This window comes from Cucumis sativus, chromosome 4 (assembly GCF_000004075.3).
Source record: "Cucumis sativus cultivar 9930 chromosome 4, Cucumber_9930_V3, whole genome shotgun sequence".
Taxonomy (NCBI): domain Eukaryota; kingdom Viridiplantae; phylum Streptophyta; class Magnoliopsida; order Cucurbitales; family Cucurbitaceae; genus Cucumis; species Cucumis sativus.
Genome location: NC_026658.2, coordinates 19,003,249 through 19,147,427, shown reverse-complemented (window position 1 = coordinate 19,147,427; position 144,179 = coordinate 19,003,249). Strand labels below are relative to the sequence as shown.

The following is a 144,179-nucleotide window of genomic DNA, read 5'->3' as shown; positions in this document are numbered from 1 at the left end:
AGTGTACCTCACATTCTTCAGTAAGACTGAGCGTATTGCAATTGGAAGCAGTTGTTACATTAAAACATGACAGTCATGCGACTTAAGTCTAATCAGTTTTAAGTCATCCAAAGAGATACGACTTCTAATATTTGATTAATAACCTTCTGGAACTTTAATTTCAGACAAAGTCTTACAAAATCGATACTTCTCTTCTCTTGACAATGTATAACATGTCGCGGGTATGTAAGTTTTATTACCTGTAAACGTTGATGCCAATTCTAGTCTAATTTTCATTTCAACAAAATCAAGTCTAGTATTCGTCCCATCTTTAATTTTTTATGGTATATCAAGCAAGGTGTCCACTATGTTTATGCATACATTTTTTTCAATATGCATTACGTCTAGACAGTGTCGTACAAGCAAGTGTTTCCAATATAGTAGTTCAAAAAATTCTGATTTTCTTTTCCAATAGTCATTGCCACCTTCATTATACAATGTCTTCCCACACTTCTTTCCGCATGAAAATATCATATATTTCAGCTTAAGTACATGGCCTCTCCCGACAAGGGTTGTGGAGGACTTTCATGCTCTTGATTACCATTAATTTTTTTTTTTATTCTGTATGGATGATGTCTTGGCAAATATTTTATGTGTTCCATGTATGACATTTTTTTCCATGTTGCAATCTAAATGAAGTAGTCTTCTCTCCACATATTAGACAAGCCTTATATCATTTGATACTAAAACCACATAGATTACCATATGCTGGAAAATAGTTGATGGGCCACATTAAAAGACAGCCCGCAATGTGAAATATTCTTCTTTATATGCATCGAAACAACGAACTTCATCTTCCCACAACATTTGTAGATCATCAATTAAGGGTGCTAAGTACGTATTAATATCGTATCTCGGTTGCTTTGGACCTGATATTATCATTGTCAACATCAAATGTTTTCTTCTCATACACAACCATGGCGGAAGGTTGTATATTGTAGTAATAACTGGCCAACAACTGTAGGTCATTGATAGATCTCCAAATGGGTTAATTCCATCAATGGACAAACCCAAACGAAGATTTCTTGGTTCTGACCCAAAGGTTGGCCACATGTCGTCAGTCAATCTGCATGATGGAGTGTCAGCCAGGTGTCTCAAAATACCATCATCTTTTCTATCAATCGCATGCCAACGAAAGTTTTTAGCATTTTCAAATCCCTTGAACATTCTTATAGAACTTGGAACTATTGGAAAGTACCACATCTCCTTGGCAGCCACACTACTTTTTTTTCATTTTTTGAGTTCTTAGCGATCTTCCATCTTGACAAACCACACTTAAGGCACTTGGTCATGTTTTCATATTCTTTTCTGTACAAACAACAATCATTAGGACATGCATCACTTTTTTGGTAACTTAGTCCTAAGGCACCTAGTGTTTTCTTCGCTTCGTATAAGGAACATGGGATTTTGTTGTTGTTAGGTAATAGATCACTTATTATGGACAATAATTCAGAGAAGCTAGTGTTGCTCCAACCACATCTAACCTTCAAATTATACAATCTCACGAAGACTGACAACTTGGTAAATTTCTTACATCCTAAGTATAAGGGTTTCTTTGTGTCATCGAACATAATATCAAAGGTATTGGATGCATTACAAGATTGTTCTTGAACGGATTGAACCATATTAACTTTATTAAATAAATCATCATTTTCATCCCTTGTATTTTCCATTATGTTGGTAACGTTATTTGAGTTCTAATCTTCACCATGCTAGAATCATACCTTGTTACTTTTATCAATTCCACTGGCATACAAATAATACTGAACTATTGAGACATCCTTAAGCAAATGATTCATGCAATTCAAACATGGACATCTAATTGAATTAGAACCTTTGGCATGACTCAAACCAAATTGAATGAACCTTTCGACTCTCAAATCATATTCTCTAGACATCCTGTTTTCTGTCATCCATGACTTGTCCATTGTGTAGATGTATAAAAATTCATGCTTCTAAATTGGCCTCTAAACAAACCCGATAAAAAAGAGATATTGGGCAACAACTTTTAAAACTAAACTTTTAAAACGATACATAATCACTCTTCAAAGTTCAAACACGCAACTAAAACTTTTAAAAATGAAAGAACTGAATATCTCGATTTTCACTATTTTAAGCGCCTAAAATTAAAAAGTATATTTCAAATCCTTGAAAAGTCAAATGTCATACTCTAAATCAATAATTTAACAAAAAATAAATCAACTACATAATTAATCCAAACCATGAGTCATTCCCAAACCTAAGTTGTTCATAATTTTTTTTTTTTTAGTCTAAGCTACTTGACTCTCTTCAATCTACTTTCTCTAGCACACAACTAAAAATTTTAAAAATTAAAAAAATAAATAAATGTACAATTGAATAACATATTAAACGTGTAAAAGTGTTAAAACTCTTGCAAAACAATTTCAGACGCATGCCTAAACATACACTAATAAACCTACCACACACTTGATCCATCATTTCCAAACCTAGTTGTTCCTAAATTTTCGTTTAATCTAAGCTACTTTAGATGATCCAACAATTACCTTTCTCCTAGCATGTGTCAAATCAACCAATACTCGTCAAACAGTCATTTTAGGTCATTTGGTACACACATGAACTAAACAAAATCATTCTTTAAAACTTAGACAAAGGAAAATAAGTAAATACCTAAATGAATGATTTACAAGGCTTAAAAAGTCATTCCAAACACATCTAAAAGTAAACTCAATCAATCAAAAGTAAAAATCCAAATCAATAATTGAACCCAAGAAAAAAAGACAAATGGTACACATAATTAATCTAAAATCTAGAGTCATATCCAAAATCTAGTCATTCCTAATTTCTTTTTTTGTTTCCATAAAAAGGACCTAATTTCTTGGTTCCAAAATCTAGTCATACTAGAAACATAAAACTCAAAACCTCTCTTCTTCCCCATTAATCTCTCCCTTTTCAATTATGAGCAAAAACTTTAAATATGAATTCAGCTTCAAAACTTATAACAAATGTTAAAATTAGATTCTAAATATTATCAATTATGATTAAGTAATGGATTATATTAATCTCTCCCCACAGTATCGTTTTTTTTTATTTCTTCTCTTTTGCAAACAAGAAACATGAGTATGTTTGATAACTATTCTTGTTATTTATTTCTTGAAAAAAAGATACTGAACTATAATTACATTTGATTTTTTTTCCCTTTTTCTTTCTCGAACAATAAAATATATATAATTATGTAACTAAAATATACAAAGTCCTTTATATGTTGTCCAAATTCGATTGAAACTGTCATCTCTAAAGTCATTTGTCTTAAATGATGTTGAGTTGAATCCAACTTAATTATACAATTATGTAAATACCATGGTTGTAAAATATTAAAGTTAAGCTAAATCATCTTGGCCGGCAACATTTATATATGGTAAAACTCTACTCGATTTTCTTTTTTAAAAATTTGACTCAATTTCATATCATATACTAAAAATATTAGAATTAAAAAAATATGTAAAACCACACATATTGCAAAGTTTAATACTCAAAATTTGAAATATAAAAAAAAATATTAATATACATATTGAAAATTAGAAAAAGTGTACAAATCTAAATATTATATAATTTTAAAATTCAAAATAAAAATAAAAATAAAAATACAGTATTATTTTGTAAATAGAAAAATTTTATTAAAAAAAAAAAGTTAAATGTGGAAACATATATAAAAGAAAAAAATAAGAATAAAAAAACAAAAGTGTTCGAGTTGAAGTTTGAAATATAAAAATTTAAAATACATAGTAAAATTTTAAAATAATATATAAATTTAAATATAGAAAAAGTTTAAATCCAGAATATAAACATTGAGAAATTATATTTTTTTAAAAAAATTAATAAGGAAAATGAGTTTTTTCAAAATATAAAGAAACGACGAAATATTTACATTGTATAGAACAATTTAAAAAATGGAAAAAGCTCATAGACCCACAATAGATAGTGCCAAAAATTCTCTAGTCATCATACGATTAATTGGCACACATAATATATTTGGTATATAACCGTTTAGATTGGACTATTCTTTGGTATACGATCGTTTAGATTTGATCGTAACCAAATCTAACTATTTTTTTCAAGATCTTTTATATTTGTTAGATTTGATTGTAGCTAAATCTAAACGTACACCCATATCCAACGATTTTTGTTCAAGATTGTATACCAAGATCTTTTATATTTGGTTCATGATCTTGAGCAATCAAATAACAATTTTAAATATAAATATATATATATATATATATAGTACACGATATTGAACCAAATAACAGTTTGAAAAAAAAAATTGCAGAAGAAGAGAAAAATACTATGGAAATGAAAAGAAAATTTGGAGAAGAAAGAAAATGGAAAAGAAGAAAAACCTGAAATATTTATAAAAAATGATCAACTTCATGGTTTTTTTCTTTGGTTACACGATCTATAAATGTTTTAGTGTTTTGTTATATTTATAAAAATTTGTTTAAGGAAAACATTTAAAAAGGGAGAGAAAATAGATTCTTCCAAAAAAAATTAAAATAAAATCGAAAATAAAAACAATTTTACTTTAAAGGGGATTTGAACACCTAACTTGCAAAAGAACCATTATCATGAGTATATAGTATCAATACACCAAAAACTCATATATTTTACTCGAGGGAATAGCAATATAGAAATAAAAATAAAAGCATAAACAAAGAAAAACTTCTCAATTTTGGCCCATTTACATCATCTTTCTCAAATTTTAGAAACAACAAATGGAATGGTTATCAAATGACCTCTTAATTGATTTCACAATCAAGTTGTAAGTTTAAAGGATAGTGGAGAAGACTTGATAGTTGTTCATTGCTAGTTGTGGTCAAATTCAACAACAATTTCGTGGCCAATTTGAGCTTAAAGGTTAGTTCTTCAAACTCTTTTTTTAAAACTAAGTTAAAGCATGTTTAATCGTTCGACTATATGTAATTATGATGAAATTAGATTATGTTATTTCTATTGTATTATTATTTAATTATTTATTGTACTTGTTATTATACTGAGTAGATGTTAGGTCATTGATATGAAAACAAAAATGTTTATTTTTTCTATAAATTCATTTTTATTTATATTCATTCGATAAAAATGATTTAAAATACATTCCAAAAAATGTTTGTTTCTATAAACTTATTTTTATTTATCATTGAAAATGTATTTTACCTAAAAATAAATGATTGATTGGATGGATGTTATAGATTGACATTGAATTCCCAATTGAACCTAAAAACAAATGAGAACGTGGGAATTGAAAGATGGGGCCATTTAATGAATGGATATTATCAATTGGTCATTTTCAAAAGAGACCGAATGAATTTTCTTACTAAATTTAGATATAGTCTATGGACAAGAATACCCTCGTATGCAATCTTGAAACCATCAAAATTTGAAACCAAATATCTGGTAGGAACGAAAGGTCCTAATGGGCAGTGACAAAATTTAAATTCATACCCATAATTAAGCAACAATCAGATAAATAATTAAGGTATTTTAAATCCGTATAATAAAAAATAGAACGTTTGAGTTGATGTAATTCGAAGACGAACTAAAACAAAAATTAGTAAACATGTAAAACACTCAAATTTAAAAGTAAGTAGTACATGAATGAATCGAAACTGAATATAAATGAAACAAAACTTAAAAGCATGAAAAAATAGTTAGAAAAAAGTTTTAATTCAAAACTACTATCCGTCCGAAAGATTACCATTTTACATTACAATCATGTCCCTTTAACCTAAATGATTGAAAGATGGGACCATAAAAAATGAATGGATATTTAAAATGGCCATTTTGAAGAAATGGGAAAAAAAAAAAGAGGGACCAAATGACTTTTCTTACTAAATTTAGATAGACTAAGACCATCTATACCCTCGTATGGTCCATCAAGATTTGAAGCCACATGTGTAATAAGGAGATAAATATTGTAGGAGAAAATTTTAAATTTATAAAAATAATTAAGCAATAATCTAAGAAAATAATTAAGAAATTTTAAATTCTCCCTAAATGAATGAATAAAGTTGTATATATTTGAGAGAAATAAAAATATAGTTAAAATTTTAAAATAATTAAAAGTTACAATCTATATGATAGTTCAATTATAAAACCTTTAAAGCTAAGCGCATTTAGCTCATAGTAATTTCATGTTTGATCATCTCTCCAAATTTATTTTGAGCAATAGACAAAACATTAGCTACATCATCCTTGTTTGCCTTAAATTGTATATAAAAATTGATCTATTTCTAGTGTTCGATCCTCACTCTCATGTTTTCTATAAAATCTTTTAAAAAGTCACTTAACATAAGAGTGCTTCAAATTAAGTACATTTTATTTAAAGTTGTTTCGATTGAGTCACTTAAAACGTAGATTAAAATAATTTAATAAAAAAAAAGATAGAAAAATATGGGAGATAGAATTAAGATTTGGTCTGCTCTCTTTTTTAGAATCTATTTCATTTGTTGTTGTTATCTAAGTTACAAACATCCTCAAATTTTAAAAAGGACTGTTGAGATGACTTACATGAAAAATTATGAGCATTTGTTGGATTAATTAACTACAAAATTGCAATTGTATGAAAAAAATGTAACCACATAAGATGTTATATTGTGTTGGGAGTTGGGTTAGAGAGAGCACCATGGAAGGCTCCTTCAAAACTCCTAACTTTATCGTCTTTCTTTATTCTTTTTTCTCTTCTACCATATTTTTTCCTTTTTTCTCTTCCTTTTTCTCTTTAATGATATTTTTTACTTTCGATCGTCGTTTACTCAGATTTTTAAAATATTTTTGTTTATAGTTCATTTCCATCTTATTTTTCAAACTTTTATTTGGTTGATCGATTACAAATATAAAAAAAAAAATCTATTTTTTAATTTTTTCAGATTTTTTTAATTTTTTCAAACTATTATTTGATTGTTTAAGATTGTATGTTAAATATAAAAGATCAAGAAAAAAATTGTTAGGATATTGAATAGACAAATTTAAGCGATCCACAAAAGTCGTTACCAAATATAAACTTGTGTACCAAAATCACATGGACCAAAGAATGGTTGAGATTTGACTATGTTAAATCTAAACCATCCTACCAAATAGCCAAATCTAAACTCTTATTTACCAAATATATTATGGGCCTTGGTTTTTGTGGTATTTCTGGTGGTGTGTGGGTTTTTATCGTTTGTTATATTTTTTAAAAAACTTCAATTTTAAAGCCATTTTGATTTAATTGTTTGGTATAATTTGATCTTCAAACTTTAAAATGCTACCTAAAACTAAAAATATAACATTTTGAAGGTTAGGAAATAAATAAAAACGAGATGGAAAATGTAAGAACCAAAACCGTATTTTGATTTTTTTTTTTTTTTTTTTTTTGTAGATACCTATCTATATATACCAATAATTGCATTGGTTACTATTTTGCTCAATAAAAAATTTAAGTAATTTCTATTTGAATTAAAATTAAATGGACATTTTTTAAAATGGAAAAATGAATAGAAAATAAATTAAAATATTTAGAAAGTATTGAAAATTTTTGGTGATAGAATGGGAAATTTGTATTGATATAAGGAATTAAACAAAATACTATAGCAAAAATGAACTAAAAAAATCACTTTTAGATAAAATATAGTGTAAGCAGTTTTTGAAATATAAAATTGACATTTATACAGCACAATTTTACTTTGTTTATTTTGGAAATGGAAGTGAGAACAATTATTTAAAAAAGTTACACCAACTCGAAACGGCGCAAGCTAAATTTGTTTGTGCGAAGAATCTCAATTCTCAAACTCTGGCTGATCCGGTGAACAACATCTCCGAAGTTGCAAGATTTGAAACCCTAACTCTTTTGTTATCTTAATCATCTAAGTTTGGTCCTATTAAAATCATTTAACTCAATCTTAATGAATCACAAATACTTCCATTTTTCTATTCTTACACAAAACGTGAAAGATTTGACCTTCCGTTGTCGCCCACAAAACCAAAGACGGTCAATTCCCCACCACCGTCATCATCTTCTCGGAGGGCCACAACCACCTCTTACCGGCCACCACCCGTTGTTGTCCTGTCATCCTTTTCTTCCCCCTCCCCCATCGTTTTCTTTCTTCTTCACGTGAGCACCACATGGATTCCTGCTTTCCGCATTCAATTCTCTACCAGTTGGCTTCACTTGATGTTCAGGTAACATAGAGAATTCCACTACGTTTCCTCTATCTATTGGATCTTCTGTTGTACAAATGATCCTCTTAATCAACTGTTTTGACCCCTTTTCTTTGCTTTTGATTTTTTTAACAAGTAATGCCCATTTCGAGCTGATTTCGGTGGGGTTTTATTTTGAGGGGATTTTCTATATTCTTTGTTTGATTTTGATTTGTGGCTACAATGCTTGGTTCTTTGATTTGTTTCGAATCTCAAGCATTTGTTAATTTGGTTGTTTTAGGTTAAGAACTGAATTTCATTCTTCACCAGATTTTTAGGGTTTTTGTTGGCCTTGTGTTGGGACTGAAAATAATAATTGAATTGTTTTTGTGTTTCACTTTGAAACCCTAGGAAGACAGTTTATTTTAAGACTTGTTCCAACCGTTGCTTTATATAATATAATAAATTTCAAATGACCGTTGGTTTTCGAGAATGATATGTTCTGTGTCCTTTGAATGGCAATAATAGAGTGAAGTATGACTCAACTACTCATTATGATTTCGAGTTTCAAATCTTCACCCAAGATGATATCGAACTTATAAAAGAAAAAGAAAGAAGCAAGGATGGTGTGTGAAAAATCTTCTGTTGAAACAATTTGAAATTAATCGTAGAGATGAGCGAGCACGTATTTAGATTTCTTAAGACGTGGTCTAACGGTTGCTTGAAATAATGGAATTGATCTCAAATGGTTGTTAGCTTTTGAGAATGATATCTCCTATATCTTCAAATAGGAATGTTGGAATGGCCAATATGAGCATAACTTAACTGTCGACCAAAGGATCGGGTTTGGGTCTTTACCCCACGTGATATTGAACTCAAGCAAGAAAATAAGCTAGGGTGGTGAAAATTCTCATGTTGAAACAACTTGAAATGAAACTTATATACAATGGACATTTAGATTTATCACTAGGAGGAGAGGTGGGGTACAATAGTTGGACTCAAGGATTATTTAAGTTGCTACCAATATTTAAATGTTAGTATGATCAAGTAGTTCAACTTCTTGGGCAATTTGGGAATAAAGCTGTCATGTCAAAATTGTGGTGAGAGACCCTATAAAATAACCTAGAATTCCACCAATCTAGCAGATACTAAACACTTCCAAAAAGTTATGGAGAAGAAGCAAAAAGAGAGAAAAGGGCATTTGGTGCTTGTTCCCTGCCCTTTACCAAGCCACATGTCTCCTATGCTTCACTTGGCCAAACTTCTTCACTCTCAGGGTTTCTCTATTACCGTAATTCACACACAACTGAACTCTCCAAATCAATCTCATTACCCTGAGTTCTCTTTTGAATCCATTGGCGGTAGCATGTTGGAGAGCTACAGTGCCTTTGATGGGGATGTTATGCTTTTTCTTTCAGAACTAAACATGAAGTGTGAAACCCCATTCCATGACTGCTTGATAAAAATGCAATTGTGTAGTCAATACAATCCAATTTCCTGTATAATATATGACTCCGTCATGTATTTTTCCGCAGCAGTGGCTGATGATTTGCAGATTCTTAGAATTGTTTTGCGGACAAGTAGTGCCGCAAACTACATCGGGCTGTCAATTCTTGATGAGAATGATTGTCATTCAACCCAAGGTGAGTGCAAGTATACTAAAATAACATGACCTCAAATATTCTCTCATATATATTATGATAAATGAGATCTTGTTTGTGTACTTATGTGAAGGATAATCAAATCTTACTTTGTATCAGAATGCCGATTGGAGGAACCGGTTGCTGGGTTTCCCTTTCTGAGAATGAAGGACATGCCACTATTCAGCACACAGAAACACACAAGGAAGGTTTTAACCTGCATTTACAATGGAACCAAAACTGCTTCAGCTATCATATGGAACTCTCTTTGGTGTCTTGAACATGCCTTGTTCGAGAAAATTGAAGATGAAACCTTGGTTCCTGTATTTCCCATAGGACCTCTTCAAAGGTACAGTAGCAACTTCTCCACCGATGTTTTAAGTGAAGAGCAGAGCTGCATGGCCTGGTTAGACAAACAAGCTCAAAGTTCTGTGGTCTACGTAAGCACCGGCAGTGTAATAACTATGTCAAAAGATGAACTATTAGAGATGGCTTGGGGGCTAGCCAATAGTGACCAACCCTTCCTGTGGGTGGTGAGGGATTGTCTAGTCAATGGCTCAGATGGAGTTGAGCAGTTGCCTAGAGAATTTCATGAGTCTACCCGAAGCCGCTGCAGAATTGCTAGTTGGTTGCCACAGCAAAAAGTTTTAGCACACAGATCAATTGGATGCTTTTTTACTCATAATGGCTGGAACTCAACAATCGAGAGTATAGCGGAAGGTGTTCCAATGCTTTGTTGGCCCAGAGTCGGGGATCAAAGGGTGAATGCAAGGTTCGTAAGCCATGTTTGGCGGGTTGGCTTACAGTTGGAAGACAGATTATTGCGAGAGGAAATCGATAGGGCCATTCGCACTCTCTTTGTGGACGAAGAGGGTATTCAAATCCAAAAGCAAGCCAAAGAGCTGAAGAAGAAGGTTGAAATCTCCCTGAGACAAGAAGGTGCTTCAAGTGATTTCTTTGGCAGATTAGTCAAGTACATTAGACTTCAAGAAACAATGATAAGTTTGTCAAATGCTTGATTATGCATTTTATTAGCCAGCCATATCCCGTTTCTTCTAGAATGTCTACTTTTGTTTTCCCCATCTCTTTCTGTAGTACTGGCGAGAATCTATATTATATATTTACAGGTCAGACATGTGTATGGATGGATATTATTATAATAATATATGCCATGATTTCTCCTATGTTATTCTCCACATGTTGAAATCATATGTGAAAGCTGCTGTACTTGTTATCCCCACTTTACTTTTTGGATTAGATGCCGAACCACCACTCATTGGCTCTCTATATTTTAGCTGTTTTGAAAGAGCCTGATTTTCCCAAATTAGCCTTCAAATCCATCCGGAACAGTAAAGCACGTGGAGAAAGTAGGACAAATGTTAATCCTCAACTGATGCCTTCATCAACAGCAATTGATGAAGACAACTCAGACTGGCCCATTTCTCCCTGTTGGTCTTTACGCTTTGATTATTTCAGCTTTTTCAAGGTATTTCCTCATCTTCTTCTTTTCTTTTATTTTTTCTACTGCCTGCGAATTCGTATTTGGTTCAGTAAATTCTCCTTTTATGGATTGTGCCATGGTATACTTGTGTGTTGGCATTGATAAAAGCACCAACGCTGGGAAAATTATCACTGGTTGCTACTGAATGATTAATTGCTTGTTTCTGCCCACTGAGACTTGTTGAATAATTTAAGTGCTTCCTTCCAAATGTATTGTGATTCAAGTCACCTGACCTGATCTCGATGCTAATGCCTGTTTTCAACTAACGTTTCTTGTTTCGTTTTGTTCAAATAGGCCTTTTTTACGCCTCTTTCTATTATTATTATTATTATTATTGTGAAAAAGACAAAATATCTTAGTGTTTTTGTTTGTGGTTTTGGTAAAACTTTGATGATGTTTTTTCATTTATTGTTCCAAATAAGTAAACAAACCAAAAAAAAGTGGTGGATAAAAAATGGGTGATTTGAAAACGGGGGTGTTTTCTTAAAAAAAATTGATAAAAAAACGGGTGTTTTTAAAAGTATTTAGGTAAAATGGGTGAATTTTTTTTTACGGGAGATAGCATTCTAATAAAACAAAAAATCCATTCCTTTTACCTAAATACTTCTAAAAACACTCCTTTTTATCAATTTTTTTTATAAAAACGCCCATTCTTTCAAATAACCCATAAAAAACATGTCTATGTTTAGGCTTTGGAGGGCAAAGCAAGTTTATTGGCTAATTCTTTAAGAAAATAGTGAATGGCAAAGAAGATATAAATTTAATAGGAGGAAAATTATACTTGCAAACAAAGATTGATTTTTTTTTTATAACGTTGTTTTAAAGTAAGATTATTATTCACTGCTTCAGTAGTGTTCACGGTTTAGTTCGGTTCAGTTTCAAGTTGAAATCGCACTTAATCGCAAAATGCAAAATAAAACTCATTTGAAACCGAATTGAACTTCATATTTGTGTCAAACAAAACCAAAATCGAACCATATATGTGGTTCGGTTTAAATCTTAGAGAATCTTAAGTCACCAAAGTATTGAGTTCAATAAAATTTGCCTTTTTTTTTAAATTCGGGATAATCACGGCCACCAAAACATTGAGTTCTATAAAATTTTCCTTTCTATTTTAGATTTAGGTGGATGTTGGGTCAACATATTTAAACAAGTTTTAAAAACAAAACTTTTATGAAGATTTTTTCAATTTTTTTAAATGGGTTCGATTTTAGAATCGGTTTAAAATATTAAACCAAACTGAACTGCATAAGAAGTGGTTTCAACATAATACAAACTACAGTGAACCACATGCAATCTGTTTTGGTTTGGTTTTCAAATATTTGATAAACACTCCTACATTGCTTCATCATACAACCAATCTTTTGAGAGATTTAGATTAAAAAAAAAATTCTAGTATTAGAATTGTATGAACAAAATTTGATTAAAATATTATTTTGATCTCTACACTTTCCTTTCAAATTTAGGTTACTGTTTATCTAATAACTAGTTTTAGATTTCAATAAATTTTAAATTTAATCTTTACATTGTAGCATTATTCCATTAAAAAAAGTATATGGTTATTATTATTATTTATTAGTATTTTTACTAAAATAAATTGGAAATATGTTCACGAAATGTCTTCTTTTTTTTTAACTAGTATTATTAATTAATCAGATTTCAATTGATGAACTACATCAAGATGAATTGAAAATGAAAAATTAGAATTTCAAAAATAATTAGCTATGAAAGGTAAAACATCCTACCTAGTGTAGACATAGGAAAAAATTGTGGAATAATGCACACCTACAAACTATTTATCGAATAGGTACTTCTATAACTGTTTACTAATATACTGTTCTTCTCGTTTAACTAATTCTTTAAAAAAATTTAATACTTACTTTCCCACCAACCCATTATTTCTTTTCTTGATGTTTATTCATTTTCTTTTTATCTAAAAACATGTGAAAGAAAAATATAAAATTTAGATTAAGTTTCGTAACTCTAACAACAAGTAAATATTTACGGTTATGTAACAAAATGAAAAAATCCATGAAATTGACTATTTTTTTTCATAAATATTTCAGGTTTGTCATTCTTTTTCATCATTTTTTCTCTTCTTCTTGTGCGATTTTTTTCTTTCCATCGTATTTTTCTCATTTTTTTTCTTTCCATCGTATTTTTCTTTCTTTTGCTATTTTTCTAAAATATTTTTGTTTGCCCTTCATTTCCATCTTTTTTCTACAATTTTTCTTTTCCTTTACATCGTTTTTTTTCTCTTCTGTAATTCTTTTTTCAAACTGTTATTTAGTTATTTAGTTCAATAATGTGTGCCAAATGTAAAACATCATGAAAGCAAATTGTTGGGATATTGGATTCTCAAATCTATATGATCATATACAAAAAATAGTCAAATCTAAACGATCGTATTCCAAATATAAATACTAAATCTAAACTACAAAAAAAAAATCTTGAGAAAAAATTGTTAAGATTTAGCTCTCCAAATTTAATCGATCAAATCTAAACGATTGTCTACCAAATATAAACGAACGTGTCAAATCTAAATAATCGTGTACCAAAAATCTTGAAAAAAAATCGTTTAGATTTGGCTATCCAAATTTAACCGATCAAATATAAACAATCGTTTTCCAAATATATTATGTCCTATTAATAATCACATTACATTTTTTATATTTTCTATGGTAGGTTTGTGAGCTTTTTTTAGTTTTCGAAATTGCTTTATAGTATGTAAAGGTTTTGTCACTTTGATATATTTTTTAAAAGACTCCTAAAATTTAATACTGGTTCGTATTTTTTTTTTTAGTTTTTAACTAAAATGAATATGAAAGAAAAAAATTAAATTTAATACTTTACATTTTTGTTTTGTAAAACGTTCCTTTTCATTTATACTCTTTTATCATTGTATTTCTTTTAATTAATAATAATAATAAAATTGTCATTTATTTCATAGTCATTCTAGATTCCATAAAGTGTTTTAGATGTTCTTTTGGAAGGAAAAAATTAAATTAATATAGCATTTTGAAAATTTATTTATTAAGTTAATATTATCTCAAAATTATTTATTGAAATAATGCTCTTTCCAAAGGAAAAAAACTATTTTTTTTCCTTTTTAACATTGGGCCACGGACAATCTATTTTTTCCTACTATGAGATACAATTGATATGTTATGAATTGTAGGATGTGTTTGTAAATATAAATAGATTATGATCACGTGTCAATTATGCAATCTTAACAAAAAATTGTAATTTGTAGAATGGGTTTTTAAATTTGAATTAAAATAGATTCTAAGTTTGGGATTTTAAAAAAATCAATTAGATTTTTTTAGATGGTTAAGTGTTAAATATTTGACCGAACACCAATCTATTTTTAATATTCTCAAATCAACTATAATTTTTAACAAATTAAAGAAAAATAATTAAATTAAATTAAAAAATTTAGAAATCACAACTAAACCCAAACCCAAAGTGATTAAGCTTCAAATAATGTATATTATCTAAGTTGAACAGCAAAATATGTTGGACTAATAATTAGGTGGAAAATGTATTGGACTTTATATTAGGTGGTTTAGAGTATTACTAAACATATCAATATTTGTTCCACCAAGCTAATTTTCTAATTAAATATTATTGATTGAGAGTTTTACGTGGATAGACAAGGTGCATAAAAGTAAAGATTAGATAGTTAAAGGTAAATTAAAATTTTTATATCAATACAATGTGAAAAATATAAAGGAAGAATTCTTCGTCTCATATGTTTTGAACGTTCTTACTTTTTGTCAATGTTTTATCATGGACAAACTATCTATGATAGTTTTGTATATCTGCCAAATAATGTGAAACATAACATATTATATTAAAACAAATAATCCTCTTATACAATGTAGTATTGTTCCTTTATATTGTGTAGAATTCTTTATACTAAAACATCTGGCCTTATGTTTTATCATTTCACTGTTGACGTTAGAAAAATTAAATAGCAAAACCAATCTTTTTAATTTTAAAAACTAGTACACATCAAGTCAAATACTAGGAAATTTAAAAACAAAACAATAAAAAAAAAACTAAAAATTAAAATTCAACCTTAATCTTCTCAAGTATAAAAATAACTCATCTTTCATTTTCTTTTAGTTTAATATTAGTTTCAATAGATATATCTCTGTAAAAATAAAAACAAGTGTGTCTAATGATTATTTTCTTTCATTTTTATATTTAAATTTTTAACAAAATAATTTGTCATCTTACATGAATATAAAAATAAGATAAAAAGTGAAAAATAAAAAATGAGAAGATGATCTCATAGGCTTTACTTTTATGTTCACAAATTAAGAAATTAGTTGGACTAATTTATGTAATTGATTCATGCGTGTAATATATATTGTAATTACTATTTTTATTAGCTAATATTTATTATTTATTCTTTTATTTTTGAAGTTTTGTTGGTTAAATATATTTTTTTACAACTTGGGGTGGAAATTTAGAATGTAATATCTTTATATTATATTTATTGTCTCAAATGAAAAACGTATATTAGAAAAGTTGTCTGTTTTATCTTCTGGATTATATTATACTCATATACGAGTAATTGAAACAATGTACAACAATGAATCTAAAATTCATGAATCCATACATATTTGCAATTTGGCATAATCGATTGGGTCGTCCAAGGTCTATAATGATGAGAGGAATTATTGAAAGTTCGCATGGACATCCATTAAAGAACTAGAAGATTCTTCAATCTAATGAATTATCATGTGATGGTGCATTTAAGATAAATTAATAATTAGATCATCGTCAGCTAAAGTAGGAACTTAATCATCTACATTTTTAGAATGAATTCATAGTGATATCTATGGACCTATTAACCCATTAACTGAATCGTTTAAATATTTCATGGTCTTAATAAACACATCTAGCAAATGGTCACAAGTGTTTATTATCAAGTCAAATCTTACATTTGCAAAACTATTTATTCAAATAATTAAGTTTAGAGAACATTTTCCTCATTATACAATTAAAAACATTCGACTAGATAATGTTGGAGAATTTGCATCCAACATTTTGATAATTATTGTATGTCATTGGAATAAGTGTTGAACATCCTATAGCTCATGTTCATACACAAAATAGTTTAACATAATCATTTATAAAACATTTGCAATTAATTGCTTGACTATTGCTTATGAGAGCTCTTACGTCTATATGGGGAAATGCTAGTTTGCATGTTGCATCACTTGTGCATATTAGGCCACAAACTTATCACAAATACTTGCCATTACAATTAGCATACGACAATGAGCCAAATATTTCTCATTTGAGATTTTTTTTTATATTTGTGCAATGTATTTTTCAATTGCTCCACTACAATTGTCACATCCTGCCCCAACTGCCACTCTATGCGACCAGATGGAGGCGTATCCTGCCCCAACTGCCACTCTATGCAACCAGATGGAGGCATATTGCCTACACATCCATCGCATACCTCTCCGGGAGATGGTACATTTAACGCCTAGTAAGTGAAACAACTCCTTATGCTTGTCTCTTCACAAAGTTCTTTACTTGAACTTTATAGACCTTCACAACTCTTTGCAATAGGAAAACAACTCTTAACTTAGCTCCGTCGCCTAATACTTAACATTTGGCTCTAAACAACTTTAGCTTATAGGCGATAAACACAAAAGATAAAATACATTGGAATAAAATAAATTTCCTCTCTTTATTAACTTAACACTTAACATAAGTTCTCAAATTACAAAATACAACCCTTTTCTTTATTGCATAAAAATAAACCAAGTCTGATGAACACGTTTTTCTTCTTCCACCAAGGTGTTACTCTTCATGTCAAGTATAAGACTCATTTTCTTTCTTCACTACCAAATGATGCTACTTGAGGAAGGGTATCTAGAGGTGTAAATACCTCCTATCTTCCTTTGCCACAGTCGCTCAACAACCCAACTCAAGGACAACGTTTATGTAAAACTCGTATCTAAGTAGAAGGTTAAATTTTTGGTTAAGTATAGAAAGAGTCGCTTTGGATAAAAGGATGTGAGGAAAATTTAAGACTTGGCAATGAAGCAAGACTATGCAATAAGGGGTTAGGTGATTAAGGTTCTATGCGACATGGTGTTAGGAGGGAAGCTACGAAGCTATCCGCGAAGAAGTATGGAAACTTTCCAAAAAATTTCCTAAGTTTGCTTAATGGGCCATGTGTAGAGCTTAAATTAAGCATGATTAAATTAAACCTTAAGCCTACATCTGTACCACTAAGAGTAGGAGCTGGCGAGCTAACAAGAGCTTAAAGGTGACTAAGGGTAACTAAGCTTGTTTTAGGATTAGTATAAATAGGAATCCTCAGATGGATTTTGGAGTATTATTACTCTACAAAAGCTCAAGAGAAAATTTAAGTACTAAAGTGTTACTAAAGTGACCTATGCAAGAAAGAGAAAGAAGAGAAACATTTCATGTTTAGTTCTTATAGAGTTGTAAGAGTTTTCATCAAATTGTTTTATGTTAAAAGTTTTGTTTATAAAGTTATTGTTGAATTGAAATAACGATTATAGTTCAAATGTTTTCAAATAGGTTTATTTCAATCCAGTATGCTTTATGTGATTTCAAAGATTATGAAATGGTATTCAAACCATTAGTATTTTTCCTAACATTGAGTTGACTATTATGTGCACATAAGGGGTAAGACAGCTATGTATAAAAGATGAGCATTGCACTTCGACCTGAGCAACAAGGACGAATATGTATATTCTCGCATGTTGTTGTTATAGTAGTCTAAACGTGAAGTAATGAGACCTAGCGTAGGAATCAGGATCCTTGACGAAAGGAATTATCATTGACTAATGCGTGCTTAAGCTATTATATGTTTATATGAAAAGATGATTTTATGTAAATTGATATGTTTGGCGAATTGATGTTTACAAATGGTATTTCACATAAAAGTTTTATCTTCCAAGGAGCAAGCTTAAGGCCAAGTAAGAGAAGATGAAGGGCTTGCTAGGCGAGAAGAGCTGTCAGGCGTTTTAGCTTAAGTTTTAAGTTTTTGAAATGTGTAATATGTATCAAATTTAATAAAGATTGTTTTAAGTATATTCTTATGTGTTAAGCGTTATTGTTGCCTAAAGAATTGTTTAACTTTCAAGCTAAATCGAGGAAAAGTTATTAAGCGATTAAGCAAAGCTTAAGAACATCAAGACTAAGTGTCTTTGGCATTTAACGCATCAGAGATACTCAAGTCACGACGTTTCTCACGTACCTCAATATGTAATATTGTTTATAGATATATACCACATATATACTACTTCATAGTACATATTGATTTGTTACATATATACTACCTCAATATATAATATTGCTTATAGATATATACTTCATATATACAATAAGACATATATAGTGGTATACAGTAACATAAAATATTTTCACTTCAATCGTGTTTTTTGTTTTTTTATTTATCATATAGTAAGATTATGTTGCATAAACATTTATATCTTAAATATGTTGTAAATTACATATTCCTTGATTATTAGTATTTAAAATATATATCGATATATTAAATACTATTACAATAGTAGAATACACATTCTCAATGTATCTATAATATGTACTAATAATATCATACATACATATTCTCACTTCATATAATTATATACCTTCTATTTGTCATATATTTTTTAAATGAACAATATATACTATAATATACCCGTAAAATATAATACGTTTGTTTTGTGATTTAGTATATATACATATCAATTCTTATTTACAACATAAATACTACTACATAATGCATTTATATTCTATGATTTTTTACACTATCATATATATTCAATAATACATAAATTAAAGTTGACATCCTTCCACTGAATGTAAAATATTCAGCTGGTCGACCAAAGAATATTAGAATTACTTCTAAAATGAGTTCAAAAGACACATTAAATGTGGTTGTTGTGGACATGTTGGCCAGAACAGAAATAGAAGCAATATCTCCTTATTTAACTAGTTTTTCATTTTTATTATTAGACTTTTAGTATTTTGATTAAGACTTTTATTTGAAATATTCATATTTTAGTTTTTACTTTAGCTATTTTATTTTCATATTTTTTCATAAATTTTAATTCACATTACTAACCAAAGTTTTTTAATTTATTATATTTAATATATTACCTTTTATACTTAATCACTATTGGTTTAAACATAACTTATAGTTTATTGTATATACTATGAATATTTCAAATAAAATACATAAACCAATTTAACAAATCGATAGCATAACATTTCATTCATAAAATATATCATGTATTGTTTCATATATACTATTCATAAATCAATTTAACATTCAACAACTTTTTCATACAATTCTTAAGATTTTCAATTCATTAATCAAAGTCTTTACATCACAAACATGTTTGATTTTCCTGAACATTATATATACCATAGAACAACGAATGTTTTAATGACATATATTACATATACTCATTATAATTTTTTATCATTCATACATACTCACTATTGTTTCAAATATAACGTATTATTTACTACATAAGATATAAATATTTAAATAAAATACATAAACAAATTAATATAAGAACCTTTTATTCATAAAATATTATTCAATATTTACAATAATTACATGGAATATACAGTGTATATTTCATTCATAAAGTATACATTGTATTATTAAATATTTACAATAATTACGTGGAATATATGTGAAATAATTCAAAACGAAAGAAATAATGGACAGAGAGAGATTTTAAGGGAATAATTTTTTAACAAAATCATCCAAAGAAAAATAATTAACTATTAACTTTTAATTTATTTTATATTTTTGTTAAAATGTATTGCTTTTATATTAAAATTTGAGTTTAATATCCGAATTTATTTTCTTCTTGAATAGAACAACATATATAAAAATAAATTATACGTCTATATAAAATATGAAATTAATGTTTCATTTAAGGGCATAATAACAATTAAAATTGTATGAGAATTGAATGAAACAACAATTTCCTATTAATAACAATCTCTTTTATGAGTCACATGCACATTGTTTACATAAATGCTAGTAAAGTTCTATCATCATTTTCCTACAGAGCATCACATATTGTATAATTAATAAATGTTACATCTTTAGGTTTTTATCATGTTCTCTCTTTAAAGTATGAGTTGACAGTATACCTAAACTAAAAGGTAGTATTATGTATATCATTATTTTTATTGTGATGATAGTTACAAATACAGTATACTTTTAAATTAAAATATTATACAAAATAAAAAATAATATATTTATAATTAATCTTTGTACATGTGGTCACTTAGGTCAGGGATCTAGAAGACAACAAACGTGGCCAAAGTTCATTAGGTGAGTTATACAAAAACAAATAGTTGCAATAATTTTATTCACAATACACATGTATCTTTTATTGTTTTTAATTAGCTCTAATTTTTGGTAAGTTTAGATAACCATTTAGTGTTTTTATTTTTTATTTTTCAATACAAAATTGAATTTATACTTATACAACAGAATCGTGCTTGAATATAAGAGTTGAAATATTTGAAAAAAATACAAAAAGTTAAAATCTTAGTCAAATTCCGAAATCGATATCAAAATTTTAAAAGTTGCTTTATTCTTTAAAAGTTTGACTTGATTTTTTAAAGCCTAAATTACTAAAAAAAAAGATGCATTTAAAAAATACTCCTAAACTTTTTACTACAAAGTTTGACTCAGGTCAGGAAACTTTGTAGTTTATGTATTTAAAAAATACTCCTAAACTTTCAAAAGTTTCAAAATTTTCTTTTAACTCTAAAATATCCTTTACCATTAGTTTTGGATGAAAAACTTCATAAATGCCCTTGAACTTAGAATTTTTTTTAAAAAAAACTTTCACTGATGTAACATTTACACCAATTTCCTCACCAACCAAAATCAAAATCAAAATTTTAAGTTAAAATCATAGTTTTAAATTTATTTGACCATTAACACACAATGATAGATCACGAACACAACCAATCTAAATAGTTATTCTTGTAATTAACATACAATTAATTGTCAAATAAAAAAACGTATTTGACGATTAACACACAACACAAACGTGTGAGACCCTAATCCAGAAAAAAGGAGTCTCGATGAAGAGGAGTCTTGTTGAGAATAGTCATTTTGGCTAAGTATAAAAATAGGAAATTATGTGATGAAGGATGCCTTAAGGAAAGGTGATGCGAGGAGAGATGCTTGCGTTAAAATAAGACGGTGTAATTGGATTGACTGGCGAGAAAGAAGCACGTGTTTGATGCAAAGAAGTAGATAGTAACGCATAAAGTACCTACGCCTAAAATGTTGTTGCAATGAAGTAGGCGTTTTGTTGAAAGAATGGGCGTTCGTTTGAGATGACTAGACGACCCTCTAAGGAAAAGTAAGTGTTTTGTTTTTTTTCGAGAAGAGAGTCAGGCGATAAAGAATTGAACATTTCAAGAAGATAAGGTTAGTGTTTCAAGGAAAATGTTTAATTGCGAGTGACAACTAGCAACACGTCGAAACTGTGTTGGTTGCATGGCCACATGTGTAAAGCGTGGAAATAACTCATCAACTTGAAATGTCACTATAAATAGGACCAAAGAGACCGAAAGAAAATGGGCATAAGATGCTAAACATTCTAACTAATTGCTAAGAGAAAGTATAGAGTGTTGAAAGACCAATCGAGGAAATCTCTATGCAAAAAGAGCAAGCCAGAAGCAAAAAGGGGAGGATTGAGGATAAATATTTCCATGAGTGATCCTTATATATAAGTAAACTGTCTTGGAAAAAAATGTTTGATGAATTACTGTACTCTTTGTAATCTTATGTTTGATTATTAACATTTGAGAATGTTACTAATGTGAGGCGATGTGTTGTATGTAAAAAATTTGAGCTAACGCTTCTTATCTTGTTGGCTGCAATGATTGAATGGTGTGTAGTGTTGTATGATCTGTTGCAAGATGCTGGTGGAAATCCCATGCAGGTTTAATAAGAGACGTTGGTGGAAGTGAATCTTAGGTCTATGCGGGTAAATGGCTAGTGAATACTGCAACAAAAATGTCCTATTATGACAGTTGTATACATCTCAAATTGAAAAAACTATCATAAATGCCAAAATCCGCATTTTTTACGAAAAAAGATGGAACATTTTTTTATTTCAAGAATTTATGACAATTTTTTTGTCATAAATCTTTGACAACTTTTAACTGTCATGAAAAATAAATATTTATTTTAAATTAAAAGAAAACAAGGAAAGAAAAGAGAGGAACTTTTCTTTTGCATGAAAACCACTAGTGTTTCCCAATTTTCCATTTCTTCCAGTTTCACGAAGAAAACCCTTCTTTCTTTTTCTTCCTCTTCCAATTGCATGATTCCTCTTCTAAATCGCATGTCGTCAATTTCCCACAATGGTCTCGCACAAGTCGTCGATTCCCCTCCTCCACCAGGCTCCTCCGCTCGGTGATAGCTCAAGGTGGTTATTGCGGTGAAGGCTCCTTCATGCAGTTCTGCTCACAGTGAAGGCTTCTCCGTCTTATGCTTTTTCGCAGCGTTCTTTTCTATACAACCATCTCACTTATATAAAAACCCTCTTTCATCTGCCATCGTCGTGCCCTCTCTCACTCACTGCCCTCTCACTCTTCAGACGAATAATAAAGAAAAAAAATGTGAGGTTTAGAAAACCAGCGTGCATCAAAATACCGTGAAGAAGATGGTGTTGAACGTGGAGAAAAATCAATGAGTGCCAAAGAGGAAGAGAGGAATTCCTTCGACTGTGAGAAGAAGAAGATAGAAGAGTTAATTGTTGGGCTGTGAGAAGAGGAAGAGAGACGACTATGAGAAGAGGAAGAGAGAAGCCCTAAATTGTTCGACTGTGAGAAAAGAAAGAGAGACGGTTGTGAGAAGAGAAAGAGAGAAGCAGAGACGGCTGTGAGAAGAGAAAAAGAGAAGCCCTAAGTTGTTTGAGTGTGAAAAGAAGAAAAGGAAGAATTTAATGAGGAAAGAGAAGATGGAAAAGAAGAAAGAGAATGATTGTTCTGAAAAATGACAGGATTATATTGGAAATGGGAAGGAAAAAGTGGGAAAATTAAGGGAATAAATGGGAAAAGAGAAGGATTAAGGGGGATTAAGTTTAACACTTTCCCTCCCCTTAATCCATGGGCCAAACAAGGAAATGACTAAGATAGTCTTTTCCTTTCCTTCCCCCAAACGACCCTTAAGTTTTTTTTTTTTTTTTTTTATGTAATGTTTTGAATTATGTAATTAATTTCTTGTATCGAACAATATTTAATTTATCATTTGATTTCGTAATGAATAATACTTTCATTTTAAACAGTTTACTACAAAATTTATTACATCGAGTAAACCAATGAATAAATAATAATAATAATAAAATTTAAAAAAATCTTTTGCGACGTAGACGTCGCGGACGGCTTATGCGACGATGCCGTTGTAAAAGCTTTCTGCAACGTCTGCATCGCAAAAGCCTGTTGCGACGTTTGCGTCGCATAAGCTTGCTGCGACATCTGCGTTGCAAAATCTGTCTGTGACGTTTGCACTGCAAAAGCCATCCAAGCGTAATGGGACCGTGCGTGGAGGAAATATTCTGCGACGTGGCAACGAGCTGCGTCATGAAAAGTATCCCCGATGGATGTTTTGTGACGTTGTTGTCGATGTCATGTGCGACGTCGCGGTAGCTTTTCGCGACGTTGTTTTGTGTTTTCGACGACGTTGCTGTGCGTTAAGGAAGAGCGGGTTTATTGTAGTGATTTCTACAAAATTTTAAAACCCTAAATTACAAACTTTCGATTCAACTCATTAAAGTTGAACACAATAACTAGATTATGATAAAGTCACTTATTTCAATCTAATTATGATTAAAACAATTAACTTTTGAAAAAGTAATATTGTATTATTGATGTATAGACAGTAATAATTGGAAAAAAAAATAGTAAAGCTTTAAGAATATTATTGATGAATATCATGTTTTCTGAGCCCGTTAACGAGGGTTCGAATTTCGTGCTTTGTAGAAAATAGTTTTTTCTTATAATTTTTTATGGGTCTTGCCCATGATCTTATCCTAAACCCAGATATCATTTTTCTTGATATAACTTGCCCATGATCTTTTTTTTTTCTTTTTTGTCTTTGTCCATCAAGAAACCCTAAACTCATCAAGAAATTTCTAAACCCATCAAGATATCCAAAATAAATATATTATTTTTTCAATGATGGCCATTGCAAATCAAGAAAATTCATTCCTTGATGGATCTCATCCATCGAGAAAACCTATCTAACTTGATGGGCATTGTCAGTCAATTAATATATTATCTTTGATGTTTATTGTCCATCAAAAAATAGTTTTTTTTACGTTTGTGGACCATCAATGAGAAAACTTTACTCATCAAAGGAAAAAATGTTTTACATTTTTTTATGTTTTTTTTTTTTTTGTATTTCTTCGACAAAATAAGGGGACTTTTCTTGACATACATGATCGTCAAGATAAACATGGTATCAAGAAAAATATTTTTCTTGATACCAAAAACTTTTCAAGAAAAACTTTGGTCATGGCAAAGGAGCATCAAAAAAATAAAATTTGTGTACGTCGAGAAAAATCAAATTTGTAGTAGTAAAAATTTTTCTATATTTAAATTTAAGTTAATTTTAATAAATATAACAAAACACCAAAATATTTACGGCTCGTGTAACAAAATCAAAAAGCCCACGATGCTGGTGAAATATTTTCATAAATTCCAGATTTACTCTTAATATTTCATATGATTTTTCACTTTTTCTTCATCTTCTTTGTTATTTATTCATCTCATCTTTATATTATTAACTTCTTCATATTCCCACTTATTCTTATTCGAGATTCCTTTATTTCCTCCTCAAGAATTTCTTCTATCTTTGTCATCTCTCATATATTTTCTCTTCTACATCTAAACGATCTTGGTTTAAGATCGTATACCAAATATATAAGATCTCGGTACACAATCTTGAATAAAATCGTTTAGATTTTGGTACACGATCGTGTATCAAATCTAAACGATATTAGTACACAATCTTGTATTAAATATAAATGATCTTGGTACACGATCTTGAATCAAGATTGTTTAGATATTGGAACATGATTGTTTAGATATGGTACACGATCGTGTACCAAAATCTAACGATCTTGGTTCACGATTGTTTACTAAGATAGTTTAGAATTGGTATAAAATCATGTACCAAGAGCTAAACGATCGTGTACCAAGCTTTTCATGTAGGGGTATTTTTTATATTTAGCGTTGTAGGCCTGTGGGTTTTTTTCGTTTTTAAAATTATTCTATACAATGTAAAAAAAATCCGGTTTCTTATATTTTATAAAAAGACTCCTTAAATTTATAATTTTTTTAATTATTATTGTTATATATATTAATTTTGTATATTTCAAATTTCAATCTTCGAGATGAACAATTTTATTTTTACTTTTCTTGTTTCATTGTAGCTTTCTCAATCGTCTATTTTTAAAAATTTTCTCTTTCATTTATTATTGTCTCCATATTTTATAATTTTTTATTTTAATTTTAAAATGATCTATTATTTAGATTTATATCTTATTTTAATTATTAATAGTATATTGATTTTGCGTATATTTCAATTTTTTAATAGTAAATTTTCCAATATGCGTGTTCATATATTATTTTAATTCTAATATTCTTTAGTACATGAATATTTTTTAGAGAAAACTTAGTAGAAATTTACATGTTTAAGACTAAAACATTTATTTAGCTTAATTAATTTTAATATTTTATTTACATAACTATATTTTACAATCACCATATTTACATAATTATATAATTAAATTGGATTTAACTTGACATCATTTAAAACAAATTGATGGAAGTGTTAATCTAATTTAAATAACATACAGAAGATATAATACAATTATGTAACTACATTTTAATTGTCATGGTGACTTTGACATAAACTTTTGATAAATTATTATATTTAATGTAAATCATTATAATCTTTTATATTTTGGTAGCATTTTCGCTTAATCAAGTTTTTCATAGGCGCACCCATCCTTGTCGACCACTACAACCTCAATAAATGTCGACCACCACGACAGCATATTCAACTCAAGACTCCTCCATTCATCTCGATCTTGTCATTCATTGTGTCACAATCGATTTTTCTCTCGCCAAAGACAATTGAACTTTCATCACGCTATCGTTGCCAACTACTTGTAACTCACGTTGCCAAGAAGATGAAGAAAAAAAGAGAGGAAGAAGAAAAAGAGAGGAGGAAAGAAAAGGAGAAAAAAATGGGTCTACCATTTTTTTTTCTTTTAAGGAATATCAATAAACACATGGGTACGAAAACATAGACTATGCATGGAGAATAGATAGGCAAAAAATACAAACCAAGCCATAGACTATGCATGGAGAATAGATACACAAAAAATACAGGTTTGTTATTATTTTTATTATTGTTGTTGTTTTATAAAAATCATGAATGAGGTCTTTATGGTAAATTGACCCAACACATTAGTGAAAATTTATGATTCATTTGGACTATTTCTAAAATAAATTGAATATAGAAAATATTGACCTACATATAATTTAAACCCTTTAAAATTTTGCTCTAAAATAAATTAAGTATTTAATATGTGTAAGAAACTTAAACTCAATTCCATTTTACATTTTCAGTGTTGAAACAAATATTTTAAAGAGATGTTTTTGGATAAATGATCCCAAATAAATAATGAAATTAAATAAAACCAAAGTAATTAAAAAACAATATTAATTAATAATCAATTTGTTTCGATTTATGTAATTTCAGGAACGAACTCTTTAACTTTCAAATCACTTCAACCAATCAAGATTTTATTCATTTCACTTAACCTTAACCTAAATAGGTTGATATACAACTCATACTATCTAGATTTGGTTAGATACTTTATCCAATAGTATATAAGTTGTTACTAGAACTTTTGTTTTTTTTTTTTTGCATGATATGATTTGAATTTGAATTTTTTTTTAATAGATCTTTTGTATAATCAAAATATTTCAAAATTAATTAATCTAAACTATCAAATCTATAGTTTTTTCAATCTATAGTTTTTTCTTTTTATTTTATCTAGAATTGTGTCTAACAAATTCATGTATATTTTAAAATTTTGAACTCATACATATACACTTACAAATCAATTAGGACCTTCTAGGAAGTAAAAAAAAAGAGAATAAATTACCATAACATTTTAAACACATAAAAGAGAATACAAATGGATGGAACCACGTGTCCAACTAATTTATACAGTCGTCCCTTTGCATGGAAGTCTCACAATATTGTTCCATAAATGCAAGTAAAGTCTTATATTCTTATACATTTCTTTCCCACAAACCATCACATATTGTATCATAAATGTTACATTTTATGTATATAGTATAACAAATGTTACATTTTATGTATATAGTATAACAAATGTTACATTTTTAGGTTTTTATCATGTTATCTTTAAAGTACGAGTTAAACATCACACACATATTATATATATTTGTATTAAAAGAAGTATAGACATTATCAACCATTCATTTTAATGTGATAGTTAGGAATCTAATAATCTAATTAAATAAGATATTATATATATTGAAGGAGTTAAATTCCTTTAGCAGAAGCAATCGATCCCTTTTCCCCAACTCTGTTACGGGAATAAATTTTACATAACAGAAAACAAATGAAGCACGCGGTAGAATTTAAATTATTGGGAGAGAAATAACCTTTGAAGAAAGCTTTTTTATGTGTATTCTTAATAACTGACCAGCACGATGAATTCTTAAAACATGCTCTTGAATCCAAAACAAACACAACCAAACATGTACTATTCTCTGTTATACTCTTGGCATTATAAGTATTATAAAATCCTTGTATTAATTTTGAGGAGAAAATATTTTCTCTATTCTTTTTTAGAGCACACATTAAACAGAGATTTCTTTTTTGGGACAATAATCTCTCTTTTATTGGGATCTCATCCCCCATTTACAAATAAACTCCCTGAAGGGAGTTGGTTTTATTAAATAACAATCACAATAATATAGTTTAATATAGATTTTGAAATTTAGTTCGTGAATACGAACATGATTTTATTGATTTGTAATACAAGTATTACTATAAATTTTATCATATGATGCTTCTTTCGAATACGTAAATTTCAATCTATAAGCTTGTTAATCTTCTTGGACGATCGACCTTTGGGGTTGATGATCTTCTCCAACGATCGACTTTTGAGCTTGTTGATCTTTTCTCATAATTGATCTTCAATTTTGTAGATGGTGAAGAGAAACGATCAACTTGTTGAAGTCTTTAAATATTTGTGAAGATCAATTTTAAGTTTGTGTAAGGCAAAAAGTCAATCGATTTGTTGAAGTCCTCAAATCTTTGAGAATATTGATTTTTAGTTTGTAGATGACAAAGACACAAACAAATTGTTGAATAAGAGACAATCTAGTCGTTCGAAGAAAAGATGCTCAAACGAAAGAAGAAAAGCAATCTATTGAATGAGAAGGGATGTTTAATTTATTGAAGATAAAACGATCTATATTTATTGAAGAAGATACTCCTATCAGTTTGTCGAAGACTATACAATCATTCCAATCATTCGTTGGAGAATAGATGCTCAAATTTGTTGAAGAAATATCACTTCATTGAATTCTCTCATTTTGATTTCCCGATATATGCGTGAATCCATTAAATGAAGGGTCATTCCTATATTTAGAGTTTTGGGAGGCCCATTGGGCTTGAACTTGATTGACTTTGGCCTACTTTTCGGTTTGGACATAACTTCAAAATTGGAATGGAGTACTATTTTAGTAATAATAATTAAGGATATAACAACATTTAAAAAAAATTTAAATATAGCAAAATTATCACTGATAGACTTGTATCGTTGATAGACTTTATATGATATATCACTGATAGACCAATATTTGCAACATGGTCTACCAGTGATCGATAGAATTTGACAAATTTTGCTATATTCACAACAAATTTTAATTGGTGCTATATACTTCATTAATTTGAATTTAATTGCTAAATTTGCAACTATCTCTAATTTGAATCATACTTAAATAGATTTTTATTTAAATTTGATCCAATTTATTTTAATAAACCCAAGATGACCGAGCGCTGGGTTCAATTGCCACATGGCATAATATGATGGACGAACTAGTTAGTCTCTCGGGCATAAGTTTAAATGAATGATAGGTCAATTTGTGATTATTTTAAAAAAAATTTGTCAACGAATCTCATTTTCGAAATGTATGCACATATATGGAGGGTGAATCTAAAAAACATGAATTTTCAATCAAAAAAGACAAACTATATATTTTCAATTTTTACTCTTTCAATCTGGACATGTGGGTCATCATCAACCATCGAGAGACAAATATAATTTTCTTTTTCATTGTTGATTGTCAATTAAAGAATTGTCACAACTATTGTCTTAGTTCTGTGTGAGAAACAATTTATAACTTCACATATATATTCACACTTTTTCCACTTTGATGGGTGTCACACCCCTCCCAGGTTGTTTTTACAAACCTAAGAGAAATTGTGACCTAGACTACCACAACATCATCCCTAGTTAGGGTGATATCTGAAGGGATAAAAGTCCATGGTACCAAATTTTTTTATAGAACCTAGATGTCCTTCCCAACCTAGGGGATAAAACAAAACATTTGAAGATTAAACAAAAGAGTTTAGTGAGTGAGGTTTTTCACCAACACATTTAATAAACGCGTTCTCGCTAAAATGCGTTCAATTTCTTTTCACAATACCATGTGATATAAATAAGCATGTGTTTCAAATAAAAATATAAGTTCAAATCAAAGATCGTCTTAATACGTTGGACGATTTACACATTCAAACCTCGTTAGCAAAAACTTATAAATCTCATAGAAACTATTTTCTTGCAAATTAGTGCTTCATAAATCGTAAAGCATGGGAAAGCGTTTTACACAATGCGTTTTATAGATCACAACGCATAATCATTCCACATATTAATCAATCTTTTGTACCATCCTTAGCTCAAGCGTTTACCACACTCTTTAGCTGAGTTGCAGCTGTGTGAAGTAATTTCAACACATACAACAATTTTTCCATCAATTCAATTATGCATAATATGTCTTCTAATGTCATAATACATAACAAGCAAATGACACCTTATACCATATCACACATCAAATATAAGACATTCTATCCTCAAACACACAACATGAATCAAACATCTTATCCCATATCACACAACAAGAATAAGACATTCCACACCAGAACACACAACAAGTGTAAGGTATCTCGTCGTGTAGGGTATCAAAGTTCATTTTGCAACAACCATTCAATTTAAGTTTTAATCCAATTCATTTGCAAACCAAATCCATTTTAAAGATTAGATAAACATAATGAAATTGATTGAATTTATAATTTCAAGAGAGAAATATAGATAGAGGCTCAAACATAGTGAAAATTCATTTAGTTTGAAAACATTTTAAAAGAAACCACTCACAATTGGTAACCTTTTCCTCGTGGAGCTTTTGAGCAAAATCCCGTATACTCCCTTGCAAACTCCCGTATACTCCCTTGCTGAATATGAGCTTATAGTAGCTCACTGGAAATCTTTGTAATTCTTTCGATTATTTCTTAAGTAGACTTAAGATGAAAAAAAAAGTTATTCAAGCTTGCTAGATTCCTCATATTTATAGGCTTTTCGGTGAAGCTTTCCATGTTGATATGATGACTTATGCCCGATGATGAGATCCATCTAATAAGAAAAAATCACGACTTTTGTCACTCTTATCTTGAATTCAGCTGGACGACAATGTCAAATCATGCTCACCGACCCTATGACGACAACTACTTCATGGTGAAGGAAGCTCACACCCCTCCCACCTCAATGTATATCTCTTTCTAAACACATAGCTAAAACACATTATTACACAATTGCTTTGTAACACTTCCATTCGTAAAATCTCATCACACAGTCTTATCACATAACTATTTCTTGTCGCATGTAATCTTAACGCGTAGCTTTAGTACACGATTAGGATTGCGTAACTACTACCTCTTTATTGCTCAAAATTTGGTGACTTACGTGAAGAGTTGATACTTAGTTTTCATTTACTGATTTAGATTTAGTTAGAGAAATTTAGATTTAAAATCCTAATTTAATTTTATAAAAAATAATTTAGATACATAAATTTATTTTAGAAAAAATCCTTTATACAAGGTAGATATTAGTTGGATAAAATGAAATTTTTATGAAAAAGAAAATATTTTATTTTAGTTAGTTCGACAAAATATCTTTTAGAAAAAATCATTTATCTAATTTATTTTTATAAAGTTAAATTATTATATAAATATATAGGTATATCTACATCTCATTTTCAACAATGAAAATCCCAACGAGTGTTCTAAAAAAAATGCCATTATTTGCAACAAAAAAAAAAAAAGAAAAAAAGAAAGAAAAAAAAAAGAAAAAAAGAAAAAACAATAAAAAAGAAAAAAGAGAGAAAAGTGTGACAAATATCACTCGAAACCATTTTTATGTTGTGGGCCGAGGTCCAAATGTTTTGGATGAATGAAATGAAGCCCAATTTCCCAAAGAAGGGGGGTTTATATCCTCCCTCGACTACTTTTCAACCAAAACCCCAACCTCATGTTTCCCTCCTTCTTCCATTTTTGAGCACAAAAACACCTCCAATGGCGCTTCGCCAGCTTCTTCTTAGAGCTCCTCCTTATCTTCCCCTTCGCTTCATGGCTTCCTCAACCTCCTTTTTCCCTTCCTCTATACACCTTCGCTTTCTTTCTTCCTCCGCCTCTTTCGCTCCTCGCTTCAGTTTCCTTCAGCTCAGGTTCTACCTCTTCACTCTCCCTCCATCTCCTTGGAAATTATCCACGAATACCCAGAATGTGTTTGTTTATTTTTTCTTATACTGTGGTGTTTACATTTTGGATAATATTTTGGTTCTCGCTATGCCATTTGATTTTGGAAACTTTCGGGCCTCGTTTCTTTTTAGTGTTTTTGAATGTAATATGTATGCAGGTGTGGGCTTTTAAATGCATTTTTAATGGTTTTAGTGATGAAATGTGGATAATGTTGCTATTTTGGTTTTGGTTATCTTGCTTAATTTTGCGCGCCCAAGGATGCTTTTATTTTATATTATTTTATTTTTTGCTTATTCGTTATTGTTTATATGAAACTAGGGGGGCGAGATTTCGAACGATGAAGATTTCCACTAGTATTCGACTGGTACCAAATGCAGAAGTTTCTTCTAAGGCTTTCATGTCATCAAGTGCTGCTACCGAAACATCAACGAGAAGTGAGAGTTCGAAGGCTTATGGGTCTGAGCAAATTCAGGCAAGTAACTGGGAGTTTCAAATTCTGAGTCAATTTTTACATTTGATGTTTTACTCACTTGGGTGGTTGTCTTTGTTACGTTGACATTTTTTAATAGGTTTGTGCAAAAGATGATTGTATGCACATATAACTTCAAATTTATGTTACTTGTCCCGCACCATTTTTTTTAAAAGATACTGGTCGTCTCTATTTTCAGGACTCCTCTTTCTTCCTGATATTTGGAATCCTTTTAGGACTTTTTAATAAGTCCTGGGCTTGAAACAACGTGTTAAATTAATTTATGACTATACTGTTGAATGGTCAATGTTCATGGACACTCAGTAAAAAAAACATGAAAGCGGCATGGACTTGTAAAATTATTTGAATTAACCAATGAAAGTTAAGCACTTGTTGTTTAGCTTTTTTTTTAAAGTTCTTTCAAACCAAAGCCGCCAAAGGGTGGCAAACACCCCGCTAGACCAAAGAATCTTAACTTTAGAGGCAAAAAAGATAAATAAAATAACAAAGATCGCAAAACACCTCCCTCCTAGACTTGCGCGGCTTATATCAGGCCAAATGACAAAGAACACTCTAAATTAAGGAGAAAATGGAGGGGCATTTTCTAGTGAAATCTTTTGTCTAAGCTAATCATGCCTCAAGCCTTATATCCTCAGTGTGTTGTTGACATGATTTGGCAAGCTTCTTGTCAAAAAAGATGAAGGCTTTCTTGTGAACTTTTTCTTATGAAAGATTGTACACTTATTTTCGTATACAAAGGATTCTTCAAAATAAGAACCACTCCCCAAATTGGTGTATTTTGTGCAAGAGTAATGATGAAATCTTGATGCATCTTTTCTTCTATTGTCCATTTGCAGTGGCTTGTTGGGAAGACCTCTTTAAATATTTTAGAATATAGTAGTGTTGGCCTAGCAAAGCAAAGCATCATAGGTCCTATATCAACTCATAGGCTGTACACATTGGTCCATTGCTTCTAAATTATTTTTTAGTTATAACTTATCTCAAACTGTTACCAGTTGGGAATTGTTTTTGGTAAGCCTTTGGGTTTGGAGATATCCCTTCGGCCCTTTTGTAATGTTTTTTTGATAATAAAAGTTCTTTTTTTATAAAAAAAATGTTTTCCTTTTTCTTTCTTTTTCTTTTCTCACCATACTTTTTTCAATGAGAAACAAAGATACATATTCCGTACAAAAGGATAAACAACCTAAAGGTCTTCAAAAGAGAGATTCCTTAGCCTATCGAGGGGGATTGAAAGAGAAGCCTCCAATCTAAGGTGTGAAAAAGAGGGGCTATTACAAAAAGATTTGTGGAGGGGCACACCATTGGCAATATAAGAATGTATAATGAGTAAATCTAAAAAATTCAGTAAACTATTTGAGAATGACCTTGAATCTATCTTTTCAAAGGAGCCAAAATAGAGCTCTCATGGGGTTGTCTATAAATGTTTTCTTCATGCTTCAAAATTTGAGCATTATCTTCCATACTCTGAGGAAGAACAAGATTAACACAGTTAAAGGTATTTCCAGCCTTTGGAAGCATAGAGTTAGGAAGAAGTGGTTGATAGATTCTACACTTGCATATTAGTCAACAAATGGGAGATAAGAACAATTGAAGAAATTTTGTTTTATTAAGTGTGCTGACAGTCATGTGATAGACTTGGGAACAGCTTTAAGGGTTTGAGGCTAGGCTTTAGCTTAAAAGAAATAAACATCGTTACGCCATAGAAATAAACACATTCTAGTTAAGGCAGATGTTCTGAATAGAGTAGTTGGCGTAGAGAGTGAACTCCAAGATGAGGCAAGGAGGGGGCATCAATCAAAGTGAACTGTCTGATCACAACACTTGTTATGAAATACTCTTTTGTTCCGCTCAAACCAGAGATTTCTAATAATTATGCTTTTATCGTGTTTGACTATAGGATCACTTTTTACTGAAACCATTTCTTTGTTAATTATTATTATAGTTCCATTTAGCAGTTTTCTTCATCTCATGCTGAAACCATTTCTTTGTTATTATTATTATAATTTTTTTTACTTCAAACTATAGTAACACGAGTGATATCGTCATGTGGGCATGAAACAAAGCTGGTTTTTAAAGTAGCCCTTCATTCATCTATATAAACATGCATTCTTTTTCTCCCTTTTCAAACAAAAGTAAATAATGTGTAAGTGAATATGATGGAGAAATTGTAATGGAAGCATAATTTAGGTTTTTTTCTCCTGTTAAGTGTTTGCGGATAATACTTACAGATTCCGTTCTTGGTTCATCTTGGTTGCCTGAAATTTTTAGGTTCTGGAAGGCTTAGACCCTGTAAGAAAGAGGCCTGGAATGTATATTGGGAGCACAGGACCTCGTGGACTACATCATTTGGTATTTAGCTTTTCCAATTCTAATATGGAGGAAATCCACCCCTTCCCCAACAGAGAAAAGTAAAAGTTCGATGAGATGCCTTTATTTATCTTGGTAGGTCTATGAAATACTGGATAACGCTGTTGATGAGGCTCAAGCTGGTTTTGCCTCACAGATAGATGTTGTCTTGCATGCAGATAATTCTGTGAGCGTCGCTGACAATGGACGTGGGGTATGATTTATCATTTTATCTCAAATATTTTTTCAGCTTGACAGCATTGAGGTCAGATTATTGCATTCAATTCATATTCATACCAACTGGAACAGTGTTCTTCAAAATTTAATTATGTAAGAGGAGTGTAAAATTTTTCTGAAATTTTGATTTAGTTTATTCACTATCTTTGTACTCAATTTTGTATGAATTATTTTACTATAATCTTGCTATGTTGATAGGATTATTTTTCTATTCTAGATGAGAAACATACTATCATTTCAGCGACACAATCAATTAATAGAGAAAGGGAGGGAAAATCACTTCCAAGCGAATCGATGCTACCAAAAAAGACAATCTTTTTCACAAAGTTTTACTGCAGGGCAAGCATATCCGGAAAGGGAATTTAAAAAAAAAATGGAAATAGAATGGTTGTCTTTTCAAGGATTATTTATTATCATCATCATCATCATCATCATCATCATATCATCATCATCATCATCATCATCATATCATCATCATCATCATTTTGTTTTTATTTTTATGGATTTGGTTCTATCTACATCTACTATATTATTTTTGGTGTAAAGCAGAGCACCCAAGCTCATTATAGTTGTTTTCAATTTCGGATTGGAGACCTAGGTTGTAATCAGTAATCACTGATAGGTATTGGGTGAAATTATGTCTTCTTCTTCATCTTCAGGAAAGAAAATTGAACTATAGCTTAATGCAGAATTTGGGATCAATGTTGAGCTTCTGTTTTTAGAAGAATTTTTTCAAGCTTATCATATGTACCTGTAGTGGATATTTTAGTTTTTATCTAGTTAATCACATGTAACTTTAGCTTAGTGGATAGTTTTTAAAATTTTCAAGTTTATCAAGTTTTGTTGGGAAGGGTTCCTCGACCCCTCGCCCTTAGGCTGTTCCCTTTTTTTTTTCTTCTATTATAAATCTCTGCTTCTTATAAAGAAACATTTACTGTAGTGAATATTTTAGTCTTTTCCCAATCTAAACTTTTAAATTATATGTTGCAGATTCCTACTGATTTGCATCCTGTTACGAAGAAGTCTTCCTTGGAGACTGTGTTGACGGTATTGCTTCATGAATAACATTTTGCTCGAGTTACCATGGACTAGGTTTTGCTTGCATATATTAATTGTATATTCTTCGAATAATAAAGGTGGAGTATGGTCCTAAGATCCATACAAACTTTAATTTATAAGTAGTTTGCATGGAAAAAAGCATGAGAACAGGGAGCAGACTAATTTTGTACATATTTCATGTTTGATTTGAAATTAACAATTTTTTTCCTCTAAAGCAATAATCAACAAACAGTCTTAAAATGTTACCAATTGATAATTCCTTTAATAGTAAAATGCCAAGAAGGCAACTGAAACATCACCTTAATATTGAAATGATTCGAGGTTTTTTGTTTGAATAGAAATCAAATTTCATGAAGAAACAAAAGGATACAAAATTTAAGGTTTAGTATAATCATAAATGTTTATGAGTTTAGATGGGTTTAATCTTTATAAAAAGAGGGCACCCACACGGAGGGTTGACTTAGGGGTAAAAAAGGAGACAGTCTCAATAAATGGCTAAGAGGTCATGGGTAACTGATATATCCATTGTAGCCACCTACCTAAGAATTAATATCCTAAGAATTAATATCTCATGAGTTTTATTGACATTCAAATGCTGTGGGGTTAGATAGGTTGTTCCATGAGATTAGTCGTAGTGTGCATAAGTTGTGCACTTGTATATATTAAAAGAACAAAAGAGCACCTCAAAGAAGAATGAAGCTTCAAATACTTTATATAGTTTCAATATTCAACTTTGTTTATGATGTTTTCAAATACCTATACAAAAGAAATCTTTCAAATACTCTATTGTTTGTATCATGAGGCTATTCTGGTTTTACTTTTGCATTTTGTTAAGTCTCTAGTCTCTACCAAAGTGGTGGGACTTATTAATGATATATAATTAAATTTATCTCTACCCATTAGCATAAACTTTTGGGTTAATTGGTGATTTATGATGGTATTAGAACATGTGATCTATAGAGGTTATGTGTTCAAACCCTTGCATGTTTCCTCCCCAATTAAGTTTATTTACACTTGTTGGACCTTTCAAAATATTTCAAGTTCACAAGTCAGAAGCGTCAGTGAAATGTACTATTTTTTTTTGAAAAGGAAACAAGCCTCTTTATTAATAACTAGTGATCTATAATTAAATTTGCATTTACATGCTAGCTTAAGCTTTTGGGCAATTTGTGATTTAAGAAAACTCATGTGCTACTAAATTGTACAGGTATTGCATGCAGGTGGAAAATTTGGTGGTTCCAGCAGTGGCTACAGTGTCTCAGGCGGACTACATGGCGTGGGTCTGTCTGTGGTTAATGCCTTGTCTGAGGTCTGTGTCTGTTATCCATTTTGTAGATTTTTGTTTGTGTATTTCTTTCTTGATTGTGAGTTGATTCTCTTATATACAATTTTAGATTACCCACATTCTTAGACTCAAAAGGGTTCGCCTCAATAGGTTTTTAAAACATGCAGCAACAATATTCCAATATTCTCAAATAATTCCTCATGGTATAGAATGTAACGCTCCAAGTTTAAAAGGGAGATACGAATGAACTGATATCATATCTGAATGAGAGGGATCTTAGAGACATGAAAGTATGGTTAACATAGACTTAAAAGAATTTAAGTCACTACCTATACTAATAAGATGCATTTTTCTTTTCGGTGGCTCAATTATAGGAACTTTAAGGTTAAGCGTGCCTGGCTTGGAGCAATTCTATGTTAGGTAAACACCTTGGAAATTTTTTCTAGAAAGCACGTTGATGAGGAATGAGAATAAAACATGCTGGAAGGATTGTGGGGATAACTTTCAATCTTAAAAGCATTCATGATAAGCAAGGATAACGTAGCTGGGTTACAGGGGAATGTCAGGGTCATCAGGTGCAGAATCTGGGTTTTGAATTTTGCGCTTGGGGTGTTACATTTTTTTTGAACAAGAAACAAGTTTCTTCATTAGGATAATGAAGTGAGACTAATGGTCAAAGTACATAGGAAACAAAAAGTAAATAACTACGGATCAGAAAGTTCACTCGGGCATCTCAACTAGGTTGACACTCCCTTAGCACCATCATCAACTCCGAAGGAACTTAGCTCAACGTACAATACAAACCGGGCCTCTAAGAACTTACAACGAAAAGAAAATAAAAAACTAAGCGAACAAAGTACAAGCTTAGAACATAATGGTACAAAGCATAAGAATAGGCTAAAGAGATGTCAACAGCCAGCTGGTATGATGTAAATGTAATCTTCCTTTGCCATCAAAGTTCTTGATTTAGATAACATGATTAGAAATCCATGGAGAGGAAAGCACGCCAATTTAAGCTAATTTCTTGATTGGAATAATCAGCAAAAGCATTGGAAAGGGAGGACCAAAGGGATGCATTAAAATGAGCTGTCTCAAATCTGAAAACCAAGGAGATTCTTTTTCATGGAAGATTCTTTGGTTTCTTTCAAAATATTAATCTGCCATCACCATAATACTCCAAAGGAGTTTCTGAATTTTCTTAATGGACCCTTTTGCATTGATTTTTGCAAATAGTCAAACACTTAACTGTCGATGAGAATTCTACTTTAACAATGTCATCCACTGAAAATTTCCTTCGAATCCCCCCTCCCCCCCATCTCCTTAAAGCTTCCAAAATGGTCGAGCTTCAGATGCTCTTTATGAATGCTGTCTCTTTTAGTTTCTTTAATTAGTACATTATCCGGATTGATTTTCTTTAGTAATCTTTTAAGGATCAGCCCCCTTGATCTTCCACCAAGTCTTCTCGTATTCCAAGAGATAATCTCATTTTCCAACCCTAAAGAATATCCCACTGATTGTCCTGCTTTCCTTTGGATTGGGCCAAGTAAATTTCACAGGCTTCCAATATGGAATGCAGCTTGTGAAGTATGTCTTTCTTTTCCAGTTGAGTAAAAGGGAGGCTTTCATTCTTGGAATATAACTGATCTTCTTCAGTTTGGAATAAAAGGCCTAAGGCCTTGGCCATATCATCAGGCAATTCATCTTTAATTTTTATCTCTTCATCTCCTTCTCTTCAAGGTGTTCACTGCTTATACTTGCCAGTGACTCTTCATTGAAGTCTTTTGGAGCTTTATGAGAAGTCGTCTGAAATGTGCAATGTATTCCTCGTATAGTAGAATTGAAAGACTTGAGAATTACATCCAGATTGGGAAATGGGTTTATTTTATAATGGTAAAGAAGCTGACCATCTTTGTTCTAGACCAAGGACTTGGATCTTGACACAACTCGTCTCTAGCAAATCGGGGTTTGTAATTTTTGTCCAGGAATTTTTAAATGATTTTTTTTCTGGCCAAGTGTTTACAGAAAAGCTTGAACAAATTAGAACTTCTTTGTGACACTTTAGAATTCTTGTGCTTCTTGTTTCTTTTCACATGTTGGTGCAAGTAAATGACAGCCGGAAGCTTATGAGAAATTTCAACCTGTATTTTCAAGATGGAGGCTTAAGAAGGTTATTATTAAAATTTTCCTTGGATGAGTGAAATGCAATATTTACTTTACTGTTTGATTGGTTGGAAATTGGCAAAGATGAATTGGATTCCGAGGCAGATGAAGACTTCAGATAACAGCTGGAAGAGGGAAGTGTTCTTTAGTGATTAATTGTTGTGGCTGAGCTGTCTTCAGGGGACTATGTTAGGATACTTAGTAACAAGAATCACTATCTGAAATATATTGAGGATTAATGAAGTACTACAAAAATGATCCAAGTTTAAGGTACTTGGAACCCCCTCTCTTGAGAACAAGATCTAACCCTATACTGATCTTGGTATCTGACAGACTACCGAAGGAACTCCAACATCCTTTTTTTAATTTTCTTTTTCGTGCCCTTGTGGATGGAAGTTGAAAGGTTACTTTGCAAAGAATCGTTTCCATCCACATTCTCTTTACTCATTAATGCTGATTTTGTGTTTACATTAGGCTGGAAAGGACTGCCTGGGGCGTTTCATAGGCATCCATATTTCCAATTCTTTCTGAAGAGACAAGGATGAAAAAAGAGATGATAATTTGAAATAATATGTGCATAAAACTTATGTCACCATTGGGTACCTGAACAGATAGAAACTGAAGAGGACTTGACAAGTCTCAGATTCCTCTTCCTATTAATTAATCGAAGGTGGATTACCCAACTGGCAAAAATTTTAAAAATTGAGGGGAAAGATTGCACATATTGTGAAAGAAATTTAGAAACATCTTTTCCTAATTAATTCTTATCCCTTTTTTTTCCTCTCTGTCTCTGATCCTTGCTGGAAGATCTCAAACATTGTACTATTTGTATCTGTGTTTTGAAATTTTTGGCTACTTTTTTACTTGCTTGACAGTCCTTGGAAGTTTCTATTTGGCGTGATGGGAATGAGTTCCACCAAAAGTATTCTCGCGGAAAGCCTGCTTCCATTCTAACATCCCATGTTCCTTCATCTGAATTGAAAAATCACCAAGGAACACACATCAGATTTTGGCCTGACAAAGAAGGTTTTACTTGACCATCATTGTCTGAAATATTTCTTTTGTTATTTTGTTAATTTTATTCGTCTTTTGACTAACATATAACAATGTTAATGTTGGTTTAATTTTCCATTAGTTACAAAGCATAAAATCTTTTTTTGTTGGTCTTTCTTTCCACTTTAATTAATATGCTCCTCCTATTTTTATCCAGTCTTTACTACTGGAATACAATTTGATTACAACACAATATCTGGACGAATTAGGGAGCTAGCTTTTCTAAACCCCAAGGTATTTTCGTTCATTATACTGTCTTTATTTACATAAAATGGCACCTTCCTTGATAAATTCTAGTCAGCTTTTTCTGGGAAAATCGGCAACAAAATATATGTGGCAGTGGGTAGTTTATTGGTTTCATGTTGGAAGATTCCTAAACAATGTACAACTTACCACCCCTGTGATATGTAACCCTTCCAGCTGACTATAACCCTCACAAAAGAGGATAATGATTTGGAGAAGAACCAGTACAATGAATACTGCTATGCTGGTGGCTTGGTCGAATATGTTGCATGGCTGAACAGTGATAAGGTTTAGCATCTTATTGCTCTTCCCTTTGTTTTATTTTTAAAAATTTATTCTTCAATTCTTGTCACGTGCCTCCCTAATTTTCATTTCATGTTTTATAAAGCTAACTATAATCTATAATCGCTGCTAATGCTAGTAAGTTTTCTCCAGAATCCAATTCATGAAGTCTTTGGTTTCAGAAAAGAAACAGATGGCGTAGCAATTGATGTCGCGCTTCAGTGGTAACCCACTTAATCATGCTTTTCACTGGATTTTCTCAAATTTTGAATTATTTTGTGAACAATGAGGAACGAATAAACTATACTTGTAATGCCTGAGTAATTGAAAAATCTCTATATTCTTAAATCATTGTTTTTTCTCTCTCCATATTCTGGGATTTGATTCTTCTTGGTTATTGGGTTATCAGGCCTCAGATTTGTAAGTTTTGAAAGTCACAGCCATGTTATGAGATGATAAGAAGTACAAGGCAGAAACACTAATAATTCTTGTTGTCGGCTGGGGAATTTAAGTTTTGATAGTCACAATTAGAGAAATGCCATCTTTTGTGGTCTGCTGGGGTGTTCAGAGGTTTAAACGAGTACCCTAGTGAGCTTTGGTCCTTAATGAGGGTTTATGTTCCACTTTGGGCTTCATTTCGAAGCTGTTTTATATTTATTTTTATTTGCTTCGTAGTCTCTTACTCAGCTGGAAACCTTTTCTCTTGGGCGGGATTGTTTTATGTATGCCCTTGTAATTTATTGTATGCCCTTGTAATTTATTCTTTCATTCTTTCTCAATGAAAGTTGTTTTCATAAAAGAAAAAACAAGACAATTAACACTTATTTGACAAGAATCTTATTATTATCGGTTTTGTTGATTGTTTACTAGGTGTGCAGATGCATATTCAGACACAATTCTAGGATATGCTAATAGCATACGGACTATTGATGGTGGCACCCATATAGATGGGATGAAGGCTTCACTGACGAGAACACTCAATAATCTTGGAAAGAAATCAAAAATTTTTAAGGTGGTATTGTTTTCATGGTTCTATTAGTTCATAGTGAGTGTTTTTGTAGCGTTTCCAAAGCATTGTTTTAAACATTTAGGTTCTTCTTTAGTTCCCAATTGAAAATCTCTTTTGTAAATCACCTTGAGGTGCTTGGGGTCTCTTATTAACTAATTTATTCAATAAAATATTTCTTATCTAAAAAAATAATGTGAGCTTTTAAGGCGACCCAAGGCACGTGCCTAAGGCGAAAGGCAAGGCGACCTTGGTCCATTGCGCCTTGAAGACAGCTAGGCGAGCACCTTCAACTAGATGCTTGCCTAGTTGTCCCTTTTGTCGCCTTGTTGCACCTTCATCATGCAACAGGGGGAGCACCTGTTTTTTTTTTCCTTTTCTTTTTAAGAAAAATATCGTAACAAGTGAAACAAAGAGCAACGAGATGAAAATTGATAATATGATGGCAAGAAGCGTCTAAAGATTAGGAAGAAGAAAAATGAGAAAGAAGATACAAAACAGGAGGAGAAGAAGAAAATGGAGAAAATGAAGAATTACAGTACAATGAAGGATTAGTAAGAAGAGTCTAAGAAAATTAAGAAGAAGAAAAAAGTCTAAATTATGAAAATGCACCGTCATTTACGCTGTAGAGAGTTTGTTGCATGCTGCATGCAGTATCTTTCCATGAATGCCATATATGGCTTTCCATGAATGCCAAATGGCAATATATTTCTCTCATCCAAAAGTATCTCTCCTCCATGACTGACAGAGGGATTTTTATTTCTCTTTTCCAATCAATTTCTCTTTTCCAATCAATGTCTTAGTAGTATAATTTTCTAATTAATATATTTATTTTTGTGGTTGAAGAAGAAATGTCAACTACTAAACAGATGACACTACAAACATGTTTTAACTGCATAAGCTCACTCTTATAGAACTATATCTTTTCACAATGACATATACCTTTTTTTTGTTCTTTATTACACTCATTGTGTATCTCTCTTGTACTTTGAGTTTCTATTATTAATAAAGAAGTTTGTATCCGTTTTAAAATATATACATATACTTTTTTGTAATTATGTAAGTCAATTTTTTATTTATATATTAATAGCATAGCTTGTCGATATGTTTTGTATTTTGAAAATTAAATACACTTTTGTTTTACCTATTTTAAATTTTATTTATTTATACTTTACTAAAGTGCACCTCGCTTAACTTAGGCAACACCATCTTGTTGCTTCTCGCCTTAAGGTGATTGGTGGACTTGTCACCTTAAGGTGCTCCTCGTGCTATGAAAACACTGATTGTGCACATGTGTATCACCCTTGTGTGTAGGCAGAGAAATGGATGCAACTTTTGCTTGATAGTGGCATATTTAACATTCGTTTTTCTTATACTGAAACTAAAGAATTATAAATAGAGTAAATAAACTAATCACAGTTTTGTACTTTCAGGATAAGGATATCAGCTTAAGTGGTGAACATGTTAGGGAGGGATTAACCTGTGTTGTCTCAGTCAGGGTCCGAAATCCGGAGTTTGAAGGACAGACCAAGGTACCCTTCGAAAATTATGTCAATTTGTTGAAGTCTTGGCCAGTTTATACTGCTATTATATTTGCTTTCTCCTCTACAATGCGCGTCTTACTTTTTTGTCAATTCTTCCCAACAGACCAGGTTGGGAAATCCTGAAGTGCGAAAAGTAGTTGAGCAATCTATACAAGAGTACCTAACTGAATATCTGGAGTTGCACCCTGATGTTCTTGAATTAATCCTTTCAAAATCTTTAAATGCTCTCAAGGTGATTTTCCATAGAAATGAGTTCTATTTATGATTTATTCCTTTCAAAAGCGTTCTGTAAGTGGATTCTATTATGGAATTTCTCTTAACATGGCAATTTTTTACTTCCTATTATTCTTAGGCAGCGTTAGCTGCTAAGAGGGCAAGGGAGCTTGTGAGACAAAAAAGTGTTTTGCGTTCATCATCCCTTCCCGGCAAGCTAGCTGACTGTTCATCAATCAAACCTGAGGAGTCAGGTATTTAGCTTTTTCCTGGATGGAAATCAAGAAACTAATATTCCATTGATACATTTTTTTCTGTATGAATTCAATAGATATGGATGGGACTTCCAATTTTCTTGAGGCTTTATGATATGAAAATTAATTGTACTTTATGGGGTTTGGTCTATTCAAATATTGTATACTGCCCAGCTCTTCCAGTTTTTTCATAACATTGCAAATCTCCAAGTGAGACGACCATAGATAGGACCCATATAGTACCCTCATGGGCCTCACGAATGTTGCAGAAATTTAGATGTTTATAACATGACATAATTCATTCATAAAAAGAAAATGATAACACATCTGAAGTTTCCTTCCCTGGGAAAAAAAGGCAACTTCAACGTAGGGAATTACTCATAATTTGTGCCATCCAAAATTTCCATGGTTGGCCTGATGGTCATGAAGGTTTAAGGTAAATGATAGATGGTTTAAAGAGCATGGGTTTAGGGTTTAGTGGTTACTAGGAAGGGGTCAAGGTAAATGATAGATGGTTTAAAGAGCATGGGTTCTACGAGTTTTCTTGATAATTAAATGTAGGATCAAAGAGTGGTTTGTGAGATTTGTTGAGGTACAGAAAACTGGCCTGAAGAATATGGAAAAAAAGGTCACCAAATGTGTCATATATTGCATTCTTGTTTTGACCATTTTTTACATCGAGGACATCTTTTCCCTTTTAATAAAAATGAATCCATTTTCCTTTTAATCTCATTTTACCTCTTCTTCCCACAGAAATTTTCATTGTTGAAGGAGACTCTGCCGGTGGAAGTGCAAAACAGGGTCGTGATAGGCGCTTCCAGGTATTCTCCGATTGTTAATGATTGATTAGTTTTGTGTTTATAGCAACAATTGAAGGTTTAAAGCTTGTTAGGACAATAAATTAAGCTATTGACTTTTACAGAAAACAAGAATAAATGAAAATAAAAATTGTATCTCAAAGACCGTTGAGAAATCCTTCCAGCAGAAAAGGATAATATAATAAATTGTGATTGAACAATTGGGTCGGTTGCAGAAAGATCAGGAAAAAGAAAATCCTCTCAACTGAAAAGGAAAACAGGAAAAGAAAGTCAACAGTTAGTAGAAGACAAAAAAATATCTTTTACATGATAGAAACGTAATCCCATATAGATCATAGGATATCTCTAACACTTCCTTCGTGGTGTTTATTTACTGGCAAAGATCTTGGGCGAACCATTCTAGTTTTGAGGGGTTTAAGACAAGGTGACCCTTACCTCCTTTTTCTTTGTAATTGTAATTGATGTCTTGAGCGGTACTAATTCAATAATTGAGTCATTGAATTTTTTTGTGACGTTTACTATAGTTAAGAGTACAACGCAGAGAAGCTAATTAAGAGAATTATCAATATTTTTGAGTTGGTCATTGGACTTAAAATTGATAAACACAAATGACAAAGCCAATATCTTGTGGATCAAATGTAGAAGAATGTGGAGAAAAATGTGTTTTGTGGGTATTTAATGTGGAGCCCAAGTCAAATGCACTTTTTTTTTTCTGAAAAGGAAACGTAATTTTTATTGACAAAATGAAACCAACAATTGCAATGCAAAAATAAAGAGGGGCCAAGCCTTCAAGAACATCAGGGTACAAGAATTCACCAGGCAAAAGATCCTTCCAACCAAAGAGACTTCTAACAAAGGCAAAGCTTGCTACTTGACATCTTGAGAGCTTTGACTGAGGACGAGACAAGATCTTCAAAAATCAATCTCAAAACACCAAAAATACTCAAAAGCCCAAAAAGTCAACTTTCCACTTACCAATCAGATCTGAAGTTAAAATGTAACCACAATTCCTTATTTGCTAATACCTTTAAAACTCCAATATGAATCCTCCTTTGACGAATTTCAAGTTCGAAAACTTTTTTCTAAAACATAAACATAATTTTTCATTGATGGAATGAAAAGAGACTATTGCTCTGGGTACATTAGTAGCAAATAAGAATGAGGGGTCAGCAGGTGCATTCAGATATCTCAACTAGGTTGATATATCTCCAAAATAACTGGTTGATATATTTCCAAAATAACCGGTTGATATATCCTCCAGGCCCTCATCTAGGAAACAACTAGATGATATATCATTAGTGCCCTCATCGTATTCGCTAAGTAATTGTTAGTGATATATAATTAAATTTGCCTTCAACCACAAGTTTAAGCTTTTGGGTGAATTGGTGATTTTAGACGGTGTCAGAGTAGGTGGTCTAGGGAGGTGTTTAAACCCATGCATTGTTGTTTCCTTTCCAATTAAAATTGATTTTCACTTGTTGGGCCTTTCAAGTATTTCAAGCCCACAAGTGAGAGGGAGTGTTAGTGGTATATAATTAAATATGTTGCTAGTTATTTGACTTGAGTTGGAACTTCCCCAGTAGAGTTGAAGAGACCCATTTCTGGGCTTCAACGGACTTTTGGAACTCCAGTCATGATTAAGGCTAGGATCTTGTAGTCCAATACTATTATGGTATCTTTGTGAATGTAATGGAATCAGAGAAATAGGAGGATCTTCAAAGAGAAAGCGTGGTACCTCAATGAGTTATGGGAGTCCACTGTGCTCTTTGCCTCCATCTGATGTTCTCTCTAATTTTTTTTGCAATTATGGTCTTGTTCATAACCATGTGGGAGTCTTTTTTGTAAACCTTTGGCTTTGTGGGGATATCTCATCTCTATTTTGTATGATCGTTCCATTTGACCTATTTTTTTCTTTCCTTATCTTAATTTGACATGAGAGTGGTTTAGATTTTGATGGTTGAGTGAGTCTTTTGAAATGTGCGCGTGTGTGAAATATGTCTTGAAATATGCCTGAATGCACCTCCATAAAGATGAGTACAACCTGATTATTCATACTTTTATTTTTCTACCTTTTTTTTTCATGACATTGGTCAATCAACTACAACTTTAAGGACAAATAGTTTTGGGGCAGTGTATGGTTTATTGGTAGGAAAGTACTAGCGCATACTACACCTTTCTCGGCCTTCTGGCTAATAGCAAGTGTAACTATTAGAGCGTACCTGTGGTCAACTAAGGAATTTGTTAAAAATGTAGTATACATACAACATGGTGAAGTGGTTTAAGGAAGCCAACTTTTAGTATTTTAGTTTTGGGAGGTGGTGTAGCCCCCTCGTAAATGTATTTTCTCTTTCATATACCAATACAATCCCAATTTCACTTCTCTACTTTCCAATCACATGATGGGTTTCTATGACAGTTTGTTAAGTGGGAGGAATAGGCTTTTGCTAGAAGAGGAAAACAATGGTAAGGATATGAAGAGAGTATTTTTTGTTGAACTTGGTTGAGAAGGTCTCCGAGTTCATTGAATTGCATGTGATTCTGCCTGTTTTTTTATTTTTGTGACTGTCAAATTTACTATTTCTGTACTGTTGCTATCATATATAATGTATTCTGTGAGACCTGACATGCATACAGACACAAGGGTAAAAGAGGGAATACACAGGGGACAGCTCATCGGGATATGATTGGAGAGGAGAATAACGATTGAGGGTTCCACCTGGGGAGAAGGAGTATTTAAAGAATGTGTGTGGATTGCTGAAGTTAGCTTTTATTTTGGGAAAAGCTGCTGAGAGCTTTTAGGGGAGAAGAGCCAGCCTTCTCGAAATTGCTGGAGGGTTACCTTTTATATTTCCGTAGTTGCTTGCTTGTTATTTCTTTTTCTTCCTTGTTCATGAGCTGAACTTTGGGTTAAGAAATTGCTCTTATTTCCCTTCAATAAGTCATAACAGAGTACTGTCTCTGTTTCTTTAGTTGGGTTTTCTGAGTTTCTGGTGGAGTCCTAACACAATCTTGGACTGATTGATATGCATCTACTTGTGTCAGAAACACATGGCTATGTGTACACGTTGCAAGAAACGATACATACTTCGATACCACCGTGATTTTGGAATGAACCATTAAAGAACTTCTACATTTTTTATTAGGTTAAATTCTGCGTGCGTTGTAATATTCTAAACGAAATATGAAACATAGGCTTGCTGTATATATTGTCTTTTCCTTTCTATAATACTCCTTTTTATAATACTCCAGCCCTTCGGTCACTTCAGTTTTTTCCCTTTTAAATGAGTGAAGTAAGGATTGTGATACATTCATATTCACATGTTTATCGTACAGTCTATAGTTAAGTACTTGCATGCATGATAATACAAAAATCAATATGCACATATGATACACCACTGCAAATATCCTAAATGTCCTTAATTTGTTATAAATGCTCCATGCAGGCTATTCTACCTTTGAGAGGCAAAATCTTAAACATTGAGAGGAAAGACGAGGCTGCAATGTACAAAAATGAAGAGATTAATAATTTAATTCGTGCTCTTGGACTTGGATTCAAGGTTTATAATAGTTTTTCCTTTCATAATTTAAAATTATTACTACTTTTTCTTAGATTTTGCATTTACCGTTGATGTCAGGGGGAAGATTTTAAAAAGGACGCTCTTCGCTATCATAAAATAATCATATTAACGGATGCTGATGTTGATGGTGCTCACATCCGAACTCTGCTCTTAACGTTTTTCTTCCGATATCAGGTACTGTAATTGCCATCATTATCAGACACTGTTGTCACTACTATTTGTAAGGGAATGAAAACCAATTTGATTTTGGGTCTTGATTACAGAAAGCTTTGTTTGACGAAGGGTGCATTTATGTTGGTGTTCCACCTCTTTACAAGGTTCGCTTTCCCACTTGATGGATCAGAGTTGCAAAATCATATGCTTAGTTTTATTTCATTTTGTGGCTATTTTCTTCGCCTTATTCTTGTTTGTGGAGAATATTAGGTTGAGAGGGGGAAGCAAGTATACTACTGCTACGACGACAAGGAACTAAAGAAGGTTCAAAGTTCCTTCCCATCAAATGCATCATATAATATTCAGAGGTTCAAAGGTATTCATTAATATTAGTGTTGATTACACCCTATTGATGTTTTCAATGGACCCATTGCCTCTCTAACCGATGTCTGTTAGAATCTTAGAATATTTATGGAAAGATTAAGGAAATATTTTTATTCTATTTATTCTCCCTTGTAACTATTGTATTTTTCATCACAAAATAATAAGAAAAATATTGTGGTTTTTCTCCCGTTACTCGGGTTTCCACGTAAAGTTGTGTGCTTGTTTGTCTCCCTTTCAATATGGTGTCAGAGCAGAACATTGAACAAATCCTAAACAACAAAACTAGTGATGAAAATCACACAGAGGAGACAACCACCAGTTTTAGTGTCGTCATCGCCACTGCTGTTGATGCTCAGATTAATGCTGCCATGGACGAATGGTTCCGTCACCTTCAGAAAATGTTGGGAACAAAATATAGCAGATCTTATCGTCGTTCGCGCTGGCAAAAACCGCCTACGTACCACCCTTGTGCAGCTGCTAGAAGTTCACGCGTCGCCGTTGGAGCTACACGCGCCGGCCCACTCTGTTTAGACGTCGTTGGCCAACCTAATCGTGCCACCCTCGTCTCCATCCGCTGCTTGTAGTGTTTCCCACGTGTTGATTCGTGTTTTGCCACCTACTTTCAGTCGGCGATACCGCTTCTGTAGTCAAATGTGTATGCTCTGCCACCCAATGACCTTAGCTATTATCTTGATGATAAGAATCTTCAAATTCACTCAACATTTGAGGTTGGTGAATTTTCAACACATTCCAACTCTATCGTGCAAGCTTCTTCATTGGGAATAACTCAGCAACAACGGGAAGGACTTCAACAACAGATTGCAGAAATGGAGGCTATCCTAGGGCCGACATCCAACACTCCTGTATCAATGTATTATGGAAATCCGGTAACCTTGTTCCCTACTTTATCTTCATCCTATCTGAGTGAGAATGCTAGTCCAACCACATTTGGAGCTATTGTTCAATCAGGTATATCTCAATCCTTTAGTCTCATTAGTATTGGTGGTAAGAATTCTTGGATCCTGGACTCTGGTGCCACAGATCATTTAACCAGTTCCTCTGAACACTGTGTCTTACATTCCGTTTGCTGGAAATGCGAAAATAAGAATTGTTGATGGCTCCTTGGCTCCCATTGTCGAAAAAGGGCAAATTTCTCTTTTTGACGGGTTCTCATTACACAATGTGTTGTAGTGCCACGAATTTCATATAATCTTCTGTCGATTAGCAAGATTACTCTTGAACTAAACTGCAAAATAACATTTTTACTTGATTCTGTTTCTTTTCAGAATTTGTGCTCGGGGAGGATGATTGGCACTGCTCGACACAATAGGGATCTTTACTTGCTTGATGATGATGCCCCCTCTAGTAGTATTTCTAAGACCAGTCTTTTATCTTCCTACTATGCCACTTGTCGTGGCATTTCCGTTTAGGCTATTCCAACTTTAAATATATGAAATAACTATTTCCTCGTCTTTTTTCCATAGTTGATGTTTCTTCTATATCTTGTGATGTATGCATACAAGCTAAATAACACCGAGGGTTTCGTTTCCTTTGCAACCCTATAAGCCAAACCGATCTTTTACTTTTGTCCATATTGATGTTTGGGGACCATCCAAGGTCACTACCTCCTATGGGAAATGATGGTTTGTGACCTTTATTGATGACCATACTCGTCCTACTTGGGTTTTCTTGATCTCTGACAAATTCGAAGTTACCTCCACATTTTGAGACTTCTATCACACCATAGAAACACAATTCAGTACAAAGATTGCAATCTTGCAGAGTGATAATGGTCGTGAGTTTCAAAACCACTCTCTTAACGAGTTCTTATCCTTTAAAGGAATTGTTCACCAAAGTTTTCGTGCTTACAACCCCAACAAAATGGGATTGTCGAACGAAAAACTTGTCACCTTTTGGAAGTTGCTCGCTTCCTCATGTTGTCTACTTCTCTTCCTTCCTATCTTTGGGGTGATGCTATTCTCACTTCTGCTCATCTCATCAACCGCATGCCTTTCCGTGTCCTTCACTTCCAGACACCGTTAGATTGCTTCAAAGAATCCTATCCCTCCACTCGTCTCATCCCTGATGTTCCCCTTTGGGTGTTCGGCTACACTGTGTGTGTCCATAGCCATGGTCCTAACCAAACTAAATTTACCCCTAGGACTCAAGCTTGCGTGTTTGTTGGATATCCTGTGCACCAACGTGACTGTAAATGCTTCCATCCATCTTCACGTAAGTACTTTGTTACCATGGATGTCACCTTTATTAAAAGTTGTCATTTTTTTCCCGTTAGCCTACTTCAGGGGGAGAATGTGAGTGAAAAGTCTAACTATATGCTTTTCTCAGATTCTTCTTATCCTACTGTGGTACTTTACCGGACCCTAGCCCTCACAGTAGAGTCCTACTAACGAATCAAGTTCCTTGGAAAACCTACTATAGGAGGAATCTCAGGAAGGAAGTAGAGTCTCCTGTTGTTCAGACGGCTCCCGTCCAGGATTCTGAACCAATAAGAGATCAAGGTGTGACTGATTCAATTAATTCACATAGTAATAACAAAATGAGTGAGTATGATAGGTACGAGAACTATTTTGAAAGATATGTGTGAGCAGGGTAGTATTGATGAGGCCATTGTAGAAAGAGAGGATAGGATTATTAAGAACAAGGTTGTTGAACATACTGAAAACGAAATTAAGTCAAACCATTCTAGAAATAGTAGCACGTATGATCCATCTATTGATCTTCCTATTGCACTGAGGAAAGGTACAAGGTCCTGCACAAAGCACTCCATATGTAATTATGTGTCATACGAGAATCTCTCACCACAGTTCAGAGCTACTGCCAACCTTGACTCTACCACGATACTGAAAAATAATCACACTTCTTTAGAGTGTCTTGAATGGAAGAATGCTGTCAAGGAAGAAATGAAAGCTCTAGAAAAGAATAACACTTAGGAGATTTGTGCTCTACCCAAGGGACACAAGCCTGTGGGATACAAATGGGTGTTCACTCTTAGATACAAAGCAAATGGAAAACTTGACAGACACAAGACAAAGTTAGTTGCAAAGGGATTTACTCAAATCTATGGTATTGACTATTAAGAAATTTTTTCTCCAGTTGCTAAGTTGAACTCTGTTAAAGTTTAGTTTTGTTATTTGTTGCTGTGAATAAAGATTGGCCTCTATACCAATTGGATGTTATTAATGTTTTTTGAATGGAGACCTTGTGGAGAAAGTTTACATGAGCCCCTTGCCATGATTTGAAACCCAGTTTGGTCAGCAGGTGTGTAAACTCCAAAAATCCCTATATGGTTTGAAACAGTCACCCAAAGCATGGTTTGACAGATTCACTACCTTTGTCAAGTCCCAAGGGTATAGTCAGGGTTACTTTGATCGTACTTTATTGACAAAGGTTTCCAAGACAGGGAAGATTGCACTTCTGATAGTTCATATGGATGAGATTGTTTTGTTTGGAGATGATCAAGCTGAAATTAGTCAACTCAAGCAGAGAATAGGTAATGAATTTGAAATTAAGGATTTGAAAAATCTGAAATATTTCCTTGGAATGGAGGTGACCAGGTCTAAAGCAGACATTTTCGTGTCTCGAAGAAAATACACCCTTGATTTGCTAACCAAGACAGATATGTTGGGATGTCGTCCTGCTGACACTCCTATTGAATTCAACTGTAAACTAGGAAACTCTAATGATCTAGTTTTAGTTGATATTGAACAATATCAACGTCTCGTGGGTAAATTGATTTACTTATCCCATACTTGTCCTGATATTTCCTTTGCTGTGAGTGTTGTCACCCAGTTTATGCAGGCTCCTTATGAGAAACACATGGAAGTTAACAGAATTTTGAGATACTTAAAAACACTTGGTAAATGGCTGATGTTTAGAAAGATAGATAGAAGACCATTGAGGCATATATTGACTTGGATTGGGCAGGATCTATAGTTGAGAGAAGGTCTACCTCTGGTTATTGTATCTTTGTTTAGGGCAATCTTGTAACTTGGAGGAGTAAGAAGCAAAGTGTTGTGGCTAGGAGTAGTGCCGAGACCAAATATAGAGCTATAAGTTTGAGAATGTGAGGAAATATGGCTCCAGAAAGTCCCGTCGGATCTTCATCAGGAATGTGAGATACCATTGAAGCTTTTTTGTGATGATAAAGCCGCTATCAGTATTGCTAACAACCCTGTTCAACATGATAGAACTAAACATGTTGAGATTGATCAACATTTCATCAAAGAAAGACTTGACAGTGGGAGCATATGCATTCCATACATCCCTTCGAGTCAACGGTTGCTGATGTTCTTACCAAGGGACTTCTTAGATCGAACTTCGACTTTTGTGTTAGGAAGTTGGGTCTCATTGCTATTTACATCCCAACTTGAGGGGGAGTGTTAGAATCTTAGAATATTTATGGAAAGATTATGGGAATATTTTTCTTAATTCCTAAATCTTTCCTTTTTTATTCCCTTGTATATTCTATTTATTCTCCCATGTACCTATTGTATTTTTTATCAGAAAATAATAAGAAGTGGTGTTTGTTTGTCTTCCTTTCATTGATGTCATACACACCATTTGGTGGCTTTTCTTGTATAATCCTTGTCAGCTGAGTTATGCTAACGTTTGAGAGTGCTTTAGGCATCACTCAAAATCACCCTGGTGGGTGTAAGAAACAAAGATGCTTTCGGTAGAAGTTAAAAGCACTAGGGTGCTTTTTAGCCCAAGTGCTTGGTTTGGAAACACTTCAATAGGTACTTGAGAGGGTTTTAGACACCAAAGTTATTCATTTTTGATACTTTCTACTAAATCTATCACAAGTGAGATACTTATGTTGCCTTGTTTATTTTAAAAGGACTCCCAAACATTTCTCTTCTCAAGATGTTATGTTATAGAGGAGTTTTTGAACCATAAACTTGTTAGTCATTGATATAATCAAAAGGATTACAAGATCCATGCTACAGAAAATCTAAAAACAATAAAACACCCAAGAAAACAACCATGGATGATAACTTTTCAATAGACCTAAGTGAATGGCCGGTAGAGGACACTTCCATGGAATTAGTGCAAAAACAGCAGCTGTTGAACGAAGTCAACTGGAAGTCTTCTTGAAAATAAAACACCTTAAAAAATGATTGACTCTTGCATATTAATGCAAATTGCTTATTATTATTCTTCCTCTTTTAATAGTTTTATGCAACTTGTTTTGTCTACTGGTTTTTCTTTTTATAAACCAAAACACCCTTTAACTCATTTTAGTTTATTCTTTTTAGTAAGTAATTGGGGCTCTCTTTTGTAATACCACCTTTTATTTTAGAGGGTTTCCTCATTTCTCGTTAATATATTGTTTCGTTTACAAAAAAAGAACGAAGAAAAATTATTTAATAAAAAAGCAGAATAGAAGTTTAATCTTCAGAGGTCAGCACGGAGTTGAAATCTGAAAATATGACATATCTGTAAGGCACTCCAATTTTGAGACCGTGTAAAACTGGTTTGGCTGCTTTTGTTCTTCAGATTCTGTGATGGAAGTTCTATTTTTCTACTAGACAATAATGATGTTAGTACTAATAAACAATTGTTATATAGTGTTAAGTTTTTAAATATTTAAGATTTGAAAATATGCTAAATATTTTTTTATTTCAGGTTTGGGTGAGATGATGCCCGCACAACTATGGGAAACGACGATGGACCCAGAACGAAGGATGCTGAAGCAGTTGGCAGTTGAGGATGCAGCAGAAGCAAATGTCGTATTTTCATCCCTTATGGGTGTCCGGGTAAGTAGTTCTGCAGTATTCACCATTTGATGATATTTGGTATTTTGATGACCGTTAAAAGTTGCTCAATCGGCAAATAAAGAAAACCATTCCAACAGAAGTATATTAGACACCAACCAATTCATTTGAGCTAGAGAAGATTAGCATCAATGGCTTTTGCTTTAACAAAAGCCTTCATAGTTTTGCCTTCAACATTTGTATTTGCGTGCGTCCACGCCAATGTAACATGCTAGCTTTCCTTTTTTGCATTAAATTCATCTGGCATACGCCTATCTCATACGCATATCTATTGCTCGAAATATTTTTGTGTTCTAATCACTGGATTAATATGGGTTCTTTCCTTTTCTCAGGTGGATTTTCGAAAGGAACTTATTCAGAAATCAGCAAGTACGATGAATCTTGAGCATCTAGATATTTAAGTGTAGGATGTTAGCTTCTAATTCAATCAGGGTAGGAACAGGATGGTCAGCTTTGGAACTTTTGGAAAAGTTAAAAAGAAATGTATGATTAAACAGATTGAATTGGTTGATGTATCTATCTCCATTGTCCTTCATCATGAATTGTATTATTGTCGATAGAATTCAAGAAAGACGAACATAGCCTTCACTTTAGGCCCATGCCATGGGAGTGCTGTACACATTGGCTTTTGTATAGGTGAGAAATTTAGGAAACTCAAAGGGGGGTGGTATGGTTGGGATGTCATTTTGATATATGAAATTTTGGAGGAAGTTTTGGATGTCTCTCATTTAGGTCCCTTTTCTTTCTCCACCCTCGTGTTGTCGAGTTATTTTTTTAAAAAAATTAATTTACAAAAATACTTGTATTTAGAGTTGGTTGCACAAATGGCAAAAAATGAAAAACAAAAAATCTAAAATAATTTAATACATAGCACAAAATTGGTTAAAAACTAAAGATCAAACTCCGCCTCCCAATGAGGATCTTACGCCAACACTACAGGGTGGATCGAGTTGCTTCAAAATACTACAATTTTTTAGGTAAATTTTAATACAAAGCAATTGTGAAACCAATGAATAGAATTAACAACAAAACTAAGTAAATAAATTTCACATAAATTAAAACAGTAGAGAAAAAGTAATATTTGTAGTTTTATGGTGATATGGAATTGCTACTCTCTTCAAGACTCTTTGGGTGTTTTACTGTACTATCACTCTTTTTAATTCTTTTGAGGTTTAAGATCCAACCTATTACTATCTTTTTCTATTCAAGGATTCAGTATTAAACTGCTAGTTTAAATCCAATGTACACCTACTCTTCTTGATGCAATTGAAAACCCACGTAATAAACTCTAACAACAAATAACAACCAAAAAAAATTAATTTGTTTTTTTCATAGGAAAGCTGCCATTGCAGATTTATTTTAAAATTTCTTTTCGAAGAAAAATGAATAGTTCTTTTAGTTTCTTCTTTCCTTTAAAAATGAATATTCTTATAACATCACATATCATCATTTAATCCATCGAATTGATTTGAATTGCCATGTCTGTACCAATAGTAAAGCTCGTATTGTCACGTGATTGATCCGCATGTATTATGTCATCACTGTGTATGATTTTTTCTTTAAATATTATTTCGATACAACTTCTTCGTTTGATGTTCAATTTGAACAATTCAAAATAAGTTGGAATAGACTCTTTGAGTTTTATGCTATGGACACTTTAAATACTAAAATCATCAGCTTTGTTATCAATAAAACATATAGTAGGACTAAAGCTTATAAAGCTAACAACTAATTCATGCACTTCTTCTCAGTTTCTCACTTTGAAAGTTATTTATGACAACCATTAGTGATAGTCACTAATAGTGGTATAAGTATTTAACATAGATAAACTGCTACTAGCGATAATTTTCAATTCAAGAAATGTGCTATCAGTTGTTATTTCTGATAACTGCTATTAGAGGATATCACTATAGTTGTTACGAGTGGATACCAATGATAGTTATTATAAGTGATAACTTTCAATTTGAAAAGTGTGTTATTAGTATGATGGAAACATGCTATGTGACGGATAAACTTAGAATTCTAAAAAAAAAAAATTATAAGTAAGCTTATCGATATTTGCTATATTTACAAATATTTTAGAGTGGTACTATATATTCAAATTAGTTTCATGATTTTTGTTATAAATTTTCTTAAATTTCTCAACCAAAAATAACCAAAATTTCATGAAACTTAAAATGTTAAAATATCAGTTATCTATAACCTTTGTTGCAAACATTAAACAAAGAAAACATTCCTACAAAATATTAAGAGTTCATAGATTCATTCTACCCAGAAGAAAGATATATGTATATATACACACATAAATGACAATTCTACACAAAGAAACACATTGAAATTAAACAGATTTTATTTCCTTATTAAAAAGTCCACTGAATGTTTGTTAAAATAAATGTACAAAATGCAAGTACATTGTAACTAAATAAATTCATGGTTCATTTTTGTAAATGTAACGTAACACCTATGGTCGTGTAATAATAATAAAAATAAAACTCATGAAGCAGGTAAAATATTTTCATAAATTCGAGATTCGCTTTTGATATTGGCTTAAGGGTATTTATAAGTTTTTTAAATAATTTGTTTAGAGTTTTTTTTTTTTTTTTCCATAATGTTTATGGTGATGTTGTTTGGTTCTCTTTTTTTCTTCTTCTTCTTTAAAATTACTACTTTTGAATTTAATGCCTTTTGAAGAGGAGGAAAAATGAATGAGGTTGGCTACACTAACATAACAAGTTTATTAGCAGTGCATAAGTGTATTAAACTTATCAATGTGTATCAAGATCGAAAGGGCATAAAGTGTATCCAGAAGAATCAAGTGTAACCAGAAGTATTGGTGTATTAAGGCGTTTTAGGTGTATAAAGGATACCAAATGTATCGAAGTTCAAAGGTTATCAAGAAGTATCAAGGGATATCATGTGTATAAAAAGATATCAGCTGTATCAAAGGATATCAGATGTATCAAATGTATATTAATAACGAGGGGTTTGAGGTAAGATTTGAATAATTTTTTTTAGAAAAAATGGTAGAATATAGTCTAATGTGTATGGAGAAGCAAACCCAAAACAACAAATAAATTGGGAAATTTTAATATTTAGAAAATTTTCGGTCAGTCGATTTTGAAAAACAATTTTATGTTTTAAAAAAGTGACCTTTGAGAACGAAAACCAACAGAAAATTATTATTATTATTATTTTTTGCTAATTTTCTAATATATTCCCCCAAATGGAATATCCATTTAGAGTATAAGAATCTATAAATTTTACCCAATTGAAGCTAATGCATGCAAATGCAACACCTAATCTCTACTCAACTCCCCGCACCCAGATTTCCCATAGCCGATCCAACAAGAACCGCTCATCAATTATCATCCTATTGAGTTTCAATCATCTCTTTCATATTTTCGTCTTTAAAACTTTGCAATGATCCTCTCATTGCCACTTACTACTATTTTGTCTACACTCTACTCCCTTAGATTAATGTTGTATGCAACCCCATACTCTGTTAGTTTTCCACTTCCAATGCATGGTTTTAATTCTATTAGGTTTTTGTAAGCATTTCAATCTCCATTGCTTCGAGGCATTGTATTTGAAATCAAGCGTGCATTAGACTTATGCTTGATGTATTTTTTGTTCTGTTGTTTTATTTTGTGCAATGTGATTGACGGGAGGTATTATCTGATGCAAGGGATGATAGTACAGTTTGGTTTTTCAAATGTTCATGAAAAATGGTAGGGGGTAGTTTGATCCTTGGACGATAAAAGACATGATTTTATTCAACAACTATGTAGCAGAAGTTATCTGTTTGTATATGATATGATTTTACAACATAGTTAAATAATTTAATCCCTAGGTTATAATTGAAAGTACACTTATTCCCGCAGGCTGCACCCCACTTTCATTGAAATAAGCACATTAGTTTTTGTTCTTCTACTTTCACTTATATGTACACTCCTTTGCTTTTATTCACTTGATCTCCATGTTTCATAACATCGTAACTGATCACATCCTTATTATATTTCTCATTTTAGCTCTGGCAATTCATATAAACTAGTCATTTAGATGCATTCTCAGTTTTTAGTTTTCGTTTAATTGGATTATTGATGAACTAAGTAATGAAGTATAGGGGGAAAATATAGTCTAGATTAAAATTCAATGAATCGTGAGCTACCCCCAGTTTTAAGGGTCGCTTTCTTAAAGAATGTTGAACATTTTCAGGTTTCTAATGAAGGTTTCCCCTACAATGGAGCCAACCTTGATAAACACAGCTGGATAGCCAACTGGAGCGTCTACTTTAATTTCGCATCCGAGTTTAGCATACACCTCCCCTGTCCATATATGTTGCCATGAAGAATTGTCACCTAAAGGAAAGTAGGCATTGACATTGTTCTTGCCTTTGTCAAGGACAGGCACAACTAGGATCTCAGAACCAACTAAAAACTGCTGGTGACCTAATGTAAGCACGTACTCATCTTCTGGGTAGTGAACGAAAAGGTGGCGGCATACAGGTAGGCCTCTTTCAGCTGCTTCCTGTATTGTTTCATGACCCAGAACAGAGGAAAAAGATCATCAGACCTGTGAGGAATTTGAAAATATAGAAGTTGCAGATGGAATGTAAAAGGTTGCATATTTACCTTCACCAGTTGGATTCTATAAAACTTCCAAGCGCTATAGACCTTAGCAAAGCGAGCAAACTGCGACAATGTTCGATCGCTTGAGTAGAATTGGCTGTTGCAGGATGGTTTGTTTCCCTATATACGGAGACAGTTGGAAGTAGTGCTTTAAGAAGACTCAGTATGTTGAAAATTTGTAGAGGATAATAATACTCTGACGCAAGCTTTATATGGTTGTAGAAGTATATATGATAATTCAGTCTTCCCAAACTGAAGCTGATTTGTATATAATGCTCGGTGCAGGTTAAGCTTCTATATGTTTGGTGAATTTTAGTGAAGATAAAATCTTGACAGGGCTTCTTATGCATTTAGGGTTTCATGTGTCTGACTGTAAATTTGATGCCATACATAGGGGGCGTTTGGTCTCCTGAGTGGAGTTAATAAGTCTAGTGTTGAGTGTAGAGTTGTAAAATGGGGCTTATATGTTGGAGTTGGTAAGTTTGTATTTGGGGTGTAGAATTCTAAAATGGATTTCTTGATAAATGTGAAATAGATTAAGAAGGAATGATGAATTTCTCTATCAATGTGAAAAGAACAGATGGAAAGTTGAAGTTTTTTGGTAAATGTGAAAAGTATAGAAAGAAAATGATAAGAAGATTACTCAATAAATATGCAATTTCAATAGTTTTTGTTTAGTTCTTTTTCAGGTTTTGGTTCTAGTCAGAGAAAGGGACAGATAAAACAGAAGGAAAAAAGTAAGGTTGGTTTCTAACTTACTTCATGGGTTCTGAAAACCGTGGTAAATGCATTTAACTCCATCCATCGTAGAAGCAGCTCCTCACTTCTTCGGTATTTGATGAAGGGTAAATTTACTGCACAGTACCCTCCTATATCACTGTGATTAAAAGCATAACCCGAAAGTCCACTGCTCAAAAGACCAGTAACAGCACTCTTTATCCCATCATTGGCTTGCCAACTTACCATTTGGTCTCCTTCCCAAAATAGCATCCCCCACTTGGGACTGTTTCTGAAACCAGCTCTCATGAAGAAAACTAAGGCCTCTTCTGGGTCTTCTTTCTCCTTACCAACAAGTTTACTTTTCCATTCATCTACAAATTCTCTGTTAATCTGCGCCCATATTTCTGGATATCTATTATGTGCAGTAATAGGATCTTCACCTGAAATTACGGTTCTTAATCTGTGAGTAATATTAATATCCCACAGAGGGAAAGTATGCAGTTCTGATTAAGGTAAATTTAAAGTATTTTAGTGAAGATCAATTCCATCTGTATCAGCTTCTTGTTCAGGATGCAGACATGATTGTATTGAAAAAAAAAAAAAACTAGAGAGTTTGAAACTCATTTGATGACCTTTGCATTCGGGGATTACAAAAATTTCAAGTCCATCTCGACTTGGAGATATGTTCAAAGAAGCATGTAAGATCGATCACATTGTATATCACTCCTTCCTTTCCCGCCCATCTCCAACCAAGGAAACAACTACATGATTTCTATGAAGCAGTTCAAAATTTTAGTGATAGATTTTTTTAGAAGACTCTTTAGTCTTTAGCAATTGATTTTGAGAAAATCAATGTAATAAGTCCGCCTTTAAGTGTAAGATATTATACTCCTTAGATAGTTATTTTGAAATTGAGTACAAATATTGACATTGAACTCTAATATTTTCTTAGTATAACCTGAATAGAGGGTGGCATCTACAGGCAAGCCTTCGCCGAAATCAGCCATCCATCCTCTCACACCATCATTCACCATTTCTTGTAGAATTTTCTTGAACCAACTGGAAGTATTTGGGTGCGTAAGATCCAACATTCCCACGTCAAAAGCCGTGTTGGGAACCATGTAGGGTTCTCCATTTTTCTTCTTTATTAAGATCCCCAACGCCTTTGCTTCCTCATAAAGATTTCTCCTTCTGTTCTGCTTCTCATCTGTCTGAAGTCATGTACAAATTTGAAACTACAATGATCAGTCTTTACTCTTTTATCTCTGTTCATTTAGTTAGCCATTAAGAAGGTAGTGTATATGTCTAGGTGGAAAAGAAGAAAAGAAAGAAGAGTAGAGAAAGATGCCATGCTTTTAACATGCAAGCGTAGTAACAATATTTCTGATTTGGTGATTGCAGAAGGATTGAGAGGGTGGAAGAAGAAAATACCGGTGCTAGGCAGGGATTGCAGTATGTCATTACTTTTATATGCCGAGCTCCAAGATCTTTAATTAATTGTTTCCATCCAGAGTATCTTGTTGCATCAACTTCCCAGTTCCACCACAATTGTGATCCAATTACTGTTTCTCTCTGCCCTACCCAATCCTACACAACATTCTTCTTTTAGATAAGGAATAAATCTAAAAGAATGTGTATACACTTTAGAAAAACTATATTATTATGAAAGCATGTAATAAATACTATATATCTGTGCATCACTTTTTGGATTTGGCTTGATCTACAGTACAAGATGCTTAATTTGATCCAGAAATGTATTACTAACTTTTGGAAATGACAAACTTGTATTACCTGCAACCAAAACGCAGAAATGGGAACTTCATGAGCTTTTAGCTCATCCCAGATTTTTCGAACAACATTGGTCCCACCTTGCATCCCTACAACCGCACCTGATATTATCCATCCAGGAAGCTCTGGAGGCCTCCCAATGGTCTCAGTAAAACGTTCGATAAGCTCTGAAGGTGAGTTCCCATGCAATATCCTTCCTTGAACTGAATTTCCATGAATCTGCAATCTCCACCAGTTCACAGAAATGGGAATACTGTAAGTTAAAAGTTTGTATATGAGCGTCTTACCTGGACTTGGGTATCCTAAGATGAAGAGTTCAGATCTTGTTTCTTCACTCTCTAATTTTGTGTTAAATGAACCAAAACTCATTATTGTTATTATTCCTTGCATGCTCTATCTTTAGTTTTTTGGTATTGTTCTATTTCTGTTGTACGTTTTCCTTTAGTCTAAATTAAATCTCTATTCAAACACTTTACGGCTATTTAGGTTGGTGAAAGGCAATGAAGAGCAATAGTTAATAAAAGTGTACCTGAATCTGAACTCTATCATTCTTTGTCAGATCAAATATAGAGTACTCATATCCTTCAAGGTACAGAGACCTCATTTTGGATGTCATGTAAAATGGAGAAGGAGCATATGTAGTACTCCAATCACCACCAGCCCTGAAGTGAAAAAAAAACTCTCAAACTTAGTTTTAAAGTTAAGAGATGGATACGTGTACCTTTTGTCTGTTAATGACATGTTTGTTATTTAACTCCAAGATTGCTCTTGATCATTCGACACCCATTTGAATAGTATGAAATATGCTTATCAAATGTTAGAATTAAATATTAAATTGATTTTGGGTTATCAAATAAGTGGTGTGGTCTGTGGAGTTATTTTAAACATAGACAAAAATATTTTTAACAGTTTCGAAATCATTGTTAAAGATGGACTGAACTTACCTGTAACTAATTAGATTGGCTGCAAAAGTTATAGGTTGATCTCCTCTACCAATTCCCTGTTCTTGAACAAAGATTGGTACTCTTTTTCCCTTGAAGTCCATATGAGAGAATTGCTCTCCAAAACCAAAGAATCTTTCCTTCTCTTCACTTGAATAGGTCAAACATACTCTGTTGAATGCTTCAAATTCCTCAGCTGCTCTCAGAACTTCAACTTCCTTTTCTGAAGAAGGAACTCTAACAAACCCTTTCAGTTTTGTCAAAGACCAATGCCATTCAAATTTCCGTTTTCTCAACCGATGCAATCGAAACTTAAGCCGGTTGAAACCCCCTCTTGAATGAGCTATTTGGCGATGTTCATAGCTGGGTTGGCCAAGCATCACTTGAAATCCAATTTGGCTGCTGCTTTTCTGTTCAAAAAATACCCAGTACCTTGCAGAAGCAGAAAGAACTTTCGAGTTACATTTTACATCACCATTGAAACTAGTTTCTTGAAGCTTGTTCTTCTTCTTCATCATCCTCTTCTTCTCAGTATTGAATATTCTTCCACTAATGAGCAACATAGGAAACTGAGCATCTTCTTTCTCATAGTTTTTCAGGTCCAATCCCAAATACCCAGATGGAAAATGATGTTCTTTAACCTCGAACTCATGATCACAGCCATTGATCTCCTTGATATCATCAATTGTTTGATGATTACAAATCAAATGAACGGCCCCATCTTTCACGGCAAACGATCCTCGACTTTCTTCCACCTCAGTTTCCACCATTGCTGCAGATACAAAAGCTTGACCTGAGATTGTTGACCAGATTGATCTAGTGGGGTCAGAGAGATGATAAATTGAGAGAGAGCCACCATTATCAGACCTCCATAGAAGCTGAAAATCCTTTCCGATTGAGAAGAATTTGTAAGAAGAAAGTGCTTGATAATTTGCAGAGAGTTCCCCCTGAAGTAAAGGAAATGAAGGTGGGGGTGAAGGGAAAGGATTATTGAGGTGTATGTGATGTTTTTTGGTGACTTTGAGATTCGTCATGGTTTTGTTGTGCTGGAGGAACAAAGAGGAGAAGAGCGTGGGAAGGTCTTCAAAGTTCATATAGGGAGGGAAAGGTTTTTGAAAGAAAAGTCGTTGAATGCTTCCATTTTTGAGATGGTAGGTATAATGTGGACGAATTCTTTATTGCTTTCAACTTTAGGAGATGTAAAATTATGACTGCATATACCACAATTGTCCTCATGCGTTTTGTTTTCTTTATTTATTTGAAAACTTGATTCCATCTAATTATATTTCTTGTTTACATGTGTTCTATATTAATATTGAAATGGGACACTCACATCCAAAAATATAAATATAATTTGATTGATGAGCTCTGGGTTATCAATTTATCCATATGTTTTTTTTAATGATTTATTCATTTGTTTTCCTTACATGTTGTTACCGTTATTGTTGCATATATTGCTAATAATACAGTTACTGGTTGATCCTAAAGGGTAATACCAAATAAATGTGATAACAATGGTATTAAAATCTCAACAAATCAACACTTAGATTAATTAGATATTCCATCAAATTTTGATTATGCAATCTAGTTTTGTTAGATACTTAAAATATAATTCGTATTTTCAATTTGCACAAAATTCCATTGATTGATTAACAAAATTTCAAAAAATAATAAAAAAGAAAAAAGATCACTTTCCTCCATAGGAATGAGTAGCTAGTTCTTATACGTTTGATATAAAAGTTCCGTGTGGAGCTTATTGAATACCATCGCTCTCATTTCTTGCTTCATCCCATTTTATTTCTTATTATTAATTCTTGCATGATGTTAAATTCTCATCCACTTGTTAAACACTTCCATCCATATTCATATTTCATAAGTTGGAATCATTTCCATCCATATTCATATTTTATAAGTTTGAATCACATTGATATTTTTATTTTATTGTGAAAAAACATGTGAAGTATAAAGTAAAGTAATCAAAATATTAATAATATGATTCTAACATATAGAGAATCAAATATTGCAGAATGGGTGTATATAAAATAAATGTAAATAAAGATAATAATTAGGTGCAGTTTAGTTAATATAAGGCTTTCTTGAGGTTGGTGGGTAAGTTTTGTTGTAAGCCATATTTAAGGCTATTGAGAGCTACGTGAACTCTATTTGACCTGAGATTGATTCCCTCACATGCGCTATATTGCTATGGTAACGAAGTCCAATATTTTGTGTACTTCTTGTGCAATCTACAATGAAGCAGCAGGGCAATTCGTGGTTTCTCCTATGTTAACCTCAAAATGGCAGTTTTGTGGAACATGAGCTTAGAAGCTCGAAGTCATAATTTGAAATCAATTCGGTTGTAAACTCAGCCCAGTGAACACTCTTTTTTTTACGTTCATAAATAGTTTACGTAAGTTGTATACTTTATTTTGCTTTTAAGCTTTTGAAAAAAGTGCAATTTAATTGCAACCATCTCCTTTCTATACATAAAAATAATTTAATTTTTTTATAGAAAAAAAATGTCACGTGACATATTTTTATTAAATGTGGTGTGAGTTAGATAATTATTTGCGTAATATCTAAATTCTAAATCATCTGCTCTAACCATTGAAAATCAATAATTTGTTGAAAATTTATGAAAGTGAAGAAAAATGACAAGTATTTAAGAGCTAGTAAAATGGATTTTAAGTTAAGGGTGGAGTGGCAATTTGCTTTTATAAAAAATTTGTAATTATTCATAGCTTCTACCTTGGGTCTTTGAATTGGACAAAAGAAAAGAAGGAAAAGCAAGATAGCAGCCAACTGTCACCAAAGAGAGTGAGAGAGGTTACCGTAAGGCATACAAAACAGGGAGAGGCATGACCGTTCGACGCTGAGTATCAAACGACATTCAATGGAGCATTGACGTCAAAGTTTCTGCATCTTACCAATGGTGAACCACATTCGTGGTGGAGCTGGCGGTGAGCGACATACGTTTGCGGCTTTATTTCGGTGGTGATCGACGTTAGGTAGAAGCTTTTTTCGGACATTGTTGTTGTATTTCTACAGGTCATTCAGCGTTGGGTTTCGATTAGGTTTGCTTCAATATTGGGTTTTGTACGGGTTTGGGTCTCGATATCAGAGGTTTCAACGTGGGTCAGTCCTTGGCATTTGGTTGACGGTATAGTCGAATTTGTCTTGGTTGATTATAGATTGCTAATCCTGTTGAACCATGTAATTGTATCCTAGTTTTGCTCTTAGTAAAATCCCTCCAAACTGGTTCTCAAAGTGGATGTAAACCGAATTTGTCAAACCACTATATATCGTTGTGTCGCTTATTATCGCTTTCTTTGTGATTATCTGGCTGTGGCATTCTGCTTGTTTAGATTGTGTTATCTAATTAGTGCATAAAACTATATCAAGTGGTTGAGAGTTTGGTATAGTCATAACAAGTGGTAATAGAACTTGGGTGTGTTATTCCCAACAAGTGGTATTAGAGCTTCAGTCGATCCAAAATAAGATTTGGGTTTTGTGTGGTCGTTTGTAGTTTACATATTCTTGGTTTAATCAGTTCTGTAAAGATGATTTCAACACAGTTTGAAGTGGCTAAGTTTGACGGGTAGGTGGTTTTTCTCTTTGGAGAAAAAAGATTAGAGCTATTTTAGTTCAACAAAAAGTAGCTAAAATCTTAAATGTAGAGAACCTTCTAGAAACTATTACAAAAAGTGAGAAAAATGATATGGATGAAATGACCTATTTAATGATCCTTCTGTATCTGTCTGATGAAGTTCTTAGGCCTGTAGATGAGGCTACTACTATAGGAGAGTTGTGGAAGAAACTAGAAAGTCTTTACTTGACAAAGTCATAGCCAAATAAATTATATCTAAAGGAGAAATTTTTTGGATATAAGATGGACCCAAGTAAAGGCTTAGAAGAGAACTTGAATGAATTTCAGAAGATTATAGTTGATCTCAATAACATCAGTGAGAAGATGTCGGATGTGAATCAAGCAGTGATTCTTTTAAATTCATTACCTCAAACATATCGAGAGGTTAAGGCAGCTATTAAATATAGTTGGAATTCATTGACCATGAGTGTAGCGTTGAATGCCTTAAAGACTAGAAATCTCGAAATTAAGAAAGTACGCATGGATGGAGAGTTGCTCATGGCCAGAGGAAGAAGTGACAAAAAGAATTGAAAAGAAAAAGAGAAGAGTTCCAGGATGAATTCATAGGGGGAAGCTAGAAAGTGTTTCCTTTGTCATAAAGAATGACACTTTAAGAAACATTGCCCTTTGAATAAGAGCAAGGAAGCATCAAGTAGCAAGCATGCAGTTGAGACCAGTGCAACAAATGTTACTAATGGGTATGATTTTGATTCAGTAGAGAGGTCTTGATGGTGTCTCACAGGGATATGCAAGATGCTTGATCATGGATTCGGGGTGCATGTATCGCATGTCTTCTAATTAGGACTTTTTGATTGACTTTCAGAAAAATGATGGAGAAAAAGTCTTAATGGGTGATAGCGATACTTGTGATATCAAGGGAACTGGGTCAGTTAAAATTGCAACACATGACGAGATGATCAGAAAGCTCACACATGTGAAGTATGTTATAGAACTCAAATGTAATCTAATATCTCTGGGTGAATTAGATAGATCAGGTTATGTTTTTAAATATGAGAATGAACTTTTGAAAGTTACCAAGGGTTCTTTGATTAAATTGAAGGGAACTTTGAGAAATGGTTTGTATGTGTTGGAAGATACTGCAGTTTCAGGTAGTGTTGCTACAACATCAGAGAAGTAGAAACAACAGACAGTTGATCATGTTGTGACAAAGGTCAGAATTGATTATGGAGTACAACTATCAGGGAAAAGTTCAAATGTATCTATTGAACAGTCACCACTAGTTTCACAAACAGAGGCTTCAGATGAGTCTGAATTTGATGATGTACAGTCTCAGTAGGAGAGGACTTTGATTGATGAGGGAGTTTTCAGTGACGGTATTATATCTGATTCAAAGAAACAATGGAAGGATGCTATGGAAGCAGAGTTGTTTTCTTTGAGAATGAATCAAACAGACATGGTCATTGGTTCCAAAGTCTCCTATTAAGAAACTCATTCAAACAAAGTGGATTAAGCCAGGAGGTGACAATAAGCCTAGGTATAAGGCTAGGTTAGTAGTCAAGGTTCTTCCAGCTCATAGGTTTAAGTACCGGTTAGATGAGCTGAAGGTTAATTATGGATGATAGGATGATTGAGAGAATCAATTTGGTGTCTTAAATAGCTTGTCATGTGAGAGATTTGTGGAAAAATGACAAGTATTTAAGAGTTAGTAAAATGGGTTTTAAGTTAAGGGTAGCTTGGTAATTTGCCTTTATGGCAAATTTGTTTATTTCTATCTTCTACTTTAGGTCTTTTAATTGGACAAAAGAAAAGAGGAAAAAGCAAGATAGAAACCGACAGTCACCAAAAAGAGTGAGAGAGGTTACTGTAAGGCATACAAACAGGAAGAGGCATAACCGTTTGATGGTGAGTATCAAACGGTGTTCAACGGAGCATTGACGTCGGAGTTTCTGCATCCTACCGACGGTGAATGACGTTCGTAGTGGAGCTAGCGGTGAATGACGCACGTTTACGGCTTTATTCTGGTGGTGATCGACGTCGGGTAGAAGCATTTTTTAGGCATTGTTTTTGCGTTTCTACGAGTCATTCAACATTGGGTTTCGACCGGGTTTGCTTCAGTATTGGGTTTTCTACGGGTTTGGATCTCGGTATCAGAGGTTTTAGTGTTGGTCTCTCATCCTTCTTGGCATTTGGTTGGCGGTATAGTCGGGCTTGTCTTGGTTGACTATAGATTGCTATTCTTGTTGAACTCTGTAATTGTATCCTATTTTTGCTCTTAATAAAATCCCTCCAAACTGGTTCTATTTTTGCTCTTAATATTCTTGTTGGTCGATCCACTATACATCGTTGTGTTGCTTATTATTGCTTTCCTTGTGATTATCTGATTGTTGCGTTCTGCTTATTTAGATTGTGTTCTCTAATTAGTGCATAAAACTATATCAAGTGGTAATAGAACTTGGATGTGTTATTCCCAGTAGAAAGATAAACTATTTGAGACTGCATCAGCATAGTTTAGTTCCATTTATGTATGTAAAACATATATTATAAATCACAAGTTTAAAAAAAAATGAAAGGACCAATCTGTTCTAAATAGAGTTGTTTTAATTTAAAAATAATAATTACAAATTCCACCCTTTAAATACGAAAGTTTTTATTTATGAAAACAAAAATTCACCCTGCCAATCCAATTACATGATGGAGTATATCTTTTTCTTCCAATAAGAAAAAGAAAAAAGAAGTGTATGTTTCCTTAGATGAATTTGGCCACACGGTTGGCCTAGGTTCATTCTCATGAATCATATTACATTTAGTGCACAAATTCACTCATATAAGCTTTTTATTTATTTAGTTTGGAAATATTCACATAAACTTTCAATTCATATATATATATATGAAAAGAAAGAGTTTGGTTTTGTCTTTGGAATCTGAATGTTCAAAACTCTGTCCAAATGCATCAATGCATCTAACCGTTCTTTTGTCCTGCCATATTCAAATAACTTTTAAACCTTCCATTAACCTAAAAGCTTGGGTTAAAAAATGAAAATAAATTTAAGTTATAATATATAATACAATTTAATAGAAATCAATATCAATGGGAGTAGAAATATAAGATAAAATGTTGATCAAATTGCATATAATATCCTACAATAATTCACTTTTTCCCCTACTTTTGATATGTATTGGGGTTGGATGCAAAATTTTCCATTAACATCCCAAATATATAGTTGGAAATTATATATGGATGAGTTAGCAAATTTAATTTCTTTGACATAAAGTTTTGTTCACTGTACAATAACGTAACATGTGATGGTATCCTCGACATCGACATATATTGTTTTGTATAAGATAAATATAATATACTTTTCAATATGAGCTCATTTCAAATATGGGATAGTTGCTAATTTAGCAATTAAATTCAAAATAATTAAGTATATAGCAATATTTTTAAAAATTGTAAATATAGCAAAATTTATCAAATTCTATCAATGATAGAGTCTATCACTGATAGACTATGTTGTAAAAATTGTTCTATCACCGATAGATCATACGAGTCTATCAGTGATACAAGTCTATCAGCGATAGTTTTGCTATATTTGTAATTTTTTTAAAATGTTGTTATATCATTAATTATTATTCCTCAATTGACCATCTATTACAATTAGAAAGTTAAATATTTGATAGTCTACTTCAATACCATGGTTATGTTGTAATGTGAAAGATTATATTTGTGGACTATTTTTTCTATTTGTTTATGGGCTTTTATTTGATTTTGGTTTCTTATATTTTGAGATAAGCGTATAAATAGAAAAATTGTAGATAGTAACTTCAAAAATGATAAAAGACGGCATGATAAGAAAAATAGCAAACGCTAAACGCATTCATTTATTTAATTATATTAATTTCAAATCTACCCATAGATATAGGATAATTCATACTTCATAGATTCAAACTACAATGTATATTAATGGCTCCAACATGAGTCAGAATATTGGAGATTTCACAAAGACAATATATTTTACAAACAACCCTCAACTTTCGTAAATCTTAACTAAATCTAGGGTTTTGTTGCTAGACAAGATTGCAGCAACATCTCGTATAATAATGGTAAATGTATATATTAGATTCTCGATTTGTTATATTTTAAACTATTTATTAACAATATCAATAATTGTAACTATGTAAAATATAATATATATTTTTAATAACAATTTGAAATTATATTTTAGATTAGATTCTTAAAATTTTTTATTAATATATTTTATTCTTTTTATTTTGGTGGCAGTTATATATATTTTTAAAAAAACAAATAAATAATATATATTAAAAATCTATATGCATAATACATTCGTTTTTTTTACTTTTAAATTTTAAGAAATGTATGTTATTTATATATACTTTTGAAAAATATTAAAAAAATGTGCATTTTTAATATTATTTTGAAATATAAGTATCCATGTTATTTGCTTTTAAGATTTTAAATTTAAAAAATGTGTATTTTTTAAATTTGTAAATTTTATGGTATTTGTTTAACATTTTTTTCGATTAATTACAATCTTTACGGTACATTCTTTAGTATTGGTTTTCGAAAACATTAGTAGAATTGTAACAAATTTTTTTTATCGCTTTACAATGAGTAAAAACTGTTTTGAGTGGTAGATAGATTGAATATAATCTTCCGAGTATACGTACAAGGATTTGCTTGGTTGTATGAAAAAATATGTGCTTATGTTCATTGAAATACATTGTATTTCATATATTTTATAGCCAACTAAGTATATTGACTTTGCAATTATACTCTATTGTAGGTTATTCGTATTAAATTCAAATATTGTTTTTTTTCTTCAAACTAGATAAATTTAGTTGTCATAATCGGAAATTCATGTCATATATAATCATTTAGGGTCAAGATACATTATGTATTGTTTAATTTGTAACCGTAGTTGTTTTACGGAGTATTTGTCTTTTTTGTATTTGTGTGTTTAATTATTGTAAATATAACTGATATGAAACCCTTGAACATTGGATCTAAGAACTATGTTAAACAACAAGACTCAAAGAACACAATCCCAACAGCCGCAAAATCAATTTGATTTCAACCCCTAAGAAAGGCTAGATACAGATTGCTAAGATGATCTAACAAACTAAGGATAGACAAAGTTAAGAACTCTCATCAACCCTCGATCTTCAAGGGACTCTACAAGCAAGGTAGATCAATCCTCACTTGAATGCTCCAAATATTCGTGCATTATATCACAAGAACACACAAGAACAAAATTCTACATTCTAGAATTTTCAAATTTTATTCATCCCAATTCTTCTTTTTTAAATGTGGAAATTACGATCCTATTTATACTAATTAAAATATGAAATGAAAGATCACAACATTTAATTTTATGCCATTTCAAATATCGTAATAAATGAAAACACATAAACACATCATTCCTTTTAATTTATGACTTTTGGGATGCCCAAGTTACTTTTCAACTTCCAAACATTGCATCTCTTCAACTTCTTCATTTGATTCGATTCTGACTTCTTTCTTCATATCAATAACTTATTGGTTATTTCGAACGAAAAGATTATACGTTGGTACCTAAGCAGTGTGTTGAAATTTAACATTGTTAAATACATCCTCGTTATCTTGATCATAAGTTGGGATATGCTCATGCTTACAGTGTAGTTCATATAGTGAAAAATACAGTGTAGATTCGAGAACAACTTGTCATGGACATGGTGTAATTATATTAATCTCGACTCTACCCCTCATTATAGGATAATTCGTAAACTCAAAATACAAGGTATTTTAATGGATCCAATATGAGACAGGATATCACACATTATTTGAGAAAGACAATGTATTTTACAAACAATAATAAGATTGCAGGAACTAAATTTAGTTAGACTTTAGTAAAGTCTAACTAAATTTGATATTTTGTTTCTAGATGAGATTGCATCAACTTTCCGACAAATATATGTTCAAGATTCTCGATTTGTTATATCATAAATCATTTATTAACAATTTCGATAATTTATAATTAAATAATACATAATATAAATTTTTTATAACAATTTGGAATTATATTGTTAAATAAATACGTAAGATCTATTTTATATTAGATTCTAAACATTCGGCGTAGATTTGGTATGCAGGATACGTTCATTAGTATTTTTTAAAATTATTTTAGAATGTATATTTTGATGGTAGTTATATCTATTTAAAAATAAATAAATAAATAAATAATGTATATGCAGAATACGTTCATCATTTTAAAATGTATGTTATTTATATCTATCTTTAAAAATATTCCGAAAACATGTATTCTTTTATAATATTTTGAAATATCATTATTCATTGTTATTTGCTTTTATTATTCTAAATGTTGTTTTTTAGAGGCGTTACCAAGTATCAATTTTACTAAGCATAAAAAACTCAAGCGAACGAAAGAAGAATGAGGAAAACAAACCTTTTTTCTACCGAAGACGATGTTGGAATCATTTTGATGAAGAAGCTCCTCCGTAAGAAGAAAAACCTAAACACTTCTCAATCTTGCATCGAATGTATGAAAAGTTTGAATAGGATTAAAGCCTAGATAAACTGAAATTGTTTCTACAGAGAACAAAGTTGGAATCGTTTTGGGTTTAAAGAGTTTGAAGGGTTTGAAGATTTTATTTTTTTGGTAAACTTCTTTATGCTAAATATTTGAATACTTGAAGGGTTTGAAAGGTGTAAAGGATTTGAAGGGTTTGTAACGTATGATAACGTTTTTCACATGCGAGTTGAAGAAAATATGAAACACCTACTCTGGTTTGAATTAATTGGAGTTTTGATGGAGATGAATTTTGGCTTTTGGGAGGAAATTAGGATTTTGATAGGTTTTAATTGATTTGATATATAGTGATCGAAAAAATTAGGGGATAGATGCAATATCATTGTTTTTTGGGAGTTTGAGTCAAGGATGTGGTATTTGTGGTTTGTGTGATAATTGTATTTGAGATGAGAGGCATATAAGACGTTGTTGCAACAATTTTTTTCTTTCTTATTTTTTGAATTTGCTATTTTATCAATTTAAATTTAAATTTTCTATTTATCCAAAGTAAATCTTCCATTCTGCTATTCTTCTAGTCAGCTCTAGTAATTTTTATTAATTCTCTCCGATCTTTATGTGCTACACATGGCTTGTAAGTTGTATTTTCTCTATTTTGTCTTGGACTCATGTCTTCTCTTCTCAATGAGAAATATATTACTTACTCAATGAATTGAAAAATCTCATGCTATCAAACTACAACTTAACAAAATCTTCTTCTCATTTTCTTTCATGGCGTTAGGTGAAGGTTCATTGTCTTCATCTAAATTAAACATTTTTACTCGAGTGAGTTGTATTAGGAGATATTTTAAGATCCACAATCTTCTCTTATTATTTAGGTCTTTTAGGTCTTTATTGTAAATTGATTCAATCGTAATTTTTACCATACTTACTCATTTGTAATTTGGATTAATGTTGCTACTTATGGATGAGAATACAAGCAAGCAATACAAAATTATGTTGCTACTTATTTATAATACTGCAATTTGTTTTCTTTGAAAATGAGTGTAGTTGTATTAAAAACAGCTTATTATATATTACTATTAAATAAAAAGTTAAAATAAAAGAATATCTACTAATATCTAATATCTAGCACATTAACCTTATATTAAAACTAGATTATTATTATTATAACTAATATTTTATGATTTTTCATGTTTAAATTACTATATTTAATTTTTTTATTTCTATCTAAAAATGTTGAATATTTTATTTATATTATTTGAACTTGGAATAATGAGTTGTGTATTTTAATTATTTTATTAATATTTCAAATTATACGAAGAGAATAGATTATAAGAAGCGAGAAAATGTAAACCAATAAAAAAACAAAAAAAAATATGACCATAATGAACAATTTATTATCCATTATAATGTTGGGATAATTGCATATAATTGTTGAGAAATATGTCAAAATATCGAACAATATTAAATTGTTGTGTCATGACGAACCACTACTCTGAAAGTAATTATGACCGACGTGGTGCTAATCGTGTTGTCGGTTGTTCCCCAAGGTTATCATAGCTTTCTTATTCTAATGTGTACTCACCGAAACAAGGAATAGAAACAAAACCGTTTGAAACTCAAAACTTGAGTAAATGGAAAGTAGAGAGAACGTGGGGAAGAGGGATGAGAGAATTCGAATAGGCAGTGATTTTGTGAGCGATTAAAATGGTGGGTAGATGCCGCAATTTATAATTGAGGACTTCCAACTGCTAGTCGAAAATCAGAGGAAAAAAAATGGAGAAGAGTGACTCGCAAAACTGCAAAGCATGTTGTGAAGAACAGGAATTTCCTGAAGTAAAGAACGCGAGAACTGGAATGGCTGGTGACTGCACCAGAGTAGAACGAGTGGCAACAGCAAAATAGAAGATACTTGGGGATCAATCCGAAAAATTACCAAAAAAATATTTTGATAGGTAATAAAAATTACATTCTTATTCTCGTAAGCACACAGTTACCTAAACTCGAATCCACCCGTCTAACTGCAATGTGTAGTAACAGAGTTCTACTATCACCACCAACACACTTTGTATTCCCCTTTTATTTCTTTAGTATCTATACCCATTGGCCACTCACCTCTTCCAATACTATCAATGTGGGACAAGGAAATTTAACTTTGCTTTTGGGTCAAGGCCCACATTAATGGAAGATGAAAACATGCGCAATGGAATAAGAATCAAATTTTACTCTAATTGCAACTAAACACTTTGGTAATTAACATGCATAACAACCCTAATTTAAACAAAGACAGTGTTAATAGAAAAACTCACAGTTGAAGCTTTTCTAACCTTGTAATCTCTCCTCACGAATTCTTCGTAATCTCCTTACAAACTTGAAGCCGAATCGACCACTAATGTTGACCCGCTATTCTTTGAATTTAGAATCGGGTTATGGGACTTGAATGGTGGAGAAAATAGAGAGAGATGGGCTTTTTTAGGAGGAACTTAGCTTTGAGATTTTGTGAAGAGAAAATGAGTTTTGGTTTATTTTTGCAATTCCTAACTAAAAAATTAAATCTCAGCAAAAGTCCATGAGTCTTCTGTCATTTACAATAAACTGTTTTATAAGCAAACTACATGCAAGAATGCATGTAATGGACTTCCTTTATCAGCATTTCACTCACTATTAGTGTGCTAGGTGTCCTACATGTGTATGAAGCCACTTGCAAACTAGATGTATGTGATAAACTTGCCAAATCTCAACAAGGGTTAATAATTCAATTTGTCTAAGGACAATATTGTAATTTAGTATTTAAATCAAATTCAAAGTTTGACTTTTTCAAGTTGAAAGTCAACATTTTGACTTTTTACCATTTTGTTTGTTTTGGCTAATTTTGACCTTTCGATCATGAATCTACATTCATTTTTCTGAAATTGAAATCTCATTTAAATATAAAGTCGGTCAAAATTTAACTTACAAAGTGAAAAGTCAATATTTTGGCTTTTCATAACTTTGACAATTTCCATCATTTTCGAGCTTCTAAATATGAATCTGTATTCATATTTTTAATATTTAAATCATATTAAGCATAAAGCTCTATCTTAAACTTATAATTGATGTTTACATATATTCATTGATTTTTCTCTCTTTACCTAATTTGAACAATTCGAACTATTCTATCATAATGTTCTAAGTTGACTTCTTATGAGCTATCGGGGAAACTTAATAGACCTATAGATTATAAACTCCAACAATTTGATATTAACTGGTTAAACTCTTTAAATTTAGTTAATCAACATTTGTTTCATAATAGAAGAAGGATGGGTCTAGGGGAATGTAGGTAAAGGAGGGAAAGGGAAAAGAAAGGCCCACCACCACCAATCCTTCTTCGATCATTTTCTATGAGCAGTAGAAGTCGTGATGATGATAAAAAAATGTTTATAATTATAAAATAAAAAACCATATATCCAAAACCGCATTATTCACCCCTCCTCCCTAAAAACAAAAACCGCATTATTCTATCCCCCATCATAAATACCATATATAAGTATTAACCTTTTTTTTTTTTTTTGTCATATAAAAGTATTTATCTTATAGGGTATTATCCCATTAGGATAAACATCCCTTTCCCTGGGTAGTTAGAGAATACTTATATATGACATTTGTTAAATACCTCTGAAAAGGGATGTTTATCCTAATGAGGAACAATACCCTATAAGATAAAGAGAAGTTGCATCAAATGGCCAAAACATTTAGAAAAAAAACAGCTCATGACACTAATTTTTTGCATATTGCGAATATGACAAAATTAATGATATTAGACAGCTATAAAACGGTAATCATAAGTTATCAGCGGGCTATCAGATGGTAATGATAGGGCTATCGGAGGCTCATCACTCTTAAATTCGCTACTTTTGCAAATTTAGAAAATGTTGTGACACAAACTCTATTATCATAATTTTTTTGCTATTTTTGCAAAAGCCTCTAAAATAAATACTTATATATGAAAAAAAAAAGGTTAATACTTATATATGGTATTTATGGTGGGGATAGAATAATGCGATTTTGGGGGTAAAGAATAATGCGGTTCTCGAAGCCATCGCGTGACGTTCTGGTTCATGAAGCTGCCGCTCGATTCATCATGTGTAACTCCTACGACGTCTGCGTCGCCGCTCGATTCATCCGTGCATAACTCCTTCGATGTCTGCGTCGTCGTGTTCTGCTCCAGGTGACGGGGAACGTCACCGATCGACCTGTCATCTCGCCGACGACTACCCAAGCTTCAATCTTCGAAGTCGTTTGTCACGCCATCACGCTATGACACTACGTTTCCCATTCGTCTGACAGTTGCATGCCATGGTGTGGCTCCCTGCATCCTTCGTCCACCGACCGTGAAACAGCTACTACCGATTCTCTATTCTGGTGTACACGTGTCGATTCCATTTTTCTACGTTGCAGTTTCTGCCTTGTTTTGGGTAGTTGTGATAAGAATGAAAATTGTAGGTTTGATTGGTTTTGAATTGTAAAAATAATGAGTTGTGAGGATGGTTAATTGATTGGATTAACATTTCTTGAAGGTACTGTTTGAAGCGAGTAAACGTTTGAATTTTCTATAACTTGGGTTAGGTTCGTCCCTCCACTAACGGGGTAAGTGCTAAATTCACATTTGAGTGATTTAGATACTTGAAGCTACTTAGAAAGATGTTGATTTCTGTTTGTTTATGTCTAGGTTGTGGTTGTTGAAGTTAGTTCGACCAAGAGTTTTGCATAAAACTTTAAGTTAAGGTAAGGGTTCCTACTACTAGACTCAACGATGCAATTGAGATGTATTGTCTGTTTGGATCCCACTGAATTGAGATGGACTGACTGATATGCAAATTTATAATTGATGATTGTTTAGCTGTATGAATTTTATTGAACTGAGATGAACTGAATGATATGTATACTTGGTTATGATGACTGATTGTGGGTTGTTGGCTGTTGTGTTAGGGCATAGGTAGTGTCCTGTAGGTAGGATTAATGAACTAAATTGAATTGACTGAACTGAGGTGAGCGATACTTATGTATAAGTTTATTCGTTGAGGAACCGTTCTGATAATGTTTGATTATGTGTTGTATTGCATAAATTGACCGTAAATATGTTGAACTGAAAGAATGAAATGATGGTAGCTTGATTTGCAAATCCGTTTGACTAATTAAAAATGCTAGATTTGGACTGAGCGGAAATTGTTAGCTCTATCTATAGGGTAGTGTGCCTTGCAAGTGTCCTACGACATCATCACCTATTGTGCATCCTTCTAGAGCACTAGACTGACATGTGCTTCCTGCAGAGCACTAGACTGATATATGTGTCCTTCAGAAGACTATTAAAATGTAGGGCACCCCAATAGACTATTACGGGATCACAAGACTATTAAAATGTAGGGCACCCCAATAGAAAGTTAACAATTTTATTTTTCCCCTAACGGGACCAGTAGTGGGTCTCTTTATGGGTATGTTTATACTCACCCTTTTATGTTTAACTTTTCAGACAAAGGTAACACGAGAGGCAGACCGACGAGGGACAAGGAGTCGTGATTGTCATATGGAAAATGTCTTTTAAACTGCTTATGATGTTGGTTTAAATTTCTTTTTTGTGATTGAATTGAGTTTATGAATAGTTAAATTAAACGGTACTTTTAGAATTTTATTGTTTTAAATAGGGCCCGAACTTAAGTTTTCCTTGATCGTTATGATTTAAAATAAAATTTACCATATTTTGTGTCAATCAAAGTGTTTTGTTTATAATAATGACTTCGACTTAGATAGAAAAGTTGGGTCGTTACAACATTTTATGTTCACTTTTCGCGACGTCAACTACTACATGTCGCGAAAAGTTGAATATTGAATTTATTATTTCAACTTTCTACGACACGTTCAAGACAACGTCGTGAAAAGTCAAAACGTGTCGTTTCAAATTCAAATTTATGCGATGTCCATCTAACACACGTTGCGAAAAGTTGAAACATGTCATTTCAAATTCAACCTTCCGCGACGTCTACTTGACAACGTCATGAAAAGTTAAAATAATAAATTAAATATTCAACTTTTTGCGACATCTCTCTGACATATGTTGCGAAAAGCTAAATTTGAAACAACACGTTTAGGGTTTCCATGACGTCATCCTGACACACGTCGCGAAAAGTTGAATTATTAAACTTAATTTTACACTTTTCGTGACGTAAAGTTCTTCAATGTCGTGGAACGACTCTTTCTGCGACGTGATATTGTGCATGTCGACAAAAGGTGATCAACGTCGACGCACCTTTCGTCGACGTCGTTTCTAGCGTCTTGATTGATCCGATTGCTTGTAGAGCTTCTTGAAACTGAAAGAAGAAGAATCGTGACTGCCAAAATCCCTCCCACGAGATGAAAATAATAGTCTTTTATTTATCTACATTGTTAAAAGAAAGTTCAATATTCTTTCTTTTTAGTGGAATAAGACTCGTCCTCTTATACTCATCCTTCCGGTTGTTTGGATCAAGAATATCTCTTTCTTATGAAGCCTTGTCCCTGTGCGAACATTCTTTTTCATAGTCAAATAAAAGATCAAAAGAGAAAGAGATAATCATCTATGAAGAAGAACTCATTCTTAGGCTCTTCTCTTTCTCTCTCTTCTCAATGAATTCAACATTTGAACCTACGAAAGCACTCAAGATTATTTAAGATAGAAATAATGAAATAGTAGCGCCAGCCTTATAGCTCATTTGTCGAACCATGGATGAAAGCCAAAGCTTCTAATGGACACTCATCTAGAGCTTGATTTTTCATGGATCTTTGAGCCCATAGTTAGGCGCAAAGAATATTACTTTAATGGTGAGACTATTTTTGATCCACTAGATGATTAGAAGGTCTCGCCTTTCTTGCGCTTGCGCACCCTATTTTTTTATGAATGTCATTGACTCTTAGCCGAAGGACTCGCTTACCTTGCAGATAAATACACTTACAATATCCCGGTCTTATGGAGCCTCAGGCCTCTCGCGAGTGAGCTAATTTCCCATTCTTCTTTTTTTTCTACTAGTAGAAAGAACTGAAAGGTGAGAGAAAGAAGATTATAGAGAAAACAAAAGATCAATAATTATTCATACCTTCATCTTCGCATAAACCCAGAAGCCTCAACTATGTGCTATTAATTCCAATAATGGTGGTTAAGGGAGAGGGATTTGGGCACGGTGGTGGTGTGAGCTAGGTACGAACGTGGATGAAGAAAAAGCTTTATGACGGTGGTGGCAAGCACAACGTGAAAGAGACGAGAATGGGCTAAGGACTGGGCACGGCAGAGGACAATGGTGGTGGCGGTGACGGCTGTTAGGAGAAGAGAGGGAAGAGTGAAATTGATAAGAGAGAGGAAAACGTGAAATATGGTAAGAAATGCGCGTTTGAGAAAGAGTAAAGTAAATGTTGTTTTTCAAAAGGTGGATGTTTAATGTCGGTTTTAAACCGACAATAAACCACTCTCTTTAATGTCAGTTTAAAACTGACATTAAATATTTGCGCCTTTTGAAAAACAACATTAAAGCTCAATTTTATTTTTTTCACCCGATATTAAAGGCCAGATTTCTTCCGGTGCAATAATATCCATATTTCTTTCAGTGCAATTTGATCATTTGTATTTTTGTTGTGCAACAAGTGAAAGGTGAAGATTTGAATCTTCAACTTCCAAAAAGAAAAGAAGTGTATATCAATTATGGTTGATTTATACTTAATTTTAGATTAGTATCTCACAAGTGTCAATAAATAGATAAAATTGGAATATTAATTATATGGAATCTTTGAAAATTCAAACACATGTTAATGGAAATGTACTCCACTTGCTTATAGGAAACAAATTAAGGGGACAATATCATTTAGGTCCCTAAGTTCTGAGTTTAACTTCAATCCGGTCATTAGGTTCTCAAATATTTTATTCTATTTTTATTTTTTATTTTGAATTTAGTTTGATGTAATCCTCAAAATTTTATAATATTTAGTGTTTCCCATCTAAGTTGGACTTTAGCCATTTCGTCTATCGATTTCAAACATTTGCTGTTCAGGATAAAAATGTGTTTGGAATGACTTTTTAAATGTAATTTTGACCTAAAAATCTCTATATTGCTCACTTCCAAATCACTGTTCAGTATGACCACTAGGTACTATCGTTTGTCAAACAATCTCTTAAATCAGTACCAAAACTCTACATCATTTCTCACTCCATTGCACTATAACGACGCTATAGGATGTTAGGAAAGTTTGGTTGTACCATGGATGGTATCGACCATTTATATTTGAGAAAGAAGAAAAGAAGAAAAATAAAGAGCGAATGTAATTCCTATCTTCACTATTTAGAATAAAGGAGAGAGCAAAACATAAATAGGAGAGGAGAGGAAAGGAGAAAGCCTAAGACGTGTCACATAGGTAAAAGGCAAAAAATAGAACATAAAAATAAGGAGGATTAAAGGTGTAAAACAGTATAAAATAAATAATTTAACATCCCCGCAACCAAAATGGGTAATTGAGAAGACTGAGCTTGATCTGAAGATTCTAAAATCAAGAAATGTGTAATGCTTTAATTTGTTCCTCATATTCACAATTTGATTTTATAATCTTCTTTCTTTTCATCTCATCCTATTTCTTCTACTCTTCTACCGTTTCTTTTTTCTTCTTTTCATCTTTGAATGCCAACAAATTTAAACCTCAAACAATCAATTTCAACAATCACTATCAAATAATCTTTTGTTTAGATTTGACTGTACAAATTTAAACTATCAAATCTAAAAAAGTTGTTAACATTTGGTAACCCAAATCTATAGGATTGTGTACAGAAAAATATATATTAAAAAATCGTTTAGATTTATATTCGATCATTTGGATTTGGGAAGTCAAATCTAAATTACCAAATTCTAAATGATCGCTTTCTAAATACTAAATGATGGTCGGGACATTTTTGGAGTGTTTTATTGTAGATGTGTGAGTTTTTTTTCGTTTTCATAATTGATGTAATTATTTTTTCATTTGAACTATTTCGAAAAGACTATTAATCCATTTATTAAAATAATTAACATCAAATTCGGGATGTTATAGTTAATTAAGCATAGATTAAAATAGAAATTAAATTGTATGAGTTCAATAATGAAGCAAGCAATTGGGGATATCTAAACATACACAAAATAGCTTTTTTTACATTTTGTTTTAAAGTGCTTACTTCTTAAAACACACCAAACCCTTCATTTTCTGCTTTACCTAGAAATTTAAGTTACCTCTGCACTCTCTTGCAAATCAATCTATCTTACTACAAATACTACTTAATGGTGGTAGAGATTGTATTGATTAGTGTTATAAATTCATTTTTTTAGGGATGAAAGGCTTCCACCCCTATCAAAGGAGTGAAAAAAATGGTTCCAATCCCCAACAAGGTAACATTAAATTCTAATCTTTAATTTGTATATGCTTACTCTAAAAATGAGCATAAAAATAGAAAAATCTAGGATGTTTTTGGAGGGTTTTTTTTTCATATAAGGTAATATTAAGATGTATAAGTGCATCTTCAGTAGCTATTCATCTTTGTTTTGTTTACAAATGGTCAAATCACACCTTGTCACATATGACAAACTAATAACACTCACTTGTTTTCAAATGTATCGATTTAGACTTTGAACTTATATAAATTAATGTATCAATTTATTTATTTAGTTTTGGAGATCCAACCCTAAATCGGGATTTCAGTGATCTCGACTAGAGAAATGGGATGAAAACGAAGATTACAAATTCCACGGAGACAAGGAGGGGTGCATCTCCAAACCCCGCCCCGTTGAATTGCAAACCCTAGCTCAAATAGATGTATTGAAGAATAACAATTAGACTAAAAAGTTTGTTATATGTGTATTTTCGTACAATTTAGTTAACAAAATAATGTGTTTTAGGACTTAAAAGACACAAAGCTTGAAGATTGGACACATGGTGGTTAGGTGAGAGGCAAAACCGCAAACATATCTTTTTGCATCAAAATTTCTTCGATTCAAAGTTATATGTCAATCAAAATCAATAATTCCATTTATGATTTATTTACAATTCTCAGTTCTATTCTCACTACTACTAGTGCTCGATCCAAGTTCCTGTTCTTCACCGGATGCAATCGAATTCTATAGCATTTCCTTGTTCGATTGAATCGAATTTCAATAACTCTTGCGCCATACATTTCACTTTCTCTTCCACTCTGCAAATTCCATGGCATTTCCCAGAACCCAGAAGCCAAAACCCAAACCCAGATCCCCACTCATCTTCTTCTTTGTTTCCCTTTCCGCCATTGCCTTTCTTTTCCTCTTTTCTTCTCTGATTTCTACCAATGGGTCTTCTTCTTTTCCATCCTCGAACTCAATTCAGAAAATCTTCAGATTAAAAAATCTGACCCAGAAACAGAGACGTAATCGGCATTTTTTTAGTGTAAATGACAAGTTCTTGTACTGGGGAAACCGAATCGACTGCCCGGGGAAGCATTGCGAGTCTTGTGAGGGTTTGGGTCACCAGGAATCCAGCTTGAGGTGTGCCCTTGAGGAAGCCATGTTCCTCCAAAGGTAACTTTTCATGAAGTTCTTCTGAACTCTGCGGTTTAATCCTTATTTTATTCTTGCTTATTTTGTTGAATTGTGATAAGGTTCCTGTATGAAAAGGATTTAGAATTAGGTGAGCAGTAACTCATCAGCATTGTTGTAGTTCTATCATTAAATGAAGAATTATCATATTGTTAAACTTCTCTTTGCCCTTTGCTTGATTTTAGTTCTATGATATTGGTATGAGGTGCCATTTAGTTTTGTCTTACTTTCTCTTGTAATCGTAAGGTATTGGTTCACTACGCTCAAGTTCAACTTATTGCTTTACATAGCAAGAAATTTACTACTCTTTGTTTTTTGGTACAGAACATTTGTAATGCCCTCTAGAATGTGTATCAACCCTATACATAATAAGAAAGGCCTTCTTCATCAGTCCAATTCAAGCTCAGAGGAAAGGTATTTCTTCCCTCTTTTCTTCTCCAATAATGTTTTCCTTGTATGCTATCTCTTTTGCAACTGTGTCGATCCATGTTGTTTCTAATCATATAAATATTGTACGTATTAAATATCTAGTTTTCTAAAAAGTATATACTTGATGGTAATTGAAACTGTATTAAAATGGTTCTCTTTGTGCTTCAAACTAAGATTTCAACTTCAAAGATTTACTGTTCTTCCACATTTATTTGTGAAATTTTCTAGAAAGAACATAGATCCTGAATTTGTTCTCTTACTTGCAGTTGGGAAGCAAACTCTTGTGCCATGGACTCTTTGTACGATATGGACCTTATATCTGACACCGTACCAGTGATTTTAGACAACTCAAAATCATGGTATCAGGTACTGTCAACTGGTATGAAATTAGGAGCTAGAGCAGTTGGCCATGTAGAGAAAGTCAGTCGTATTGAACTGAGAGACAGCAGCCGCTACTCCAATCTTTTGCTAATAAATCGAACTGCCAGCCCTCTTTCATGGTAAATCAAACTTGGGGAAATAAGATAGTTTTGTGTTTAAGCTTGTGTTTCGATAGATCCAAGCCTCATTTTATAGTAAATCAGTAAAAGCTCAATTAGGCACATCTTTATAATGTTTTTTATGCTTTTCCTTGCAACTTATTATGACAGATGTTTTGATTTAAGATTCCAAGTTATTAATTCTTTGGGTGTTAATGTCATGATAACTCATTAGGTTTATGGAATGCAAGGACAGAAACAACCATAGTGCCGTAATGTTGCCCTATAAATTTCTTCCTTCTATGGCAGCAGAAAACTTGAGGGATGCAGCTGAGAAGGTATTTTTTTAAAAAAAAAAAGTTATTAGTTGCTTTCTTTTTCTGTCCATTACATCCATAGTAGATTTTTGCACTCTTCTAAGAATCATGAGACAGGGCCTAACAAAGTTGCAAGCTATTACCTCATTGCTTTTGAAGCCTAGTTTCAGTGCTTTTCCATATTTCTAGGTTTGTGTTTTATAGTTGTAGTAGATGCTTAAGTTCAGTGTTACAAGATTAGGTCTTCGGTTTATTCAGACTTTGCAGATGCTTCTTTGCATAACCTTGCCACCTTAGAGCATATAATTATTGAACTCTGGGTTAAATGTAAAATACTATTACTTTCGATACTCTTTGACAAGTGTAACAAACTCTAATTAAAGACTCACAACTCTTTCAATTTTTCTTTTTATTACTATTATTATTATTATTTCCAATAACTGGGATATCAAGGGGTGTCATTCAGTTTTGTGCCCATGGTCCACCCTTACTATTTCCAAAGAAACATCTCTGCAGAAGATTACAAGGGATTTTATGACAATCAATTTGTTTCTAGTTTTATGCTTAAAAAGTTTTAACTGTTGTGTGTTTCTTTGTTTTGTCTTCCACCTTTTGAAAATTATTTCGAAACCTAAGCCACTTTTTCTTAAACAAAAAAAAGAAGTTATTTTTACAAACTTTTTTTCTTTTTGGAATGTCGACAAATTGATATGTATTTGCACAAATAGTGATGATATATACTAATAAAATTGAGGGAAGTAGGCATGGTTTTTAGAAACAGAAGACTAAAATGGGGCCACTTCTAGGATGGCCTGAGATTTTCCACTCCTAGAAATTCAATTTAGTCCACCATCCAAAATACTTGGAAAGTTTTTCTTTCTCTGTCTTTGTTGAACTTTGAGGTTCTGTTGGTTGCATAATGGTGAAACTTGAAAGACAAGGAATAATAAAGAAGGTGCTGTATACAATACAACTATTTGCAGAAGTAAGCTAGTTGTGACCATTATATTTCGATAGTTTTGTAGAAAATTTTGAAGTACGTGAAACTTCATGGTTAGGTGCCTTCTTGGAAACTGAATAGAAGGCACACCATTGATTAGGAAGCCTCATGTGCTTCATAAAGCCAGGTTGAGATCGCAGGTGTTCGTTTTACCTCTTAACAGCATTAAATAAATTCAAAAAGTGTAATTAGCTATGGTGGGTGGATGGTAAGCCTTGCATTGGTTAGAGATAAAGTTTCCTTGCATTGGTTATACTGTGCGTAATAACATTGAGAAAAGATTCACAAGTTGTTTCTCTTTCTTTCTGGAATAGTTCTATAAGTAACCATGTCTCCTGAAATCTTACTCGTTGAATTTTGTGTTGTTTAATGTTGTTGATAATGCACTTCATCAGATTAAAGGGCTACTCGGTGATTATGATGCCATCCATGTTCGTCGCGGAGATAAAATAAAGACCAGAAAGGACAGGTTTGGTGTTGATAGAAGCTTACATCCACATCTTGACAGGGATACACGGCCGGAGTTTATGCTGAAGAGAATAGCAAAGTGGGTTCCGGCAGGGCGGACTCTTTTTATTGCTTCAAATGAGAGAATTCCTGGATTCTTCTCACCCCTCTCTGCTCGGTGAGCCCTTCTTTCACTAGAATTAAAGATGAAGTATTGGTTCTTTACCATTTAATAGTAGAAAGACTTTACACAAAGGATCTTGCGTTCTGATAGCTATAACATAAATCATCAAAACTCTCATTTAGTTGCGTATCCCCTTAAGGATTCCATTTTTAACCAAGAATAAAGAATGAACTATTTCCGCTTTGTGCTTCAATACTAGTTCGCACCATGTTGATTCATGATACACCTATTTTGCAGGTACAAGTTGGCTTATTCCTCGAACTATAGCGATATTCTGGATCCTGTGGTTCAGAACAACTACCAATTGTTCATGATCGAAAGGCTCATTATGGCAGGTGCCAAGACATTGATCAGAACATTTAAAGAAGATGATACAGATCTAAGCCTCACCGACGACCCAAAGAAGAACACAAAAGCATGGCAAATACCTGTCTACACTGATGAAGAAAGAAGGTGAGGAATTATTGGCCAGTCATTCGTCTGGGAAAATGTCTTGGAGAGATGTTTTTGATCCACCACAAAAGCCTTTCAGTGTTCATTGAAAAGTTTAATAGTGAAGATAAGAAGGTTTTAGGGAAGGCAGATGCTTGGCCAATGTTGTAAATGTGTGGTATAATTGTGATCCAGGTTTCTGAATTTCGTTAGTTCCATTTGTTTAGTGCCCCCTTTAATTTTATGACCAGTTTTGTTTTGATTTTGTGATCTTTACAGAAAGTAGCTTACTACCATTTTTTTAATCATGTTTTCTATCCGTAGAGAATGGTAATATGAATTTGGTAGGTTATGTACTTCGGAGACGGCCAATCTTGTGAAGTTTTTCTTTTCCAAAAGAAAGTTCCATTGTAAACATAATATTAAATTTCTCTCAAGTTGTTTGATACTTTTGTTAATAATTTTATGTTTCCATGAGCTTGACATGACAAGGAAATATTCAATATTTTCATTATAATGTAGATATTTTCATTATAATGTAGAAAAATTCACGATACATATAAAAAATTGTTCTAAATATTTTCAAATATATCAAAATATATGAAAATGTGAATTACTCAATTAGTATTGAATAAATTAGAGTCCATAACAACTTTTTATTTGGGTGAATAAATAGACACCAATAAATTAATAAAGGAAAAATACAAAAAGAAAATACTATAAAGGAAAAAGTACTAAATAGTAATGAGCACCCTCGGACAAAATCAAGGTGATAGAATGATGAACCAATTGAGTTTACAAAGAAAATTTTTGTATCAAATCAACCGATGCAGGCCAAGAAACAAAAACCCACGGAGGAAAAAATAAGAACTTCTAGGTTGGAAACATATACCCACAAAGAATGAAAACAACAAATTCTGAAGTATAAACAAAGATCTTTACTTCTTAGATGAAGATAACAATTCTCATATAGAGATCTAAAACAAAACCTATGAGCGACCCATTTGAAATTGAAACAAAGACCCACAAATTTTTCCTCCAATTTGACATAATTGAACCAAATCAAAATAGAGAACCAAATTTGTCACGACGTGGAAAAATTGGACAAATGGTGAACGATGACCTACTATCTGGTACTTCTAAAGTGACAACAACTCAATATGAAAGAAGAGTAGCATAGACTTATGAATATGGATGGTTCTACTTGTACATAGATTTGCCTTCAACAATCCATAGACGAAGTGTTCTTGCAAATTGCCGAGAAAGAGTGATGCATTGAGAAGCCTTAACACTTAGACAGAACGTGTGTTTTCTTGCCTTGTATCTCGCGTAATATGCTGGTGGTATCACGCCTTCTTTAGTAATGATTAAATCACCTCGCCTACCGATCAAAACGCCATATTGTCTCGCGTACATGGAGAAATAATATCGACAAACCTACTTTTGTCTATCTCGTCGCTCTTCCCTAAAACTTGAGTGCCCTTATGGCCCAAACCTATTAATGAATGTATACGTTTATAAAGGAGACTTTCATCCTATCTAAGCAATGTGGAAATGCATGTTTAGAATAAAATAATGATAAATATTTGCTAACTCAAAATTTTCATTTAACAATCCTCCACTTGAAATTTTTTTACTATCAGTCACCCACTTGAAAATTTTTAAAAACATCTTCATCGAACAGTGTCTATCTTTTTAATTTTGTGCTTAAGTAAAGGTGTCTAATGAATTAAACCTTTATGTAGTGACAATAGTTTAGAGTATTGTAAAATAACACTTAGTTTTGAACTTTCCTTCTAATAAAATTTCACACAAAGCATTATTCGAGTGAAAATTTAAAATTTCTCGTGCTTTAAGGCCTTGCACGTATATCCAAATTTAGTGAATGGTCTAGAGAATTTGTCCAGAATTCTATAGAAAGCGGCTCTCACTTCCACATCCACAAAGATGAATCTATCAAGAGTACTCCTGTGGCTAAGTACCTTATATGATATCAAGTATAGAATTCATTAACAACTAAGTTCAAGCTTTTTATATGCTTCAGGATGTCATGCTAATTACTCAATCATAAGAAAGAAAATCCTAATTATTTTAACATGATTCTCGTATGTCACTTGTGATCAGTTATTACCCACTGAACTTGTTTCTTGGAATCTTCACTCTTTCAAGTTGGGTTTACTTCACAAGTAATTCAGTTTTCTATAAGCTTGTGGTCCATTCTTTCTGAGGTTTTAAAAACTCTCTCTTACTAGTCTTTTCATCAAATGATCAGTCAAGTTGTCATTAGACCGTACATAATCCACTATCATTGAACCAGTAATGAGAAGTTCTCTAATGGTACAATGCTTACGACGTATCTATTATCTCTTACTGTTGTAATAATTGTTCTAAAACTTTTGTGATAGCTGCAGTACTATCGTAATGGATTAGTACGACTGGTATCAATCTTTCTCATGTGGTAATCTCTGATAGCAAGCTTCGAAGGCACCTTGCTTTTTCACCAGCAATAGCTAGTGCAATCATTTCTAACTTCATCGTTCACTAAGCTAAGGTGGTCTGTTTCTTGGATTTTCAAGCAACAGCTCCTCTTGTTATATTAAAAATATAACCACTTATAGCCTTTGAGTCATCTAAGAGGGAGTTCCAATCAGCGTCGTTGTAACCTTCAAGCGGGAAACTTTTGATAATGTAATCCTAGGTTTTGGGTTTGCTTAAGATATCTCATTACTCTTTCTACAGCATTTCAGTGTTCTAGACTTCATATGATGCTAGCATATTCAGATTGATTAACACTATCGCCAGTGTTTTTGAACAATTTAATACTAGAATCAAAGGGTGTACAAGCTGGTTTGCTTTCAAAATAGTTGTGCTTCCTTAAGATTTTTTATGTGTAATGAGATTGACCTAAGGAAATTCCATTTTCATTTCTAGTAATTCTAATGCCTAGGATTGCATTAGCTTCGTCTTTCATGTCAAACGCTCGACATTGATTTTGCATCGTTTATGACGTGCAAATTTGATTCAAAGTTTCACATGCCATCTACGTATATGCATATGATAGTACATAACCTATCTTCAGTCTTATAGTCGATACATTTGTCTATCTCATTTACTTTGAACCCTTTGGATATGATTAGGTTTTCAAACTTTTGGTGTCATTGCTTAGGAGCTTGTTTTAGGCCAAAGAGGGATTATTATCTAATTTACAAACTTTACATTCTTGACCATGAACTATGAAACCTTTAGGTTGTTCCATATAGATCTCTTTTTATAAAATCATTGTTTAAAAAGGCAGTATTAACATCCACCCAATGCACTAAAAGATTGTTCAAGACAACTATAGAAACCAACACTCTAATTGAGGTGATTCTAGTAACTGAGGAGAAAGTGTCAAAGAAATCTATGTTTTCTCTCTGTCAAAAATCTTTTGCTACTAGTCTAGCCTTATACTTATCTACCGATCAATCAAGTTTAAATTTCTTCCTCAAAATCCATTGATATTCTATTGCTTTCCAGCCAGGGGTAAGTCAATTAGGTGTCGAGTCCTATTAGATTCAAGAGAATCCATTTCATCATTGATAGCCTCTTGCCATAAGTTGGCAACTACTGAGGATAAGGCTTCTATTAGATCTTTTGGATCTTCTACGTTGTACATTTTGAAGTCTTTTGTGGTTTTGGATCTCTTACTTCTTCTAGATTCAGGCTCTACACTTTCTTATCTTGGGTTACAATACTTGAACTTGAGCTCCCACTAGTTTGACTATTTAAGCTTCCACTATTTCTAAATTTAAAAGGAAACCTATCCTCGAAAAATCCACATAGTTTGATTCTATGATTACCTTATTTTCTAAGTCATAGAACTAGTTTGATTCTATGATTACCTTATTTTCTAAGTCATAGAACCTATAGTCTTTACTATTTTCAGTGTATCCTATGAACTGGTTAGTTTTCTTCTTTTAGGATCATGTATTCTAACATAAGCTAGACAACCTCAAGTTCTAAGGTAAGATAGGTTTTGTGTTTTATTCTTAAGGACTTCGTATGGTGAAGTCTTACTGTTTGATTTAGAAATCCTATTAAGGACATAATTAACGGTCTTGATTATTTCACCCCACCAAGATGGTGCTACTCTTGAATCAAGCAAGATAACAACTACTAATTCAATTAGATTTCTATTCTTTCTTTCAACTTTTCCATTTATTTCAGGAGAATAAGCTATAGTTGTTTCGTGTATTATTCCTTAGTTATAAAATTCATTAAAGGCAACAGAATCATATCACTACAAGAAATCGGATGAATCGCAATGCCACACACAACGTCGACGAAAGGTGCGTTGGCGTTGATCACCTTTCACCGACGCAAAGAGCTCCATGTCGGGAACCAAACCTTTTCGCAACGTGCAGGAACCACACGTCGCAGAAAGTATAGAATTAAATTTAATGAGTTAACTTTCTGCAACGTATGACAGGGTGACTTTGCGAAAAGTAATAATTTTGATTTATTTTATGACTTTCGGCAATGTTTTTTCTGCCAAAAGACTAATTTCCTAATTGTGTTATATAAATTTGTACTTCCACGTAATGTAAAATTTGTTACAAAATCAAAATACAATGTAAAATATGCACACATACATTGTTATATAATATTATGTTAAATATACATGCGTATATAATGATCTATTTAAATTGAAAACAATTTTAGTCATGTTAGGATTTTACAAATTAACTTCTAATAAATAAAATTCAATCCAAATTTGATGAAATATAATAAGTATATATAAAAAATTATTAAACTACATAGAATATATGAAAAACAATGTAAAACAAAAGAAAATAGGGTGGAATATATACTTGAATAGGAAATATATTATAAATTACATGACATATATATTCCATTTACTCAAAATTTTCTTTATCAAACAAATTTACAGTGAAAAATTATAAAATATTTCACAATTTCATACATATAATTAATAATGTGAGACAAATCTACACTCATCGAAAAAATTTGAAGGAAATGAATGGAATAAGAAAAAATGAACGAAGAGAGATCGAACGAATGAAAGAATTTTTGAAAAAAATTACCGAAATAAAAAGAATTAAAGAGTAATTTTGATTATAATATTACATTAATTCTATTAATCATATATTATATTTACACATGAATCTAATAACATTGTGTATGATTCACTTTCCTTATTTCATTTTCAAGATGTATAGTTTGATCTTTTGGACACTATTCACTTTCCTTATTTCATTTTCAAGACGGATAGTTTGATCTTTTGGACACTTTTCTTATTTCATTTTCAAAGATGGATAGTTTGATAGTTTAGATTCTACATTTATATAAAATTGAAACTTGACATTTATAAAACTTGTATGAAAAAATTGACAAGCCCTAATTAGGTTAGTTAAAACCCCCAATAAATAAAACATGAACAATAGATTGGTAGAATGTTGAAAATACGTAGAGTTTAGCTTCGTTGATGTATAGCGGAAAACAATTCATTCAAATAACCGACCTATTTTTTCTTCTTTTTTTTTTATCTTAAATTTTGTGAAACAGTATCAATCAACACAAACTTCTTGTTTAATTTAGTCACAAGTAGATTTAATTGGATGTGTTTCAACAAAATAGATTTTCCAGCGTCAAACTAACAGTCTGAAAACAAAATTGTAACTCACAAAAAGGGTCATGGAAGGGGTTTTTTTTTTTTTTTTTTTAATTTCTCTATTTTTATTTGCAAAACAGTAGGAATTTTCTAAAATTTCAAGGTCTAAAAAGGCAGAATCAAAATCATAACCTAACCCAGTTTACCAAAAATCCAATTAGTTATAACAGATCTTAATAAGTCCCTTTGATAACCCTTTTTTTTTTATGATCATTTGGTTTTTTATTTACAAAATTAAAAATATAAACACTACTCAACAGTTCTTCGCCCTTTGGTGAAGGTTTTAACAATCCACGCCAAGTTTAAAAGTTCTAACAAATTTGTTTCTGTGAGTAAGTTGTGGGAAAACAAACAGAAAGAAAAAGGAAATGAAATCAATTGAGCGATAATCACTTCCTGCAAAGACATCATAGACATAGAAACTAGAAATCCAAGCTCATATGTAAAGAAACTGAGCATGAAATTCAGGAATTGGAGATAATCTGATGATTTTCTCATCTTCATAAATGCACAAGGCCACAGTTCTATGGTTTTTAAGCAAGGTGAAGAGGGGAGGAACATACCGTTGAAGGTTGTGGAAAGCACATTCAACATAACTCTTGTGCAGCAACATAAAGAAAAGATTCTCGTAACAATTTCATCAAACCACAGAAATAATCCACAGCCTATAGTGACTAAGCTTAAAGACCTAATCCAACCGTTCGACCATCTCTTCTGCGAAGTCCAGCAGTGTATTGTTTTTCTAAATCCATCTGGAGCTCCTTTTGCTTTTCGGCACGGAGAAGTTCGCTGCCATCTTGGTTGGTCGGTCGGGACTCCATCTTCACCTCGCCCTTCACACCCTACAATTGGCCATAGGCACCAAGGCAACCTCAGACTCTAAAAATGTGTTAGTAGGTGATGAAAAAAGTCTAATGGACTGAGTCATGACTAAGCAATGAAAGGTTGCTAACTAACATTCAGGGATACATTGAATAGAAGGGGAAAGAGAGTGGAGGGGAGGGGAGGGGGAGAGTTTACCATGAGTTTGTTGAATTTTTCTTGTCGTTCACGATCATTGAATAGCGCCGTATCCCACTGGTGTGCAGACTGTAACCAAGGGAAAAAGCATTATGAAGAACAAGGAAAATGACATTATTCATCAAATGGCTAGAGCAGTTCGGTTCTTTAAAGTATTCAATTGTTAACCAAATGCACAACTATTTCATGCCAAAGCCAAATAAAATGAAGAGATGATTAAGTTGTAGATGATCATCGTGCATACCTCCTCTACGGCAGTACTCTTTTTGCTCCCCCACAGCAGCTTCTTCTTTTGGTCGGTGGTCATATAACCCCCTCCAACAAGGTTCTTATTAACTGTTAATGAGACAGTACTACCAAATTCAAAATATTGAAGGTAAAAAGTTATAAATCATTCAAATCTTAACTATTGTTATTTTATATAATTCCTGTCATAAATTAGAGTTAAAATGAAAGGCAACCTTCAAACAGAATCTTGTTCCCGTTTTCAGTTACCCAACTAGGAAAACATAACTACAAACTAAACCCAGAAAAAGAAAAGAACTAAAGTAGGTGAATGTTATTAATTACTTCATACACTAAATCGCTCCGGTAAACTCTCTTTTTAAGTTCAACTAGGAGAAGAAGGGGAATTTGGAACTCTAAAACTTAAGGATATTAAAAGCAAGCCAAGCAGATTTCATAACCATATTCTTTTATAACTGTTAATACAAGAATATATAAAATGCAGTCAACTATCTTCCAACAACCAAAATAAAAAATAAAAAACATGAGCGAAGATCAACAAAATGAGAAATATCAGCAGCATCTAATTCAGAATAAAAAAAAAACTTCTCTCGAACCTTAACTCATGATGAACTAACAAACTACTTGAGAGAGAATATTGATAGGATAAATTTTTAGATGAAAAATCAGATTTTACCTAATTCGGCAGCTTTCATTGCAGCAACTTTTGCAGCACTGAAGTCAGCAGCAAAATCAGAGTCGCCAGATTGGCCCTGTCCTAAACTCATTTTTCCATCCTGTTCTTTCTTAGAGGTTGAAGATTGATTTTCATCAGCTGCATGTTCAAAATTCATAACTGTTAAGAACAATAATGCCAGCGTGAAGCAAATATTACTAGAAGGCAACAATTTGAAATAGGACATGAGAAAGCACTTACCATCCTCTTCATGATTAACTTCTTTTCCAGAGCTAAATAATTTGGGTTTCTTAGCAGGCAACCCTTGATTTTCATCAACAAAAACACCTTTACCATCATATTTTCCCTTCGATTCTTTACCTTGGACCTTGTCCCAGTGAGTCTCTCTGGCATCATGTTTCCTCTCCTCTTTAGAGGACTTTTCATCATCAAGGTCCTTCCGATCATTTTTATTAATATCTTTTGTACGGTGCTTACTTTCATCCCTTCCTAAGAGGGAGTCATACCGGTTCCCCCTACCATCGTCATGGGAGAGAACCCGTTCGTTTTTATAGTCTCCAGAATGCTTTATATTGTCTCTCTTCTCATCCTGACCATCTCGATCTCTTGCATTCCTATGTTTCTCCATTTCTTCGAAGCTCGCGTGCCTTCTACTACCAGAACCATGTCTTTCAGATAATGAATCCCCATCCCTACTTCTATGTCCAGAAGCATCATATTTATCACGAGAACCTTTTTCTACATCCCGAAAATATTCTCGCGAACGTGAATGTTCGCTCTCTCGACGTGTATGATCATAATGAGCACTGCCCTTTGACTCCCTATTAGAACGAGAGGATAAACGCTCATAATCTCTTTCTTCATCTGCATATTTGTCATGTCTGACATAATCATCATGCCTAGAGTAACCATGCAAACTTCTAGAGGATTTTCGATCAGAATATCTATAAGAATCAGAACTTCGACTATGATGATTTCTAGAATCCTTGTTCAAATCCCTTTCATCCTCTTTCCTTCTTGGTTTCCGTTCAGAATGTTTTGAAGCATCATCTCTCAAGAGCTTTGGACTAGAACTACGGTCTCGTTTAGGACTTTCTGCAAAATAACGATTATAATGAGCATGAACAAACTAAACAAAGAAAAGAAAGAAAAAAAACCAACAGACCGAACTAAAATCACTGAGAATCACATGTTAGTTGTCTCCAAAAGAGAAAACCCCAAAAACAAATCAAACTTACCATCAGATGACGACCCACTAACAGAAGAACGACGCCTATACTTTCTGCCAGCTGTTTCAGAAGAGGGCTTACGAAATTCTGCTTTTATACCATTGTTTTCCATCGTCGGAGACTATGAATTAAATCCACTTAATGAACCCTATTTCAAATAAAATTAAAATAGCCAACAAAGTGACCTGAAACCACATACAACAAACGGTCAATGAAAAAGTCCACTTAAAAAGAAATTATCAAATCCTGAAAACTTGATACAAAAGCGCAATACTATACATCATCTAATCAAACCAAACATATCATTACCAAGAAGAAGAGAGTAGAAGATTTCAGAAAAGTAAAGAAGTTGCCACGAAATGCAATTTATAACATAATAGTACGACCCTCAGAAACCAGTGTTCATTGTCAATACAACATTCCCACCAAATTTTAGAATCTACCAAAACAAAAATCAATCTCACATCCAAAAGAAGACAACCACATGACATTTTCAGTTCTTGACAGTGGCAGCAAGTTTTTTTCACCCCCATGAGAAAGGGAGGAAAACTTGATATTACAAAATCCCAGAACATAAAACCTAATAACCCAATTCAAAGCGTGAAGAGACAAAGCCTGAGTCAAGTGCAACCTCTCTTCCCGTTCCCCAGAAAGTTCTCCCAACAGAGAGACATAGAAGCAAAGATCAAACCCTAGGGTTTCAAACATCGAGGCATTTCGATGCAAACCCTAAACCAAAAAATCGAAGAAAAAATGGAGAAATTGAAAGCAGAAATCGAAATTGATACCTTGCAATGAGATTCAATAGCAAAGGATTTGATTCATGCACGCACTTGAATAATCTTGTAGGCGATTATTTGTTCATTCCCCCTCGATTCTACGCATTATTGTTTTTTTCTTACTCGTTTGCCTTAGATATTTTTATACGAAGGAATGAGATTCGGTTGGGCACTCTATACGTGTCCAATAGATCTTTTTTCCTCTCATGTAACCCAATAAATGTAAATTTACCATCTCAATTCATTAATCATTTTCCCTTATTTACTGGAAAGTATGAAAAAATAATAGAAAGAGAGTACATGTCATTTATATTTTTAAAATTATAAAAATAACAAATTTAAAAATAGATTACCATTCATTATCATTCAAAATTTTGGTTCAATCCAATGTAACCTGAATTACTAATACATATATATTATTTATTTAATAAAAATAAAGTTATGAGTATTTTGTTAAACAGTCATTTAGAAACTGAAATGATCGTATGGAAAGTTAGCCGATCGTGTAAGAAGTAAACAATTGTTTGAACGTAGAAAGCTAAACGATCGCGTATAAAAGGGTAAACAGTCATTTAGAAAGCTAAATAATCGTGTAAGTAGTAAACAATCGTTTGAAGGTAAAAGGCTATACAATTGCGTAAGAGAGTAAACGATCTTATAGAAAGCTAAATGATTGCGTAAGAGGTAAATGATCCTTTAAAAAGCTAAATGATTGTTGGGTTGGGAATGAAAAAAAGAAAAAAAAAAACAATACAACCCAACCCAAATTAATTCGGGTTGCCAACCCGACCAACCCAAAAATATGGATTTTAGGTTGAGAATGTTTTCAAACCCAATCCAACCTGTTTACACCCCTAACGAAAAGTAATCAAATGTGATCTACTTTTTAAATTACTATAAATGTATTATATTTTAAGGTAAACACAACCTTAGTGTAGTTATAATGAATGTCATTGATAGAGTAGTTGTAATTTGCTTGAAACATAAACGAAATTGTATTGCTTTTGATTACATTATCTTAAAATTATGAAAAATTACTATTATCGCTACTTTTACCTTTATCTCTGAAGGTCAAGCGATAATAGTAGTGATAAGATGTCAAAATTGATAATTTTTTTCAACTAGAACAATAACAATAATGGTAATTGTAACAATAAACATAATGGTAACAATAATAATACGATGTTATTCTCAAGCGTAATTAGATTGAACACTTTCAATCTGTTTATAAGTTTGTCTTTACTGTTTACAAATTTGGATGTCGACCTCAAAATGTTAATACAAGTATGTTGAGATGTATGCTCTAAAGCATCATAGTTGACAAAGTTATTTGAAATAATGAGATTAATTATTTTATATGTAATTATCTATTAAAGTAATATCCAAGCTTATTTTGTGTGCTTAAATATGTATGTGGTTGACATCATGTTTAAGTAATAACTTAAATAGTTTGTAGTATATGACCAAGGTTAAGTGTTTTATCCTAGTGATACTGCGAATACGATTCACTTTGCAAATATTACAAAAGTTGTAAAAAGTGTTACAAATAGTATGATACTTGTTGGATTTTATGCCCTAAAACTCGTGGTTTGTAAATGATAAACATATTCTATTTTGCAATAAAGTTTTTATTAAGCTATTATTCAATGAAGATGTTGAATAAATGATTTATTCACTATAAATCAAATAAACTAAGATCTCATGGTTATAACATGTATACTAGAACTTTATGTGTTGTTATAAAAGTTGATCAAATTCAAGTAAATAGTCAAAACAGTTTATAATATAGGGACAATCTTGGGTATTTTATCTTGATGACAATGTGGATGTGGCTCATTTTGTTTTTTATCATTCATGTTCAGAGATGTGAGTGGGAGCATCCTACGCAATAAGTTTGCATAAGACTGGACCATGGAATAATCACTTTTACTTTATAACGTCATTTATTGTTTAGATTGATTGTTCTAAATTTGATAATCTAGGTAATTTGATCTTAATTTTGACTTAACTATAAACTTCTGTTTATTTGGAATTGTCCTTCTACATAGGTGAGAGGAGCTTGAGTTTGTTGGCTTAATAAGCTCGCAATTTAGAAGTAAAATCGAGTAGATAGTTGAGAACATAGGGTGACAGAATTCACTTTTATCCGCTTCTAAGGATACTAGAGAGAGTGTTTCCTTAAGTGCTCACTTCATGACTTGAACAAGAGGTTCCACCTTCTAATTGTCCCAAGAGGAACTTAGTTTGATGGTTAGACCATAAGCAAATTTTCATTAAATGATTCGTGTGACTTAAGAAACAATAAGCAATTATGAGGTAAAATAGTAATTTTGACCCAATCGTAATTATGAAAACCTGTGAATGATCAACTTACTAATTATGGTTATATCAAGTGGACAGAAATATATCTACAGTGAGGAGAGTGTAACTACTGAGCTTTAGTGGAATGTCTCGACAGTTAACGAATGTTGGTTAACTAAGTTAAAAAGTTTAGCCTCTTAATCTTGAATCATTGGAGCACATGACTTATAGGTCTTTTAAGCCCTCTACAAGCTCATACCAAATTAAATCTTTGAACAATGTGATGAATAAGTTTGAAATATTCAAATTAGTTTAAGGAGTAAATCGATAAATATATTTGATATGGTTAACGAATGACATAAGAGAGATTGTATTTAAATATCAAGAATTTGAATAAAGGTTCATATTTGATTGATCAGAATTGAGAGAAATCGGGATTATTATTAGTTTAATAATTGTTAGCTTTCTATTAGGATGTGTGCCTTGTAGGTGTCCTACGGGATCACCACTTATTATGCATCCTTGGGAGCATTAGACTGATATGTGTTTCTGCAGAACACTAGACTGATATGTACGTCCCTCGAAGCGTTAGACTGATTATGTGTATCCTACAGGATCACAATATTGTGACTGTGCATGGTATCTTCAATAGGAAGTTAACAATTTATTTTTTCCCTAACGGGACTAGTAGTGGGTCTGTTACTTAGTATGTTTATACTCACCCTTTTATGTTTAATTTTTTTTCAGGCAAAGGTAACAAGAGTGGCAAACCGGCGAGGAGCAGGAAGGAAGCGTGATTGCCATGGGAGCATTTTATTTGCTTCCGCTTTATTTTTGTTTTTAACACATGAGGATGATTAAAACATTTTGTGAGTTTACGAACTGTTAATTTGTAAACAGTACTTTTAAAGTGTTGATTATTTGAAATCGGGCCCGATTTAAGTTTGTTTTCCTCGATCGTATGTTTTCAAATGAATTATACTTCACTTCGTGTCAATCAAAGTCTTTTTGTCAAAGCTAACAACTTCAACTTAGTTAGAAAAGTTGGGTCGTTACAACCATACTTCGGGTGACTATTGTTGACCAACCACCGACTGGTATCAATATCGCTAATGAATCTCCAGTCACTGTGTTTTTAACCACCGTTGATGGTCAACTTCGTCTATTGTTTTTCTGGCAATTGTTGTCGTCTAAACGTCATTGACAATCTCTTGGCACCATTTTTTGGCGATCCCTTTTTTTATAATTGTCGCCAACTAACTATATCGATATTTTTTTATCACCATCTTCGACAAAATTCTCGATGACCATATTTTGCCTGTCATCGCCAAACCTTCAACCATCATCTACATTGACTTCTTTAGGCAATTTTTTTTCTCAGTAACTGATGCAAGCTAACCTCCAGTGATATCTTGTCCGCAACCATGATCAACCAACTTTGGATGATTGATTTTTATGATTATCGTCAACCAAGTTCTAGAAACAACTGTCGCCAACCTCCTGTTATCAGTTTTTGGCATTGACATCAATGAACCTTTGTGCAATCGTTTTTCAGTAATGGTTCCTGACCAACTTCCGACAAACATTTTGTTGATCATCATCAACCAACCTCGTTTCATAGTCTTTTAGCAACCGTCATCGGCCAATCTTCGGTCACCATTTTTTGGTGACCATCATCAAACAACTTTCATTGATCGATTTCCAACGATTGTCACTAGCAATCTCCAACTAGTATCTCCAAGGATTACCAATAACCAACATTCAACAATTGTTTTCTCGAAAATCGTTTTTGGCCAACTTTTGAAGATTGCTTTGCGGTAACCAATACGCCAACTTCCAATGGTCAGTGTCGCTAACCTCTGGTCATCGTTTTTCAGTGACCAACATTGATCATTGGCTTTGGTAATTGTTTTTATGTGACCATCAATGATCGAGTTATAAAACCATTTTTTTTATTGCCGGCGTTGCCAACCATTGGTTACCGTTTTTCAATGATTGTCGTTGTCCACATCCATCTACTATTCCTAATGACCATCAACCAACTATGTATTCTACAAACAAAACTTAGCCTTCAAATTTAGACATCATATTTCACAAATCAAAGACTTCAACCAAGCACTAATTAAGTAAATTACTCGAATGGACAAGAGGTCGCTCACAACACAAGGCTTTATGATGTTTAGCTCTTCTTTACTTTTTTGGTAGCAACTTGACGCCTCTTCAACTTTCTAAAGCTCTCAGCTGACAACGCAACAATACATTAACACCCTTCTCAAAGCTTCAACTTTTTGCTTGATATCTATTATGTCAAAGTATGAGTGACCTCTCCCTATTTATACTAATTTCAAAACTAGGTTAGTATGCTACTACACCCTCAAATCTAGCCACATCCTACTCAGCCTTTTACACATGTCATTGGTCAACCATTTCTAATCTTAAACTCATCCTAATTTGTCACTTCAAGCTAAGCTTATTTATCTTAATGACATGCATCCCACTGCTCTTCTACTACCATGTGCCATTTTTAATTAGACATCTCGCAGCCTCGAAGTTTCGACGCCAATCATGTTCTCTATCGTTAGCTGAACGTTAGATCTTTCGACGCATACCCATCAACGCATGCTCACTTGTTCAAGTCTCAACACCTACATTCACCTCCAACTTCTTCGATGCTTGTTTCCTTTACTAACTCCTTTTCCAACAAAAAACATTATTTACTAGTGTTTGGACTTTAACCCCTCTATGCGTCCCAAACTTCTACTTAGATACCTAACCTCCATGCATCTCACCTCATCCTTGGTGCCAACTTTTACAAAGGACGAGTGTTCCATATAACAAATAAGACAAACTTTTACATAAACACTTTAAAAAAAATGTTACCATACAAAGAGCTTTTAGAAAAAGTGATTAAATGAAAAAACAATATTTTTCTAAAATCATTGAAAAGAGACTTTAGAATCGTATTTAAATTATAGGTTGGGAGAGAGTTATGTATTTTAATATGATTTAAATGCATTTTAATTAGCTATATAATATTTAATTAAATTTAAGATTAATTTGTTATTATTATTATTTAATTGTATAACTAATTAATAAGATTAATTACTTAAAATCAAAATTTGAATTTACTTTTAATTAAATAAAATGGCTTCCCCAACCATTGCAAGGGAGTGATTATTGCACAACTCCCCTCAAGTATCACAGTTTGTAAGTGGATCTTTCTTTTATTCTGTAAGAATTGTAGAGAAGAAAGGCACACAAATCTCTCTCACCCTCTCTCCCTCACACAATTTCTCTCCAATTTTTCCCTTCTCCTTCCATAATAAAGAAGGATCCCACAATCCATTCCTTGTCGAACAATAGCGAGGAAGATCTGGTGGTAGTGTCTTGGTTCTGTTCGTGGAATTTCTGGGAGTTCCTAAGGAGAATGATTACGTCATAGAAAGTCTTCAAGGGTTAGTCTCTCATTCTCTTGTAAAGCATGTGTTTTGAATGTTTACCCTATTTAGTTTATTTATCTTTGTGAGATTTTATTCCTTTAACTGCTATTGGGTTGACTGGTTGTTGAGAAAATTGATGTAAAAGGGAAAAAGTGGGAGTATACATATAAAAAAAGAAGAAGTGATTATATGAGTTTATTTTCAAATAGATCCTTTCCTAACTTAAGATAAATTCATAGAAATAGATCGTTTTAGTGTTGGACTTTAATAGGTCAGCTTGGACATGCTCGAAAATGGAAGAGTTTCTAGTGTTTATTTAAAGTTCTGATATTTAAGAAGATGAATAGGATGAGATTGAATAAACGAGGGGGAAAAATAATCAATGGGAAAGTTATTAGGCCATAAATTGAACTTTGAAGTAAGGGACAAAGATGAAATGAATAATGGAATTGATGTACTGGTATAGATAAACGGTTTTCAAACGTCCTTAATCTACCAGTAAGGTCAATTTTTTTTAAGGTTAAAGGCATCATTGAACTTTTGAAACTTAATCATCTCTTACAAGAAAAGCTTAATCATGCAATGCTCACAAATGGAAATCTTTGAACATCAAAGACTTCAGTCAAAGCTTAAATAGATTTTAAGTTACTTCAAACTGATATGCTACACAAAAGTCTCTATAATCTTAATTTGAACTAACCAAAAAGAGAGTATTGTTTGAATATGAAAGAGAACATTTTGTTGTCTGTCACTCTTCGTGTGTGAAGTATATATTAGAAGCAGAAAATCGCTGGTCAAGAAAAGTTAATGAACTTCTCGATGCCGCCGAGTCAGGTTTTGTATCAACTCCTTGACCACTTTGGCAAGGAGTATAGGCAGAAAATCTTCTTCGTTTAAGGTCCGAATCAATGTCAAGTCTTCTTGTTTGTACTTGGGGGGGCTCCATTCAAAAGTTTAATGAATCCCATAAAACTAAGTTTTCCATCTGAGGGTCTTATCCATTCTTGAAGAACTACTTGAAGTGGGACAGATGGCGCCAATCCTAGTTCCTAGGGCAAAAGAAACCGATTTCGGCAATGATTAGACTATTTTATACGTAGATTACCATATTAAACTTTTCAAGAGAGAGGGAGAGTCAATATGATTTTAGAGGGGGAGAGAGCATACTGAGGCAAGTTCCTCTATCATAATTGTTCTGTTTCCATATTCTTCAAATAGATCATAAGCATATCTTGCATGTTGCTCCCAACTTTCAATGTCTTTTAACTGATGCACACTTATGGCAGCTGCACAAAATTCTTCAAAATCCAACCTTTTATACTTTGAGGAACTCACCTGAAACATTCATAATTGAATCATCACCTTTTGTTTCCATTTTCTCGATATATACAATCACGTTTGACTATGATTTTGTTCAAAACATCAAGCTTATGAACACAACTTATGCCTTTTTTTTAAACAAAAAAAAGTGAAAATGTTATTGTGACGAAGACTAAAACATAATCGTTATGAGTATTACCATGTTGACGTATTCTATCACCCCTGAATCGTTCATTGCATCAGTTGAAGCTTTCATCAAAGCCTGTTCATGTAATTCCAACAGTCAGTAAGAAAATGTCAATATTATATTGTTCTTGGAGAAACTTGAGGTAATGGATTAGGAGCTGACCATCTTAAAGTTCTGCATAGAAATGAACCCGTTTTTGTTCGGACCTAAGAGATCAAATTGTTCTCGAAGATAAGCAAGCTGCACGAAGGATAATGTCTTTGCAAGAGCCTGTCAGAAATGCAGAACTTTATTCCCATAGTCCAGGGCTTCCATATCAAGTCTAAAATGTTTCATAGCAAAGTATACTGCACTTTTAGCATGACTCTCCTTTTGTGATCAATGAAAAATCATCTATGCTTTTGAAATAGTTATCAAATGAGCTCTAAGCTAAGTTTACATATAACCGGCCGAACTATCTAACTCATACTTTCCCAAGGCATCATGGTAGAATTAACAACCCAAACTCAGAATTAGGATCAAAATTTGAAATCTGGATTGGCACCTAATGCTTCCCTTGCAACCTAACAGTGGTATCTACTTGTCTTAAACTGCTTCCAAGAGTAAAGACTATCTCCATAAACAAACACGTGTTCTTTTAGCATATTTTGTCCTAAGTTACATGTTTTTTAGAAAAATTCTCCAGAAATCGCTCAACATAGAATTGCTTCAAGCTAGGACACTTAACTTTGAAATCCCTATAGTTGAGCCACCAAAAAGCAAAGGTGCACATTGTTGTACAAGTGTACTTTTAAGCCTTTCTTAACCACACTTCATATCCTTAGGATCTCTCTCATTCAAATACGACATCATTTCATACATTTAACTGTCCTAAACTTGGGCGATACATTGGGACCCTTGTAGTAACATAAGAAAATTATAAACGTAAAATAATACCTACGTTTAATGCTAATTTTCGCAAAGATGATGAGTAGATATACGCTCTAACGAGCTTATAAACTATCAGATCCAATGGAATCTTGACATCAGGATGATTTGTCAACCAAGGATGACCTATGAATAAAATTGGGATGAAAAGCATTAGACAAAATTTATAGCCACTGTCCTCGAGTAAAAGTATATTTCACTTCAATAAACTTACACAAAGCCTGAGCAGCAGTTAGTCTTTTATGTTGGTCTTTATGCAGTAATCTTTGAACAAAGTCTTTTGCATCAGAAGATAAAGATGGCCAAGGTTCATCGTCGAAGCTCGGATCTTCCCTTAACACGGTTCGAAATATACCAGATTCAGTCCTGTCCCAGAAAGGTCTGCTTCCGCATAAAAGAATATACGCAATCACACCGATACTCCACATGTCCGCTTCGCTCCCGTATGATCTCTGCAGTACTTCAGGAGCTACATAATATGCACTGCCAACTATATCATTCAGTTTCTCATCTGCAAGATTTCAGATAATCAGATGTCAACTTCTAACCAACTAAAAGAACAAAGAGGAAACATCTCATGGCTCGAATGGTAGGTTTGACCTGGATTTACATAATCTGAGAGTCCAAAATCAATAACCTTTAGTGTTGAATCTTCCTCCTTTGTTGTGAAAAGAAAGTTCTGCAACAGGAGAATCCTCATTCGTCAATCGTCGTCATAATTAACCATAAAGAAACAACCGCAAGATATCAAATGAGTATGTGATCTCGGCTTGTCTTGAATAGATTATATAAATAGTTTTAATCTGATGAGAAAGAACTAACCGTACCTCTGGCTTGAGATCACGGTGGACGATGCCCTGGAGATGACAGAAGGCGACCGCGCTTAAAACCTGAACTAAGACCATCTTAGCACCTTCTTCTGAGTATATTCCACCTCTAAGCAATTCAAATATTATCATCAGATCAGCAACTAATGTATCTAAAGACATAACATAAATTACAAATCACTATAGCCATCTTGAATCTACCCGATATTGAGTTTTGGAAAAATTAATTTCAAATCGTCCCGCTTACAAACACCTCAAGCTTGAGTGCATGCTAACTCTAGTTAAATTTTACTTTTATATTCTCTAATTTCATAGAATGGACCGAGTGGTACAAAAGTTTATTTTTATATTCTCTAATTTCATAGTATGAACAATGGACGGAGTGGTACAAAAGTTTTGAAAGAGTGTTATTGTAACGAGAACAAGAAAGAGAACTATGATTTGTATTTGTAATAGTTTTTCACATAGTGGATTTTGTATGGTTTGTGGCTTTTTTTATCTGAACGAGAGTTTTTTCAAGTTAATTCTTGTGTTTCTAATTTTCTTACTTTTTTTATAAAAAAATCTATGTTTATTCATGCAATATTAGTGAGAGGTTTTTTTTCGATACATAAGTGAATAAAAATTAATGAGAATAGATACCTCAAAAGCATCCGATCGAGTAGTTCGCCTCCTTCGCATAACCTGAAGAACATGAAAAAAAAGTAGGAGGGATTCAAAGAATTAGTAGAAAATCTTATACAATCTTTGCCTCAGACTAGCAGACAATGTTCATGTGGCCAAACATATGAGGCAACTATGTTAGCTTAGTGATCACGGGACAAGTTGTAAATCCAGAAATCTTTAACATCGCATGCTTGAATCATGGCGGTCAACGATCTAATATTAAATAACCTACAAGAGTTTTGAGATGCCAAATATTATAGGGTCAGACATTTGTTCTTTTCCATAAGGTGACCTCGCGATTATAAAAAGAGAACAAACATAAATGATATAAGACATTTGCAAACACAAACTTACTCCATTATTATGTAAACATTAGTATCGTCTTCAAACGCTCCATGAAACTGCACTAAGTTTTTGTGTCCATTCAAAGCTTGCAATATTTTAACTTCTCTTTTCACATCTTCGACTGCTATCGTTGTCGTCATCTGTAAAAAATAACGCATGATCCCAAGAAGACACATCAACTCATTATTTAGTGAACACCGTTAATAGTGAAACTACTTATAGTATTGAATATGCATATATATGCACATATATACACACATATATAAAGTTTAAAAATGAAATAGACATTATCGTCAAAGTTCATGGACTAAATTTATGCAACTATATTTTATTGTAAAAGGAAAAAGTTGAGATCTTAAGTTAGTTTTACATATATGTTGTCATAATTCTTCAATTTCACACAATAATCAGTGGTATTCCAAAAGAAATAGTAAAGTTTAAATTTTAAAATAAAATTTGAAGTTAGAATTTTGATATGTGCACAACTAACTTAACAAACATATAGTATGTGTTAGTGAGTGATTGACAAAAAGCTTGGAGTGAATCCTCTCATTCCCATTGTACCATTGCAGTCAAACGAAAAAAATAAACTAAAATCTATTTGCCTCTAAATTTCGTATACAAACTAGAATTGATTTTGTGTATATGCAAACGAGCGTTTAGCTCAAAAGTAAATTGATATGCACTTCTATTATAAAACATAAAAACATTTGCAATGTTGTTCTTTTTATTGAATAATATACCTCAAGTAAATTAATGGAATGCAAACTTTCGGGTGAGGACAAAAAAATTAAATAAATAAACTTCAATAATTTTGTAACATTCTAAAATAATTATACCATTTTAAGTTTTTACTTTAAAAAATAGAGAATTTTTTTTAAAATAGTAAATTTTACAAAATATTCACTGGCTATTGATAAAGGGTAAGTGTAACATTTTTCAAATATTATTATATTTGTTACAATTTACTTCTTTTAAATAGAAATTAGACATGTACTTTGATATCTATATTTTCAAATTGTGTTTTATTTCAAAACTAATACTTGAACTTCAAAAACATTAGTTTTGGCCTTAGTTCTTTTTAAGGAGTGAATAACTTGGTTTCTTCCTTTTTCATATTAATCTAATTTTTTTTCAATTTAACTTTTAGCATTAGAGCTTCATAAACTAAACTTTAAAAATGATATTTATAAATTTGGAGTTAAGAGTTTTTAATGTTTTTTTAATCAAAATAAGAATTAAAATAGCAACATCTTGAAGTTATAAATACCAACACAAACAAAAGACATAGATCAAACTAAACGTTCTAAAATTACAAGAATAAAAAGAAAGTTTGGTATGTTCACGACCTTTTAATTTTGTATATTTTGTATATTTTTTTGTTTAAGTCTCTACAATGATACTAAGATCTATAGCCATTCTAGATTATGATTTGTATTTTCAAATTCATTAAAGTTCAATTAATATTAATATGTGTTTGAAACCATTTGAATTCATATATGATTCAAATGGTGTAAAATGAAAAATAACATTTTTAATATGCATGTCAGTGTGTCTAGATTTTATTTTAAGATGCAAATCAAAATTTAAATTTATAAAATACAGAAAAAATAAACCAAATTTTAGAAAAACATAGAATTGTAAAGTTTTAAAAGAGAAGAAAAAAAAGAAATAGTAATAATAGTAATAATAAAAATACAAACCTTTGATTTAGGGATGATCTTCACTGCAACATTCCGACCCTTAAGACTTCCCTTCTTCGCTTTAGCTTTGCAAGTGAACCCAAAATGGCCTCGCCCTACTTCTTCGCCAATCTCATAATTCCCCACAAATTGCTTCGAATATCCAAATTCTCTATTCACATCCACAACCTCCCCCTCCCGCTCCCCCTCCTCGTTCTCTGGAATCGGCACCTGATTCGGCTTACCAGACCCATGGCGTCGAGCCAGCAGTTCCTTTATGTGTTTTGCCGGTGACGGCGGCGGAAACGGCCGGGAACGGGAACGCGAACCCCGCTTTGCACCGACTGACGGCGAGTTCTTGAACACGCTCGACAGGGGACTCGGAGTGAAGAACGGCAAATTGGATGTGGGATTTTTGGTTTGTGAATCAGTATTGTCTTCGCATTTCGCCTTTGGGTTTGCGATCACCTTCGCCTGGCAAATTCCCATGGATTTGGAACCCTAGGGGCTGTAATCGAAGAGCGGAAGAAAATAGGAGAAAAATCAAATCACTAAGACAATATGAGCTTCATCCATGAGACAGAAACATCTAAGGTACTGTTCAGTTTGTTTGTTTAATATTCTCTGATAATGGCAATGGCTGAGGAGAAATCAATGCCAAGTAGAGAAATGGAGCAAAATTGGATTAGACTACAGATTAGAAAAGAAGAAGATGAAGAATACTTTTGTTTTTGTTTATGGTTTCTTCTGTAATGTCTGTGCAATTAGGTAATCCCAACAAGAATCACTACTACAAGACAAAAAGAAATGGGAGCAGAAATCAAGGCAAAGAACAAGCAAAGAGGGAAACCAGAAGAAGTTTCTGAGGCTCAGGTGAGACACAGAACATAAAAACAAAATGCTATATTTTACATTGCAACTTACAAGTTTAATACTCAATTTTTTAATGTTTCTCCGTCTCTTACATTTTTAAATTATTGTACTTTGGACCCATCAAACCTTAGCTACTAGCATGTGTTCTCTAAAGACTCGGGAGAGTATTTGAAGTGTTGGTCGGATAGTATAGTCGATGGATTATAATAGTTTGAGCCACACAAAAATTAGAAAATGGTAAACATTGGAACAAATATGAAGTTCTAATATGAAAAAGAGAGGTTGAAAAAGAGATTGATTAAACACTTCAACAGATCAAAAATACTTTAACAAATAGTAAGTGGGAAACAAAGAGAAAAGATTTCAAACTCTTTCTCTTTTTGTGGGTTTGGTTTTTATATGCTCATATATTCTCTCATTTTTACAATAAAAAGTTGTTCTTAAAAAAAATGGAGATAACTTCACCACTTGAAGTTGGGGCCTAAACATATAGTGAAGTTGTGATGTTTGGAGCGTTGGAGACCTCCAATTTAAGAAGTTAATAAAACATAAAAGTGACATCTTTCTAATTTTGGGGTGGGGCATAAACTTCTTACACCAAACAAAACTCCAACTCGTTGAGTCAAAGAGTTTGAAATGATTTTTGAAGTGTTGTTTAGAAAGTCATTTCAAATATGCCTTGATGATATTGTCATTCTAACACAATTATAGAAGTTGTAAGGATGGAATGAGTAGTTATTAATTATAATGTAATGATGTATACATCATTCTTCAACCATAAAATAAAAAAAAAAAAGGTGGGAAAGTGAGGAAAATAGTTACCAAAGTTAGGCAACACATAATATCTCCACTTTCTCTTCTTTTTGTAAGCTTTATATGTGATGACAAATGAATTATGTTTTATTTTAGTAAGGTGAGAGGAGAATTTGTGTTTGTGAAAGGAAGAAATAAAGTAAGAATAATAGAAGTGGGGTTGGGGTTTGGTTTGGATCCTTCTATTCCAGGCTGTCTTTGTTGGGCCATCACAAAAACCAAGAAAGAAAAAATATAATTCAATTTCTTGCTTAACCTTTGTAACAAGATATATATGTATATGTAAGATCTAGTTTATTCAACTGCCTTTGTTTGTATTATGAGCTTTTCAGGCCTTGGCTTCTTTTCTCTTTTTCTTTTGTGATTTGAAAAGCTCTTCATCTTATGTGTTTTCATCGATTTGAATGTGAATAACGATAATGGAATTGTCTAAATTCGTCATTTACATTTCTTGGATAACATTTATTATTATTTCTTTCTTTTAAATTTACTATGGTCTTCTCTCTATTTATTTCTTTAGCTTTTGCATTTTTTAAATAAATCTTTGTTTTCTTTTTCCAATTCTAAATACAGAAACAAAATTTAAGAACCTGTTTATAAAGGTTTAATTTCAAAAATTAAAAATCAAAAATTAAAATTTGATAAAAAGTATATGAACAGTTATATTTTTTGAAGTTGTTATTATTCACATGAATTTCATCATCAACTAATTCCATTTTAACACAAATTGGTACAAATACAAAATTAAAATGTTATATATAAGAATAAAGTTGATAAAGAAACTAAATACAAGAAAACTGTCAAAGGCCTCCAAATGGGTAAATACAATCAAGGAAAATTGTAATAGATGACTATTTTAGCAATAATAATTAAGGATATAACAACATTTTAAAAAAATTGCAAATATAACAAAACTATCACTGATAGACTTGTATCGTTGATAGACTTCATATGGTATATCAGTGATAGACCAATATTTGCAACATAGTCTATCAGTGATAGACTTATATCCTTGATAGAATTTGACAAATTTTGCTATATTTACAAATTTTTTAAAATTGTGCTATACACTTAATTAATTTGAATTTAATTGCTAAATTTGCAACTATTCCTACAATCAAACTACTAACCAAAACTTGGTAAAAGTTTTACAAAGAATAATCTAAACACAACAAGATATTGTCCCAAATTACTACATTTACAAGATGTTTTGTTTCTAATCAAATATCAACTACTTGCTGAACTATAGTAAAAAACACATCCATTTTAGAGTTAAACTCAAAGTTTTAAGATCATTTAAAGCTATTAGAGTGAGTAAAACAATCCACCAACTAAAGAAAACATGTAATCTATCTAAAAAATTCTTAGAGTAGAATAACACCTAAGATTGTTTATTGTGAACACTTGAAATTCAAAACAGGAATATTAGAGTCTAAGATTGGTTGGACCATTAGGTACAAAAACAATTTTAAAAGGAAACTTAAAATAAAAATATATATTATAAGCATTTCACATCCTTGGAAAGAAAACAAAATCATTTCCAAGAGCCTTTGTAACATAAGTTACATGCTATCTATTGTTTGAAGAGGCAAGTAGTTGAAGTACTTATAAAATGATCTTAAAAGGTAACTAATTAGTCACACTTTATTTATCAAAACCGTAAACAAGAACTAATCAACTCAAGCAACTAAGGTTGTCAGAAGGATGGGAAAAGAACAATTAACTTCTTAATAAATCAAGCACACAAGCAACTCCACGATCTATTAATATACTATTTAAATGTTATTAATCTACAACTATCATAACTACGTGATAGTCATTACATGGAGAGTGATAGTCATAACACGGAGAAAGTAAGAATTGAATAACACACCACATTTAATACCAAGTTTCATTTATACTATGAATGAAATTTTGACAGCCACTAACTATGAAGAATATATAAAGAACACTTGTGTTGAGAAATAATAATATCAATAGAATCACTATAGCTAAGAGTACATTGTAGCTTGTTGCTAACACTAACTCTACAAAACGATCTTGTATATCAATTGTTGGTTGGGGCATCTCCACTTTACTAGGTTCACATAGTAACCTAGTAAAAGAAAAGATATTCATCCATAGTTCAATCTAACACATCACTAGGAAGGAGTTTAGAGTAGTTCACAAATATAACACGCCTTAACCTCTTGACTACAAATGTAACCAAACTTTAATCACACACTGTACACTCAAAATACTAATTTAATTGAGCTAAAAAGCCCAAATGCAAGATAGATGAATGATAGTTGGAACAGAAGAGATTACAATGATTGAAGTAATGATACAACATTTAAAGATCTCTCCTCTTTTCAAATCCATGTTGCTTAGGCATAACCTACACAAAAAGACCAAACATTTCAAACTGTAAGAACAAGTTAGACAAGGGTTCAAGTACAATACAATATTTAAAAAGTTCTGCTTAAGGTAGTTCACAACATAAAGAAAACTTAAACCTTAACTCAAATATTCGAAATGAATTAAGAGGTAAAAGACATAGAAGTTGACATAAATGAAGAGTTACAAGAGGTAAGATAACATACCTCAATGTTCTTCAAACCCTAGCCAAAACGAAATTCAACAAGACAATCACTAAACGTACATGGAAAAAACTGTAAGGTATGCTTCTGCATATAGCTCAAATACGACTATCACACCCTATCCTAAGGTCACTTCATACGACTATGTGGGGGCATGACCGCCCAGACATTCAACGCATACCTCCTCGCGAGATAGCATGTTGAACGCCTAGTAAGCGGAATTAACATCTCAACAATCAATCTTAATGTTGCTTGAATCTCATACTTCTCTTGACAATTACACTACAAGAAATCAAGATTTTCCCGACGCACAAAAAAATCGTTAGGAAATCGAATGTCGGTAGAAGGTAGTTTCTACCGACGCACCAATGTTGATGTTGGGAGAGGTTCTCTTCCCCGACGCATGTGAACCCCATTGGGACTGCTCGAAATAAATAATTATACCGTTAAATATTCTCCGACGCGACGTTAGAAACATCGATAAAAAATATATGTTTTTCCGACGCCATAAATGATGTGTTGGGAATATTAAGGTTTTTCCGACGTCCACTGCACGATAGTTCCCATGAACAATAATCTGAACAAATATTTTGAAACGAGCCCTCAAACAAACTCACAAAGTTCATAGCACACTCATTTATTGTTTGCAAAAATAGCAAAAACAAAGTCCAACTCACGTATACAAGATGTAAATTGTCACAAATGCTCTTACTACTGATACACTTTTGGTACACCTGATACACCTAATAGTGTAACGACCCAATTTTTTGAACAAAACTGAGGCCATTACTCTATTACAAAGACACTTCTTTTAAACATAAGAGTTTATAAAACCTGTTACAATCAATAAACATCGAAGAATATTTATTCGGGCCCTATTTCAAACAAAATTTAAGGTTCGAAAGTATAGTTTATAAAATCAAGAAATAAACAGTCGTTCTAAACATGAAACTCGTTTCATTCACAAATGCTAAAGTAAAACAAATAAAAGACTGTAAGCGGAAGAAATTTTGAAGAAAATCCCCCTATGGCGATCACATCTCCTTCTTGTCCCTCGTCGGTCTGCCTCCTGTATTACCTTTGCCTAAAAAGTTAAACATGAAAGGGTGATTATAAATATACTCAGTAAGAGACCCATTACTAGTCCCGGTAGGGGTAAAATTATCAGCTTATTATTGAGAGATACCCTACATCATAACAGTCTTGTGATCCCGTAGGATGCACATAATCGGTCTAATGCTCCTAAAGGATGCGCATATCAGTCTAGTACTCCCGAAAGATGCACTTATCAGTCTAGTGCTCCCGAAGGATGCATCTATCAGTCTAGTGCTCCCGAAGGATGCATCTATCAGTCTAGTGCTTTCTAAGGATGCACCTATCAGTCTTGTGCTCCAGAGGATGCACAACAGGTGGTGATCCCGCAGGACACCTGCAAAGCACACTACCCTATAGATAAAGCTAACAGTTCCCCTCATTCCATACTAACCTTTAAAACGGTCGACCCAATTTACAATATAAAACTACCATCATGTCATTCTTTCAGTTCAACACATATACAGTCAAATTACCCAATCTAGTACATAATCAAATATTATTAGAACGGTTCCTCAAACAATTAAACTTATACATAAGCGTTACTCACCTCAGTTCAGTCAATTAAATTTACAGTACACTACCTATGCATTAACGTAACAGTCAACAACCCACAATTTAATTAATTCAATGTCCTCAGTTCAGTCATCATAGCAAATTTTACATATCAGTCAATCCATCTCAGTTCAGTAAGATTCATACAGTCAAACGGTCATCAGATGTACATTTGAACGGTTATCAGATGTACATTTGCATATCAATCAGTCCATCTCAGTTAAGTGGAATCCATATAGTCAATACATCTCAATACATCTCAATTTCATTATTGAGTCTAGTAGTAGGAACCCTTACCTTAACTTTACTTAAGCTTCTTTATCAATATATATATCCAATAATACATACACATATTTTTTTTTTCATGTTTTGTGATTTTTTTACTGCATTTATATGCCACTGTATAAACTGATTATGTATCCGATCAGTATTTTTTTTTTAATTCTTACATATATACTACTGCATAATACATACATTTTATGTGATTTGTTACATATATACTATTTCATATATTTAATAATACATAAATAATGTTATTTTCAATATACTCAATATACACTAATGTATTTCAAATACAAAATATAAATTATTACTAACCTTAAATTTTTGCCATTTTTTTTTAAAGATCACTACACCAGTTGGCCGTCGATGTTCTTTTTCTTCATCGCTTATACTTCCCCCAATCTACTATTATTCGGTGTCTTTAGTGAAGAAAATGAAATCAATATTCAACGTCTTCGAATAATGAAACTTTTTTTTTTTTAATTTCCTAAACTGTAACCCACGTCCTTGATTTCTCTCATTGTTGATCCACCTTCTATAAACAAATTGATATAAAAACTCTTCATTCATAAAATATACACCGTATTATTCAATATATACTTCAATTAGGTTGAATATATGAAAAACAATGCAAAACAAAAGAAAGAATGGACGAAGAGAGAGATTGAAAAGTGTGAGAGAGATCGAGAGATCGAGAGATCGAGAGATCGAGAGGGAATAATTTTTTAACAAAATCATCAAAATAAAAATAATTAAGAGACTATTACCATAATAGAATTAATCACTTATCATATGTACATATGATATCTAATAAATGCAATTCTTAATAATGGTTCACTTTCTTTTTTTATTTTTCTATTTTTAATATATTATTAATAATAAATATGGGTAAATTGGTCGTATGAAATTAATTTTTGGGTAAAATATTAGTAAATTTAAGAGATTTATGAAAATTTTAGAAAATTTAGGTAAATAATTTTGTAATGTGGTATAACATTGTAGGCCATCTACCCTAATTATATTATTAAGTCCTTGTCCATTGTTATTCTCGTGATGCAATAGGCCTCAATCAATTTTGTTTGGGAAAGCCCATTTTACAGATAGATGGGCTTAAAACCTAATCTGTATCAAAGCTCATAAGGACTTTGGGCCTTCTTTGGTTTTGGAAGCCTTTAAACATATAAACACTATTTTTACATACTTATCTCTTTCACATATGCTTTGTTATCTTCTTCCGAAGGATGTTTCTCATAATCACATTCAAGTTTTGATCATCATTTTGCTTATATAGTTTTAGAAAATGGGTATATATGATTCAATTAAACTTTTTCCCCCTAATCTGTAACTGTCATTTGAAAAATTGTTAATATCTTAGAGAATGAAAAAAACGTTTTTCAAAATGTGTTTTTTCTCTAATACAACCACGTTCTTGTATTTGTTGGATACAAAATACATTTTTAGTCCAATATAGTCTTAGGTTTTAAATTATTACATATTTAGTCGTTAAGCTTTGAGTTTAATTTAATCTGGTTTCTAAGCTTCATAATATTATACTTTACTCCGTGTTTGAGTTTTGTTTTAATTTGTCTTGCGCACACTTTTAACTTTAATAGTTTATTATTTTTTTATTTTAATGTTAATACTTATTAATTAAATTTAAAAATTATAATTAAGAGTTATTTTCAAATATTTTTGCAAAATGTTTGTAAATAGTTTTATTTTGTATTTATTTATTTATTTATTTTTACCATCCATACAAATTTCTCAATAACATTAATTATGTTTCACTATCTATTCATCATTGTTAAAAAAAAATTAAAGTTTAAAAACTATATGAAACAAATTTAGATATGTCACTGTTTGTAAGTTAGTTGGTAGGCTCATTTGGGCAATATTACGACTTTAATATTATGACTTTATATGAGCTTGTATTCCCGAGGGTGGATCGCTACAAAAATGTAATGAACAATTTGCTAAAATTTTATAAGAACGATCAAGCATATGGCGGACCATCAATTCTATTATATTTTTTCATATTGATGAATGACATTTATCCTGATAGGGTGATCTAGGATACAATTTGGTTTTAAACAAGACATCTCATTCTAATGCAATATTTGAGCCACTTCTACACAATATTGACGTGAAGACTACAGATTGGTCAAACAAGGTCGCTTGATAGTGCGATGATAATCTCTTAGAATACTTAAGAATACATCCGCTAGTATAAAATTATTATGAGGTTTTACATCACTCGATTGGGAGTAGTAGTCATGGATCATATGGTACATATTTAAATATTGAATAATTACTATAAATTATATACTAAACTAAATGTTTTCTACTTTTTTTTTACAATTCACAAAGATCGAATATCAGTAGACTTTGTGATGTTGTAAATGATCTACAATTGGTTCTTGATATATGCAATAATAATGAGAGGTACATTGGAAAAGATACACTACATGTACGATGTACCTATTGTCCTCCACCAGTTCATAGTGGACGTGTTTAAGTGAAAGAAGAAAAACTCAATGAAGTTTACAATAATGTGGAAGAAGTGTCTCTTATGACACGCAAACATGATACTAGACTAGTTATGATAGTTCAATGAAGATGATGCCAATATTTGGCTAAGAATATTATGGTTCGAGGGCTGGTACAAGATCAAATTCATAGGTCGATCCATCGTCTTCATACATTGATGCATGTCCATCAACTTTGTGCATATGGACATGGATGCAACCGTGGAGAAATATACAGAGTTTTGAACCCAATACCATTACAATGTATGTATAGGTGCATGAGAGAATTGGAAGATTACCCTAAACTACTTCCAAATCCACTCTATTTCTCTAATTACTTTTAAAACCAACTATATTTATTTATATATAAAAATCCCTTTGTAACTTCAATAAAATAAAAAGCAAAATAAATCATTAGGAGCTAGAGTTGGAAAGTTACCATTTTATAGGGTATGATAGAAAATGTTGATATTAATATTTACTTATTTATTTTCTAAATAACAATTTCACCTAATTTGGGAAGAAGATAGCTTTCCTCCCTCACTTCTACGAAGAAAAAAAAAAGAGAATGGTCTCTTCTTTCTCATTTATCTTGGGTTGTTTTTAGATCTACAAGCAGTTGAGTCTAAATGATCGTCGTTTTAGTTATAACATAAGATCTTTGAAAGAATTGTTATATTTTTTTGAGCAGTTGAGGACATATCTTTTTTATAGACAACGCTATTAGTGATCCCTTATTCAAGGGTGTTATTCTAATCGTTATTGATTCATTTCAAAAATTTATATTCCCCTATAAAATAAAATTATAAATGCAAATTACTAGTATCTAAGATGGACAATTCAGATTTCATCTTATGTTTTTAGATTCACTTAATGATATGAGTTTGACAAACAATCCAAATTCTGTTTTTCTAAAACTATTTTCGAATTCTATGATCTAAAAGGTGCAAATTCTAAAGACAGCTTTTTTTTTATATTTTCATTATATCGAGAATTTTAATTTTACACTTTGAAAAGTGGAATTATATTAAAATCATTTAGAAATACAAAATGTCAATATGTTACCAGCTCAATTCATAATTTTAAATATAACTTGTAGTATGTAATGCATTATAAATCATATCATAATACAAAATAATAATTATATAAATTTTTAGATTAAGTTACAAATTTGGTCAGTATGGTTTTAAAATGATAGAATTTGGTTGTTTTAGATGGATAAAATCATAGAAAATAATCATGTTCGCGTTGGAACTATTTATAAAGGTTATCAAATCATAAGGATTATATATGAACTTTTATCAAACTATAGGTTAAACTCTAACTTTCTCCGAACAATAAAAATTAAAATTGTAATATAACCAATTTTTTTAAACATGGGTTATATTTATAAATAAATTAATAAAAGCTAATTGTCAACTAAATCTTATATACAGTGTGGATAAGTAAGATTAGTTTTATGATATATGAAACATATTTAAATATTTTTTAAAACTAGAATCCAATTTTTAATATGTCACCAAATAAATATGTGAAAAACATAAAATACAATTATGTTTTTGTTAAATCATTCGTTTTCAAATACTGTACCAAATACTAAGTATATTCGATGTATGATTGTGGCACTACAGCTTTTGTTTCTAGTAGGACTCTAATATGTCTAAGAATTCATTTAAAAGAAGTATAATGAGTTAAGTTTGTTTACGTAGAATGACTATTAAAATTACATTTAAACTTTCACTCCATAATTTATGAATTATGTTAAACGTAAGCAGGAAAGTAAATATATAGTTTTAAAAAAATAAAATTAGAAGTGTAAAAGTTGAAAGTGAAGGACAAATATAATTGATTAGTGAGCAAATTAAAAAGAGAAAAAAAAAAGTATAGTTTTAGAAGAAAAAGAAAAACTTTTGTGAATGAAGAAATGGAAAAGACGTAGGGGGGGAAGAGATTGAATAGACAGAAGAGTGAAAAAGGGAAAAGAAAAGAAAAGAAAATCCAATTTGTTCAAAGTTCAAACAAAGGAATCCCCGACCACATCTCCTATTTTCAATGCATTTGTCTCCTTTCACTAATATCATTATTCATTCAAACCAAATCTCTCTTTTCTTTTTCTTCTTTTTTTTCTTTCCTTTTTTTTTTCCTTTCTTTTCAAATTAATAAATAAACATTTTACACCTTTAGTGATATATTATTTATATTATAACTTACATTCATTGTTATTAATTATTTTCTACGTCTGGGGAATATTTTTACCCTATAGTGAAAATATTTATTCCTCCTCAAATCATGTTGATGCCACATATATAAAAGTGTTAGAAATATTGATAAAAAAAAAGGCAACATGTTGATCAAAATTTGATAATCATGACTTCAACTGATATCTAACACGTATGCTTCTGTTTTGTTTAATTAAGGCTAAACTACTCTAAAAAAAAACTATACTTGTTATAAAACAAAGAACAATCAAACTAAATAAAAACAAAGAAACAACGTAAAAAAAGAATAGAGAAAAGAGTATAGAAAATAATTGAACTCAGCGTGGTGTCTCTACAAATTATCTCTACATTCTACACCCTCTATTTGTAAGGTCGTGAGAATATTGATTACAAAATCAAATATAAATAAAGACAAAAAAAATGTTATGGAAATTGATGGAGAGGTTAGTGGATTAATTTGTAACCTAGAGGAGGTTATGGACATCTAATAATAGTTAACTTTAATTTAAAATATTCATAATTCTCCCCCTTTAGATGTCTATATTATATAAAATAAATGTCTCGTTAAAATCTTACTAAAAAAAAACATGCATAATAACCCTAATATAAACAAAGATGTGGTTAATAGAAAAACTTATTTTTGACGTTTTTCTTCTCTTGTATTCTCTTCACAAATTTGAAGTCGAAACTACTATTAGAGTTATGCTATTCTTCGAAATTGGAACTGAGTTGTGAGACTTGAAATGGTGGAAGAAAAAATAAAGAGAGATGATATCTTTTTTGGAGGAACCTAACTATTGATCCTTTTTGTTGTTGAGAGTGAAAGAGGTTCTTAGATTATTTTGTAATTCACAATTACAAAATTAATTCTTTTTCTTTTTAAAAAACAATGTGTCCTTTCATCTTTGCAATAAACCACTTTACAAGCAAACTACATGCAAAAGCTTTCTGATCTCATCACTTGGCATTTTTAGTGGATAGTCTTGCATGTAATAAGCCACTTGCATATCACATGCAAGTGATAAGCTTGCCAAATCTCAACAGGTGTTATTATTTTAATTAGTTTGAGGGCAATATGGTAATTTAACATTTAAATCAAATTCAAAGTCTTACTTTTCAAGTCTTTGTCAACATTTTGACATTTTACCATTTTGACCGTATTGACTAATTTCGACCTCTCGAGTATGAATCCGCATTCATTTCTCCGAAATTCAAATTACATTTGAATACAAAGTCGGTCAAAGTTTAACTTTTCAAAGTTAAAAGTCAACATTTTGACTTTTTACAAATTTGACCATTTTCATCAATTTCGAGCTTCCAAATATGTATCCATATTCATATTTTTAATATTTAAATTGCATTCAAACATGAAGCTCTATCTTAAGCTTATAACCAATGACTATATCAAATATATTCATCAGTTTCTCTTTCTTTACCTAATTCAAAAAATTCAAAATTTTCCATCATAATGTTCTAAGTTGATTCCTTACGAGCTAGCAGAGGAACCTAATGGACCTATAGATCATAGGCTTCAATGATCCGAGATTAACTGACTAAACTCTTTTAGACCGAGTTAATCAACCTTCGTTCACAAATAGGTCATTCCACTAAAGTCTCATAGTTGCATTTACCCCTCACTATAGATATATTTGTATCCATATGATATAATCATGTTAAGTAAGTTAATCCTTCACAAATTGTTCGTACTCTCGACTTGGTCAAAGTATTGTTTTACCCTCTAGACTACATCTTGCTCCTTAAGTCCCACTGGTCCATTGTTGAACAATTGGTTTAAGATCTAATCTTTAAACGGAATCCCTCTCGGGCCAATGAAAGGGTGTGACCCCTTGTTCAAGACTTGAATTCAGTTCTCAAGGGAACGCTCTTTCTACTAACTCTAAAACGGGTAAGATTGAATTTCGTCTTTGTACCCTATGTCCCTAGCTATCCACTCGATCTTACCCCTGAAATGGAGAGCTTATTGGACCAACGCCATTGAGAGCTGCCCTCACTTATGCAGATCTAAAAATAATTTCATGTGAACAGAAGTTCATAGTTAACTCGTAATTAAGATTCACGTTACATTGGATATCTATAAAAGAAACAGTCGATTTTATTAGTCAACGGTGTTATATAACCTAAAAGTGACTATTTCATGGTTTCAGTCTTATGTAAACTTTTTACATAAGATGCCCCACTTCTATGTCTATACATGAACAATTTAGGATCACATCGTTTGTACTAACTACAAAGCGGGCCGTATCCATAGTGTCCCTAGAATAAGGTGTCCAATCATGTTTGTATACAATAAACTATTTAGGTTATATACTCGAACTTGATCTATGTTTATATCTCTACATAAAGTTCAAGTTTATTCAATAATAGCCTTGGGTCCTTAGCTTATTGGCTTTAAGATTATAGTATCAATAACGATTTTATTGAATAGAATATGATTACAAACCACAAGTAAGACATAAATTTCAACATTGAGAACAAGAGACCTTGACAATTTATTATACATGACAAAATCTTCTAGTTCTTCTCAATGTATATTTCCAATCATTAATTTCATTATTGACCCAAAATGACTCCCATGTCAAATAAAATTATATTTGGATCAATGAACTTCAAGTTCATTGTTGCATATATATCATTTATATGAGTGTGTGTAATATAATTTAAAAGTAAAAGTAGATAGGTTTTCTATATGCACTACCAGCAGAAGATTACATATAATGTATGCATATCACATATATTATTTTTATCATCAATTTCTCTAGATGGTATCAATTACAATCTATAGTACATTTTCAATTTACTAAACTTCTCTTTGATAGATTTACAAAGATAGTAAAGTATATCAAGACTATCAAGTCTTGAAGACGTATTGTTTACTTTCAAGTATAATATGCATAGATGTATTATATGCAACACATAAATATTAATTATTCTCATTCTTGCCAAAAGATTCAAAAGAAATCAGAATATTTCATCCATATACAACAGGGGAAAATGAATAATCATCTTTTTAGGAGATTGTAAGTAATTTGTGACATCCAAAGAATATCATATTTAGAAGGTTAAAATGAAAACTATGATCTCTTCTAGAGATACAAATAATTTATAAAAGTTTGATTTTATATATCGTTCTCCTTTTCATCATTAAGGATTTTAATATTTTCAAATAGGCTCTTAGTGTACAACAAGTACAAGATTATTGTATAATTTGTATCACACGTTTGAAAAATAAAATTTTCATATAAATATATATGGTTCTAATAAAATCAACTCTTCTTCTCTATTAGCATAATTTCGGTCTCACTAAATATTGTAACATTCACTTTAGGGAATGCTATTAAATTATTTGATCGATTTTTATCCTTTTTTTTTCACAAACATATGCTCGTATGCTCAATATCTAATACAAGGTTGAACTTTGTTTCTCAAATTGTGACAGTTGTATACAACCCAAACCAACCCAACCCAAATTAAGAGGAAGGAAGAAAGAAAAAAATGAGCATCCAATGTTTTCATTTATGCTCTACTAATGTTTAGTGATGTGACATATAAGATCCATGGTTGCAAAATTTATCGACAATAAAGACACAAAAGTAAAAGTAGAAAAGTCAAACTTAAAATTAAAGTTAAGATGTTGCCATTCAATTTTCTAGTTTGATTATCATTCTTTTTTCAAACCTATACTTTTCTATTCAATAAATAGTAATTTTAAAAGAAATATAGAAAAAATTCATTAGTATATTAGGTAGATTGATTTTAGATTATTATTTATAAATAAGATGAGAGATATGTGAATATATTTTCTAGCTTTATAAAGGAAATACTAAAACAATTATACATAGTATTTTATTTTTTAAAAATAAAAGTATAAGTAACGAGTGAGTAAATAAAGGAAAATGTAATACATTCTTTATAAGAAATATATCATATTTTCAAACAATACATGATTACAAATTTATTAAATAATTAAAATTAAAACAACTTTTTTTTCTTTTTTAAAGTTTTAAGATTAAAATTGTAACTATCTTTTTAAATTTATTAAAATTAGTTAAATTAAAAGTTATTACTAAAGTAAAAATTAATGATTAAAATATCATTATATTTATACTTTTAAAAATTGTTTTTGTTTTAATCTGATATACTTTTAATTGTGAAATTTTAGTTCATGTATTTTCAATAAACTTTAGTCTCCAATTCCTAAATTCTTACTTTCTTCCCTAAATTTGTAATTTAACCAATTTTTTACTTATAGATTATAGACTAATAATAGCTCAACTAAACTTTAGAATAATTAAGACTAATTTTATAATTTATGATTATATAGTACAAAACACATATAGTGGAGTTGGGGAATAATTTTGGATAATCTTATTTTTTTAATTTATTATTTATATTACTTTATTAAATTTAATATTATATTTTGGGACACTTGTAAAAAAACAAAAAAAAAAAGGTATGATAATGAGTTTATGTCACTATATTTTTTAAATTGTAAAAGTAGCAAATTTAAAAGTCGACAACTCTTTGATAATTTTTTAATAGTCATATGATACCACTGACTACTTGTCATATTTGTAATATGAAAAAAAAACCACATAAACAGTTTTTTCTAAATATTTTTATTATAACAATGCAATTTTCTTTATATATGTGTTTTCGTTGTGCCTTGTTTTTACATTTTTTTTAAATTCCAATTTGTTACGCTACCACTAAACACATGTGAAAACGTAAAATACAAGTTTTTTTGATTGAATTTGTTGTAGTTTTTCAAATTTTATACCAAACAAACTATTTAAACAATAAAAATAAAAATATATAGTTATAAAACTCAACAACCAACTAGGCATATTCATAAAAGTAAAAAGAGAAAAAAAAGAAGTTGTGTACTCATTATTATTGAAACAGTTTTAGTAAAGATGAATTTATTAGGACAAAAACAAAAGATTTAGATAAATAAAATGAAGGAAGAAAAATGAAAATATTTTGCAAAAAATGGTATTATTATTATTATGGTTATTTATTTGAGGTCATAAAAGAGTAGAGGAGACCGGAGAGGAGGGGAGAGTGTTAAAGATAGAATAAGAAGAAAAGGGAAAAAAAGTGATGAAAAGATGGAATAGAGAGAGAGAGAGAGAGAGTTGTTAATAAAGGGAGCAGGCGGCGGGAGCAGAGAGAGCGGCCGCTATGATTGCATTTGGCAGTGCCTGCGGGGCCTTCTATGTCGGCTTCCTTTACGCACGCTTCCCCCCCGTCCCCCGATCTCCCCAACAATTCTCTCTCTCTAAACTTTACTCTGAAAAATGATCACAATTTACCTTTTTTTTCTTTTTTTTGTTTCTTTTACTACGAGAGACTTGGGGTTGTTTCGTCCCTTGTTTCTTCTTCTTTCTCTACAGGGGGGTGGGTATGATGTCTGCTGGATCTCTTCTACTTTTATTTTAAAATTTCACAACGATTAAGTTCTTTATTTTCTTGGATTTTGAAAATTAAATTCTTTATTTTAGTCTTTCTTTTCTTCTCACTTTTATTTTATTGTCGCCTTCCTATACACCATCTCTCTTTTAGGATCAAAAGATGCACCATGGTGTGGCTTTTTTGAGTCTTCTGTGTTCATATTTGTTACAACTTTTGTTTAAAAGACCTCCATCCTAATATATATATACTTTTTCATACATATACTTTTTCTAAACTGATTCAAATTTTTATGTATTATAATTTTCATAGTTTATACATCATATAAATCATATCTATTAGTTTTAATGTGTATTTGATCTATATGACTCATAAATTACAGTTTTTTTAAATTTGAATTTCAGATATCAAACTCTACATATAATTTTCAAAAATCAAACTTACAGCTTCCTATATCCTCAAGTATATAAATTCAAGTGTTGTATAAACTAGAGTTCATAACATAAGAAAATAGAATAATTTTACATATCAAAAACTTCCAAAAAAAAATTATATATAGAAATAAACAAAATATGTGTATGGTCAATATTGAAAATAAAGTTATATGATAGTGTTATTACTATTAATATTTACTATTAAAGAGTTGTTCAACTCAAAACTGATAAGAGTAATATCTTACTTTTAAGCAATGTGTGTATATGTATATATGACAAATGGTATATTTTAGTTTTTTCTTTTCTTTTTTATTTTTAAGTTTTATTCCTCGGGCTTTAAGATTGTTTAAATAGACTTTTAAGAATATAAAAGTGCTCTATCCAACAATTTTTGTTCTTAAAATAAACTTTACAAAATAGACTCACTCCCTAAATACTTAATTAAATGGTTTAAATACTATTTTTGGTCCTTTCACTTTTAGTTTGGACTCATATTGGTCAATACCTACACTTTTAACTTTGGTTTTCTTTTAATTCAACTATTGAAAACATGTTACACAATTTCCAATCATACCTTAGCAAAACCATCTCTGATGCCAAAATCATAAATAAATTTCATTCTAATAATTAATTGTGTGCTTACTTTACTATCTCAATAATTTTTATCAACAATTTTCTAAAGATTAAATTTATAGTATTCAATAGGATATAAAGGTGATACTTAATTCATCTACCAAAATATTAAAGTAGTTCAAATTGACGTTTGTAAGTTTAAGTGTTGAGATTTATCAATAAAATGTCTTTTATTTCTAAAATAGAATTAAAAATAAATTAATTCATTCACATTATTATTATTGATAATGACATTTTATTGTTTAGTTCTTTTTTACCTTTCATGAATGTTTTTTTTATAACGTGAAGTGAAAAAAAAAATATCCACGAAAGTGTGTGGGGGAAATTTAATCAAATATTTGCGAAAAATAAAAGAAGAAAAAAGCTTACCAATATAAATACTTCAACTCCTCAAAATGTTGTATTATTTAGACATTTCATTATCAGTTCGTTTATTCATACTCTCCATAAGAGAACCTAATTCGACTGCACCTCGCCGGAGCGAAGATTCGGAAGTTTTTGGCAAGAAGTGAATCCATTTGGGATTTGCCGGTCGTCCTCCCTTGCGATATTTCGAATTTTGGATTCGAATGTGCGATTTTGTTCAAATAATCGGGCCTGGCGAGATCTGGTTTTGGGTTCAATTTTCGCTCTCAACTTCAATATCTCATTATTGAATTGTTCGCCGGAGTGTTTTACTCGGAATCAGATGAAATGCCGGCCACCCGAGGTTCGTTGAAAAATCATAATTGATAACTGTTCTTTTTTTTGGAAATTACACTATATATCAAATATTTATGATCATGCGTCCAAAATGTGACCAAAGCTTTATCGTTGTTAGACGAGGATGATCATAAGTATTTATAAGAGAGAATAACTATCTCTATTGGTATAAATATCTTTTTTATAAAATCAAAAGTAAAGTCGTAAACATGTATCATACGTCTTAGGATATTTAGAGGGAGGGTTGTTGTCCCAAAACAAGTATTGTCGAAGTATTGTGTCCTTGATTTGTCATGTAGAGTAGAAGAATTTTCAAACCTCGAACAAAGACGTAGAGGAAGGTTGAAAGTAGATCATGACGTGTGATTCGTAGTTGAACTCTATTGGATAGACGGTGTGCTCCGACGAAAAGGAGTTAGCCTATATAAAAGTAAAATAGATTAGTCACTATTGAATGAGAGGTTAAGTGGTTCTCCATTTGAGGGGAGGAGTATTGGGAACATGTCCAGTCCCACGTTGACTAGATGATCAAGAGTATATATAAGGTGAGGACAACCATCTTAATTATCAGGTGACACTTTAGACAACCCAAACTAAAGTTATCAAAGTTTATGATAATATCATAATGTCGTAAAAATACTTATAATGAGACTTATTGTCCCTAACGAATTGATTACACATCCACTAAACTATTGTTCATATTGATAATATATTTAATAATAAATTAACTAGTAACGAATTAACTAGTAACGAGTAATGAATGAACAAACAGTTTTTTTCAAGGGAATAGTATAGGTAAGATATGAGAATCTCTTTGTAAACTAATATAATAAATTAATATAATCATTTGTACATAATTTTGAAATAGTTGAAATCACTTTTTGGTGAGTTTACAATTTTTAAAATTAAAAGATAAAATAAAATTTGGATATCACACTCACATGTTATTATACCATCGAAATTAATTTTGAAAATATAGAAACGATTTTAGAGTGATTTTGAAAAGATAAAAGTGATGAATTATTATTTATATATATTTGAAAGAATAAGATAGTTATACAAATATGTCTTAAAACATTCTTAGTAACAATTACCTAAATGGGTAATAATTGAATAATAGAAGATAGTGGCGTTAAAAGAGGAGGATATGCACATCTTCAAAATGAGATTTGTGTATCAAATGGGATTAGATTTTAGTGATTTATGCAAAATTACAACTTCATTTTGAGAATACAATAAGGTAAAGTAAATAATTATTAATTGGTCCTTTACAAGTCATATCATTCCACTCTTTCTTCCTTCAACTCAAAACAAATTGCATTTGGAATAATCACTCATCTTCCTTGACTTTATAAATGTATGTATGCATAGATATACAAATAGTTCATATATTCCAGTAAAATTGAGAGAGGAATCATTTTGCTTTATTGGTAAACTTAGCATCTTTAAATTTTTTGAATGCCAATCTTCCGCATGTCCCATGTAGCCTCATCTTGGATGATTCTAATATTTTATTGCATCCCATTCAATTTGAAAGCGTCATTCTCACTTATTTTAACATACTTTGCTCTAACTCGCATGTCTTTTAGAAATTTTCTTAAGAGTTCACTTGAAATAGAATTATTTCAAGTCAAAACATACTTAACTTTTGAATTCAAATGATTGAGCAATTGAAAAAAAACGAAGGTGCATCTTTTAAGTCTTTTCAGTCTTACTTTTCTATTTTTTAGGATTCCTCTCATTCAACTCGAGGATACAATGAAGATAAAGAATAATATATTGAGAAAAACTAATAATGATATGTAAAGATAGTTTTCACTTCTAAAAAAACAAGTTAAATGAATAGGACACATTTTAGTGCTGGAGTAGAATAATGTTGAAGCAATTAAATTGCCAAATGGAGAGATTCTAAAATCGTTAGGATTTAAAAGTTAATTAATACACTTTTAAAATAGTCATAAGAAGTTGCTATTCTTTGACCTAATTTCAAATGAACATTAATCTTTTAATTTTAATAGTCGTTTTTCTAATAATATCATAGTTTTGAAAAAATGGTGAGAATAAACTAAAATAGTGGTCAAAAGGGTAGAAAGTAATTGAAAAAAAGAATCATATAATAGAAGGAAGGATAAGGTAACCTATTAGGTTAAATTTGTTGTTTTGTATGATCTAACAATTTCTTATAAAAGCAGTTTGTAAGAAGTAAAAAAATGAAGTGAAGGAATAATATATAAATGTATATAGAAACAAGTTGAGATTTGATATTATATATGAAAAGGGGTTGGATTTTGGTAATATAGTCAAGGCATGAGATGATGCTAAATGACTTCCTAAATGTACTTTCACTAAAAAAGAAAGGGGCATATGCTATTGAAACTTGAAAAAGGGTCAGCTAAAAACCCTCAAAAAAGTTTCTTAAAAAGGGGCCAATGCTCTAAAGGCACATGTGGTGCATATTCTTTTTAAATGTATAACTAGATATAATATAAACATTAAATTTTCAAATATGGGTTACTCACTATTGCCACAATCATCATCATAGACCCCATCAACCTTTCATAACTATTAATCTATTTCTTTCTCAACCAAAATAATAATAATAAAAGGAAGCACTTCAAAACATTTTTATTAACAAAAACAGAGTACTCTTCTCTGCTTTCCTTCACAATGCTCTTGCTCTCTCACTAACTTATAATTAATAATAACAACAATTCCATCTTATATTTAGGAATTCAACTTTTATAATAAATCTCCTTGATTTCAAAATTGATTTTCACCACGTTGGTGGTTTGAAAGACATTCTCTACCCCTAATTTGATAAATTGAACCTTTTTTATTTAGATTTTTCAAGCTTTGATTCTTTTTAGAATCGAAGATAGGAGATTCGAACTATAAACGTTGTGATTATTACTACATTTAGATGTCATTTAAGAGCTTCACCAATACTTGAACTTGTAATAACTTATTTGATTTGAAAATGTTGAAGATTCAACCTCCCATTTTTCATCCCACCGATTATTAAATTATAAAATCTTTTTATCACATAAATGAAAGTTACAGCAGGTATGATATTTAAATTTTTTACTTTAGAAAACAAAAACTTTTCTAATAATCATGAAAAAATATATATATAATGATATGAGAAAACTTTTCACTATTTTACTATATTTGTTAAAAAAAACAATTTTGTTTTATAGGAAAGCAATTAAATAAATTAATTTAGAGACATTTTTAATAATAGCAAAATAAATTAAAATATTTATAAGTTATAGCAAAATTTTGAATTCTATCTTGTAGAATATCAATAATTATCGATTCTATGTAAATATTTTATAAAATTTACTATTTTTTAAAATATTTAAAGAAACTAATATTTTTTATGACATATAAAAGATCCCCAAAATATAGCATATAAAAAAACTAATTGTAATGAATTTTTATTTTTTTAATAATTTTTCAATAAAAGATAAATAGTTTATTTTTTATTATTTAAAAAAAATATTCTATTTAAAAAACATAAAATATTTACTTAGTTATTGTTTTTAAAAAGAAAACATTCATATTTGAGGAAGTTTGAATGAACATGTTAGAACCATACAAAAAATACAAAAAAAACGTGAATCCGATTTGATTGTATTTTGAAATTATTTTCTTATATTATGCATTTGTACTAACACATGAGATTTACTTCTAAATTTGTGATGAAGTATAAACCACAAATGCTCAATTCAAATACCTAAGAATTACGTAATGTTATTATCGTTACTATTATTATTGTTGTTATGCTTAACCACGAAGTAAGCGAGGTAACGCGTAATAATAAATATAATAAAAATATATGTATATGATAAAAACGATGCAATTACAAATACATATGGGGTTAAAACACATTAGAAATTGATGAATTAATTTATGAAATATGATGAAGTTAGTTGAAAATGTATTTTAGGTTTTGTAACAAAAAGGGATGGATATTTAAAAGAAGAGAATATATATATATAAAAAATAGAAATAAGAAAAGTAGTGAGAAAATAATAAAAGAAAAGAAAGGGTGGGTTAGTGGGAAATGGGGGGTGGTATTTTTGACAGATAGAAATGATGGATGGGGCATTATTATTTAGTTTTTTAGGGTAAAGAGGTCATAATGATTTGAGATATTGGAATATGGGAATATATAATAATAATAAAATACCTATAAATAAATGTAAAAAAAGATGGCAGAATTAAATGCAAAGCAGAAAAGAAGGAATTATTATTCTTAATTTTATATGATATAGCAGCCGCTCCCTTCCTCCCTCACTCACCCTCTCTACATATATATACATATCATGAATTTCGTACACCAGCGTGCTCCCCAATGGGGTCCTTTCCAATCAACACTTACCTCACAAATTCTTAATCTTCCCTTCTTTACTTACAATCATATTTACGATTTCTTTATTTCATCATTACCCTCTATTTTATTTGACAAATTTATTATTCATTCAATATACAACATTTCAAACCATACCCAATTCCATTTTATGCTTAAATCTAGTCATCATTACCTAAATATTAGTTATGAAATAGGAATCAAAATAAACTATTCCATCAATTGATGATAATTTAGGAATTTCTATTCTTTTATTTTAAATAGCCAACCCTTCCTACTACTCATAACATTCTAATTTATGTCCATTTAATGATTTCAAAACTAATTTTTTATCAAATATATTTTCAATAATTGTTGATAAAATAAGCCATGAGAACCTTACTCAAGTATCATCACCACCAATCTTAAATTAACACATATTTTAAATTAACTTGACCACAAACAGAATGTATTGCTATTTAATCAAGTATTTAAATTATTCTTAAGAAGGTAAGAAAATTAAACACACTCACTTTTACGAATCAGTGCAACCCTATTTATTGAATTAATAATTTGTTTTGTACTCAATTTGTTTTATTAAAAGACGTTTCATTTTTTTTTTAAAATTTTAAATTCCAATTATTACTTATTTATACCATTTTCAAGTTATTATTATGTTTTTGTTAGGGGGAGAAAAGGGTAGTTGAAGTTGAGAGACAAATCTTAAGAAGCTTTCATTTACTTACTTCCCCCCATCAAAAGAACAAAAGAAATTGAGCACAAAAAGAGGCCAAAAAATTACAACAAACAAAAAAAGAAAAGTTAACAACACTTTTTTCCCTCTTTTCCCCATCAACAAATCTTTTTCTTCTTTAGTTAGATAAAAATTGTGTTTCTAGAGAGAGAAAAAGACCAATCTTTGTCCCTCCCAATGTTGCACCTTTCACTGTTTTGCATCTTCAAAGTCCCAACAAAATGTAATAAACCAAAGTTATTGGTAGAGCTATCAGCATCCCAAATATAACACTGCAAAAGATAAAAAAGAAAAAGAAAAACCATGTAAGTGTTATAAATTGACGCTAGGGATTTTACTAGAATAGAGGTCGAAGTAGAGATCAAACCCAGTGCTCAAAATGTCAGGATGAACATTGTATTCTTTCGCAAACACAAAAGGGACAATCCCTTGAGGTAGGGCAGCCTACAAATGAAACAAACATTAATTACATTTACATTATAATGATAGTCATTTAAATTTTTGTGTTTAGTTTTCATCACCTGAACTATAGCAATGTGCAAGAGAACTCCTCTGAGCCCAACAGCGATGGAGGCAGCTGCCATCACCGCCGGTCCAGTGATGAACCGAACCGCCATGGCAAATGAAGCAATGGTATTTCCACAAGCAATGATTTTAGGTTGCAATGCCATGAACAACCCTACACACATCTCCATAATATGTAACCATTTAACATGAACAACCTAAATAAACTGATTTCAAACGAGAGAAGAGTGGGTACCAAGACTAAACATCGCCATCCCAAGCCCGGCATCGGATAAAATAGCGATTGATCGAGCAACGATTGCTGGCATCGCAATATTCCACCTACAAGAAAACACACAGCCATGATTAGTTGAACACGAAACTTGGGTTCAAAATACCAAAACTAGGGTTCTTTATAGGGTACCTAAAAGAGATCAAAGACCAAGCAAGGCCAATCAAGCTTGAATATGTATTAGGATTTCTAATCAGCTTCCTCCAAACCATGATTAAAATTAACCTTGTCATCACACTAGCCGGGGGCATTGAGGTGGGCTTAGACTCCGCTGTGTCATCGCCATGTTTCGGGTGGAGTTCAGCAGTGGAGCTTGACCCAAGCTTGGACAGTACAGGGCCTCCGTCGTGTCCCCCGCCGTTCACGGCGGATTTGTTCCCAAAGCTGAACTCATCCCCACCATACTCGTTGAAATCTAACAAAAGAACAATTCACCTCAAACATATGAATAATAACCTAAAACTCCATAAAGTAAACTCCTTTAGACAAAATGGGGACAAACTTGGGAAAAAACAAGGAAATTTATGTTCTTTATTGACCCACTTGGAAAAAAGTAAGATTCAACCAAACAACAAAACACCCATAAAACCAAATCTTCCAAACAATCAAAAAAGGGAAAAAAATTATAAAACTTTCAACTCTTTACCTTTCGGGTTCATCCCACCGGCGCCGGGGGCGTCGTAATCTCCACTACGGAAAACGTTGATTCCACCCTCGGAAACTGGCGACGCACTCGAACTCCAAACAAACATATGCAAATCCTTTCCCCCATCACCACCATTCCTCTTCTTCGTCGCTGCCGGTCCGGTCACCGGCGAGAAAAGACCCCCACTCGCCGGCGCCGGATACCCATTAGCGCTCGGAAAAATCCCATTGACATTACCACTAATTCCTCTGCCTTTCATTCCCCCATTTTCTTCATCAAAATTCCCAAAATTCCCAAAATTCGAATGCCTCGGACTCGCATTCCCCAAAAAGAAATCCGAATGATTAAAACTCGATCCTCTCGGCGTCGGATTCCTCGAGGACTGCAAAGAATATATCTCGGCATTCGTCAAATTCGACGGCCGCGGCGTTAATGAAACCCCACCTCCACCACCGTGTGACCGCCGAGAAAAAACCTCCGATCGAGAACTCGTAGACTTCCTCACCACCACTCTCAACTTTCCATCTTCGCCAATCTCCGCCTCCGTCTGTAACGGCTCTTTCCCATCTAAAGACAGAATATCCGAATCAACTCTAAACGAAACAATCTCCCCTGCAGTATCCGGAAACTGCTCTGCAATCAACAATCTAGCCCCCCTGTACTCGAACAAGAACAACATCAATGTATACCAAATGATGCACTGAAGAACAACGATTTGAACCATTAAAGTACCAGTGGAGTCGCCGTACATTCCCTTCAACAGAGGAATTCCCATTACCAGAGTGTTAGGCAGAGTGGACAGAGAAAACAGAGTGATCGACCATTCTAAAGAGCCTTTAGAAGAGAGATGAGACCAAACAGCTAGGGCGACGAGGACGATAAGTTTCTGAAGCGTATCGGCGGCGATGAAACGTAAGTTCATAGAGAAAGGGTTGTTGGAGGAAATGAAATGGAAGGAGAGAAGGGGGACGGCAAAGAGAGCAACGAAACGGTTGATGCCGGAGCATTGGTCAGGAGAGAAGATTTTCCACCATTTGACGGAGCCGTAGGCAAGGATCATGGCGACGTAGAGAGGGACGACGGCAGTGAGGACATGATAGAGATCAGAAACAGAGATCATGTTGGGAATTTTGGGGGGGGTACACTGTGTTTTGTTTATGGGGTTTAAGCCATTGAGGAGAAAGAAGAAGAAGTAAGAGGAAAAGGGGAGGTGGGGAGGTGTATTTATGGAGGCATTGTAATGGTGGACAGAAGGAAGGGAAAAAGGAGAAGGAAAAGCTGATTTTTTTTATTTTTTATTTTTGGGTTCTGAAGAACTTTATGTGTAATCAGAGTGGAAAAGAAAATTGAAGAAGAAAGAGAGAAAGGGATGAAAAAGTGATTCTGAGAGACCACTGGGAAAGTGAGAGTTCAGGAGCTTCATGAGATTCTTTAGGACATTATGCTGTCTCTCTTTTTCTCTTTCCCTTTCTTTTTTTTTTTCTTTTTTTTAGATTTCATTTTTTGTCAAGATGAAAAATGCTGTTTTCTTTCTCACTCAAAATATGTGAGTTTTTCTCCTTTGAAACTAAATTGATTATTATAGTTAGCTCTTATAATCTACTGGCATAGTTAGAGGTGTTCACCGTTCGATTCGAGTTGAAGCTAAAACGGATTGAATCTGCAAAATACAAAATCATTTCATCCGAAACCGAATCGAACCGTTCATCTGTGTCAAACCAATTCAAAACTGAATCGTTAATCATTTATCTTCATCTGCGTGAGTATCAAGGATTTGCCTTTGTCTTCCAATGATATTTTTCTTTGCATTTGTAAAGTACTAAGTGCTGCATTTGCGTGTTGTTGTCGGAGGATTTGCCTTCATCTTCATCGGGTCGTCTAAGTTTGCATGTCATGTCGTTGCCGTTGTCGAAGGGTTTCGTCTACCTCTCCTCTATGGCTCTACCTCTACCCTAAGTTATAGGCATACTTATATATTTAATTATTTTTAAATAAAGTGGTTCAATTTAGTTTTAGATTCGGTTTAATGTCTTAAACCGAACCAAACCACATAAAAAGCGATCTCAATTTAACACACATCAAATCAAAACGGATGCATTTGATTTCGATTCGATTTATCAATCAATTAGATTATTTTCAACTATTTTTTGAACATTCCTAGTCATAATAGTTAAAGATGGTTTGAGGTGAGGATATTAAGCAAGACTATAATAACCCCCTCTAGTTAAAATAAATACTATTTAAAAATCTTTAATTAGCTACGGTAAACACTATTTCAAAATATAAAATTTGCTACCGTTTTTATTATTTTACATTCATCATTTTTTTTATTAGTTTCTACCATGTTTATCATTTCTTTATCAAACTAAAATAATCTAATTTATACCACAAACACATGTTATTATAAACCAAATTAAAATAATCTAATTTTTTATAAATCTTTTATATCAACATAAAAACATATCCACACATTTATCAAATAAATCCTTTACCAATTTCTAGACATATTTATATCTTAAAGCAAGTTAGAAGAACATGAATAAGATTTAAAAAGAATATAAAAAAACATTGATTAACCTTTTATGCCACCCTAAAATTGAGCATGCATATTGTCTACATAAAATAACAATAATAAGTAAAATAAGCACCATTCGTTTAAGTAGAATTTCAATGTTTCAAAATGCACGTTGAGTTTGGGACATTCTCACTCCAACATATATTTTAGGGTTGGTTGGATTGGCAACTTACGAATCAGGAGGTATAACCTGAATAACCTAAATAAAAATAACATTGAATAACTTGAACTAATTAATTAAACTTTTTAATTGAATTAATTCATTAACTACAATTCACTTTACTAAAGATTTAAGAGATGCACTCTCTTCATGGTAGGTTTAATTTTGTGTCCATGAATATAATCAATCAACAATGAATTTAACACTTCACAACTTGCTTATAACTATAGATGGATTAAATCACTTATTTACTCATGTAGTTACATTTAACTTTTTAAGTGTACAACTAATTTCTTTAATGAACAAATTGCTTATAGTCTAACTGTAGCCACCTAGTTTTGCTCGGTCTTATTTTATTACTTTGAGGATAGTTTTCAAAAATAAAACATAGCAATAATTACAATTAAATAAAGCTTCTATTAACCAATTTTTAAATATATGCTTAAAGAAAAGGTGAATAAGGTGTTTTATGGAAGGAAAGCAATTTTTGAATGGTGAGACCATTTAATGAAATTTACTTAGAAAAATCAAACACATATTTAAAGAAAATCAATCATGTGGTAAAAAATTAGGTTCAACTAAAACACACGTATTGAAAAAATATAATATTAAAATAAATAATATAAAGAAATTGTAAAAAAACTCAAATTTTCAAAATTTTCCGATCTCTCCAATGTCGTGTTTTTGTAATCCACCAAGTGTCACTATTTATAGGTAATTTGGCAAGCATTAGGTGGGTTATATGGCGATGATGTTTTCAAGACACATGTCAAGGGTGTTGGATAATTAAGGGAGTGACACATGTGGCTATGGACATTAAACATCTTAATAGGCATGTATATATTAATAATATTTATAGCACTTCCCCTTAGATGTCCATTAGTTATATGAAATATGTCTCGTTAAAACCTTACTAGGAAAAAAACCAATGAAAAAAGGTACATATTTCATATAATTTATACACTTCCAAAAATACATTTTTCTCCCCTCATTGACAATCATTTGAGATCTACAAGTTGCTACATTTTAATGTTGTACACCAAGTTTTCAAAGGGTTACAATTGGTAATGATTTTGTAATTAAATTTGTTAGGTTATCATTTGAACAAATTTGTTGTTGTATTGTGATGTCGCCATTTTCTTCAAGATTATGAGTGTAGAAAAACTTTGGTGAAATATGTTTTGTTCTATCACTTTTAATATAATCTCCTTTGATTTGAGTTATACATGTCGTGCTATCTTCATATAATGTTGTTGGAAGAAGTTTACGCACTAAAAGATAAACCACATGATTCCCGAATGTGTTGAGTCATCGATCTTAACCATATACATCCTAAGCTAGCCTCATGAATTACAAGAATTCCGACATGATTTAAAGAGGTGGCTGTTATGTGGTATGTTTCACTGATCACCAGGATATAGCAGTTCCTCCATACGTTAATAGATAACCTGTTTGAGATCTAGTTTTGTGTGGATCAGATAAATATCAAAAATCTGCAAAATCAACTAAGTTAAATTTTGATCTATTAGAATAAAATAATCTCATATCAATTAGGAGATAACGAAGTATATGCTTAATAATTCTCTTTTAATTTATTGGAGAAGAATTGTATATAGCTAATAAATTTACTAAAAAAGCAATATATGGTATTGTATTATTAGCAAGATACATAAGTGCACCAATTGCATTAAGAATTCTTTCTTAAGATCCTCTATTGTGTTTGAAAGCTTTTCAATAAGGTTTCAATTATTTTTAAATCATCAACATATATAGTTATAATAACAAATCTCAACTGTGATTTCTTTATAAAAACGCACAGAAATATTGGATTATTTGATATCCTCTTTTCAATAAATATTTTCTCAGACGATTGTACCACATTCGTCCTGATTGTTTCAATCCATATAATGATCTCTGTAACTTTATTGAATATAGTTACCGAGAACTTGATTTATATGTTTTAAGTATCTTAAATCCTTCTAGAACTTTCATATAAATATCATTATCAAGAGATCCGTATACATATGTTGTGATTGCATCTATAAGATGCAAGTCCAAGTTTTCACACAATCAAGCCAATTAAAAATCTTAATGTGATTGCATTCACCACCGAAAAATGTCTCGTCATAATCAATATTAGGTCTTTGTGAAAATTCTTGTGCAACTAATCTTGCTTTATATCTTATGATCGTATTATCTTCATTTTTTTCTCACAAAAATCCATTTATATACCGCAGGTTTGATAGTTTCTGGTGCTTGAACTGCTAATCCTAAAACTCGACATTTTGAAAGTGAATTAAATTGTGCCCCAATTCCTTCTTTCTACAAGGACCAATATTTTCTCTATCGATATTCCACAACAGATTTTGGTTTAGAATCCTCGTTTTCATATACAAAATCAAGAGCAACATTATATGCACAAATATTGTTAACAATTACATTAGTTCGTTTCCATCTTTTTTCTGTCATGACATAATTTATCGATATCTCATTATTATCCTCATTTATTTTATCTTCTTTGATATTTTTGCCAAAAATCAAAATTTGGATTTCTTTTGGAACATCCATATCCTTAATCGAGTTATTGACTCGATTTTTTCTGAGATTTTTTATCTTTGGAACCCACTGGTCTACCATGCTTTTAGCGTGTTCTAGATTCATTAATGAAAACTTGTTGTGTTGGAATAGATTTTTTATGGGACATTTGCAGCTTGTTATATGTGATTTAATTACTTTCTTTGCATCTACAAATGCATCTGGTAACTTATTTGCTATTTTTTCTTGCAAATACATTACTTTCTAAACTTCAAGTTCACATTGATCTGTATGATGATCTAAGTGAGACAATAAAGATACATTTCATGTAATTTGTTTTCCCACTCCTTAATTCATTCCCCTAATGTTGAAAAATTTGTCTCATTAAAATAACAACTAGCAAATAGTGCAATAAATACATCACCCATCAGGGGTTCAAGATATTTAATAATTGATGAGGAATTAAATCTAACATATATTTCTAGCCTCCTTTGAATACCCATATGTACGTTGTGGTGGAGTAATTGGAACATATACTGCACATCTAAAAATTCTCAAACGAGAAATATTTGACTTATGGTGTCACACCTTGTTCTAGTTTTTGTCCTCTAACTTAGATCGTGGTGTGAATCTACTCTTTACAAACATTCATTTTCAAAAGTAAGGTAGATAAAACACTTTTCAAGAAATTCTATAAAATTTTCGGCAGCATCTCATCTAAAATATTGGTTAGCCACACATGATAAGTGAAGATAATTTTCACTTCTATAAATATATGCAAACTTCAAACTCAAACACATCAAGTGTGTCTCACCACACACTAATCCAAAGACTCAAACAGAGTTTATATCCAAACTTGATTTTAGTTACGAAATAATTACAATCCAATAAAGGGATCTTTCAAAACACAAGTTTTTAGTGTAACTCTTGCTACTTCTAACCACCTTATGTTGCAATACAAAAGTTAAGTATATACATAACAAAATAATGAGAGTTTACATTGAATGATGAAAAGTTCAACCAATACTTGGTCCTTGACCGCTACCTAAGGGGGAGAAAACAATGAAAACGTGAGCTAGAAACTCAATGAGTGGCAAACGTTTTGAAAGTAAAAGCTTGTAAAACATGCTAAAAAATGTTTAAATATGGCAAGACAATGAAATAATAGTTAAAATGTTATCATCACAAAATGCTATAAATTGCAAGTAATGACAACAAACCTATACCAAATCCAACTATGGAAAAGCACCTAAATATACGACCAAGAATCGCTCACACATGATCAAGAAATCATGCGGCCAAACCTAGCTCTTGCATAATTAGTACTCGCCACGATGGCAACCTCCATCCAATCCGACCATGATAGAATACTAAATACAAGGTTGATAATAGCTCACATGTGATCTATATCCACATAGAAACACATGACCAGATTGAGCTTACACATATTTAGTACCTACCATAGTAACAACCTTCATCCAATTCCTCCATGATAGCATACTAAATACATGACCAGGAATTTCTCACGTGTGATCCATATTCACAAGGAAACACGCGGCCAAATTGAGCTCGCACGTATTTAGCTATGAAACTCCAAATTGTTAAATACTTGGAATTTATCAAGGATAGGAGAAAATGAGATTTAGGGTAAAAAGGAAGTTAAAATACTTGAAAAGTTTAAGGTTTAGGTTTAAGAGAAAGAAACAAGTTTGAAATTTAGGTTTAAGTCAAAGTTAAGGAAATTTGGAAAAATTGGCTAAGTATCAAAGAATGGCACATTGAGCGTTTAGAGGTTAGTGTGGGCGGCCATATAACATCTAAATAATGTTTGTTGGGCGGCCAAGGAAAAAGAAAGAACCTCCAAAGAGGTTAGCTTGCGTTTAAGGTTGGGCGTTTTAGGTAATGTATCATGCATTTGGAGGTTATTTTTGGCTTGTGGCTAGGCGAGAAGAACCTCCAAATGGATATCTTTGGGCGAGAAAGGTGTTATGCGAGAAGACTTAGAGGTTAGTAAGGGGCTTTCGATAAGGAGTTTTTCACACCACTAGGATATTTTCACTTAAATTGGTCTTGAAAGTTCAAAAATTGTGTCTAGTTTGTGAGTGAGGGCTGCTGTGTGTTTTGGATTCAAGGAGGTTTGCATTTTAATCAAGTGAATCTGAGCAATGTGTATTCCAAGTAAGCTACATGACTCATCTTTTGAATTTTATTCTTAAATTTGGAGGTAAGAAAGTTAAATTATTTTAGAAAAACTTTGTAGAAAAAATTTTCATCAAAAGAGTTATGAATTTTAAGTTATGAGTTTTCAAAGTCTGGTCATGTATTATAGATGAAAATTAAAGTTGTGGGCAGTAGGTTAGTATTATGCATGCTAGGTGAGATGAGCTTGGCGTTGTTTTAAGGTTTGTGGCAGGGTCATAGCACAACTGAGCAGCAAGGCATATTCTCTAGCTGCACGCATGACTTGTGAAAGGAGGTTAGTAGGCGGCAAGCTAGGCACACAACACCACGCGGACAAGGACACACGATGGGCCCTGATGTCCAGCCTTGTGCGTGCATTGCCCCTCATTGCGAGGTTAGCACGTGGCGTACGCCCCTCACTGTAAGGTTAACACGCGACAAGGTCCCATTCCATGCACGCGGAGCCAACCCCATCCCTTATGTCAGTGGGCACCATTGAGCTACTTTTGGGTTATTGTGATATTTTTGGGAATTTTAAGGGAACTTTTAGGATATTTTCATGTTCAAGGAATTAATTAAGGATAAAATATGAATTTTTCACGACAAGGAGGATTAGGAGGAATTTTCGGCCAAGGATCTATATAAGTATTGTGAGTAACAAAATGTTTTTAAATGCTATTTACAAAACATGATTTCAAGATCCACAAGCAATAGCTTATGAGTGACAAAATGATTTTTAATATGAATTATTATCAAATGTTGTAAGCATGTGTTGTATATGAATATTTGAGTATACTGATTTATAAAGTATTTCCAAAGCATGAGCTTAGAAATATTTTCAGAAGTACGTATTTCTGATAAAGTTTTCAAAGTATTTTAAGTTAAAGAATGATTTTGGAATTTTTTAGACTATACCGTTGAATATATATATATATTATATTTAGCAATCCTTTGGGGGATATGACTTGTGCACAGAGGTTCCTTTGATGAAGGTATTTAGTAGATACCTAGATTCTTATCATTGGGGTAGATTCATGAGAAGAGGGTTCTACATATATGCTATTTGTAGGTTTTCCACCTCATTGTAGCTATAACGAGATGAGACACTACTGGTGTCTAATTTCTGCCTCGTAAATATCATATAACAAGATGGAGATCGTCAAAGGATCCACCTTGTGAACAAGATGGAGGTCGTTAGAGGGCTCACCTTGTGATTCATATGGTATAGCAAGTGAGATTTAGAAAGTATTTGTTAACTTAATGTTTCAATTTTTATGTTATGAAATGATGATTTACTGATAAATGTATTTAAACTTCAGTTTTATATTAATTTGTTTATGAAAACTTGTTTTTTGAAATTGTTGCTCACTAAGTCTTTCAACTTACCCTTTCAAAAACGTTTTTCCACTTTCTAGGTACAGATTGTGGATCTTTGCATGTTGAACATATTGCTGCCAGGACAACAATAGTTTTAATCATGAAAGGAATAGATTTTCTAAAAGTATTACTATATTTATATATTTTTATGTTTATTACATTTATAAAAAGGCATGTAAGATGGGTTACAGTACGATTTAAAAAGCATTTCAAAGTTTAAAGACTTTTTCTGTTTAAATTTTTTGCAAGTGTTCATGTCATGTGTTAGTTGAGGTTGTTCCAGAGGTGAATGGTTTCGATCAACATCACACCACGTCCAGACCGAGCAAACAGCTGCTCGGGGTGGGGGTGTGACATTAGAACCTACCACAAAAACAATCTCCATATCCGCTTCTATGTTCACATAGAGCCACCCACCATGGGTTAAGTTAGACTCGAAGCCATATCACAATCCTCTATCCATATCCTTACCTAGGCTCAGGTTCTCGGATCTTCGATCATGACCTCTTTCAGCCCCGAAACTCTTAGACAACCGTAGATGGCGCTACGAAAACACAATCACGTAGCCTTTAGAAAAATCACCTACATTATTTCATAAATATCATATGCTTAAAGTTTAAAACCAAACATGGTTAAAAACACATTTTCAAATCATTTTCGATCTTTTGCCATCAACACATACTTTTAGAACTCCTTCAAGTCTAGTTATAAATAAATGAATATTTTAGAAATCAATTATCATCTAAAACTTGCTTAATAAGTTTGAGTTCAACCACAGTTTCGAAATACAAGAGTTCATCGAAAATCGAAAATCATATTTCAAAACATTTCTAACACATGGATCATAAAACAATCATACGAGTAATCATAATAATCGTAGTCTACTATAATAACATATATAAATTTATAACGAAAATACTTGAAAATAAACCGCTCACAATCAATGACTCGATCCCTCGAGATTATACATTTTCCAGACTTCAACTTGACCTGAAGCAAAGATTAAGGTCTATCAATTACCTTCACAAAGCGAGACGACACAACAATCTTTAAAACACTTCATAGGCCAACTCAAACTATTTTAGTTTCTAAAGCCCTTGAATTCTCAATTCGCCTTAGATTAGACTAGACTTTCTACCTACGAACCCTTAGACTTGAATCTAGATACTTAACCCCATGAGCATCCAACTTAGTTCAAACTCAACGAGTCTTTTATGTAGATACACTTGTATCCCCATTATTGATGACTTGAGATTTATACTCATTAAGCTACCATGAGTCAAACAACTTAAACACTTCCTAAGATTTGGATTGAAGTATTCCCTGAAAGTCTTGATTTAGGCTTAAGTTTCACCTTTGGACCTTTAAACTCCCAATTTAAACTCTTAATCCAATGAGTATCCAAGGTCAAACTTAATGGATCCTTCAAATAAAAACCCCCTTAAACCCAATATTAATAAATTAAGAAATTTAGATCCATTGACAATCTCAACGTCAAACTAATGAGTCAATAACTTAGGAACTTACCCAAACTTACCTAAAACGAGTTTAAATGAATTGGTCTATGCTTTGAAGTTCTCCAAATCATCTATCTTTCATACAAAACAAAATGGGTAGCATAAATTTCATGCCAAAACTAAATGAGTATTCAAAAGACTCCAAGAAAACTTACTAGATGTTCCCAAAATATTACCAAAGGCTTATAATTAATCTCAACTTTGATGGACAACATTCTAATGACTTTCTGAACTCAAGTCTAGCATCCAAAATTATCGGTAAAAATGATTTGGCCCAAACATTTAATGGTTATCACTAATTTGAAGCAAAAAGTCAATGTGTGTTGAAGAATTCCATGAAAAAAAAATCAACTATCAATAAAATATTATCAAACACTTATCATAATAGCCTTAATTCTAGTGGGCAACCCTAACGACCTTCTAACTTCAAAATCAAGCATCCACCATCATGAGTTACTCAAAGATATCACTATGATTAGATGTGTTCTCAAGATTGACTCCAATAAGTTTAGAATCTTACCACAGTTGTATCAAAAGACTTGATTTCAAGCTTTCGAATGGTTGGATAGCGACTCAA

At 32.0% G+C, this 144,179-nt stretch overlaps 7 protein-coding genes and 4 long non-coding RNA genes across 14 annotated transcripts; 7 read left to right on the top strand and 4 right to left on the bottom strand.

The window, feature by feature from the left end:
- Positions 1 to 8,255: 8,255 nt before the first annotated feature.
- LOC101207839 (UDP-glycosyltransferase 76B1) lies at positions 8,256 to 11,023 on the top strand. Its single transcript, XM_011655553.2, has 2 exons — positions 8,256 to 9,830; positions 9,948 to 11,023. The coding sequence occupies exons 1-2, from the start codon at positions 9,356 to 9,358 to the stop codon at positions 10,844 to 10,846; spliced, it is 1,374 nt and encodes a 457-aa protein (XP_011653855.1). The 5' UTR covers positions 8,256 to 9,355; the 3' UTR covers positions 10,847 to 11,023.
- A 20,978-nt stretch (positions 11,024 to 32,001) lies between these two features.
- On the top strand, positions 32,002 to 55,884 carry LOC101219577 (DNA gyrase subunit B, chloroplastic/mitochondrial). The gene is made up of 21 exons (XM_004144285.3): positions 32,002 to 32,223; positions 32,576 to 32,729; positions 35,016 to 35,096; positions 35,194 to 35,307; positions 36,321 to 36,377; positions 37,597 to 37,698; positions 40,710 to 40,860; positions 41,045 to 41,121; positions 41,308 to 41,418; positions 41,566 to 41,636; positions 42,283 to 42,424; positions 43,852 to 43,950; positions 44,066 to 44,194; positions 44,315 to 44,429; positions 45,183 to 45,250; positions 48,691 to 48,804; positions 48,883 to 48,999; positions 49,089 to 49,142; positions 49,249 to 49,354; positions 55,009 to 55,139; positions 55,490 to 55,884. Exons 1-21 carry the CDS (start codon positions 32,072 to 32,074, stop codon positions 55,556 to 55,558), a joined length of 2,214 nt encoding a protein of 737 aa, XP_004144333.2. The 5' UTR covers positions 32,002 to 32,071; the 3' UTR covers positions 55,559 to 55,884.
- Positions 49,361 to 50,841, top strand: LOC116403339. The gene is made up of 2 exons (XR_004216039.1): positions 49,361 to 50,331; positions 50,649 to 50,841. It is a non-coding gene; the product is annotated as an uncharacterized LOC116403339 (long non-coding RNA).
- Positions 55,885 to 59,277: 3,393 nt separating the features above from the next.
- Positions 59,278 to 64,445, bottom strand: LOC101219337 (sulfoquinovosidase). The gene is made up of 8 exons (XM_004144284.3): positions 63,238 to 64,445; positions 62,823 to 62,955; positions 62,297 to 62,512; positions 61,937 to 62,092; positions 61,464 to 61,716; positions 60,545 to 60,945; positions 59,789 to 59,905; positions 59,278 to 59,684 (listed from the first exon to the last, which is right to left on the bottom strand). Exons 1-8 carry the CDS (start codon positions 64,326 to 64,328, stop codon positions 59,349 to 59,351), a joined length of 2,703 nt encoding a protein of 900 aa, XP_004144332.2. The 5' UTR covers positions 64,329 to 64,445; the 3' UTR covers positions 59,278 to 59,348.
- On the top strand, positions 60,885 to 62,222 carry LOC116403171. Its single transcript, XR_004215775.1, has 2 exons — positions 60,885 to 61,017; positions 61,907 to 62,222. It is a non-coding gene; the product is annotated as an uncharacterized LOC116403171 (long non-coding RNA).
- A 12,973-nt stretch (positions 64,446 to 77,418) lies between the features above and the next one.
- LOC116403534 lies at positions 77,419 to 79,065 on the top strand. Its single transcript, XR_004216313.1, has 3 exons — positions 77,419 to 78,009; positions 78,092 to 78,147; positions 78,893 to 79,065. It is a non-coding gene; the product is annotated as an uncharacterized LOC116403534 (long non-coding RNA).
- A 4,262-nt stretch (positions 79,066 to 83,327) lies between these two features.
- Positions 83,328 to 87,703, top strand: LOC101219097 (hypothetical protein). The gene is made up of 6 exons (XM_004144283.3): positions 83,328 to 83,951; positions 84,294 to 84,383; positions 84,665 to 84,898; positions 85,113 to 85,215; positions 86,590 to 86,819; positions 87,063 to 87,703. The coding sequence occupies exons 1-6, from the start codon at positions 83,605 to 83,607 to the stop codon at positions 87,280 to 87,282; spliced, it is 1,224 nt and encodes a 407-aa protein (XP_004144331.1). The 5' UTR covers positions 83,328 to 83,604; the 3' UTR covers positions 87,283 to 87,703.
- Positions 87,704 to 92,990: 5,287 nt separating this feature from the next.
- LOC101218861 (arginine/serine-rich coiled-coil protein 2) lies at positions 92,991 to 97,064 on the bottom strand. Of its 4 annotated transcripts, none has more exons than XM_031884535.1 (7): positions 96,888 to 97,064; positions 96,109 to 96,284; positions 95,111 to 95,965; positions 94,871 to 95,029; positions 94,193 to 94,284; positions 93,949 to 94,017; positions 92,991 to 93,807 (listed from the first exon to the last, which is right to left on the bottom strand). In XM_031884535.1, the coding sequence occupies exons 2-7, from the start codon at positions 96,209 to 96,211 to the stop codon at positions 93,178 to 93,180; spliced, it is 1,908 nt and encodes a 635-aa protein (XP_031740395.1). In that variant the 5' UTR covers positions 96,212 to 96,284; positions 96,888 to 97,064; the 3' UTR covers positions 92,991 to 93,177. The 4 variants fall into 4 exon arrangements, with proteins under 4 accessions (XP_031740395.1, XP_011653854.1, XP_031740396.1 ...); XM_011655552.2 differs by having other exon boundaries at positions 93,125 to 93,807; positions 94,871 to 95,008; positions 96,888 to 97,058; XM_031884536.1 differs by having other exon boundaries at positions 93,392 to 93,770; positions 96,888 to 97,061.
- Positions 97,065 to 102,361: 5,297 nt separating this feature from the next.
- Positions 102,362 to 104,544, top strand: LOC116403469. The gene is made up of 2 exons (XR_004216229.1): positions 102,362 to 102,634; positions 104,183 to 104,544. It is a non-coding gene; the product is annotated as an uncharacterized LOC116403469 (long non-coding RNA).
- On the bottom strand, positions 103,061 to 109,092 carry LOC101218622 (CDPK-related kinase 1). The gene is made up of 11 exons (XM_004144281.3): positions 108,595 to 109,092; positions 106,901 to 107,031; positions 106,523 to 106,564; positions 105,881 to 105,989; positions 105,654 to 105,732; positions 105,268 to 105,564; positions 105,067 to 105,179; positions 104,289 to 104,396; positions 104,139 to 104,201; positions 103,787 to 103,954; positions 103,061 to 103,668 (listed from the first exon to the last, which is right to left on the bottom strand). The coding sequence occupies exons 1-11, from the start codon at positions 109,060 to 109,062 to the stop codon at positions 103,531 to 103,533; spliced, it is 1,716 nt and encodes a 571-aa protein (XP_004144329.1). The 5' UTR covers positions 109,063 to 109,092; the 3' UTR covers positions 103,061 to 103,530.
- A 22,678-nt stretch (positions 109,093 to 131,770) lies between these two features.
- On the bottom strand, positions 131,771 to 134,587 carry LOC101218388 (probable auxin efflux carrier component 1b). The gene is made up of 6 exons (XM_004144280.3): positions 133,258 to 134,587; positions 132,744 to 133,026; positions 132,576 to 132,661; positions 132,337 to 132,494; positions 132,183 to 132,259; positions 131,771 to 132,087 (listed from the first exon to the last, which is right to left on the bottom strand). Exons 1-6 carry the CDS (start codon positions 134,375 to 134,377, stop codon positions 132,021 to 132,023), a joined length of 1,791 nt encoding a protein of 596 aa, XP_004144328.1. The 5' UTR covers positions 134,378 to 134,587; the 3' UTR covers positions 131,771 to 132,020.
- Positions 134,588 to 144,179: the final 9,592 nt, after the last annotated feature.

Excerpts from the sequence above, each read along its gene's own strand:
- LOC101219337 (XM_004144284.3), bottom strand. The coding sequence starts at position 64,328 with ATGAACTTTGAAGACCTTCCCACGCTCTTCTCCTCTTTGTTCCTCCAG. Across the intron at positions 62,513-62,822 it reads ATGATAGAGTTCAGATTCAG|ATTCATGGAAATTCAGTTCA; the intron begins GTACACTTTTAT and ends TGGAGATTGCAG. Across the intron at positions 59,906-60,544 it reads CGGTTTTCAGAACCCATGAA|GGAAACAAACCATCCTGCAA; the intron begins GTAAGTTAGAAA and ends CTCCGTATATAG.
- LOC101218622 (XM_004144281.3), bottom strand. The coding sequence starts at position 109,062 with ATGGGAATTTGCCAGGCGAAGGTGATCGCAAACCCAAAGGCGAAATGC. Across the intron at positions 104,397-105,066 it reads TGCGAAAATTAGCATTAAAC|GCTCTTGCAAAGACATTATC; the intron begins GTAGGTATTATT and ends CATTTCTGACAG. Across the intron at positions 103,669-103,786 it reads TGATAGAGGAACTTGCCTCA|GAACTAGGATTGGCGCCATC; the intron begins GTATGCTCTCTC and ends CTTTTGCCCTAG.
- LOC101219097 (XM_004144283.3), top strand. The coding sequence starts at position 83,605 with ATGGCATTTCCCAGAACCCAGAAGCCAAAACCCAAACCCAGATCCCCA. Across the intron at positions 84,384-84,664 it reads AATTCAAGCTCAGAGGAAAG|TTGGGAAGCAAACTCTTGTG; the intron begins GTATTTCTTCCC and ends TCTTACTTGCAG. Across the intron at positions 85,216-86,589 it reads TGAGGGATGCAGCTGAGAAG|ATTAAAGGGCTACTCGGTGA; the intron begins GTATTTTTTTAA and ends GCACTTCATCAG.
- LOC101219577 (XM_004144285.3), top strand. The coding sequence starts at position 32,072 with ATGGCGCTTCGCCAGCTTCTTCTTAGAGCTCCTCCTTATCTTCCCCTT. Across the intron at positions 32,730-35,015 it reads ATGGGTCTGAGCAAATTCAG|GTTCTGGAAGGCTTAGACCC; the intron begins GCAAGTAACTGG and ends TGAAATTTTTAG. Across the intron at positions 49,000-49,088 it reads CGTTTTTCTTCCGATATCAG|AAAGCTTTGTTTGACGAAGG; the intron begins GTACTGTAATTG and ends TCTTGATTACAG.
- LOC101207839 (XM_011655553.2), top strand. The coding sequence starts at position 9,356 with ATGGAGAAGAAGCAAAAAGAGAGAAAAGGGCATTTGGTGCTTGTTCCC. Across the intron at positions 9,831-9,947 it reads TGATTGTCATTCAACCCAAG|AATGCCGATTGGAGGAACCG; the intron begins GTGAGTGCAAGT and ends ACTTTGTATCAG.
- LOC101218861 (XM_031884535.1), bottom strand. The coding sequence starts at position 96,211 with ATGGAAAACAATGGTATAAAAGCAGAATTTCGTAAGCCCTCTTCTGAA. Across the intron at positions 95,966-96,108 it reads TAGTGGGTCGTCATCTGATG|AAAGTCCTAAACGAGACCGT; the intron begins GTAAGTTTGATT and ends GTTATTTTGCAG. Across the intron at positions 94,018-94,192 it reads AGAGTACTGCCGTAGAGGAG|TCTGCACACCAGTGGGATAC; the intron begins GTATGCACGATG and ends CCTTGGTTACAG.
- LOC101218388 (XM_004144280.3), bottom strand. The coding sequence starts at position 134,377 with ATGATCTCTGTTTCTGATCTCTATCATGTCCTCACTGCCGTCGTCCCT. Across the intron at positions 133,027-133,257 it reads CGGTGGGATGAACCCGAAAG|ATTTCAACGAGTATGGTGGG; the intron begins GTAAAGAGTTGA and ends TTCTTTTGTTAG. Across the intron at positions 132,662-132,743 it reads TGGTCTTTGATCTCTTTTAG|GTGGAATATTGCGATGCCAG; the intron begins GTACCCTATAAA and ends GTTTTCTTGTAG.